The following is a 116,495-nucleotide window of genomic DNA, read 5'->3' on the forward strand; positions in this document are numbered from 1 at the left end:
TGGTGTCCAAAATAATGTCTGGCATATAATAGGTGCTAAATAAATAACCTAACAAGTGAATGCTGTTGAATACAAGAACCTGGGAAATCACATGTAACAAGCAACAAGCTGAAGAAAGCGTTGAGTAATATATTCAACTCGCTAGGCAGAGCTGGGCTGAACTGGAGAAGTGTCCCTGAGACACTTAATGCCTTCACTGCAAAGCCCTTTCGAAGTCACTAACCATTGGCTGTTCTTTCCCTTTAACTCATCTTGCTTTGCGTCATGTGTGATGGTCATGTTTTTCCCCCCTAGAATCCATTCTCCTGCTTCTCTGATTATTGTATTTTGATTTTCCTTGGAGGAATAATCCAACACCCCCTAGATTCATGCAGTTTATGTGGAACTGGACCAGGGCTCCAAGGATGAACATGTGGCCTAGGTCTGGCCAATCACAGCATTATATTCTGTTGCTAGCAGTGGTTGGTCCAGAGAGAAGGCACATGACCCAAGCCAGACCAAGGAATCTTCATTATGGGATTTTGCTGAAAGTGTTAGGAAGGAGAAATTATAACCAAGGTTTGTTTCTAAGCTGGTAGAATGCAAGCTTGGAGCTGCTGATGGCCATTTTTTTCTTTTCTTTTGTTGTTGTTGTTATTGTTGAGATGGAGTCTTGATCTGTTGCCCAGGCAGGAGTGCATTAGTGCGATCTTGGCTCACTGCAACCTCTGCCTCTCAGGTTCAAGCAGTTCTCCTGCCTCAGTCTCCCAAGTAGCTGGGATTACAGGCAGCTGCCACCACGCCTGGCTAATTTTTGTATTTTTAGTAAAGATGGGGTTTTACCATGTTGGCCAGGCTGGTCTTGAACTCCTGAACTCAAGTGATCTGCCCATCTCAACCTCCCGAAGTTCTGAGATTACAGGTGTGAGCCACCGTGCCCGGTCTGATGGCCATTTTTGCTGATACTTGGGAATAACCAGCCTGAGAATGAAGTCAATACAGAGAGAAGCAGAGCCTAGAGATGGTAAGAAACAGAGGCCTGGTAAATGTCAATCAAACCCTGAATCCAGCTTTGCCTGAGGGAGGATCAGTCTCTGAACTAATATGAGTTCCCTATGTTGCTTTAGCCACTTTGATTTTGCCTTGTAATGCAATGAATTCTAACAAACACATCACGTGATCCAAGTACCATGACTACAGTTACTAAATCAAAAACAAATCCCAAAACCAAAAGCAACTGTTTGAAGGGAACTTATCGTCTACTTACTTATATAAGCAGAGAGGGAACTTCCGCTTTTCAATAGAGAAGCTACTGAAGGAAAACTCATCCCTTTCTCTGGTACCTCCATGAGTGAGGAGTGATTTGCCTAATAGTGGGTTTGGGAGAAGATGCTGAGTTTGTTGCCTGGTCCCTTTCTCTTTTTTTCTTTTTGCTATGGCCTGACCTTTAGACACTGCTGTTTTCCTCCTTCACCATGAGAGCCTGTCACTGTGAAAGACATTTGCAGTAACCCAGCCTGTGGCTGGGTAAATTAGTTTAATCCGGAGGGAAATTGCATGCACCACTAAAGCCACATTCTCCAATCAGCCTTATCCAGAAAACAAACTCTAGAGCTCTAGTTTCCTGATTCATATATCTTTTTCTCAGTGGATTTGGAATTTGGAAAGGCTAAGGAGGGTGCAGTTAATTATCAGCCCCATGAAACCCCAACATGTTAATTTACATTTTTTCTTTAGAAAACTTTGAGAGGCAGTCCTGTGGAGATCAAATTTCTGGTGTTGTCAGGGCTCCAGGCTTAAAGGTAATTACGGGTCAAGTGTGTTCCTGACCCGGGTAGTTTGTGACAGTTACAGTGGTTCCACAGGATTTTAACTGGCTGGAGCCTGAGTACAAGGGCCTCTAGGGCAGGCCTTGACCTAACTCATGTGAGTACAGCCTTGACCTCAGCAGGCAGGTGGGACAGGGATTCGATTATTGGGGAAAAAGTCTTTCTGTCCCAGAGAAGGCTTACCTTAAAAAGGGCAGAACTTTAGTTTACCAACCTGTAGACTCCGGTGGGTAGATTTTTGCTTTTTGTAATACCTACCTCTTTAAGCAACACTTGCGGCTGGGCAAGTTGACTTTGATTTGTGAATTGCATGAACTTTGATCACGGTTTAGCATTTGGAGAGTTCAGACTCTGGCTTTACCCATAGATTGGGGGTATATTTTATTAGTGAAAACAAATGAAAAGAACAGGGCCCTTATTGTATAGGAGATATGCTTCTTTGTGGGTGGAGGTAGATAAATTGAATGAAGACCCATAAGATAAGAAAACAGTGAGGCTTATGCCTTGAAACTTTTGTCTCTGAGAAACAGGTTTGCTTGAGAAATCAAGGAGGACCTGGACCTGGGTTGTTTGGTTTTGGTTTTTTGTGGGGTTTTTTTTTTTGAGCCAGGGTCTTACTCTGTTGCCCAGGCTGGAGTGCATGGAGTGCACGGTGCGATCTTGGCTTACTGCAACTTCCACCTCCCAGGTTCAAGCAATCCTCCCACCTCAGCTTGGCAAGTAGCTGGGACTACAGGCGTGAGCCACCAACACCTGGATTTTTTTTTATTTTTTGTAGAGACAGGGTTTTACCATGTTGGCCAGGCTGGTCTTGAACTCCTGAGCTCAAGCAGTCCGCCTGCCTCAGCCTCCCAAAGTGCTGGGATTACAGGTGTGAGCCACCGTGGCCAGCCTGGGTTGTGTGTGGTTTTTTTTTTTTTTGAGATGGAGTCTCACTCTGTCACCCAGGCTGAAGTGCAGTGGTGCAATCTTGGCTCACTGCAGCCTCCACCTCCTGGGCTCAAGCGATTCTCATGCCTCAGCCTCCCGAGTAGCTGGGGTTACAGGCATGTGCCACCACACCCAGCCAATTTTTAAAAATTTTTAGTAGAGACAGGGTTTCACCATGCCTCCGCTGCTGAAAGTGCTGGGATTACAGGCATTAGCCACCGCACCTAGCCTGGGTTGTGTTTTAAAATATGCTTCTGGGCTGGGCATGGTGGCTAACGTCTGTAATCCCAGCACTATGGGAGGCCAAGGTTGGTGGATCATCTGAGATCGGGTGTTTGAGACCAGCCTGGCCAACATGGTGAAACCCCATCTCCACTAAAAATACAAACATTAGCTGGGCGTGGTGGTGGCGCATGCCTGTAATCCCAGCTACTTGCGAGGCTGAGGCAGGAGAATCCCTTGAACCCAGGAGGTGGAGGTTGCAGTGAGCTGAGATTCAGCCAGCCTGGCCTGGGCAACAAAGTGAGACTCTGTCTCAAAATAAATAAATAGATAAATAAATAAATAAATAAATAAATAAAAATAAAAATATGTTTCTGTTGTGCTACCAGAACAGAACCAGCAGAAGAGTGAAAGACAAATAAAGGAAGATCTGCTGACTAAACTGGAGTGGAGGAGGGTGGGATTTTTTTTTAAAAAAAACATGATCTTGCTCTATCACCCAGGCTGGAGTGCAGTGGCCCGATCATAGCTCACTGCAGCCTCAAACTCCTGGGCTCAAGCAATCCTCCCACCTCAGTCTCCCAAAGTGCTGGGATTACAGGGATCTTTTATAAAGAGCTAGAACTGTGATCTTAGTAGACAAGCCAAACAGATGTGGAAGAGAAGTGAATTTTTGAAGGCTTAACTAGGGGGATATATATATATATATATATATATATATATATATATTTTTTTTTTTTTTTGAGATGGAGTTTCGCTCTTGTTGCCCAGGCTGGAGTGCAATGACACGATCTCGGCTCACCACAACCTCCGCCTCCCGGGTTCAAGCAATTCTCCTGCCTCAGCCTCCCGAGTAGCTGGGATTACAGGTATGCACCACCACACCCAGCTAATTTAGGATTTTTAGTACAGACGGGGTTTCTCCATGTTGGTCAGGCTGGTCTCAGGTGATCCACCTGCTTCAGCCTCCTAAAGTGCTGGGATTACAGGCGTGAGCCACCGCGCCCAGCCCACTAGGTAGATATTAAGAGAAGAGACCCACAAATATACAACAACTTGAAAGGAAGTTGCAGTAATATTATAAATTACTGGAAAAAAATAATATACATATATTTTGAGACAGTGTTTTACTCTGTCACCCAGGCTGGAGTGCGGTGGTGCAGTCTCGGCTCACTGTAGCCTCTACCTCCCAAGCTCAAGTGATCCTGCCACCTCAGCCTCCTGAGTACAGGAACTACAGGTGTGTGCCACCACACCTAGCTAACTTTCTTTTTTTTTGAGATGGAGTCTCACTCTGTCACCCAGGCTGGAGCGCAGGGGTGCGATCTCGGCTCTCTGCAAGCTCTGCCTCCCGGATTCACGCCATTCTCCTGCTTCAGCCTCCTGAGTAGCTGGGACTACAGGCACCTGCCACCATGCCCAGCTAATTTTTTCTATTTTTAGTAGAGATGGGGTTTCACCGTGTTACACACCTGGCTAACTTTTGTATTTTTTTTTATTTTTTTTACAGACGAGGTTTCACCATGTTACCCCTGCTGACCTCGAAATCCTGAGCTCAGGCAATCCACCTGTCTTGGCCTCCCAAAGTTCTGGGATTACAGGTGTGAGCCACCGTGGCTGGCCAAAAAATAAATTATTTTTTAAATGGTGTGAGAACATTGGTTATCTCTCTGAAAAATTAAACTGTGGGCTAGGCATGGCGGCTCACGCCTATAATCTCAGCACTTTGGGAGGCCAAGGCGGATAAATCACTTGAGGCCAGGAGTTTGAGACTAGCCTGATCAACATAGCGAAATCCAATCTCTACTAAAATACAGAAATTAACTGGTGTGGTGGCTTATGCCTGTAGTCCCAGCTACTCAGGAGGCTGAGGCAGGAGAATCGCTTAAGCCCAGGAGGCAGAAGTTGCAGTGAGCCAAGATCATGCCACTGCACTCCAGCCTGGGCAACAAAGTGATGGCTTTAAAAAAAAAAAAGTTAAACTGGGTCCCAAACTCACATTATATACAAGAGTAAATTCCAAGAGTAAAAAGAAATATTGAAAAGTCTTAGAATAAAATATAGAATATTGGGATAAGAAATGGCAGCTTCAATAATATATAAAAGTGCACAAGCTGTTAAGGAAAATTTAGATCAACTTGACCACATTAAAAGATACAGTTTAGCTGGGTGCGGTGGTTCACACCTGTAATCCCTGCACTTTGGGAGGCCGAGGTGGGCGGATTGCTTGAGCCCAAGAATTTGAGACCAGCCAGGCCAACATGGTAAAATCCCATCTCTACTAAAATACAAAAATTAGCCGGGCATGGTGGCACATGCCTGTAATCCTAGCTACTCGAGAGGCTGAGGTGAGAGGATCGCTTGAGCCCGGGAGGTTGAGGCTCCAGCCTGGGTGACACAGTGAGACCCTGTTTCAAAAAAAAAAAAAAAAAGTAATAAAAGTTCCTCAAAATTGATCAAAGATCTGTGTGTCAGAGCCAAAACTATAAAATTCTTAGAAAAAAAACAGAGGCAGAAAGCTTCATGACATTGGATTTGGCCGTGATTTTTTTGGATATGACACCAAAAGCACAGGCAACAAAAGAAAAAATACATCAGTTGGATTGTATCAAAATTTAAAGCTTCTGTGCATCAGACACAATCAACAAAAAGGCAACCAACAGAATGAGGGAAAATTTTTGCAAGTCATATATTTGATAAAGGATTAATATCCAGATAATATGGCTCACACCTGTCACCCTAGCACTTTGGGAGGCTGAGCAGGGAGGATCACTTGAGCTCAGGAGTTCAAGACTAGCCTGGGCAACTTAGCAAGACCTCATCTCTACTAAAAATAAAAAAAACTATCCAGGAGTTGTGGCACACACCTGTAGTCCCAACTATTTGGGAGGCTGAGGTGAAAGGATTGCTTGAGCCCAGGAGGATGAGGCTGCATTGAGCCGTGATCATGCCACAGCATTCCAGCCTGGGAGACAGAGGAAGACTTTGTCTCTACAAAACAAAAACAAAAACAAACAAACAAACGGAAAAACAGAATACAGGCCAGGTGCGGTGGCTCACGCCTGTAATCCCAGCACTTTGGGAGGCCAAGGTGGGCAGATCATCTGAGGTCGGGAGTTCGAGTTGCCTGACCAACGTGGAGAAACCCCGTCTCTACTAAAAATACAAAATTAGCCAGGCCTGGTGGCACATGCCTGTAATCCCAGCTACTCAGGAGGCTGAGGCAGGAGAATCACTTGAAGCCGGGAGAGGAGTTTGTGGTGATGCGAGATCATGCCATTGCACTCCAGCCTGGGCAACAAGAGCGAAACTCGGTCTCAAAAACAAAAACAAAAACAAAAACAAAAACAAAACCCAGAAAATAAGAAGTGTTGGTGAGGATGTGGAGAAATTGGAAACCTTGTGCTCTGTTGGTGGAAATGTAAAATGGTAGTCATTATGGAAAACAGTATGGTGGCTCCTCAAAAATTAAAAATTGAATTACCATATAATTTAGCAATTCCACTTCTGAGTATATACCCAAAGGAATTGAAAGTGAGGACTTGGCTGGGCACAGTGGCTCATGCCTTTAATCTCAGCACTTTGGGAGGCCAAGGTGGGCAGATCACTTGAGGTCAGGAGTTTGAGACTAGCCTGGCCACCATGGCGAAATCCCGTCTCTACTAAAAATACAAAAATTGGTTGGATGTGGTGGCGCATGCCTGTAATCCCAGCACTTTGAGAGGCTGAGGCTGGAGGATGGCGTGAACCTTGGAGGCAGAGATTGCAGTAAGCTGGGATGCACCACTGCACTCTCAGCCTGGGCAACAGAGCGACACTGTCTCTCTCTCTCTCTCTCTCTCTCTCTCTCTCTCACACACACACACACACACACACACACACGTGGGGATTCAGACAGATATTTGTTCATCCATGTTTGTAGCAGCATTATTCACAATAGCCAAGGCATGGAAGCAATCTGATTGTCCTTTGACAGATTAATGGATGAGGAAAATATGGTCCATCCATACAGTGAATTTTTTTTTTTTTTGAGACAGAGTCTTGCTCTGTCGCCCAGGCTGGAGTGCAGTGGTGTGATCTTGGCTCACTGCAAGCTCTGCCTCCTGGTTTCATGCCATTCTCCTGCCTCAGCCTCCCAAGTAGCTGGGACTACAGGCACCCGCCCCCACACCCGGCTAATGTTTTGTGTTTTTAGTAGAGACAGGGTTTCACTGTGTTAGCCAGGATGGTCTCAATCTCCTGACCTCGTGATCCACCTGCCTTAGCCTCCCAAAGTGCTGGGATTACAGGCGTGAGCCACTGCGCCTAGCCCATACAGTGGAATATTATTTAGTCTTTTTTTGCTTTTTGAGGTGGAGTCTCGCTCTGTCGCCAGGCTGGAGTGCAGTGGCACGATCTTGGCTTACTGCAACCTCTGCCTCCCAAGTTCAAGTGATTCTCCTGCCTCAGCCTCCCGAGTAGCTGGGACTACAGGTGCGTGCCAACACACCCAGCTAATTTTTGTATTTTTAGTAGAGACGGGGTTTCACCATGTTGGCCAGGATGGTCTCGATCTCTTGACCTTGTGATCTGCCTGCCTCAGCCTCCCAAAGTGCTGGGATTACAGGCGTGAGCCCCTCGCTCGGCTATTTAGTCTTAAACAGGAAGGAAGTTCTGATTGGGTGCTATTGCTCGTACTTGTAATTCCAGCACTTTGGGAGGGTGAGGCAGGAGGATCATTGTAGCCTAGGAGTTTGAGATCAGCCTGGACAACATAGCAAGATCCCATCTCTCAAAAGAAAATTTTTTTTAACTTGGCATGGTGGTGTGTACCTATAGTTTTAGCTACTGGGGAAGCTGAGGTGGGAGGATCACTTGAGTCCAGGCGTTCAAGATTACAGTGAGCTGTAAGTGTGCCACTGTCCCCCAAAATGGGTGATAGAGTGACACCTTGTCTCTAAAAAAGAAAAGAGAAAAAAAGGAGGAGCCAGGCATGGGGGCTCATACCTATAATCCTAGCACTTTGGGAGGCCGAGGTGAGTGGGTCACTTGAGGTGAGGAGTTCGAGACCAACCTGGCCAACATGGTGAAACCCCATCTCTACTAAAAATACTAAGATTAGTTGGGCATGGTGGTACATGCCTATAATCCCAGCTATTCGGGAGGCTGAGGCAGGAGAATTGCTTGAACTCAGGAGGCAGAGGTTGCAGTGAGCTGAGATCATGCCAGTGCACACCAGCCAGGGCGACAGAGCAAAAAAAAAAAAAAAAGAAAAAAAAGAAAAAAAATTTAAATCTTAACACAGGCTACAACAGGGATGTACTTCTTAAAGGACATTATGCTAAGTGAAATAAGCCAGTCACAGGCAGACAAATACTTTATGGTTCCACTTAAATGGAATTTGATCCTAGGGTAGTCAAATTCATAAAGACAGAAAGCAGAATGGTGGTTGCTAGGGGTTGGGGGGGCGGAGGAATGGGGAATTATTGTTTGATGGGTACAGAGTTTCAGTTTGGCAAGATGAAAAAGAATTCTGGAGATGGGCTGTGTTGATGGCTGCACAACAGTGTGAATTGTACTTACTACCACTGAACTGTACACCTAAAGATGGTTTCTGAAATTTTCTGTTATATATACTTTACCACAATTAAATCTTTTTTTTTTTCTTTCATAGATGGAGTCTCGCTCTGTCACCAGGCTGGAGTGCAGTGGCACAATCTCGGATCACTGCAACCTCCACCTCCCTAGTTCAAGCGATTCTCCTACCTCAGCCTTCCAAGTAGCTGGAATTACAGGTGCACGCCGCCACGCCCAGCTAATTTTTTTTTGTATTTTAGTAGAGATGGGGTTTCACCATGTTGCCCAGGCTGGTCTTGAACTCCTGAGCTCAGGCAATCTACCCACCTCGGCTTCTCAAAGTGCTAAGATTACAGGTGTGAGCCACCGTGCCCAGCCAAAGTTTTTCTTTAAAGTGTGAGTTGTTAGAGGATTAGGCAAAGGGTCGGTGTGGCCAAAGTGTGTAGGGAATGATGGGGAGGTAGAAAATGAAATTAAGAAGGTGGGGAGAGGGCCAGATGCGGTGGCTTACGCCTGTAATCCCATCACTTTGGGAGGTGGAGGCGGGCGGATCACCTAAGATCAACAGTTTGAGACCAGCTTAGCCAACATGGTGAAGCCCTGTCTCTACCAAAAATATAAAAATTAGCTGGGCGTGGTGGCAGGCGCCTGTACTCCCAGCTACTTGGGGGACTGACGCACGAGAATCGCTTGAACCCAGGAGGTGGAGGTTGCAGTGAGTTGAGATCGCGCCATTACACTGCAGCCTGGGCGACAAGAGCGAAACTCCATCTCAAAAAATAAAAATAAAAATAAAGCATGACTCATTCAAATATAGAATGGAGGGCTGGGCATGGTGGCTCATGCCTGTAATCCCAGCACTTTGGAAGGCTGAGGCAGGCAGATGATTTGAGCCCCAGAGTTCGAGACCAGCCTGGGCAATAAGGTGAAACCCTGCCTCTACAAAAAATACAAAAATTAGCAGGGCATGGTGGTGTGCGCCTATAGTGTCAGCTACTTGAGAGGCTGAGGTGGGCAGATGGCATGAGCCCGGAGGTGGAGGTTGCAGTCAGCCAAGATCGCACCATTGTACTCCAGCCTGGGGACAGAATGAGACCCCATCTCACACAAAACAAAAAACAAAACAAACAAATACAGAATTGACACATGTCAGAAAAGTATTCTACTTGTCTAAGAGGAAACAGTCGGATGGTGAAGTTGGTTCAGAGAATGTTTTGAAGAAGTAGGTACTTGAGGAAGTGGGAATTTTAGATACAAAACTGGTTAATCTTCTGCAGGGTAATAAGAACTATAAGCTATGGGATTATCTTTTGTACTGGAGAGAAATAATTCAAAACTCTACTGGACAAGGCCAGGAACAGTGGCTCATGCCTGTAATCCCAGCATTTTGGGAGGCCGAGGCAGGCAGATCACTTGAAGTCAGGAGCTTGGGACAGTAAAACCCCATCTCTACTAAAAAAAAAAAAAAAAAAAAAATTAGCTGGTGGAGCATGCCTGTAGTCCCAGCTACTCGGGAGGCTGAGGCAGAATTGCTTGAACCCAGGAGGTGGAGGTTGCAGTGAGCTGAGATCATGCCACTGCACTCCAGCCTAGGCAACAGAGTGAGACTCCATCTCAAAAACAAAAACAAACAAAAAACAACCAAAAACTGTACTGGACAAAAATCTGGGCCTTTAATCAATCAATACCTATGCAAACAAAGGAACAGTCCCTGGCCTATATAAGTAGTTGGTGGGCTACATCTGGCCTGGCTGCTTGTGTTTGTAATAAGATTTTAATTTTATTATTTTTAAAAATAAGAGATGGGGTCACACTATGTTGGTCTTGAACTCCTGGCCTCAAGCAATCCTCCCGCCTCGGCCTCCCAAAGTGCTGGGATTACAGGTGTGAGCCACCATGCCCGGCCTAAAATACAGTTTTATTGGAACACAGCCATACCCAATTATTTCTGTATCTCCCCAGGCTGCTTTTGCTGTACAGAAACTGTGGACCATGATGACCGATAGAGTTGAGTAGTCGACAGATAGGAACTAGCCACAAAGTCTAAAATATTTACTACCTGGACCTTTACAGAAAGAGTTTGCTGATCCCTGCTAGAGAATTAAGTAATCTTTGGGTGAGCTTGTGAAACAAAGTCCTTGATGACATTGAAAGAACTACACTGCCCTCTCTTGGTCTTATTTCCAAAATTTGGATAATTTTTCTTAAAAAGGAGATGTTTGGCTTAAAAATTGGTGGGGCATTTTGAATTGTTATCCGTGGTCTGTATTTCCTAAATCTTCCCGTTCACTCACCCCATAACCCCGCCACCCTCTTTCTACATTGGCGACAATGCCTCTTAGTATCTGTCAAACTTGCATAACGAGATTTAGAAAATATGATTAAGTACAGAGTTTATTCAAGTGCAAGTTTTGAGGATGATCACCTGCGAAACACAGACTCCAAAGGAATGGGATCAGTGTTGGAAAGAGAGGAAGCTAAGGTTTCACTTATATAGATAGAAACAGTTTCAGCTGAGTTGCAACATTTTCCATCCAAGGCCCATATGTATGTTACAGTCATTTGATTAAAACAGCTTGCTACATTTCAAGGAAGATGCTTTAACATTCTATGAAGAGGAGTAATGTCCTGAGAGGGTCTTATCTCTGGTGCTAGTGGGTCATTTCTTTCTTTTTTTTTTCTTGAGATGGAGTTTCCCTCTGTCGTCCAGGCTGGAGTGCAGTGGCGTGATCTTGGCTCACTGCAACCTCCGCCTCCTGGGTGCAAGTGATTCTACTGCCTCAGCCTCCTGAGTAGCTGGGATTACAGGCCTGTGCCACCATGCCTGGCTATTTTTTTTTTTTTTTTGGTAGAGACAGGGTTTCCCCATGTTGGTCAGGCTGGTCTTGAACTCCTGACCTCGTGATCTGTCTGCCTTGGCCTCCCAAAATGCTGGGATTACAGGCGTGAGCCACTGTGTATTGCCCAGGCTCGAGTGCAGTGATGCAATCTCAGCTCACTGCAACCTCTGCCTCCTGAGTTCAAGCAATTCTTCTGCCTCAGCCTCCCAAGTAGCTGGGATTACAGGTGCCCACCACCACGCCCAATTTTTGTATTTTTAGTAGAAACGGGGTTTCGCCATATTGGCCAGGCTGGTCCCCAGCTCTTGATCTCAAGTGATTTGCCTGTCTTGGCCTCCCAAAGTGCTGGGATTACAGGTGTGAGCCACCGCACCCGGCCTACTGGGTCATTTCTAATCATTTACAGGACAAAGCAGAAGTTGCAACTGCATACTACATGGCCACATTCCTCTCAAGGCTCAGAAGAAAGTTCCAGCAGCTTTAAGTTTGAATTATTTAATTTAAAATATCCCAGCTCTTGGCTGGGCACGGTGGCTCACACCTGTAATCCCAGCACTTTGGGAGGCTGAGGCAGGTGGATCACCTGAGCTCAGGAGTTCGAGACCAGCCTGCCAACATGGCAAAACCCTGTCTCTACTAAAAATGCAAAAATTAGCCAGGCATGGTGGTGGGCGCCTGTAGTCCCAGCTACTCGGGAGGTTGAGACATGAGAATCATTTAAACTTGGGAGGCAGAGGTTGCAGTGAGCCTATATTGGGCCACTGCACTGCAGCCAGGGCAACAGAGTGAGACTCCATCTCAAAATAAATAAATAAATAATAAAATAAAATATCCCAGCTCTTTCCTCTGAGGGTGGAACTTACGAAAGGCTCTTTTTAAGTGCAGGTAGGCCTGGAAAGCAATTGGTGGTGAGTAATGTCCTTTGCAACATCGTTTTTGCTCGCGAAGGCATTCTGTTTCTGACTCCTGTTAAGGCTTCTGTAATTGAAGGCCCATTCTCATGGAAGCTTTCCTTGGGAGGGCCCCTCAGCTCCTTAGAATGAAGCTCTAGAACTGTTGGAAGTTCTGAGAGGGCAATGCTGGTGCCTGCTTGACCACTGCTGTTTCTGGGTCCGGGCACATAGTAGGTGCTCAGTAAATATTTGTTGAGTGAACTAGAGCCAATGAAAGAATAGCATTTTGTCCTCTGCTCCAGGTCAACCCTGTGAGAGGAACCAAGTTTTGGTGACAAAGGCTGCCATCTGCAGGGAATAGGTGAAATGGCATTATTCAGAATTGCTAAATCCTGAGGACCATACAATCGATTTTGAGGCAAGATTAACATATGTTTTCTCCTTTCGCTTTCTGGAGAATTAACATCATCTTGTCTTTTCCAATTAAGGAAACCTGAATCCTGCACCCTTTCTCAAATAACATTTTTAAGCTTTTATTTATTTATTTATTTTTTAAGACGGAGTCTTGCTCCGTCACCCAGGCTGGAGTGAAGTGGCGTGATCTCGGCTCACTGCAACCTCCGCCTCTCGGGTTCAAGCAATTCTCTTGCCTCAGCCTCCTGAGTAGCTGGGACTACAGGTGTGTACCACCACGCCCGGCTAATTTATTGTATTTTTAGTAGAGACAGGGTTTCACCGTGTTAGCCAGGATAGTCTCGATCTCCTGACTTCATGATCCGCCTGCCTCGGCCTCCCAAAGTGCTGGGATTACAGGCGTGAGCCACCAAGCCTGGACAGCTTTTGTTGTCTTTTAAATGGAGACAGGGTTTTGCTCTGTCACTCAGGCTGAAGTGCAGTAGCATGATCATAGCTCACTGCAGCTTCCAACTCCAGGGCTCAAGCGATCCTCCCATTTCAGCCTCCCGAGTAGCTAGGACTGGTGTGTGGCACCACATCTGGCTAATTTGTTTTTGTTTTTTTGTGGAGAAAGAGTCTTGCTATATTGTCCAGGCTGCATTTTAAAGCTTTTGAGGGCTTAGTTAGCCATGCTGCATACTGTATACACCATGCTGTACGCACAAAACTGGTACCTAAGTACCACTATTTCCCTGTTTTATAGATGAAGAATCTGAACACAGAAAGCATGCCCAAAGTTATAGTGCTAGCAAGTGGCAGAACTAGGGATTTGAACCCAAACACTGTGGCTTCAGAAAGTGTGCTCGTTTTCTCTTTTCTTTTCTTTCTTTCTTTCTTTCTTTTTTTTTTTTTTAAGACAGAGTCTCACTCTGTCACCCAGACTGGAGTGCAGAGGCAATCTCAGCTCACTGCAACCTCCGCCTCCTGGGTTCAAGGGATTCTCATGCCTCAGCCTCCCAAGTAGCTGTGACTACAGGCGCCCGCCACCAGGCCCCAGTAATTTTTGTATTTTTTAAACATTTTTCAGTAGAGAAGGGGTTTCACCATGTTGGCCAGGGTGGTCTGGAACTCCTGACCTCAAGTGATCTGCTCGCCTTAGCGTCCCAAAATGCTGGGATTACAGGCGTGAGTCACTATGCCCGGCCCAGTAGACCTTTTTTTTTTTTTTTTTTTTTTTTTTTTGAGACAGAATCACACTTTGTGGCCCAAGCTGGAGTGCAGTGGTGCAATTTCGGCTCACTGCAACCTCCACCTCCCAGGTTCAGGCAATTCTCCTGTCTTAGCCTCCCAAGTAGCTGGGATTACAGGTGCACACCACCACGCCCAGCTAATTTTTTTGCATTTTTAGTAGTGACGGGGTTTCACCATGTTTGCCAGGCTGGTTTTGAATTCCTGACCTCAAGCCATCCGCCCATCTTGGCCTCCCAAAGTTCCAGGATTACAGGTGTGAGCTACCGCGCCTGGCCTAGATCTTATTTTTAAAAGCAGTTTTAGGTTCACAGCAAAATTGAGCAGAAGGTACAGAGATATATCCCCTGGCTCACACAGGCCTAGCCTCCCCCATTATAGAATGTGTGCTTCTAATCATTTCACTATATTACCTCTCCATGCCTGATAGGAAAATATTTACATAAAACATATAGAAACATGGCAGATTGAGCCCATGCAGTTATCTCTGCTCTCTCCTGAAACACTCCTAAAATACTAGCAAAGGAATCAAAGAGGTATAAACCCACAAAGAATGGGAGAAGACTGCTCATGAGAGATCTCAAATCCTTTTTAGAAGATAGAATGTAGATGAGTGGTTTACTTGGGAGGAGAAACCCTAGTTCTTGCAGGAGTTGCCAATGAGTAGCAAGGCAGTTAGAGCTGTTAAACCCCAGAAAGGCTCAGGAATTGGTTGAAGGCCCCTGTGCTGAGAGGTGGGACTGAAAACCAATAATTCATTGAATATAAATACCATCTGGGGGAAGCGTTAGTCCCCTGATTCTCCTTGTCACTCCCTAACCCCAATCTCTGCAGAAGATGAGATGTTTATTCCCTGGATAACTTGAACCAGAGAAGTTCTGGGTCCAGGGATAGCAATCAGAGAAAACACTTGGAGGCAAGGCAACATCCTAAAAACAGACGGATTAAATGAAAGTGTGCAGGCTGGGCCCGGTGGTTCACGCCTGTAATCCCAGCACTTTGGGAGGCTGAGGTGGGCGGATCACCTGAGGTCGGCAGTTCAAGACCAGCCTGACCAATGTGGAGAAACCCCGCCTCTACTAAAAATACAAAAATTAGCTGGATGTGGTGGCAGGCGCCTGCAGTCCCAGTTACTTGGGAGGCTGAGGCAGGAGAATCTCTTGAGCCTGGGAGGTGGAGGTCACAGTGAGCTGAGATCATGCCACTACACTCCAGCCTGGGCAACAGAGTGAGACTCTGTCTCAAAAAGAAAGTGTGCAGCTAAAAACATTCTTAACATATTTTAAATAATCCTATGGTTGTGTGGTAGTATTGGTATCATTATTCTGTATTATTAGTATTGTTATTGGTATTGTTATTCTCTTTTTTTTTGGGTGGAGGGATGGAGTCTTAATTGGAAGCATCAGTATGATGGATTTTATCTTGAAGAATACATATTTCTGACCAGGGGCAGTGGCTCACGCCTGTAATCCCAGCACTTTGGGAGGCTGAGGTGGGTGGATCACTTGAGGTCAGGAGTTTGAGGCCAGCCTGGCCAACATCGTGAAACCCTGTCTCTACTGAAAATACAAAAATTAGCTGGGCGTTGTGGCATGTGCCTGTAATCCCAGCTACTTGGGAGGCGGAAGCAGGAGAATCGCTTGACCCCGGGAGGTGGAGGTTACAGTGAGCAGTGAGCCGAAATGGTGCCACTGCACTCCAGCCTGGGCAACAGAGAAAGACTCCATCTCAAAAAAACAAACAAACAAACAAACAAAAAACGGCTGGGCGTGGTGGCTTACGCCTGTAATCCCAGCACTTTGGGAGGCCAAGGCGGGTGGATCACCTGAGGTCAGGAGTTTGAGACCAGCCTGACCAACATGGTGAAACCCCGTCTCTACTAAAAATACAAAATTAGCCGGGAGAGGTGGTGTGTACCTGTAATCCCAGCTACTCAGGAGGCTGAGGCAGGGGAATTGCTTGAACCCGGGAGGCGGGGGTTGCAGTGAGCCAAGATCACGCCTTTGCACTCCAGACTGGGCAACAAGGGTGAAACTCTGTCTCAAGAAAAAAAAAAAAAAAAAAAAAAAGAGGAAGAAGAAGAAGAAGAAGAAGAAGAATTCACTAACAGGCTGCCAGTAGCCAGTAAAAAGTAAGTGAAAGAGGAACTATCTGCAGGTCCCGAGGAAAGAATGAAAACATATTTACAACACAGAAACAGAAATAGCGGTGGAGGAGGAGAGAGCAGGGTCGCTCAGTGGGACCAGGAAGCCAGCTTACTTTCATTTTTTGAAGCTCCTTATATACAGAAAAAACAAATTTATTTTTTCATTTCACATTTGACAAATACTCTCAGCACCCCAAGATTAAAATGTAATGTAGATGTGCTGTCACCAGGTGATTGGATTTGTTTCTTTTTTTTTTTTTTTTTGAGACGGAGTCTCACTCTGTCATTAGGCTGGAGTGCAGTGGTGCGATCTCAGCTCACTGCAACCTCCGTCTCCCAAGTTCAAGTGATTCTCCTTGCCTCAGCCTCCCAAGTATCTAGGATTACAGGCGCCCACCACCACACCTGGCTAATTTTTTTGTATTTTTAGTAGAGATGGGTTTTCACTATGTTGCCAGGCTGGTCTCGAACTCCTGACCTCCTGATCCACCTGCCTCGGCCTCCCAAAGTGCTGGGATTACAGGCGTGAGCTGCCGCGTTGGGCCGTGATTGGATTTCTTAAAAGCCAGTTAATGAAACTGCAAGCAGAAGCCACCATACACCTATCAGAATAACTAAAAACAAAAATGAAAACAAAGGTGGCCATCCTAAGTGCCTGTGAGCATGGGAAACTGGGACTCTCATACCTTGTTATTGGGAAAGCAAATGGGCCAGTCACTTTGGAAAAAACTGGGCAGTTTCTTATATATTTAAACACATACTGACCATAAAACCCAGAAATCTCACTCCTAGGTATGTATATAAGAGAAATGAAACATGTTTTATTTTTAACCACCAAAACCTAGAAAAACCCAAATTCCTTCAACTGATGAATGGATGGATAAATTGCAAAGGAGCCATTTTTGTAATACTTGCCACCAATAAAAAGCATGGACTGGGGCCGGACGTGGTGGCCCATGCCTGTAATCCCAGCACTTTGGGAGTCCAAGGCAGGTGGATCACCTGAGGTTGGGAGTTCAAGACCAGCATGACCAACATGGAGAAACCTCATCTCTACTAAAAATACAAAATTAGCTGGGCATGGTGGCACATGCCTGTAATCCCAGCTATTCGGGAGGCTGAGGCAGGAAAATCATTTGAACCCAGGAGGTGGAGGTTGCGCTGAGCCAAGCTCATGCCATTGCACTTCAGCCTGGGCAACAAGAGCGAAACTCCATCTCAAAAAAAAAAAAAAAAAAGAATGGACTGGGCCAAGCACGGTGGCTCATGCCTCTAATCCCAGCACTTTGGGAGGCTGAGGCAGGAGGATCATTTGAGGCAGGAGTTTGAGATCAACCTGGGCAACATAGTGAAACCCCGTCTCTACAAAAAATTGTAAAAAATAAAAAAATAATGAACTGAAAGAAATTTTTGCATATATGGCTAGAGGAGTTTCAACAAGCATGCCAAGACTACGCAATGGAGAAAGAAGAGTCCCTTCAACAAATGGTGCTGGGAAAACTGGAAATCACGTGCAGAAGAATGAAGCTGGATCCTTACTTTATACCAGATAACAGAAATAAACTCAAAATGGATTAAAGACCTCAAAATGTTAAGACCTCAAAACTCCTAGAAGAAAACATAAGGGAAAAGCTTCAGGATACTAGATTTGGCAATGATTTCTTGGATAAGACACCAAAAGCACACACAACAAAAGAAAAAATAGACAAATGGAACCACATCAGAGTAAAAACTTGTGGATATCAAAGGTAAAAATCAACAGAGTGAAAGGCAACCCAATGGAATAGGAGAAAATATCTGTAAATCACTTATCTGATAAGAGGATAATTTCCAGAATATATAGGGAACTCCTACAACTGAACAATGATAATAAACAACCCAATTAAAAAATGGACAACTGACTTGATAGACATTTCTGCAAAGAACATATACCAATGGTCAACAAGCACACAAAGAGATTCACAGCATCACTAATCATTAGGGAAATCAAAACCATGAAATATCAACTTATACCCATTAGGATGATAACTATCAAAAGAACAGAAAACCGTAAGTGTTGACAAAGATTTAGAGAAGTTGGGATGCTTATGCACTGTGTTTGGGAATATAAAATGGTACAGCCATTATGGAAAACAGCTAATTTTTTTACTTTCATAGAGATGGGGTCTTGCCAATGGCCCAAGCTGGCCTATGAACTCCTGGCCTCAAGTGATTCTCCCGGCTTGGTCTCTCAAAGTGCTGGGATTACAAACGTGAGCCACCTTGCCCACATGTTCTACATCTTTATTGTGGTTGTGGTTAATGTGACTGTATGTGTTTGTTAAAACTCATAAAACTAGGCTGGGCATGGTGGCTCATGCCTGTAATTCCAGCACTTTGGGAGGCCAAGGCGGGTAGATCACTTGAGGTCAGGAGTTCAAGACCAGCCTGACCAACATGGTAAAACCCCATCTCTACTAAAAATACAAAAAAAATTAGCTAGGCATGGTGGCACATGCCTGTAATCCCAGCTACTTGGGAGACTGAGGCAGGAGAATTGCTTGAACCCGGGAGCCAGAGGTTGCAGTGAGTTGAGATTCTGCTATTGCACTCCAGCCTGGGCACAAGAGCAAAATTCCGTCACAAAAAAACAAAAACAAAAACAAAAAAACTAATAAAATTGAGCCGGGTGTGTGGCATGCACCTGTAGTCCTAGCTACTCTAGAGGCTGAAGTGGGAGGATCCCTTCAGCCCAGGGGTTCAAGGCTACAGTGAGCTATGATTGCACCACCTTACTCCAGCCTGGGCAACAGAGTGAGACTTTGTGTCTACCCAAAAATAAAAATAGAAAAGGAAAGAAGAAATATTCATAGAATTGCCCACCAAAGAAACCTGTACCCTGATGTGTAAGAAAAACCTTACATCAAAACTATTACACAAAAAATATACACTGCATATAAATTATCCCTCTATAAACCTAAGAAGAAAGAAATGTGGAGCAAGCATGGCAAAATGTCAATTTCTGAATAATCTTGGAGGAGTACACAGTGGCCTTCTTTTCTGTGCCTTTTATCCTGTTTGGAAAATTTCTTTTCTTTTCTTTTTTTTTTTGAGAGAAGTCTCGCTCTTGTCCCCCAGGTTTAAGTGCAATGGCTTTATCTTGGCTAACTGCAACCTCAGCCTCCCGGATTCAAATGATTCTCCTGCCTCTGCCTCCCAAGTAGCTGGGATTAAGGCACCTGTCACCACGCCTGACTAATTTTTGTGTTTTTTAGTAGAGACAGGGTTTCACCATGTTGGCCAGGCTGGTCTCGAACTCCTGACCTCAGATGATCCGCCTGCTTCGGCCTTCCAAAGTGCTGGGATTACAGGCGTGAGCCACCGTGCCCGGTCCCTGTTTGGAAAATTTCAATCTGAAAAGAATAAAAACAAAAATGATTTTTTAGAAAGCCGAGTTTATTCAAACTGCAGTCTGGTTCAATAATAGGATGCAAGGTTAAAACTGTATGGTAAGCTGGGTATGGTGACTCATGCCTGTAATCCCAGCACTTTGGGAAGCTGAGGTGGGTGGATCACTAGAGGTCAGGAGTTTAGAGACTAGCCTGGTCAACATGGTGAAACCCTGTCTGTACTAAAAATACAAAAATTAGCCAGGTGAGGTGGCAGGCATGTGTAATCCCAGCTACTTGGGAGGCTGAGGCAGGAGAATCACTTGAACTGGGAAGGTGGAGGTTGCAGTGAGCTGAGATTGGGCCACTGCACACCAGCCTGGGCAAAAGAGTGAGACTCCATCTCAAAGAAAAAAAAAAAAAAAGAAACCCAAAAAGAAAAAAAAATAACAACTGTATGGTAAACAAGGAATTCTTATTTCATTCCTGTTGGTGAATGTCTGTGACTGTATGTATGACTTTGTTTTAGAAAAGGTCAAATGCAAATGTGAGACCTTTCAAGAATGTGAAGTCTGCTCAAATAGTCCTTCTGTCCCCGTAATGTTTCAGAAAACACTTAAAGAACAAGAATAGGCTGGGCGCGGTAGCTCACGCCCGTAATCCCAGCACTTTGGGAGGCCGAGGCGGGTGGGTTACTAGGTCAGGGGTTCAAGACCAGCCTGGCCAAGATAGTGAAACCCCGTCCTACTAAAAATACAAAAATTAGCCAGGCATGGTGGCGGGCGCCTGTGGTCCCAGATACTTGGGAGGCTGAGGCAGGAGAATTGCTTGAACCTGGGAGGTGGAGGTTGCAGTGAGCTGAGACCACTCCACTGCACACTAGCCTGAGCGACAGAGCAAGACTCCATTTCAAAAAAAAAAAAAAAAGAACAAGAATAGTACTCAGTGGTTGATGAGGTATGTGGGGACTGGGAGAATGAGAGCAGTTGAGGGTTATTTTCTTCTGGGCGTTGATCTGGAAATCAATTACCCGACTAGTTACTTCAGTCAAAATGGTACAGCCAATCCTCCATCTTCACACAGTCTTGATCCCTTTGTAGATCTAAAGCAACCCCTTTAGGAAGCTTGATGACTCTGCCACCTCATTTGTGAAATGTTTGGGTGAGATGAATAAAAATAGATATACTAATCACTAGAAAAAAATTTCTACTTTTTCTTTTGAGACAGGGTCTCACTCTGTTGCCTAGGCCACACTTCAGTGATGTGATCATGGCTCACTGCAGCCCTTGACCTCCTGGCCTCAAGCGATCCTCCCACCTCAGCCTCCAGAGTAACTGGGTTTACAGATACGTGCCACCATGCCCAGCTAATTTATTAATTTTAAACAGGTTGGAAGCCATGACTTCAGCAATAACAAGAACAACAACAATAATAACCAATTCACCTCAAACCACACCAAAGAGCAAGACAGAGTGGTTGACACTACCTTGTGAAGTTAGCCTTAGTTTTTTTTCCCTACTTACATACTCCTCCTATCTTTGATTTTTTTTTTTCTTTCAGGCTTCTCATATATGGCGGCTTCTCATATATGGCAGCTTCTCAGCACAGAATTCTAAAAAGCTGAATTGTCTTGATCCTCCCAATGTCGGCATACACTATAAGGAATTGTGAATGCCAATAATCCTGGAGAAACAGATGGATATTTGAAATCACAAACATTTATGCACAAACCAAATGTTGAGGTTTTGGACACAATATGGAACTCGATCTTAGCCACTTTTGTGTCCTTCCATCCTAATGAGGGAGCCTGCTAAGGCCAGGCACAAAAGGAAGGGAGAAAGGGTGTTCTGGGTTGAAAGATGAAAACAGGCTGGCAGAAATGGGTCACCTGTGAAATGAAAAGTTCCAGTGTTCCTAATGTTTGCAAAATGTATCTGGGTAGGTGAAATCCTCATTCAGAGTCAAATATCATAAAATTACTTTGGGCCATCTACCAAGTGTTTGTTTGAGATTGGACAAAAGAGGCGGTGAAATTGGCAAATCATATCATAGCAGGTCCTGGTTGGAATAATGGGATATCAGACTTGAAGAGGACCTCAGAGGTCCTATAACCATAATAAAAATTATAAAACTGGATGGGAGTGGTGGCTCACGCCTGTAATCCCAGCACTTTGGGAGGCCAAGGTGGGCGGATCACTTGAGGTCAGGAGTTCGAGAACAGCCTGGCCAATATGGTGAAACCCCGTCTCTACTAAAAATACAAAAATTAGCTGGGCTTGGTGGCGGGTGCCTATAATCCTAGCTACATGGGAGGCTGAGGCAGGAGAATCACTTGAACCTGGAAGGCAAAGGTTGCACTGAGCCAGGATCCTGCTACTGCACTCTAGCCTGGGTGACAGAGTGAGACTCCATCTCAAAAAAAAAAAAAAAATTATAAAGCTAAAGGATGAGTTATCAAAATTTAATCCAGCAGTCTAAAATTTCAAAACAGAAAATAGAACAAAATGGTTCACAGGTATTAAGGAATAGGAAAGAAAGTAGAGGGCTGGAAGTAAAGAGGTTTAAAAAGGAAAACAAACAGGCCCTGGTTTTAGAAGTTATGAGATGAAGGTTTGGAAAATATACTTTTTTTTTTTTTTTTGAGACGGAGTCTCGCTGTGTCACCAGGCTGGAGTGCAGTGGTGTGATCTCGACTCACTGCAACCTCCGCCTCCCAGGTTCAAGCAGTTATCCCGCCTCAGCCTCCCGAGTAGCTGGGACTACAGGTGCCCACCACCACGCTCAGCTAATTTTTGTATTTTTAGTAAAGACGGGGTTTCACCATGTTGGCCAGGGTGGTCTCGATCTCTTGACCTCATGATCCACCTGCCTCAGCTTCCCAAAGTGCTGGGATTACAGGCGTGAGCCACCATGCCCGGCCTACTTTTGGTTATTTTTTTAAACGGGGAAGCATTTAATCAGTTATTAAAAGCAGTCCAGAATTTCAGTCAGATGCTAAAGCAATCCTTCACAGAAAAAAAGAAGTATCTGTCTTACACATTTGAGTGATTCAATTATATTTTTATACACTGTCTCTGGAATGCCACAGGAAGGTGCTAAAGATATCACTTTGATGATTTAGTTTTGCTAAATACATTTAATAAACTAGATATATATACTGTTTGACATTCTTTTGAATTGGTATATACATTTCTTGAATAAATACTGTGTTATGTTTAAGGTTTTTTTGTTTTGGAGTGCAGTGGCACTATCATGGCTTACTGCAGCCTCAAGCTCTCCGGACTGAGGCGATCCTTCCATCTCAGCCTCCTGAGTAGCTGGGACTACAGGAATGTGCCACCATACCTGGCTAATTTTTGTATTTTTTGTAGAGATGTGGTTTCACCATGTTGCCCAGGCTGGTCTCAACTCCTGGACTCAAGCGATCCTCCCAAAGGGCTGGGAGTACAGGTGTGAGCCACTGTGCCTGGCCATGTGTAAGTACTTCGACATCTACTTCTGAACTGTATGGAGATTAAGTGTCAAAGGTGCAGCCAACATCCTTGGGCTTGGGTACCTCCTAAATAAGCCCATTCAGAATGGAGAGGCTTTCCTAAATCTTAGGGTCTCCAGGTCATTTTGTAGCATTACAGTGGATTTGCTTTGTTTTCCCCTTTAAGATGTCTAAATTATTTTACTTAATTTTTGTAAAAGATTTTTGTCTTTAAATAGGTTCTTAGGCCTGGCGTGGTGGCTCATGCCTGTAATCCCAGCTCTTTGGGAGGCTGAGGCGGGAGGATCACTTGAGGCCAGGAGTTTGTGACTAGCCTGATCAACATAGTGAGACCCCCTCTCTACAAAAAATAATAAAAGGTATTAAGTGTTCATTTGTCCCCTTTATCACAATACAGCAGACAGAAGTTATCTGGCAACCTTGTGAGATGCAGCTAAAATAAAAAGGTGAAGCCAGTGTTGACAGAGTCTGGGATAGAGAAAATTCAGGGACAGTGATCTCACAGATCCCTGTGCTCCTTCGAAACACCCACGTTAGTGGCGTTGGGACGGCGCTTCCTAAATTTCCGTCCAACTCATCTGCTTGCGTCGGGACATTTGTTAAAAATATTTATTCCTGGCTGGGAGTGGTGGCTCACGCCTGTAATCCCAACTACTCAGGACTCAGGAGGCTGGAGCAGGTGGATCACTTGAACCCAGGAGTTCGATACCAGTCTGGGCGACGGAGGGAGACCTCGTCTCTACAAAAAACAAAACAAACAAACAAAAAAAACCCAAAAATTAGCTGGGTATGGTGGCGCGCGCCTGAGTTCCCAGCTACTCAGGAGGCTGAAGTGGGAGGATTGCTTGAGCCCCAGAGGTCGAGGCTGCAGTGAGCCGAGATCGCGCTACTGCACTCCAGCCTGGGCGACAGAGTGAGACCCTGTCTCAAAAAAAATCCCCCAAAAACTGATTCCTGGGTCCTGCCCTAGACTAACTGACTCAGGATCTCCTGAGGTGGTACCTGGAAATCCGTCTTTTTTTTTTTTTTTTGGTTGAGACAGAGTGTCACACTGTCGCCCAGGCTGGAGTGCAGTGGCACGCTCACGGCTCTCTGTAGCCTTCACCTCCCGGGTTCAAGCGATTCTTCTGCCTCAGCCTCCCGAGTAGCTGGAACTACAGAAAATCTGCATTTTTTAAGCAAGCGCCGCAGACAGGTTGGGAACCACAGCCGGGATTTACACGCCCCTCGTTTACGCCAGCTTCACACCCGCTCACTAGTGCTCGCCCCCGTGCCTGCCATCGCTGCCTCACCCAGGCTCCGCCCTCCGGCCTCATCCGGGATCCGCCCCCTGCCTCATCCAGGCTTCGCCCCCGTCAGTTTCCGGCAGCTTCTCGCGGCTTCGCAAGCCCCTTCCCGTGATGCCCCGCGCCTGGCTGTCGCGGTTGCCGGGCAACGCGCGGTCCATGTCGCGGGCCTCGCTGGGACTCCCTGGGAGATGAGGCCGCGAGGTCTCCCGCCGCTCCTTGTGGTGCTCCTGGGCTGCTGGGCCTCCGTGAGCGCCCAGACCGAGGCCACCCCGGCGGTGACGACAGAGGGCCTCAACTCCACCGAGGCAGCCCTGGCCACCTTCGGAACTTCCCCGTCGACCAGGCCCCCCGGGACTCCCAGGGCTCCAGGGCCCTCCTCGGGCCCCAGGCCTACCCCGGTCACGGACGGTGGGTACCATGTGCCAGCTCCTGGGGTCCACAGTGATCCAACCTCAAGGGGACAGCCCCGGTGAGGACGTAATAATGATAGCTAACTCTTATTGAGCACTTACTGTGTGCAGACACTGCTGAGTGTTACATAAACGTCCATTCTCTAAACAATAACCCTGAGAAGTAGCTGTTACTATCACTGTCAGGTAAATGAGAAAACCGGGTCTCAGAGTTTAAGTGGAACGGTATCAAACCTTTGAAAATACTTGAAGTGGTCCCAGACAGCAGTGATGCAAAGAGCAATAATGAATTCTTGCAGCCCAAGACGAAATTAAGTCGAGACAATGGTGGAAATTAGTGCCTAGGCTGCACTGAACTTTCACTTAAAGAGAGGCCAAAGGTCTATTTTACTAAATGTGACTATGTTAAGACCCTTCTCTGTTGACCTGAATTCTGAAAACCCAGGATTCCTCCTGTGTTGAATTGGAGGTGGAAAGCTATTGAGGGAGGGGTTATGCTCACTTCTTAGGAGTCATATGTACGGATAATTAACATTTTTTTCAGAAAATGATTAATTCTAGAATTACACATTTAGTGGAAATATTTTATAATCTAATTTGACGTTTGGCTGGCGCCGTGGCTCACGCCTGTAATCCCAGCACTTTGGGAGGTCAACTCGGGTGGATTGCTTGAGGTAGGAGTTCAAGATCAGTCTGGTCAAAATGGCGAAACCCAGTCTCTACTAAAAATAGAAAAAATAGCCGGGCATGGTGGTGCATGCCTGTAATCCTAGCTACTCGGGAGGCTGAGGCAGGAGACTCGCTTGAACCCAGGAGGCAGAGGTTGCAGTAATTACCACTGCACTCCAGACTGGGCGACAGAGCAAGACTGTCTCAAAAAAAAAAAAAAAATGACGTGGATGACTTCACTGAATGACTGTGACCCGCTAAGATTGAGTGCAAAACTTTGTGAATATGCCTTTTCCTGAGATGAGAGTTCATAGCAGCCGATTCTTAAAGTGGTTCATGATCTCAAAAAAGTTTTTAAAATTTTCCGATTGTGTGAATTGAGAGTAACCCCAATAGATATGCAGTACTTTTAATCCTTTTTTCATTCTTTTTTTGTTTTTGAGACAAGGTCTTGCTCTGTTACCCAGGCTGGAGTGCAGTGGCGTGATTATATCTCACTTAAGTCTCAATCTGCTGGGCTCAAGGGATCCTTCTGCTTCAGCCTCCAGAGTAGCTGGAACCACAGGCGTGCTCCCCCAGCTTGCTTTTTTAATTTTTTTATTTTTAGTAGAGATGAGATCTCGCTATGTTGTTCAGGCTGATCTCAAACTCCTGGGCTCAAGTGATCCTCCCACCTTGGCCTTCCAAAGTGCTGGGATTACAGGTGTAAACAACTGTGCCCGGCCTATCCCTTCTTAAGAAGATCTTTTCTCAAATTGATTAAGGCTCAGTATTAGTAAGTAAAAAAGTCATCAGCTGAGATCTTGAACTCTAGGACTTAACTTCAGTTACTGAACCTTTATTTCTCCAAAAGCTCTCCTTTCTGAATTACGAGTAATCTGAAAGAAAAAGTACAGAGAAATATATTTGCTATTTTAATATATAAACAGAGCTCTGTTTTATATTTAAATTGTTGATTTGATGAATTAGTAGGGAAGTTAAATCAGTGATAAACTGGGACAGAATAAAGCCAAGTATTCAATGCCTGAAACTCTAAAGTTTTTGGACTGGATTGTCTTTTATTCATGTAAGTACTCCATCTGTTAATGCATTTTCTCTCCAAAATAAAGCTATGCTTGAAACATCATTATTATAGCATGTGTTCAAGGCTGTTTTTCCAGTATAGGGGATGAATTTGTGCTTGTCCTCACACTTTATTTTTTTTTTTTTGGATACAGGGTCTCACTCTGTCACTCAGGCTGGAGTATAGTGGCATGATCACAGCTCACTGCAGCCTGGACCTCCTAGGCTCAGGTGATCTTCCCACCTCAGACTCCCGGGTAGCTGGAACTACAGGTGCTGCATGCCACCATGCCCGGCTAATTTTTTGTAGAGACGGGGTTTCGCCATGTTGCCCAGGCTGGTCTTGAACTCCTGGCCTCAAGTGATTGCCCACCTAGGCCTCCCATAGTGTTAGGATTACAGGCTTGAGCCACTGCACTCTGCCAGTCACCTGTCTTCACCTTTTTAAAGGACCTCTCTTTAGACTTGTGACAGTAATAACTCATTTGTTAACTGTTCACTGTGTGGCAGGCACTGTGCTAAGCATTTCACCTATGATGTATCTCATTTAATCCTTACAACAACCCCATGATGAGGGTACTGTTATCCCCATTTTTCAGGTGGGTAAATTATTTGCCTAATTTTAGGACACACAACTTGTAGATATCGGAGCAGGAGGCTGACTCTGAGTGGAGAACTGGATGGAAAATTGCAGGTGGCTTCAGGCAGTGTTGGTGGAGAAGAGTGATAACCCTTCATCTTGAATCTGGGCTCTGTTCATTAGTACCCTGCTCTACAAGCCAGGTGTGCAGATGCGATAGGAGGCAAGAACAGCTGAGTGCTGCTTAGACCTGACAGGGGCTCAAAAGCTACTTGGTGGATGATTAAGTACACTTGCATCCTGGGTAGAAACCTTTTTCCTAAGTGGAGTTATTAAACACTATTGCTTCGTCCTTAGTAGTCTTATAGCTGCCTATAAGGGCTTTAAGTTTTGAAAACAAAGCAAGATAGTAATTTTAAACATACAGGGAACCTAAAGCACTTTTTATTTTTTACATTAGCGTGTGTAAGTTGTGTCATTTTACTAAGCACATAGAAGAGTTCTCAACTAGAGAGAAGCACTGTAAACTTTAGGGGGAAAACTTTTGTGTCTTAGACTAAGAAATCATGGCATATTAACAAAACCTTCCCCTTCACCTCACACATTTTTTTTGCAGAGTGCATTATACCTTTTACGGGGTACTATTTTTTTTTTCTTTTAATCGCCCAGGCTGGAATGCAGTGGCACAGTCTCAGCTCACTGCAACCTCCACCTCCCAGGTTCAAGCGATTCTCCTGCCTCAGCCTCCCAAGTAGCTGGGATTACAGCCGCGCACCACCATGCCTGGCTAATTTTTTTGGTATTTTTAGTAGAGATGGGGTTTTACCACATTGGCCAGGCTGGTCTCGAACTCCTAACCTCAGGGGATCCACTCTTCTCAGCCTTCCAGAGTGCTAGGATACAGGCGTGAGCTATGGGATACATTTTTCTTTCCTCTTTTTCTTTCTTTTTTTTTTTTTTTTTTTGAGATGGAATCTTGCCCTGTCACCCAGGCTGGAGTGCAGTGGCACGATCTCGGCTCACTGCAACCTCTGCCTCCTGGGTTCAGGCGATTCTTCTGCCTCAGCCTCCTGAGTAGCTGGGACTATGGGTGTGTGCCACCATGCCCGACTAATGTTTGTATTTTCAGTAGAGACGGGGTTTTACCATGTCGGCCAGGCTGGTCTGGACCTCCTGACCTCGTGATCCACCTGCCTCAGCCTCCCAAAGTGTTGGGATTACAGGCGTGAGCCACTGCATCCGGCCGCTGTGGGGTACATTTTTCTAAAGCTCCTTTTTGTCGTGAAATAATTCATACGTACAAATAAGAATGTTGGGTGGACACTAGCAGCATTTGCTTCAGATTCCTTTTTTGTTATTTTTGTTTTTTGGCTTGAGATCTTTTTTTTTTTTTTTTTTGAGATGGAGTCTCACTCTGTCATCCAGGCCGGAGTGCAGTGGTGTGATCTCAGTTTACTGCAACCTCTGCCTTCTGGGTTCAAACGATTCTCCTGCCTCAGCCTCCCTGAGTAGCTGGGATTACAGGCGCCCACCACCATACCTGGCTAATTTTTGAATTTTTTTTTTGAGATGGAGTCTTGCTCTGTCGCCCAGGCTGGAGTGCAGTGATGTGATCTCGGCTCACTGCAAACCCCGCCTCCTGGGTTCACGCCATTCTCCCGCCTCAGCCTCCCCAGTAGCTGGGACTACAGGTGCCCGCCACCACACCCAGCTAGTTTTTGTATTGTTAGTAGAGACGGGGTTTCACCATGTTAGCCAGGATGGTCTCAATCTCCTGACCTTGTGATCCGCCTGCCTTGGCCTCCCAAAGTGCTGGGATTACAGGTGTGAACCACTGCGCCCGGCCTAATTTTTGTATTTGTAATAGAGACAGGGTTTAACCATGTTGGCCAGGGCAGTCTCAAACTCCTGACCTCAAGTGATCTGCCCGCCTCCCAAAGTGCAGGAATTACAAATGTGAACCACTGTGCCTGGTTTGAAATCTTCTTTTGAAAAAGAAAACGTTACAGATAAGATTGAAGGTTGATCTTACTTCTTCCCTTCCAGCAATAATTGCAACTATAAATTCATTCTCTATTTTTTAAAAGGGTTTTCTTGTCCTTATTTGACAGAATAAAATAGAGAATTAAAAATCCAGATAATCATCTTTGTTACAAAGCGGCAAAGAAAAATCATCCTTATTAATGATTAAAAGTTGACCAGGAGTGGTGGCTTACACCTGTAATCCCAGCACTTTGGGTGGCTAAGGCTGGCAGATCACTTGAGGTCAGGAGTTCGAGACCAGCCTGGCCAACATGGTGAAACCCCGTCTCTACTAAAAATACAAAAAAAAAAAAAAAAAAAAAGTTGGGCATGGTAGTGCATGCCTGTAATCCCAGCTACTCAGGAGGCTGAGGCAGGATAATAGCTTGAACCCAGGAGGTGGAGGTTGCAGTGAGCCAAGATTGCACCATTGCACTCCAGCCTGGGCAACAAGAGCCGAAACGCCTTTAAAAAATAAATAAATAAATAAAATAATTAAAAGTTGTGAGGTGGGGGAGATTCCTACCCCGCCCTCATACCTTATTGTCTAAATAACCAAAGACATTCTGAGCACCTGAGCTGGTATGATTCTTGGCTAAGGGTCTGTGAATATGAGTTCAGCTTTAAAGCAGCAGGTTATACGTGAAGAGGGGGCAAGATTGAAAAGTCTCTTTCCTGAAGGTTTAAGTGGGCCCTTCCTCTGAATCATAATCTCCAGAGAAGGGGCTTAAGGACTTTGGAGTTTTAAACTGGTGGTTCTTATGATCAGGCAAATGGTTTAGGGGTGCTTGTTCTTAAACTTGTCTAATTATAAGCATCACCTGGAAAGTTTCTGAAAACTGCAAATGCCTGGGTTTCATATTCAGCTTACCAAATCAGCATCTCTGTAGGCAAAGCACTAACAGAACTTTCCAAGCGAGTCAGATCATTAGCCACTTTGGGGAAACCTCTGATTGTGGGATGCTCAAACTGAGTCATTTCCACTTCACAAATTTCCTCCAAAGTGCAATAGGAAAAATAAAATGGACCTTTTTTATGAAATTGACTTATGGTACACTGTGGTGGCAGGGGGCAGTCACCACCTGCTGATGGTGATGTTCTGGATCCTACCCCTCTTTTTTCTGCAGTTGCTGCTCTCTGTGTCTGTGACTTATCCCCAGCACAGTGTGACGTCAACTGCTGCTGTGATCCCGACTGCAGCTCCGTGGATTTCAGTGTCTTTTCTGCCTGCTCAGTTCCAGTTGTCACGTAAGTTTACGTATGACACATGCAATTTTGAAAAAATTTGACCAGGATAATACAATTTGGAGAAAGGGAAAACTTTCCCAGGCTTAAAAACCCAAACCTGATTTCCAGTGTTTTGCATCGTTCTGAAGCCATACCGTCCAAACAAATATGTAAAAAAGTAGCTATCCCTGGCAGGGCGCAGTGGCTCACGCCTGTAATCCCAGCACTTTGGGAGGCTGAGGTGGGTGGATCACGAGGTCAGGAGATTGGGACCATTCTGGCTAACACGGTGAAACCCCGTCTCTACTAAAAATCCAAAAAAATTAGCCGGGTGTGTTGGCGGGCACCTGTGGTCCCAGCTACTCGGGAGGCTGAGGCAGGAGAATGGCGTGAACCCAGGAGGCAGAGCTTGCAGTGAGCGGAGATCGCGCTACTGCACTCTAGCCTGGGCGACAGAGCGAGACTCGGTCTCAAAAAAAAAAAAAAAAGTAGCTATCCCTTATTTGCATTCAGCCAGGTGACTGTGCAGGCAAAAGAGAAGAGAGAATATACATTAAAATAATGTAATGAAACCTCTGTGTTTGAAGATTGAATTACATTTCAATTTGAGTTGTAGACAGTGGTCACATTTTTTGTATCAGTGAATTAGTATAGCCTAGGGTGAAAAGTGCATTTTAATTTCACAGCTTTTGTTGTGGACATAGTATTTGTAACAAAAAATTAGATAAGAAATCTGTACTTTTCTGATATGTAAATCTACCAGGAATTCTCACAGTTCGCATTGTATAGAACAATGAAAAATGACATTTCCAGCTGATTATAAGGTAAATAAATAATCTGTTCTGAATGATCTCTTATAATTGAGGTTTCAAGGCTTCTTTTTTTTTTTTTTTTTTAATGAGATGGAGTCTCGCTCTGTTGCCCAGGCTGGAGTGTAGTGGTGTGATAGTGGCTCACTGCAACCTCCGCCTCCTGGCTTCAAGCAATTCTCCAGTCTCAGCCTCCTGAGTAGCTGGGACTATAGGTGCACGCCACGATGCCTGGCGTATTTTTAGTAGAGGTGGGGTTTCACCATATTGGTCAGGCTGCTCTAGAACTCCTGACCTCAGGTGATCCGCCCTCCTTGGCCTCCCAAAGTGCTGGGATTTCAGGTGTAAGCCAACGCGCCCAGCTTCAAGGCTTTTTGAAAAACTAGCAGCACTTAGAAGAGGCTCATTAATTCAGGATGGGACCAACTTAGTATTCAGAGATAGCTAATTTAAATTTAGCCTTATAGCAAGTTTTAGCAATTGATACTTGATAGGTGAACCCTTTTAAGAAGTACAATGGGTTTTTCCTGTGAGAAACTATTTTATTGACCAATGGGATTTTGAGCCTATTTCTAGTATTGTAAAAATGCTCAGAGAACAGGGCAATGTAGTCAGATTAATTTTCTGGCTACCTGGCCTGTAGCATGTTTCAGTATTTGTTGAAAGTCATTCTGTTTTCCTCCCTTTAGTAAATACAGGAGCCTGAAAATGACATTTTTGCTCCAACTTGGGGCTATTTTTTTTTTTTTTTTTGAGACAGAGTCTTGCTCTGTTGCCCAGGCTGGAGTGCAGTGCCTCCATCTCGGCTCACGGCAACCTCTGCCTGCTGGGTTCAAGCAATTTTCCTGCCTCAGCCTCCCAACGAGCTGGGACTACAGGCGTGTGCCACCATGCCCAGCTAATTTTTTGTATTTTTAGTAGAGACAGGGTTTCACCGTGTTAGCCAGGCTGGTCTCAAACTTCTGACCTCGTGATCCGCCCACCTCGGCCTCCCAAAGTGTTGGGATTACAGGCGTGAGCCACTGCGCCTAGCCTGGAAGATCTCTTTTCTCCTTAACCATTAGTACCTAGTAGAGCTCCTGCCACATAGTGGGCCCTCATTAAGAATAAGTTGAATTGGCTGGGCATGGTGTCTCACGCCTGTAATCCCAGCACTTTGGGAGGCTGAGGCATGTGGATCACTTGAGGTCAGGAGTTCGAGACCAGCCTGGCCAAGATAGTGAAACCCCATCTCTACTAAAAATACAAAAATTAGCTGGGCGTGGTGGTGGGTGCCTGTAATCCCAGCTACTCAGGGGGCTGAGGTGGGAGAATCGCTTGAACCTGGGAGGCAGAGGTTGCAGGAGCCAAGATCGCACCATTGCACTCTAGCCTGGGCAACAAGAGCAAAACTCCATCAAAAAAAAATTAAATAATAATAATGAGTTGAATGGATGAATGAATTTCTCCCTTCCACCTCTAACTGATTTCCTAGTGTCCCTTGTTGACTTCCTCTACCATTAGTCTTTTAGGCCGACACCAGGCCAAAAACCTGGAGGCTCCCCTGACCCTTGCCTCTTCCTTTCCTTTTCTTGTCTCAGCAGTCTTTCCTTTCTCCCATCCTTTCTTGAGCACCTCCTGAATGCCAGCACCAGGGACGTAAAGATGAGTTAGGCACTCTCCTGCCTTCAAAGAGCTTACCGTCGAGTAAGGGAGACAGAGGAGTGGATGGCAGTTTCTACATCAAGCACGATGAGAAGGCAGAGGAATGGCATCTAACTCAGCCCCACTAAGGAATGCTCCCCAGAAAACAGGAGCTGAGCTGGGTCCTGAAGGACACGTGGAAGATGGTCAGCATGGACTGAGGGGAAGGGCATTCCAGGCAGAGGGAACTGCGTGGACAGAGATGGGGGGATGCGGGATGGCCTGCTTAACTGCAGGTAACTCAGTGTGGCCAGAAGAGGGGTGGGGTGAGAGGAGTGTAGGAAAGAGATCAGGGGTCAGGTCCCCAGGGGCCTTGTGTATATGCTAAGGGGTTTGGACTCTGTCCTGAAGTCCACAGGGCCTGGGTTGTAAGAGGATCAGATTCCCATCTTATGTAATTCTGCAGCATCATATGCAGTGGATCACAAGGCCAAGCCTGGTGGCAGAGAACCAAGTAAAAAGCTATTGCAGATGCGGATTAACGGTTTCCCTCGCCATCCTCCCCAAAAGCTGTGACAGTGGGGCTAGGGAGAAGTATCTAGATCTGATGATGATACTGAAATACTGCACAGGATTGGGGAGGTGGCTGACTGGAGGGGAGTAAGGAATCCCATTCTGTGGAGCCTTCCATCACTCTAGCCCTCGTGGTCGTCCATCCCTGCTCCTGCTTTATGAGCTCACACCTCATCCTGTCAAGCACTCACTAAAAGACCTTCAGAAGTTCTCATTATCTATAGGCTTCTTAGCCTGGATTCAGATTCATTCCCACCTTCTTTCAGAGCCTATCACCTGCTACCAGCCATCTCAAATCCACTGCAGCCCAACCTTGGTACTCAGAGTTTCCCAAAGACCATGAGTCGTTACCCAGCCTTGGCCATTGCCGTTCTTGCACTTGGATTTGCTTCCCATTCCTACTGTCTGTCTGATTTCTACTTATCCTTTAAGGCCCAGTAAAAACTGAATGATAATATCCAGTCTTGGCAAGGGTACAGGGAAATAGGCACTCTTACTACAGTGTTGGTGAGAATGTATATTGTGCCCTTCTAGAGGGCAATCTGGGAGTGTGTCTCAGAAGCTTTAAATAATGTTACCTGCCTTTTGGTTTAGCAGTTCCAGTTCAGGAAACATATCCTAAGGAAACAACTGGAGACAGTCATAAAGATGTATGTATAAGGATGTCATTATAGCATTACATATAATTGGGGAAAATTAGAAACCTAAACCTAAACCAACAATCATAGCTCGCTGTAACCTTGCTCCTGGGCTCAAGCAGTCCTCCTACCTCAGCCTCCCAAGTAGTTAGAACTATAGGCATCTGCCAGCATGCTGGGCTAATTTTTTCTTTGTTTTCTGTAGAGATAGGGGTCTGTGTTGCCCAGGCTGGTCTTGAACTCCTGGCCTCAAGTGATCCTCCCCAGCCTCCCAAAATGCTGGGATTACAGGCATGAGCCACGGTGCTTGGGCTGTACCATATCCATATCTATATTGGTTAAACAAATTGGGGTATTAATAGGCTGGTATACGATGATGAAGCCACTTATAATATTGTAAGTGCATATTAGGCATTATATATTAAGTGAGAAAAGCCTTAAAGCAGTATGTAGAATATGGTCCCATTTTTATTATGACTATCTCTATACTATTATCTGTCTGTCCAGCTGTCTATTTTTTTTTTTTTTAGAGACAAAATCTCACTTTGTGGCCCAGGCTGGTCTTGAACTCCTGGCTTCAAGTGATCCTCCTGCCATGGCCTCCCAAAGTACTGGCATTGTAGGCGTGAGCCACTGTGCCCAGCCTCTATGTTTTTTTGAGATAGGTCTTGCTCTGTCACCCAGGCTGGAGTGCAGTGACACGATCATAGCTCACTGTAACCTTGCTCCTGGGCTCAAGCAGTCCTCCTACCTCAGCCTCCCAAGTAGTTAGTACTACAGGCATCTGCCAGCATGCCGGACTAATTTTTTCTTTGTTTTTTGTAGAGATAGGGGTCTGTGTTGCCCAGGCTGGACTTGAACTCCTGGCCTCGAACTCCTGGCCTCAAGTGATCCTCCTCAGCCTCCCAAAATGCTGGGATTACAGGCATGAGCCGTGGTGCTTGGCCTGTATCTGTATCTATAGCAAATTGATTGGGATTTGTCAAATCTGGGATTGGTTGAAGACTTAACTCATAACTTCTTTTTTTTTTTTTTTTTTTTGGAGAGAGAGTCTCACTCTGTCGCCCAGGCTGGAGTGCAGTGGCACGATCTTGGCTCACTGCAACCTCCCAGGTTCAAGCAATACTCCTGCCTCAGTCTCCCCAGCAGCTGGAACTACAGGCACATGCCACCACGCCTGGCTAATTTATTTTTGTATTTTTAGTAGAGACAGGGTTTCGCCATGTTGGCCAGGCTGGTCTTGAATGCCTGACCTGAGGTGATCCGCTCACCTCGGCCTCCCAAAGTGCTGGGATTACAGGCATGATCCACTGTGCCTGGTCCTGTACCGTAGCTTGTAAGCACTAAACCTTCCAGATGACTGATCTTAGGTGATCCACCCGCCTCGGCCTCCCAAAGTGCTGGGATTAGAGGCATGAGCCACTGTGCCTGGCCCTGTACCATAACTTCTAAGCATTAAACCTTCCAGATGACTCCACATTTTCTTATTCTCACAGTCCTTTGAAGACAGCTTTATTCTAAAGACAAGGAATTTGGATCTATTCTGGGTACTTTTAAACAATCTGAAGGTCTGCAAAATTTTATCTAATTGATGCTATTGGAGTTTATAAAGTTCACTGACATAAAAATTATACCCTGATCTACGTTCTTGACAAGATTTCCTTAAAGGTTATTCTACTTGTCTCAATTTTGTTTTTTTTCTGTTAGAGGAAAAAGTTTTAAATGCCAAGCTTTTTCTTTTTTGAAAAGAGATGAGGATCTCACTATGTTGCCAGACTGGCCTCGAACTCCTAACCTCAAGTGAGCCTCGCATCTTAACCTCCTGAGTAGTTGGTAATACAGGTGCATGCTACTGTGACTGGCCCAAATACAAAATATTTCAACACAGAATAAACTAAATAAAAATGGATTCAGCCAGGTGTGGTGACTCATGCCTGTAATCCCAGCAATTTGGGAGGCTGAGGCAGGTGGATCATCTGAGGTAAGGAGTTTGAGACCAGCCTGGCCAACATGGTGAAACCCTGTCTCTAATAAAAATACAAAAATTAGCCAGGCATGGCAGTGCACACCTGTAGTCCCAACTACTCGGGAGGCTGAGGCAGGAGAATCACTTGAACCTGGGATGCAGAGTTTGCAGTGAGCTGAGATCGTGCCACTGCACTCCAGCCTGGGAGAGTGAGACTACATCTCAAAAAAAAGGATTCAATTTTTTTTTTTTTTTTGAGATGGAGTCTCACTCTGTCACCAGGCTTGAGTGCAGTGGCGCGATCTCGGGTCACTGCAACCTCTGCCTCTTGGGTTCAAGCGATGTTCGTGCCTCAGCCTCCCTAGTAGCTGGGATTACAGGCACCCACCACCACGCCCAGCTAATTTTTGTATTTTTAGTGGAGATGGGGTTTTACCATCTTGGCCAGGCTGGTCTCGATCTCCTGACCTTGTGATCCGCCTACCTCGGCCTCCCAAAGTGCTGGGATTACAGGTGTGAGCCACCGTGCCCAGCCGGATTCAATTCTAATGTCATGCTTTCTTTTTTCTTTCTTTTCTTTTTTTTTTTTTGTGAGACAGAGTCTTGCTCTGTTGCCCGGGCTAGAGTGCAGTGGCGTGATCTTGGCTCACTGCCAGCTCTGCCTCCTGGGTTCATGCCATTCTCCTGCCTCAGCCTCCCAAGTAGCTGGGACGTCATGCTTTCATAAATATCCTCCACGTAACTGTTAACATAGTACAGTACAAGCATCTGACAGTTTTAAAATAATTTTGCTAAGATTGTGTGCTTATGTCTTGTAACTTTGTATTATTATTTTTTTAATTTTCAGGGGCGACAGCCAGTTTTGTAGTCAAAAAGCAGTCATCTATTCATTGAATTTTACAGCAAACCCACCTCAAAGAGTATTTGAACTTGTTGACCAGATTAATCCATCTATTTTCTGCATTCATATTACAAACTGTAAGTATTTGACATTGATATATTTTGTGAAGCTCTGGAAAATTTTTCTCAAAGTTATGGAAAAATGTCTCAGATTTATTTTATGATTATGATTATGGTTTTTTTGAGACAGAGTCTTGCTCTGTCATGCAGGCTGGCGTGCAGTGGCGCAATCTCGGCTCACTGCAACCTCCACCTCCCAGATTCAAGTGATTCTCCTGCCTCAGCCTACTGAGTAGCTGGGATTACAGGTGCCTGCCACCATGCCTGGATAATTTTTGTGTGTGCGTGTTTTTTTTTTTTTTTTTTTTTTTTGAGACGGAGTTTCGCTCTTGTTGCCCAGGCTGGAGTGCAACGGCTCGATCTCGGCTCATCACAAATCCTCCGCCTCTTGGGTTCAAGTGAGTCTCCTGCCTCAGCCTCCCAAGTAGCTGGGATTACAGGCATGGGCCACCATGCCTGGCCAGTTTTGTATTTTTAGTAGAGGCGGGGCTTCTCCATGTTGGTCAGGCTGGTCTCGAACTCCCGACCTCAGGTGATCCACCTGCCTTGGCCTCCCAACGTGCTGGGATTACAGGTGTGAGCCACTGTGCCCAGCCCTATTATTACTATTTTTTCTTTCTTTCTTTTTTTTTTTTTGAGGCAGAGTCTCACTCTGTTGCCCAGGTTGGAAAGCAGTGGCACGTTCTCAGCTCACTGCAACCTCTGCCTCCCGGGTTCAAGTGATTCTCCTGCTTCAGCCTCCCGAGTAGCTGAGATTACAGGTACCTGCCACCTGCCACCACACACCCAGCTAATTTTTTATTTTTAGTAGAGACAGGGTTTCACCATGTTGGCGAGGCTGGTCTCAAACTCCTGACCTTAAATGATCCTCCTGCCTCGGCCTCTCAAAATGCCGAGATTACAGGTGTGAGCTGCCTTGTCCAGCCCTCAGTTAGATTTAAAGCAATTATTCTATGTTTTGCTATATGTATAGTGTATATCTTTAGAGACCATTTCACAGGTAATAGGAAGTAACTTTATAGACCTGTGGGCATGCACATTTTCTTTAAAAGTAATTATGATTGTGTAGTTGTCTTTCGAAACCGTATACTTATCTCAAAAGTGTTTATAATATGCAGACATACATAGGAATCTAGGTTTCTATATATACATGTGTTTTTTTAACTTTATTTCCTCCTGGTTTAATGGTTGAAAATCAGGCTCAGCTTTGAACATTACCTGTGGTTTCTATTTCCTTTTTTCTTTTATTTTTACTAAGAATATTTGCATGAAAACAGGATCTTTATTTTTATCTGAGCATTTAGCTCAAATATATGTCTAGATCCAAAGTACATGTACATGTAAAATGTTATCAGGATATCAAAGATCAGAGACACGTTTATGCTTTTATTTGTCAAATTCTGTCATATTTTCAGAATATCTTTATAGATTTTGGTTTTGTTGTGATTGAAAACAGGCAGATGCTCTGTGTGATTTGTAATCTGAAGTGATAACTGGCCAGTGACTGTCAGGTTCTCTGTCGTAACACCAGCCCAGTGAACATGCCAGCCTGCTTCCTTCTCTCTCTTCTGTACACAGCACATTTTAGTCCAGGACTTTCACGGTGGCTGTGTGAGAGTAGAAGTCGGATTCTTTCATTCCCATAGCCATCCGGACAGAGCTTCTCCTTACAGGTTGATACAGCAAACTCATCAGTCCAGGGGCTAGAGAAACAGACAGATTATTATTGGCTTCTGTTGTGCTGTTTACTTGCAGGTGCTGCAAACTATTACTTGCCCATTATTAGAAGAAGCAGGCTGAGTCTGGAGGTCCTGTTTGTTTAATAAGCTTTAAAAAATCCTGGGAGAAGTGAATATGGAAAAATACACTATTTTTTTTTTTTTTTTGAGATGGAGTCTCACTGTGTCACCCAGGCTGGAGTGCAGTGGCGCTATCTCAGCTCACTGCAACCTCTGCCTGCTGGGTTTCAGCGATTCTCCTGCCTCAGCCTCCTGAGTATCTGGGATTACAGGTGCACACCACCATGACTGGCTAATTTTTGTATTTTTAGTAGAGACAGGATTTCACCGTGTTGGCCAGGCTGGTCTCAAACTCCTGACCTCAGGCAGTCCGCCCGCCTTGGCCTCCCAAAGTGTTGAGATTACAGGCGTGAGCCCATGCGCCCAGCCAAGACACTATTTGTTTTTTACATCAGCCTTGATGCTATTAAAAACTTTCCAAAACCTTTATATAGGTCATACATATTATACGTATATTTTATACCGATTTAAAATACTGTTTTTTTTAAAAAACAGATAAACCTGCATTATCCTTTATTAATCCAGAAGTACCTGATGAAAACAATTTTGATACATTGATGAAAACATCTGATGGTTTTACATTGAATGCTGAATCATATATTTCCTTCACAACCAAACTGGATATTCCTACTGCTGCTAAATATGAGGTGAGCCTGAACTTGATTGATTCTTTTCATCCCATCACAAATATCTTTCCTTGTAAGTTAATTTTCAAGGTTACCAGGAAAACTGGGTTCCCTGAGACAGAGTTGATATTATAGACTAAAAAACTTAATGTTCATGCCTACAAATCAAAGATCATGAAAATTAAAACTGAATATTTGAAGATGGATTAAAGACTTAAATGTAAGACCTAAAACCATACAAACCCTAGAAGAAAACCCAGGCAATACCATTCAGGACATAGACATGGGCAAAGACGTCATGAGTAAAACAACCAAAAGCAATGGCAACAAAAGCCAAAATTGACAAATGGGATCTAATTAAACTAAAGAGCTTCTGCACAGCAAAAGAAACTATCATCAGAGTGAACATGTGACCTACAGAATGGGAAAAAATTTTTGCAATCTATCCATATGACAAAGGGCTAATATCCAGAATCTACAAGGAACTTAAATAAATTTACAAGAAAAAAACAACCCCATCAAAAAGTGGGTGAAGGATATGAATAGACACTTTTCAAAAGAAGACATTTAAGTGGCTAATGAACCTATGAAAAAAGGCTCATCATCACTGGTCATTAGAGAAATGCAAATCAAAACCGCAATCAGATACCATCTCACGCCAGTTAGAATGACGATTATTAAAAAGTCAGGAAACAACAGGTGCTGGAGAGGATGTGGAGAAATAGGAACGCTTTTACACTGTTGGGTGGGAGTGTAAATTATTTCAACCATTGTGGAAGACAGTGTGGCGATTCCTCAAGGATCTAGAACCTGAAATACCATTTGACCCAGCAATTCCATTACTGAGTATATATCCAAAAGATTATAAATCATTCTATAAAGACACACGCACACGTATGTTTATTGCAGCACTATTCACAATAGCAAAGACTTGGAACCAACCCAAATGTCCATCAGTGATAGACTGGATGAAGAAAATGTGGCACATACACAACATGGAATGCTAAGCAGCCATAAAAAAGGATGAGTTCATGTCCTTTGTAGGGACATGGATGAAGCTGGAAACCGTCATTCTCAGCAAACTAACACGGAACAGAAAACCAAACATCACATGTTCTCACTCATAAGTGGGAGTTGAACAATGAGAACACATGGACACAGGGAGGGGAACATCACACACAGGGGCCTGTCGGAGGGTGGTGGGCTAGGGGAGGGGATAGCATTAGGAGAAACACCTAATGTAGATGATGGGTTGATGAGTGCAGTAAACCACCATGGCACGTGTATATCTATGTAACAAACCTGCATGTTCTGCACCCATTATCCCAGAACTTAAAATATAATAATAAAAATAAAACTGAATATTTGAATTCTGAATAGAGGATTTAAGGTTGTTTATTCTGTGATAAACTTGTATTTTGTCTCTTCAGAGTTCTTTGTTCTCCTCAACCTTAAAAGATGCAGCAAAATGCTTGAGGCATGTTGCTGAGATCATGGAGTAGATTGGTTGGTTGTCTGGTCATCTTCTCAAAATTGTATTTAGTTTTACAGATTTTGGAAGATGTGTGCTGTTTTATGTCTATTCAGTAGTACACCTTTAAATGGGACACATATTAACTGAATGAACCTTAACTCTTTTGGAAGCATCTTTTTAAAAGCAAAGTATAAAAGCAACATGTACTAGTTCTAAAAGTTCAACGTATAGAGGCATATAAGTAAAAGTTGAAAGATCCCTGTATCCATTAATATTCATACTGCAAATCACTTTGAAGAGATTGGTGTGTATTCTTCCTGAATTTTAAATATGTCTATTATAATGTATATATGGTGTTGTATAGAAGTGGGATTTATAGGTATCCACATTGTTCTAGAAAATTCCTTTTTCAGTGATAAATCATGTGCATCTTCCCATGTCAATATAAAATTTACCATTGGGCATTTTCCATGTGCCAGGCACTGTGAAGAGCTTTTCAGGCATTACTTCATGCACCCCCCTGGGAGGGATGCACCATTGTCTCCATTTACCTGATGAGAAAAACTTAGGCACAGGAAAGCAACTTGTCAGAACTAGTGATAGAGCTGCATTGTTGTTGTTGTTGTTTTTTTTTTTTTGAGATGGAGTCTTGCTGTGTCGCCCAGGCTGGAGTGCAGTGGTGTGATCTTGGCTCACTGCAACCTCCGCCTCTCAGGTTCAAGCAATTCTCCCACCTCAGCCTCCCAAGTAGCTGGGATTGCAGGCACCTGCCATCATGATCAGCTAATTTTTGTATTTTTGTAGAGATGGGGTTTCACCATGTTGGCCAGGCTGGTCTTCAGCTAATTTTTGTATTTTTGTAGAGACGGGGTTTCACCATGTTGGCCAGGCTGGTCTTGAACTCCTGACCTCAGGTGATCCGCTCGCCTCGGCCTCCCAAAGTGCTGGGATTACAGATGTGAGCCACTGCACCCAGCCCTAGAGCTGTAGTTTACAAAATATTCTTGGCTGGGCGTGGTGGCTCACGCCTATAATCCCAGCACTTTGGGAGGCCGAGGTGGGCAAATCACTTGAGGTCAGGAGTTCCACACCAGCCTGGACAATATAGTGAAACCCGATGTCTACTAAAAATACAAAAATTAGCTGGGCCTGGTGGTGCATGCCTGTAGTTCCAGCTACTTGGAAGGCTGAGGCATGAGGATCGCTTGAACCCAGGAAGCGGAGGTTGCAGTGAGCTGAGATCATGCCACTGCACTCCAGCCTGGGCAACAGAGCAAGACTCCATCTCAAAAACAAACAAACAAACAAAGCCAAAATATTCTTTTCTGTGTATGTATCTGAGCTGTTCCACTCTTTACAGACATGTTTCCAGTTTTTGCTGTTATCCACAATGAACATTCTCATATACACATACATTGTTGTACACTTCACTGATTAAATCCTTAGGATACATTCCTATAAATGAGTTAGTTTGGTAAAAATGAATGGAAAATTTAAATATTGATACCAGATTGCCCTCCAGAAAAATTGCAGTGCTTTACACTCCCAGCTCCAGTGAGTGGAAGGAGTTGTTTCCCATACTCCTGCTGGCACTAAAGCATTTGGATAAACTTTCAAGTTCGAGAAAATTGGCTATAAGCCTAATAGCTATTAATCTGGGTTTTGAAGATTGGAAAATAATTTTGTGGGGTTTGGTTTTGGGAAAGAAGGCATTCTTTCATAAAACTGATTTATAAAAAATTGATTTTTATGATTTTAATGTATACTTATATGTTATTTAAATAATTAATGCTAGCGAAAAATAATTCTCTCAACCCTGTGTCCAGCCACCTAGTTCCTGTCTGCAGAGGCAGATCGTTATGTCATTGTCTCATCTACCCTTCCAGAGGAATTCCATGACTAAGAAGCCTGCAAATACAGTAACATGCACATACAGAAACACATCCTTTTAAAAATGGTGACACAACTAGATGTGAGCTTCTTGAGGGCAAGGACCACATCTGTTTTTTGCTCATCACTGTGTCCCTGATGCCTGCAGTGCTGCTTGGCACATTGTGGGTGCCCAGTAAGTGTTGAATGAATACTTTAATTACACCATAACGACTGTTGGTTGTTGTGTTTGCAGTATGGGGTTCCTCTGCAGACTTCAGATTCGTTTCTGAGATTTCCTTCGTCCCTGACATCATCTCTGTGCACTGATAATAACCCTGCAGGTAAGAAAGTGGTCATTCTTCTTTCCTTAGACATTTGCTGTTATTATTAGGTTGGTGGAAAAGTAGTTGCGGTTTTTGCCATTAAAAGTAATGACCAAAATCGCAATTATTTTTGCACCAACTTAATACTTTACATTTGTAGTAGTCATAATTAAACAGGCCTCGTAACTAAAAACAGAATCTTCGGGTTAAAAGAGGCCTCAAAGGTCATGTAGTTCAATTTCTCACCCAGGGCCAGTCTTTTCTACCACATGCAGTCACTGCTTGAGCACTTGTAGTGATGGGGAACTGACTACCTGAAAACAGCTCACTCAATTGTTTAACACTTCCAGTTGTTGGAAAGTTCTAAAGCATATCAACAGCTAACCATTATTAAGCACTTATTGTGTGCTGGGTATTGTGTTAAGTGCTTGTATGTGTTTTCCCTTAAATACTCTCTGTAATCCCTTGAGGCCAGGTTAGTGTCTCCATTTTTTAGAGCAGGAAACAGAGATGTACAGTTTCTTGTTCAGGCTCACTCAGGTGGTGGTGGAGCAGGAATGGACGCCATGCAGTTGGCCTGCAGCCTGTGCTCCCCTATGCTCCTCTCCATTCAGGAGCCTCCAAGAGTTTGCAGAATGGCCCCCTAGGCAGTGGAAGGCAGCAGGCTTGGCTCTCCCATCCCCAAGGGGCCTCACTATGAAGAAGCTAAGTAATGGACGATAGGAATGTATTCTGTATTCTGCTGAAAAGACAAATGTATTCTGCTGAAAAGACAATCTTGCACACACAAAGAACAGTGTAAATTAAAACCAAACCAAAGGCTGGGTGTGGCGGCTATGCCTGTAATCCCAGCACTTTGGGAGGCTGAGGTGGGCAGATTGTTTGAGATTAGGAGTTTGAGCCTGGGCAACATAGCGAAACCCTGTCTTTATAAAAAATACAAAAATTAGCCAGACATAGTGGTGCACATCTGTAGTTCCAGCTACTCAGGAGGCTGAGGTAGGAGGATTGCTTGAGCCAGGGAGGTGGAGGCTGCAGTGAGCTGAAATCGCACCACTGCACTCCATCCTGGGTGACAGAACAAGACCCTGTCTCAAAGAAAAAAAAAAAAAGAAAACAAAACCAAAAACAACTCCCCCTCCCCCGCAACAAAACCTAAAAACCAAACTGAGATACCATTTTCCCCTGTCAGATTGGCAAAACTCAAAAAAACTGAAGCTGTGGGGAAATAGGCAGTCCACCTACATAGCTGGTGAGACTGTAAATTGGTACAACCTTGGTGAAGGGCAATTTAGCAATTTGTATCCAGATTAGAAATGAATGTGCTCTTCAACCCAGCTGTTCTACTTCCAGGAGTTGATCCTACAGAAATGCTGGCCAATATGCAAAATAATAGATTGCAGCATTGTTGGTGGTAGCAAAGATGGAGACAACTTAAGTGTTCATTAATAGGGAACTGGTATAATAATTATGCCACATCTATAATACTAATTATCCCCAAGAAAGGAGGAGCTGCTTCATGTAAAGACAGGCCAATCTCCAAGATATATTGTTCAGTAAACAAAATGAGGGGCAGAATAGTGTATATATTGTACATTTGTTTCCAAAAGGGGAAAGAAATAATAATAAAAATATATGTATGTTTTTTACACACATATTTGTTTTTATTTCCATAGAATATTTCTAGAAAGATACACAAGAAGCCTCATGCCAGTTACCTCTGGAGAAGGGGACTGGTGGTAGCTGGGGGGCAGGACAAGAATTGGAGGGGGATTTACTCATTATCTTTTTGTGCTTTTTGAATTTTGAATCTCATGAATGTATTCTTTTTGAAAAATAATTTAAAACATTGTAGGCCAGGCGTACTGGTTCACACCTGTAATCCCAGCACTCTGGGAGGCTGAGGCGAGAGGATCACTTGAGGTGAGGAGTTTGAGACCAGTCTGGGCAACACGGTGAAACCTTGTCTCTACTAAAAAAACAAAACAAAACAAACAACAACAAAATTGTATATCTGTGTTGTAACTTATTTTACAGTTTTACCTAGATTAAAACTTTTTAGTTGCCGTTGGAAAATTGAAAAATTTCTTCTCTTTTGTATTTTTTTTTCCTCGGGAATGTTAATGATTTCTAGCGTTTCTGGTGAACCAGGCTGTTAAGTGCACCAGAAAAATAAATTTAGAACAGTGTGAAGAAATTGAAGCCCTCAGCATGGCTTTTTACAGCAGCCCGGAAATTCTGAGGGTAAGAATTATTTTGAAGTGGAACTTACTCATTAGGTATGTTTCTGTTCTTTCTGCGCTTTTAAAATATGACAAGTACAGAATAATTTCAGTACATGATTGACACTTGAGTTTAAATTTCTCCAGTACTTTTATATCAGTGATTATTGAAATAATCCTTTAAATAATTTTTATTTTTTTATAGATAGCTCATATTTTGCTTTTGTTGATTTTTTTCTTTCATTCATTTTGATGGTAACCAATATCTGTCTCCTGAATAAAAACAAATCTTTACTAATAACTAAAAACTTTAGAAATCATAAAAACATCTTCATGTCTGTGACAGAAATAATCTTATTAGCCCCAAAAAGGGCTCCCTCTCAGAAACAGGCCAGAAAAGAAGAGGAAATCCACTTTCTGGTTGGCAGATGACACAGGCAGTCAGGAAAGAACAGGAAATGGGAAAAGTGGGCACAATGGTGAAGGGGCCCCTTCTCTCTGGTTACAGTGACTGAACCCTAAACTGAAGAAATGAGTGAGGCCACTGGCCCACATGACAGATGAGATGGAGGGTGGCAAGGGAAGAAGACCTTTTTCAATGATTAAAAACCATATGATAGGCTGAGGCAGGAGGATCACTTGAGGCTGGGCAACCAGCCTGGGCAACATAATGAGACCCTGTCCCTACAAAAAAAAAAACAAAAACTTTTGTGTCATGGTTGTGCACACCTGTGGTCCCAGCTACTCAGGAGGCTAAGACAGGAGGATCACTTGAGCCTAAGAGGCTGAGGTTGCAGTGAGCTAAGGTTACAGTGAGCTATGATCGCACTCCAGCCTGGGTGACAGAGTGAGACCTGGTCTCTAACAGAACAGAACAACCCCCCCCGCCAGAAACATACGATTATTGTCAAAGGGGTCCCCTTCCCAATTTCCTTTTTTATGAGGGGTACAGGGGTAGGGTGGTTCATGGCACCATTATTTATCTGGACCTCAGTTTTTAGGATCAAATTTAACCTTTCCCTCTCCCCTCATTTTCTCTCTCCCTCTCTTGTGTAAGTCAGCCATCTAGGCTTGTGAATTCTTCTAGTTAGCTTGAGCTCACAGTTGTCTTGAAGCAATTCCTTGGGCATCCAGGTACAGTTCTCTTTCAGCACAGGTCTCTCCAAACAGGTCTATTTGTCTCCCTCCCCACGTTTCTCAGTGGGCCCTTCAGAAAGAAAGCTGCAGCTCTACTGGGGAGGCAAGAGCTTGTCACTGAGGAGGCTTGGGCCAGAGGCAGGAAGACCAGTTAGGAGGCTGTGGAAATCGCCTGGGCAAGCAATGGTGGCCTTCCAGCAAGGACAGGTGCAGTGAGAGTGACCAGGAGTGCAAGAACTGTGCTTCCCACAGTGCTTATGGCCGTGAGACCATGTGGAAATATACAATAATGACCCTGGAGCATGGAGCCTTCCTGAGACTAGCTTGGTGAGCTTCTACCTGGAGGAAATGAAGATAGAAGGAAAACGCAATGTGACCTCTTTGATTAGGACATAGATTCAAACACATGCAGATGGGGAGTCTTGATCAAGGAAGTTCTCTTTTCTTCTTTGTGAAGCCTTTAATAAGATGAATATACTCTTCAACTCGAGATCTGAAAAAGCAATGAAAATACTTCTTTTTGTTGTACTTAACACAATTTTTTGTGGTTTCTTTTTATCTAGGTACCTGATTCAAGAAAAAAGGTAAGAGTATTTATTTGTTTATTTTTGTAATAGAAAGTAGGATAGTTTATAATACTGTCTTATTTCTGAGCCCTTTTAAATGAATACAGTTACAATTAGAAGGGGACCTTGTTGCTAATAGCAAATACATTTGCCAAAAAGCAAGCAGAAGTGCAATAGGGAAACTCCTTAGTGGGAGTCACACTTCTGGGCTTCCCAGCTGCCTCTGTTGTTGTGGTTTTGTACTCTTCCATGGTTCAGTGACACCACTGTCGTGACCAGCGGTGGGTATGATTGACTTCTGGACATTCAGGCTGTCCCTTGCTCCCTTCTTAGTCTCTTGTTAAGAAAGCTGTCCAGCTCCCAGGATGCTGCCCGTCCAGGGCAGAAGCCATAAGCACTTTGGCCAGTGGGTGTCCATACCGCGTGGGAGGCGTGCCCCGTGGTATACCTTCAGGGCTTTATTTGAGGGTGGGTTCTCTTCAAAGCCTTATAGCCCCAGCCCAGGGTTCTACTTGGTTGTGGTCAGGATGCCAGGGTCTCTTCGTGGCTATGTCAGAAGGAATGTGGATCCCTCACCCCTTATTCTAGGGTTTGCACCCTAGGTCTGCCTGTGAATACAGTCCCCATGGAGGCCTGAGTTGGTGGCTTTGTCATAGTTTCCCACCCTGTGGAACTGGCCAGCCTAGGTTCAAACCTCAGCTTTGCCATTATTTTCTTGTCTGACTGACACCGTGGTCTCCCTTTGTTGAGTGGATGGTAAGCGTCCGTGCAGAGGCGTGGCACAAGGCCAAGTGGGAGAAGCACATGAGGTGCTGGCACGGCATCTGCGCATGGGATGCACTCGGGATGGGGATGCACTGGCTGTGATTGACTTCACTGATGCTCTGCACACAAACATGTTTGAGGGAGATGTTTGAAAGGAAATAGCCATGTGACTTTGGGTCTCACACAATGGTGTGTGAGGCTGGATCCTGTCTTCTGTGAAGGGTGGGAAGACCTATTATGAGGAATGATGGATGTTACTTGTGTTTTCAAACTTGTTTTAGTTATAGAGACCCTTTCTTAAATGCAGTCTGAAGTGGAACCCTCCCTAGAGTGTAACACAGACTGAATGTGGAGCTGTGCTGGTTGGAGCAGGGATGGGGCCTGAAGCCCTCCACCTGCACAGTCTCCTTCTCTCTCCTCTTTGGTCCCAGTGAAGAACCCTAGGGCTCCCAGGAATGCAGTGTGAAAGTCATACAATGGGCTAGCTCTCACCTCCCTCCAACCCCTAGAGAGTGCTTGGATTTTACCACTCAAAACTGGAACTGTCTGTGGGGGCAGCAGCCCTATCAGCCTTGTTCATGATATATCCTTATTTCTAACGCAGCGTCCAGTATGTACTGGGCCCTCAATGAGTTACGCATTTAGTGATGAATGACTAGGAAGGAGGTGGGTCCATTCAGGGTGGGAAGACCTATTATGAGGAATGTGATGGATGTTACTGGAAGGCTTGGAGCAGGTGCCAGGACTGTTCTAAGTGCTGTATGTGTCCGACGTCTTTGAATCCTCTTGGCTGTCCTAGGAGGTAGGTTCAGTTACTGTCACTCTCTGGCAGATGAGTCACAGGAGATGAATGAGCTTGCCCATGGCTGCACAGCTGGGAAGTGGCAGAGCTGGGACAGGGATCTAGGTGGTCTGGCCCCAGGGACCTTATACTTTACCACCATACTGGGCCAGCTCTACTCTGTGAGCCCATGTGACAGGCTTCACACACCTTCCTTCTTTGCATCCTGTGGCCACACAGGACGTGGCAGACTGGGACTTCCAACTTAGGTCTGTGTGACACCAAAGGTTGTGCTCTAAAGGACAAGCATGTAAACTAATAGTAGGAATTTGTTAAAAATTTTCTTAAAAAGCAGATTTTAAGGTTAGAGGATCAGGAATATAGAAATTGGGTCTAATCTCCCCACTAAGTGAAGACTGTTATGGTTGCCTGGAATCATTGTCAGTATCTGTGGAGCCATCAGTGAAAGATTCCAGGGTAGCCCTGTAGTTTCATTGAGTATGCTGGAGTTCTTTACCAGTGTGTGTGTGGTTTGGGAATGGTATGTGGTAGAAGAGGAATCAAGGAAATCAGCACAGCGCTACTGTTTCCTTCTCGTGACAGTTGAGTGAGCTGTCGAGACAAGGGCAGCTCCTGCCATTGACACCAGGACTCTCCAAAGCTCATTGACACTGAATCCTTCGGTTTTTGCCAATTCCATGCACACACCATGGAAGTGGCTCCAGCAGAGGCTGGTATGGCAGGCTATGCTCTTTCTTGGAACCCGGTGTCATTGCTGAATCGGGGGCCACTATGCTCAGAGTAAGGAACTCGGGGTTGCCCTTGTGTTAAACAAGAGCTAATTGAATCACAGCCTAGGACCCCCTCCATGCTGAAACCCCTTGGTGCGGCATGTTATGCAGAGGGCCTCACAGTGACTAGCATTGCCCTTCTGCCATTCTCGTCACATGACAGCTCACGTCTTTGTTACTGAGTCATGTCACTTTCTTCTATGAAAGGTTTTGACTCGCAGGTCTTCTTGGTCATGGGAGCAGACACATAAGGACTGCTTATTTATCTCTAAAATAACTGCTTAAATACTTGGTCATTTTGAATTATAAACAGCATGGTGCATGATTGAGTGCAAGTTCAAAGTGGTATAAACAACTGTTAATAGATACATGAGGCTCCTTCCTCAACAGTGGTTTCTAAGAATTGAAGTTTAGAGCAAATGACAGATTCATCGTATAGTACGAGGAGGCTCAGCTACCTTTAGAGGATGGCTTGATGCCTTGTTACTCTGCTTGTGGTGGCCATGAATGCAAAATGTCCTTTAATAGCACTGGGATAAGCAGGGCTTCCCTGGTGCTGCTGAAAACGTTTGTCTGTGTCTGTTTTTTGTTGCTCATAATCCCACCACCCAGAGAAACCACTGTGTATGTGTGTGTGTGTGTGTATGTGTATGTGAGCGTGCTTGCGCTTGTATAGAAGTTGTGTATAAATTGGGTCAAATGAATATTCGGGGGTGTGTGGGGGCTTAAGGATATATATCCTGGGACTGCATGTGAATGTGCATGTGTGGGTATGGAGTGTGTAGGAGTTGTGTTTTGGAGGTGAGGATATATATGTGTGCTTGACAGTGTGATGGAGTTTTGTGTGTATTTGAGATATATACCATAAAACTCACCATTTTAAAGTATACAATTCTGTGGTTTTTGTATAGTCACAGGTTGTGAAACCATCACCACTAATTCCGGAACATTTCCATCACCCCAAAAAGGAGCCTTGTGTTAGCAGTCACTCCTCATTCTTCCCCAGCTCTGTCCCCCATCCCCTGGCAACCACCGATCTACTTTTCGTCTCTATGGCTTTGCCTGTTTGGACATTCCGTATAAATGGAATTAGAACTGTGGCCTTTTGTGTCTGGCTTCCATGACTTAGCATGTTTTTAAGATTCATCTGTACTGTGGCATGTATTAGTACTATTTTTAGGGATGAGTCATATGCCTTTGTAAGGCTAGACTTTGTATTTATCCATTCATCAGTTGATGGACATTTAGGTGGTTTTTGGTTTTAGGTGGGTTTAGGTGGCTATTATGATAGTGCAGCCGTGAACATTTGTGTACAAGTTTTTGTGTAAACTTTATGTTTTCAGAGGTAACTACTTTTAAAGTTTTGGTTATATCCTCTCAAGTATTTTCTTTGTGAATGTATATATGTTTATTACTTTTGCAAATGTGGATCATAGTATATACACTGTTGTGTAGCATGCGTCCCCCTACTTGGCCATATATCAGGGGAGGTTTCTTTCCAGTTGGTTGGTTATTTTAGCCCATCCTCCCTGGGTAGAGTGTCTTCAACACTCCAGGTCTTCACTCTGCAGGTCCCTATCACTGTTCAGTCCATCGTCATTCAGTCTCTAAATAAAACGCTCACCCGACGGGAGGACACTGATGTGCTGCAGCCGACTCTCGTCAACGCTGGACACTTTAGCCTTTGCGTGAATGTTGTTCTTGAGGTAGGTGCCGAATTTGGCTTTGAGAGCTTGTCTGTGGCAGACTTAAGCCTCCTGTCGCGCCGGGGTAACTGGACGCCCTCCGAGGATGCTCTGTCCTGGCCCATGGTGTGGCTTTTCTTGGCTCAGCTGCCTGCTTGTCTTTCTGCTGTCTCATCAAAGGACACCTCTTGTCTCCACAAACTTAGTGACTTGCCGGAATACATCAAAATATTTTTGTTGTTGCTGTTTTTGTTTTAACATGTTTCCTCTGCAGAGATAGGCTTATTGCATTCTGCTTGGACCAGCTTATGTGGAACTTCTGTAATTGGGCAGAGTGGCTCAGATGACCCTGTCTGCTAGGGGTGGTGCTGAGGGAACACCTCTCATAATCCAACTGGACAGCAGAGCAAGGCTTCAACACATGGAGAAACAGGGAAAGATTTGCTATCTATGGGTGTTTTCAGTTATTCATACAGCTTCTGAAATGTAATGGAACAGGTATATTTGGAGTATCATTTTGTTTTTAGGTAAAGTACAGCCTCACATACACAGATGCAGGTGAAGTCACCAAAGCTGATCTCTCATTCCTTCTGGGGACAGTTAGCAGCATAGTGGTCCCATTGCAGCAAAAGTTTGAAATTCATTTTCTTCAGGTAAGGTTGATCAATTTTGCATAAGTATTTAATTGCCAAGTTAAAAAGAAATAATGACTTCTCAGTGGATAAAACTGAATTTCTAAGTATTACATCCAAGCCTTTGTAGTGAACAGAGGGCTTTGTGTAGCCTGTGCATTTATAATGAAACCAAGCATTCTCCTTGTATCTTTTTTCCTTTTGGGAAAAGATTCCCTTCCACATTAGCTTGTTCTTTTACAGTATGATGTACTCCTACACCTGGCAGATGTATTTATAGTTCTGAGTAGGGAGGGAGAAATTCTTTTATTGGTTGGTAATTCCAGATTTTATTATGAAAGAAGCATTTTTCTTCCTGCCATTTCCTTATTAAAATGAGAATTATTTGGGGGCATTTCTGCATTGTGTTTCAGGAAAATACCCAGCCAGTCCCTCTCAGTGGAAACCCTGGTTATGTCGTGGGGCTCCCATTAGCTGCTGGATTCCAGCCTCATAAGGGATATCCTTTTTGGTTCTGTAGAGGGTGGATTTATTCCTCTCTCCATGTGCGTGGGCTGCACTGCTCTTTATCGCTGAGGCTCCCCTGGGCTGCTTGTGGGAAGGAGAGAGCAGTCCAGGCCGAGCTTCCTGCAGGCGGCTCTGGTGGGTGGCCAGTCTGGCTACACAGCAGGTGGGCTGGGGGGAGACTGGCAGTTGGGGGTGAGACAGCACGTCCTGGGAAAATGTCAGTGTTTTTTTTTTTTTAATCTCCTTTTTTTTTTCAGCCTGCCATTAAGCCACAAAATATGTCAGTGTTTTACAACGAAAATCTTAAGAGAGAAAAGTTGACATTTAAATGTTTTTAATTTCACATTTAAACAGACACTCCTAAACAGATGTAGTGATTTTGAAAATTTAGAATTTCGAAGGGCCAGTTTCTGAGAATTTTTCTTCTGAGAATCCATTTATTAAGGAAAATAGAACTGTTTTTTTGCCTGCTCCTGGGAAATAGCTGTCAAAATCCCAGAGGCCCAGAAAAAGTGTATTTGGGTCTCCCTCATGTCACACAAGTGACACTGTCTTCTTACCTGAGAACCAGGCTGCTCTAGCACTAGGCAGTTGTCCCTTAACTGTCTGTGAATGTCTGGGATTATTCAGACCACAAATAGATATGGACAGCTTACTATTCTTCATAGCACAACTGAGCAAGACTGCTTAGCACTGGAGGGGATCCGGACCCCAGTATTATTTGGTTACACTATGCAATCTGGCTGTAAACTAAGGTAAAAGAGTCACTTGTTTCTGTTTGAACTTGTGCTGATCAGAAAACAAAGCATTCTCACTTTTCCCCATTTTAATCAAATCTCTGCATCAGCTGATGAGCTCACATGAAAGCCACATATAGTATATCATCATGCATGAATAGTAGCAAAACTGTTACAATCATTTTTGTTATTAAATATGGCAAAGCAAAAATTTCAAGGCTTTGTATGTTTCTTTTTCTTTTTTTAAGAGATGGCGTCTCGCTCTGTCTCCTAGGCTGGAGTACAGTGGTGCCATTATAGCTCACTGCAGCCCTGACCTCCTGGGCTCAAGGGATCCCGCCTCAGTCTCCCAAGTAGTTGGGACTACAGGCATGCACCACCACATCCGGCTTTTTTTTTTTTTTTTTTGAGACGAAGTCGTCTTGCTCTGTCACCCAGTCTGGAGTGCAGTGGTATAATCTCAACTCACTGCAACCTTTGCCTCTGGGTTCAAGCAATTCTCCTGCCTCAGCCTCCTGAGTAGCTGGGACTACAGGCATGTGCCAACATGCCCAGCTAAATTTTGTATTTTTAGTAGAGACGGGGTTTCACCATGTTGGCCAGGCTGGTCTCAAACTCCTAACCTCAGGTGATCTGCCTGCCTTGGCCTCCCAAGGTGCTGGGATTACAGGTGTGAGCCACCATACCCGGCCTAATATTTTTGAATTTTTTTCTTTTTTTTTTTTTTTGTAGAGACAGGATCTCACTATGTTGCCCAGGCTGATGTTGAACTCCTGGGCTCAAGCAATCCTCCCATCTCAGCCTCCTAAAGTGCTGGGATTACAGGTGTGAGCCACTGTGCCTGGCCTGTATGTTTCATTTTTAAGGTTGTTTAGCATTTGAGTTCACAGCAAAAATATTTCCCCTGACAATATTTCCTATGTTTCTCAATTTTAATATACACAGCACATCAAAACCAGTGAGAGGAAGCCTGAATATGATCTGTTTTTATCTTATCAAATATGTACATAATGTAAAATATCAAACAGCGCTGCACGGCTTGTTATAAAAATAGTTCTTACCCTCATTTGCCCCACCTTGGAGGCAACCACTTTCAACTCTTGTAGCTGTTTTTTTCAAATTCTACCCCCAAATCTTGAAATAACCTGCATATAATGCTACTTCTTGATTTTTTTGGTTTTATGAATTTTTTATTGAGTTTCCATTAAGGAAGACAAAGGTTTGGCTCTTTCCCCTTCATCCCCTACCTCATGACCCACACACTTCCCGCATCTTCCCAGGGTCATTGGATCATTATTTTGGTTAGACCAATATTTACCATTTACTTATATTATTTTTTGAGACAGGGTCTCCCCCTGTTGCCCAGGCTGGAGTGCAGTGGCATGATCAGGCTCACTGCAGCCTTGGCCTACAGGCTCAAGCAGTCCTCCTGCTTCAGCCTCCTAATAGCTGGGACCACATGCAGGTACCATCACACCTGGCTAATTTTTAAAATTTTGGTAGAGACAGGGTCTCCCTTTGTTTCCCAGGCTGGTCTCGAACTCCTGGGTTCAAGTGCTCCTCTTGCTTCAGCCTCCCAACATGTTGGGATTACAGGTGTGAGCCAGCACATCCAGCCACCATTTACATTATTAGTTCTGATCCATTTAGACCAGCATTTCTCAAAGGGAGAGGGTTCCATGGAATACATTTCCACAAGACATCAGTAGGGGTAGGTCTATGGTCCAATACGTTTGGGAAACACCAAATTAAAGTTAAAACAATGGTTCCTTCCTGTATTACTCATCAGAGCCTTTAATAGGCAAATGTGCCTCAGGAGGGACATGGGGATGTGGAGGTTCAATGCTTCCCCAACTTTGGCCATGAAACCCTTCTTGTACAGATCTTCAGTGGAACACAGTTTGGGAAACACTGTTTTAGACTCATCATCTCACAGGTAAAGATTTTGCAAAGTTAGAGACTCTTTAGCTTCTGTCAGATAATCCCTCATTTGGAGAATGAGAAGATAATGAAACTGGGAAGGAATGGAACTGCTGGTGGGGCTGGGAGCAGTGGCTCACGCCTGTAATCCCAGCACTTCGGGAGGCTGATGTGGGCAGATCAACTGAGGTTGGGAGTTCGAGACCAGCCTGGCCAACATGGTGAAACCCCGTCTCTACTAAAAATACAAAAAAATTAGCCAGGCATGGTGGTGGGCACCTGTAGTCCCAGCTACTCAGGAGGCTGAGGCAGGAGAATCACTTGAACCTGGGAGGCGGTGGTTGCAGTGAGCCAAGATTGCCTCACTGTACTCCAGCCTGGGCAACAGAGCAAACTCCATCTCAAAACAAAACAAAAAAAACAAAAATCAAAACTTAAAAAACAAAAAACTGCTGGTGGGCTGGGTATGGTGGCTCACTCCTGTAGTCCCAGCACTCTGGGAGGATTGCATGAGCCCAGGAGTTTGAGGCTGCAGGGAGCTATGATGGTGCCACTGCACTCCAGCTTGGGCATCAGAGTGAGACCTTATCTCAAAAATAAATAAATAAAGGGAAGGAAAGGAAGAAGAAAATAAAGAAAAACTTCTGGTGGATGAACAACAGCCTCATTCAGTTGACTTCTTTTTCCTTCACCAAGACTGACTGGAGCTCTCCCGTGTCAGCTCATAGCACAGAAGGTGAAGAGCCTGCTGTGGGGCCAGGGCTTCCCAGATTACGTGGCCCCTTTTGGAAATTCCCAGGCCCAGGACATGCTGGACTGGGTGCCCATCCACTTCATCACCCAGTCATTCAACAGGAAGGTAAAGGGGAGAAGGTACAGGTTCCATGCTAGCGGTCTCTGTCTTCCAGGTGGTGTGATGAAGGCAGCCGGGGAAGCCAGCTGTTAAGGAGGCAGGATGGCCCTGAGTGGGAGCGCGGGCTGAATCTTGGATACTGATTTTTGCCCATTGTTAGCAATGTTGCCTCCGGCCAGCAGTTTTATGGCTTTGAGCCTCTGTTTTCATCTGTGAAATGGGAACGCTAGTCCATAGTGAGTGAATGGCCTCATGGGGCATTGAGAGGGTTAAGTGAGGTAACATTTATGTGGCCTTGGGCATGGTGCCTAGTGGTCCATAAATGGGAACCACTGTGATCCTCATCCTGTTGCTACCATCATTGTGATTGCTGGTGTCCCCTGAGCCCTCTCCAGGCATCTCATGACACGACAGGCGAATGTTGAGTCCTGTATCAAAGACTGAGACTGACTTCCGTGCATGTGGCTCTCCCACCCATTGTCCCCTGTTCTACACAGGCAGCCCACACCTGAGAGTTTTCACTGCCACAGTTCCTCACAGAGTTGAATGGAAGTTGACAATCCTACAGATAGGTTTCCGGCCACACATGATGCTTCTGTCCACCTTTTTCTTTTGTCTTAGCAGTCAGCGTGTGGGCCGGCCCTGGCCCAGGGGCGTGCTCTCCATCTTAGCCTGTAATTGCCCAGCTTGTTCTTGTCACGCTTTCTTCAGACCTCTCATTATCCGCTCCGAATATTTCTAGCATGGGCATAATGGAGGTGAGGACTTCTCACTTCTGTGATCCGCCCTCCCACCGAGGCCAGCAGAGACCCACGATTACTCAGTCCCTGCCGTTCCACTGCAAAGTCTTGGCTCAACTCTCCCACCAGAACCAGGCACATCGCTTCTGGCTTCTTGGCCATGGGTGAAGATGTGCAGTTATTACTCCTCCTCAGAAGGGAAGACATGGGTTGGGAGGAGAGGCAGCAGTGCGCACATGGCACCGTCAGGGTCTGTGCTGATCCTGGGTGCTCAGAGGGCCTGCAGCAGCAGGTTTTGTACCAACTCTGCCGGCAACCCAGGTAGAGGCAGGCACGAGCACCTGCTAAACTCAGTTTCCACCAGCTGCATGCTGCATTGTCTCCTAAGAACAGGATATTCGAGAGGATTGTTCAGTCTGCACGGTTTTTAAAGGCGGTTCCAAGCTAAGGAATTCCATCAGTGCTTTTTTCGCAGCCACCAAATTTAGCAGGCCTGTGAGGTTTTCATATCCTGAAGAGATGTATTTTAAAGCTTTTTTTTTTTTTAATGAAAAAATGTCAGACACACACAAAAGTAGAATAGTACCATGGAGTCCCCACGTACCCAGCCTGCAGCTTCAACAGTTACTACATTTGCCAACTGGAGAGACTGCCAAGGCAGGAAAAAGCCCTGGAAAGCCCACGGCCCCTTTTTCCCTTGGGTCAGAGGCCTTAGAGCTGGCTGCCAAAGCAGCCAACCAAAGGGGCAGCTCAGCTCCTTCATGGCACCAGCAGTGTTCCTGATGCAGTTGAAGAGTTGATGTCTTTGACAACATACGGACACTGCCTGGATACCCAGATGTCACATCTTAATTGCCAATTAATGAAATTAGATAAATGAAAAGAAAGCACTTAAATTTCCCCTTAGAGCATTTTAACATGACATGCAATCAAGTTTTATTTGTCTGCTAATAATTATTTCTCCCCCTCCATCCCTCCCACCAGTTTCTTTCCTGAAGTCTGTGAGGCCGGTACAAACAGGTAGATGAAGTTAGAGCAGTTATGGCCCTAAATGTCCACAGTTGGGTATCGGCACTACCGCAGTTTCAGGTGATGTCGGCATTTTTAGAAATACGAGGAGATGGAAAAATTACGCTTCAGCTGTTAAAAATATTTTTGGGGCATTGAGTTACTTTAAAATACGTACATTCTCTAAGCTGTTTTTATCTGAACTTGTAGAGTCTATTCATTTTCTTGTTCAGAACATTTTGTAATATGTGAAACCTTTTATAATTAAAACTCTGAACTGCAGATTAAGTCTGACTTGCAGTTTTGTAAGATTCTAATGGATTAACAGCATTTTGTTTTGCAGGATTCCTGCCAGCTCCCAGGGGCTTTGGTTATAGAAGTGAAGTGGACTAAATACGGATCCCTGCTGAATCCACAGGCCAAAATAGTCAATGTAACTGCAAATCTAATTTCATCCTCCTTTCCTGAGGTAGGCCTAACCTAGTTTAAAGGCATAGGTTAAGACAGAAGTCTAGACACAACTCAAGTGTGGTAGGTGACAGGTATTACTTTGTGAAAAAGATTATAATTTAAACCATGGGGGTTCATAAAATATTTCAGCAGTCATTCTTTTACTTAGAAACACTGACGATGGTTCTATTTACATTAGCATTCTGGTTTAGATTGGATCTTTAAAATTCTCATAAAAATTATGATATTCATGTGTTAATCAGACACCCTGGTAAAATTGTTTCTCTCATCCAAGTTAATGGCCAATTAGTGCTCCAGGACCTATCAGATTCATGAACTGACAGTAGTTGGGTGAGGAAGAGAATGAAAAGTGTCTCATTGTTGTCATTCTGGGAGCACACTGGAGGGTGGGCCTTGCATCTCTCTGTTTATTACAGGCCAACTCAGGAAATGAAAGGACGATTCTTATTTCCACTGCGGTTACTTTTGTGGATGTGTCTGCACCTGCAGAGGCAGGCTTCAGAGCTCCGCCAGCCATCAATGCCAGGCTGCCCTTTAACTTCTTCTTCCCGTTTGTTTGACGTAAGTGAGGAAACTACGCCCCTCCTCTGAGGTCATCCCCTTTGGAAAGTGTGCACGTGGGGCTAGAAGTCCCTAGGGGATACTGCATTTTATACTTTTTGAGGGTCTCGCTTTGTCGCCCAGGCTGGAGTGCAGTGGTGTGATCATGGCTCACTGCAGCCTTGACCTCCTGGGCTCAAGCGATCCACCCACCTCAGCCTCCTAATAGCTGGGACTACAGGTGCACACCACAACACCTGGCTAATTTTAATATAGTTTGTAGAGATGGGGTCTTGCTGTGTTGACCAGGCTGGTCTCAAACTCCTGGGCTCAGGTGCTTCTCCTGCCTCGGCCTCTGAAAGTGCTGGGATTACAGGTGTGAGCCACCATGCCTAGCTTTATTATACTTCTAACCTTTGAGGTTGCCTCCAAACCAGCACACTGCCCTTCTCCACTCCCTTCCCGCCTTTTTTCCTTTTGGAAATGTTATTCTGTCTGACTTTTGAATGGGGAATATGCTTAACACATAGGTCATAGATAGAACCCAAAAAGTCTTTGGGGAGATGGTAAAGAAAATGAACAGGACTTGAAGCAGCAGAGGCAAGGGGGATTTGGCCAGTTCATTCATCCCCTGCTTTGAGTTATTTATTTTAAAAATACTCAGTTCAGGTTTTTTCCTTTTTGGGTCCGGTTGAAATGAGTACAAAAAATAGCAAAATATTAGATAAAATCATGCGCGAACAGTACACAGCCTTACAAGGGGATCTTCCCCCAAATACCATGTTAATTATAGTGGAGTCTTGGGTCTAATTGCCATTTCTGCACCAGGCACTGTAGCTAGCTTGCTCTCCGACTGGCAGGCTGGTATGGGTGCCACAGAGGAAAGAATACAGTAGGAGGGTCCAGGGAAAAGAGAGAGTTTATTTTATACAGTAATTTTACAGTAATTGAGGAAAAATGTTGTCAGGTGGCAGAACGCAATGGAGCCACCTAGAAGCTGGCTGATGCAGCTGGGGCACACAGAGGAGGGGCCTGGGTACCCCTTTTGGGGAAACTGAGACAAGGGAAGCTATTTAGAACAGAAGCTATTTAGAACAGCTTGAAAATAAGAGACTTTTCTAGAATGGGGTGGCAGCTAAAGTAGCTTCTTTTCCTTTCTTTCAGAATGCTCAGATGCATCAGTTCCTTAATATACACGTGAAATTTGAAAACTGTACATTCGGTGAGATTAAATTTTATATACAACTAGCAATTGTCCAGCTTTGTTGCTCATTTTCAATTAAGGCTAAGTGTTCAACATGAGAAAATGTGATACATTTGATACAGTGCAGGGTGGGAGTGGATGGGCAGCTCTTGGTGGTACTGGACCTTCCACAAGGCTGTGTCCACCCAGAATCCATGCTGGCAGGAGGGAGGCAGAGGTATCAAACCAAACCTCTCACCAAGCGGCCCAGGAGGGGCAGCTGTTCCTCTCGTGACAGCACAGGCCCATGAGGCAGTGTCTTCTTTTTGAGGGGAGCTGGTCCGGGTCTAGTTCACTTCACCAAGAAGTCCATGCTGTCGCAATAGTTTGTTAAGTCTTTCAATTTCTTGTTCCTATTGCAAAAGCAGACAAACACTGGAATTTACTTTGAGCCTCGCCAGGGATGTGACAATCATTCAGTGAGCCCCAGGCACAGGACCACAGAGATGAATGAAAGCTACGCTGTTTGTGGCATTCAGTCTGCTGAGGAGACTGCTATAATCAGATAGGCTCCACTGAGCAGCAGTGACAGCAGTGAGAAGACAAACGTGGGGGACCTGGCAGAGCCCTGGGATGTGGGGGTGGGCACAGCTTCAGGGAGGATGTGACGCCTGGGCTGGATCTGAAAGGACAAGGCAGGCTCAGCCCAGGGAAGGGCGCTCTAGGCGCATGAGCAGCGCTCTGCTGCAGGCGGGTGCTGCGGCAGAGGCCAGCTTCCCAGATGTCTTTTTTTTTTTTTTTTTTTTGAGACAGAGTTTTGCTCTTGTTGCTCAGGCTGGAGTGCAATGGCACGATCTTTGCTCACCACAACCTCCGCCTCCCGGGTTCAAGCAATTCTCCTGCCTCAGCCTCCTGAGTAGCTAGGATTGCAGGCATGTGCCACCATGCCCAGCTAATTTTGTATTTTTAGCAGAGACAGGGTTTCTCCATGTTGGTCAGGCTGGTCTCGAACTCCGGACCTCAGGTGCTCCACCTGCCTTGGCCTCCCAAAGTGCTAGGATTACAGGCATGAGCCACCACGCCCGGTCCCCAGATGTGTCGTCTTACCTTCTCAGAGCAGCTGAACTCAAGGTGTTGAATCTTGGCGGCCAATTGTACATTCATCTGTTTTAACCTTAAGAGTTGCCGTTCTGAACGTGTCTTAACTGAGATGATAATCCCTGAAATAAAATTGGGGGTCTCAGTGATACTGGTTTCTAACTTAATCACTCAGGAAAAAAATCTGTATTCTTACACCTGTATAGAGTTTGGAGGAGTGGTGATAGACACGCGAGACAGTCATCACTTTAGGGCATCAGAACTGGGAGGTCAGGGTTTCGTGTCTGAGCTACTTAGTACCCAGTTACACAGTATCTCTCTTTAGCTGGCATGGCTGAGAAATCCTTAAAAATAATCACTGACAAGATGAGCATTAGGATTCTTAACCTAGAACCTGTTCACAATTATGTGGGTGCATAGCAGCGGTGTCCATAGATGCCACGAAAGCACAGGCTGGGAAATGCCCCCTTTCCCCATAACAGGCATCTTCTGTAGGAACTGAAAGGCTTTTTTTTCTTTCCTTTGACAAGAGTCCAGTTTTTTTTTTTTTTTTTTTTGAGATGGGGTCTCTCTCTGTCACCCAGGCTGGAGTGCAGTGGCACAATCTTGGCTTATTGCAGCCTCCAAATCCTGGGCTCAAGCAATCCTCCCACCTCAGCCTCCCCAGTGGCTGGGACTACATGTGTGCACCACCACACCCAACTGATGTTTGTATTTTTTTTTTTGTAGAGATGGGGGTTTCACCATGTTGCCCAGGTTGGTCTCGAACTCCTGGGCTCAAGTGATCCTCCTGCCTCAGCCTCCCAAAGTGCTGGGATTACAGGCATGACCACTGCACCCAACCTGTTTCATTTTATTTGCTTGACGTAAACCTGCTTATAACCAGCTCCTAAAGGGCTGAAGAGGAAGAAGGGAGGAGAGGGAGGTGAGGGGGCAGAGGGGAGGCCTCCATAAACAGGAGCCACTGTGAGCTCAGGCACCCAGAGTGACTGTGCAGTCAGGCCTTGGATGTATGCCTGGGCCCATACTCTTCATCCACAGCCTGGGAGTGCAGGAGACGTACCATTGATGATCCGGGCCACCCGCCACAGCCGGAGCAGAATCAGCAGGCCCAGAGCCTCAAACTCGTGCTCCTGGAACAGGAGGACAATGTCGAGGATGAATGAGACCACCACCACGACGGCATCCAGGATCTCAAACTTGTGGTGGAAGAACTCCAGGCGGAAGACAAATAATTTAAAGATGATCTCCATCATAAAAAAGACCAAGATGGTGATGCTCATGTAGTGGAATACCTGAAGGGGACAAGGAACCACAGTCAGGGGAGATTGGGCCTCTGGGAGGTCAAGCTGCCCTCACATGCACCTGCGTGGTCACCAGCAAGAGAATTCATCTGTTGGACAAATCCAGATGCCCAGTGCTGGAAACACAGCTGTGAACACCACAGATGAGGCACCTGCTCTCTAAAGGGCAATTAGGCAATGTCAGAACTAAAGCATCCTCTAGACCCTTTGGACCAGCAATTCCATGGCTAAGAACTTACCCTACAGCTGAGCTCCTGTGTGCACAGGGACTAAGGATATTTACTGCAGCACTGTTTGCAGAACAAATACTTTCTGCATTGTAAGACAACAGAAATGTCCATTAGACAGAAATGTCCATTAGAAGTTACTCTTGAAACGAATGGTGGCACCTCCATATGGGGCCCTAAGGACACACTTGTTAAAAAGATTAAGCTGGGTGTGGTGGCTCGAGCCGATAGTCCCAGTTACTCAGGAGGCTAGGTGGGGCCTCCTGCCAAGAGCCCAGTTTGAGGCCAGTCTGGGCAACATAGCAAGACCCCATCTCTAAAATAACTGAATGAATGAATGAATGGAGGCAGATCCATATGTTCCAATTAGGAGTGATCACCAAGGTAGGTGTAAAGTGAAAAGGGTTCTGAGATCTTGATCTAGTCCTGGCTGGGCACAGTGGCTCATGCCTGTAATCCCAGCACTTTGGGAGGCCAAGGTGGGCAGATCACCTGAGGCCCGGAGTTTGAGACCACGTTGGCCAACATGGTGAAAACCTGTCTCTACTAAAAAAATACAAAAAGTTAGGCATGGTGTTGCATGCCTGTAGTCCCAGCTATTTGGGAGGCTGAGGCAGGAGAATTGCTTGAACCCAGAGGAGAGGTTGCAGTGAGCCAAGACTGCACCACTGCACTCCAGCCTGGGTGACAAGTGAGACTCTGTCTCAAAAAATAAAAATATAAAATAAAATATAAAATAAAATAACCAGTCCTCACACCAAGATAACCATTTCCAGATCTGAGGCAGGGGAGGTACAATGTGGGCAAGGACGTCTTGTGCCAGCAAGGAAGTCTTCAAAGACATCACAGAGTCATGTCAACAGGACCCAGCAGTCAGCTTGAAGAGGCTCACAGTGACAACATTTGGGACAATCTGAACATTGAAAAGAATGACTAAGATTGATTGTAGCACAGTGAATAAAAAAATTCACAGTGCGGCACATACACCCATGCACACATACATACACACGTGGGAAAACAGGGAAGTGCTTTTTTATAGAAGAGTACCTACTACTAAATGTAGAAGGAAAGACAGAAAATCACCATTTGGCATTCCCTAGTGTAGTCACTGACTCAGGCAAGGATCACCAACAGATGCCAACTGGGGAAGAGGATATTTGCATGCTACCAAAGCAGTACCAGGCAGATCATTTACCACTGCAACGGGAAAAATGCCCCTGGCCAGTGGAGCAGTCCAGCATTTACTACCTAAATCAAGTGACGCAACTGAGTGGGACCCCTGGCGTGGTGTGCCTCCTGAAAATGCCACATCCAGAACATCGCCAGCCAATGAGGATTCCCTGCTGATCAAGCCCTGGACCTAACCATGGTGTGCAGGAAATGAAGAAACAAGGCAGGAGACCTCAAAATCATCAGATAAATCCAGAACATGGGACATTCTACTGGCTGGGCTCTTCCAAGAGTCATTGTCATGAAGGAAAAAGAAAAGCAGGAGGATTTCTCTAGATTAAGAAAGCCCAGGGAGGCCGGGTGCGGTGGCTCACACCTGTAATCCCAGCACTTTGGGAGGCCAAGACAGGAGGATTGTTTGAGCCTGGGAGTTCAAGACCAGCCTGGGCAACACAAGGAAACCCTGTCTCTACAAAAAATTTAAAAATTAGCTGGGTGTGGTGGTGCATGTCTGTGGTTCTAGCTACTCAGGAGGCTGAGGCGGGAGGAAGGCTTGAGCCCATAAGATCAAGACTACAGTGAGTTGTTAGGTGCTCCTGCACTCCAGCCTGGGTGACAGGGCAAGACTCTGTCTCAAGTAAAAAAAAAAAAAATTAAAAATTCCAAGGAGACGTAACCAAACAGAATATTGGAATTCTCTATCCTAGTTTGAAAAAAACTGCCATTAAAGATATTCTTGGGCTGGACACGGTGGCTCTTGCCCGTAATCCCCGCACTTTGGGAGGCCGAAGTGGGCAGATCACTTGAGGTCAGGAGTTCGATACCAGCCTGGCCAACATGGTGAAATCTCATCTCTACTAAAAATAAAAAAATTAGCTGGGTGTGGTGGCGGGCACCTGTAATCCCAGTTACTCTGGAGCTGGAGGCAGGAGAATCGCTTGAACTCAGGAGGCAGACGTTGCAGTGAGATGAGATAGTGCCACTGCACTCCAGCCTGGGCGATAGAGACTGTCTCAAAAAAATAAAAAGAGACATTTGGGATGAGTGAATAAAAGTGGTTGTTAGGTGGGACTATTGATCTTATTTTAGGTCTGATGATGCTCTCATGGCTCCATGGGAGAAAAACCTTATTAGGCACGTTGAAGTATTTAGGAGTGAAGGGTTGTGAAGTCAAATGGCCAGACGGAAACGTGTGTGCGTCCGTGGGGATGTATAGTGACAAAGCAAACACAGCAAAATGTGTCTTTGCCATTTTTCATAAAAAGTTGAGAGAAAAAAAGACAATTATGGCAGGTATGTTAATGGATTCTATTAAAAATAGAGGAAGAGAGCCAAGTGCAGTGTCGCACGCCTGTAATCCCAGCACTTTGGGAGGCAGAGGTGGGTGGATCACTTGAGCCCTGGGGTTCAAGACCCAGTCTCTGAGAAACATGAAAACAATTATTTAGGAGAAAACAGATGGACAGGGAAGATTCTCCTCCTATGCTGGCATAGGAGATGTCACAGGGCTGCCTCTGGGAAAGGTATCAGGAAGAAGGAGGAAGTTTCATATTCTGCCTTTTTTACCACTTGCAAAGACATACATTTGCATATCAATTCCATTTTGTTTTTCCAAAAAAGGGCATGGCGGGGGATGGGGGGGGAAATGCTTTTTTTTTTTTTTTTTTTTTTTTTTTTTTCCTGGAGACGGAGTTTTGCTCTTGTTGCCCGGGCTGGAGTGCAGTGGTGCTATCTCGGCTCACTGCAGCCTCCGCCTCTGGGGTTCAAGCAATTCTCCTGCCTCAGCCTCCTGAGTAGCTGGGATTACAGGCACGTGCCACCACGCCCAGCTACTTTTTTGTATTTTTAGTAGAGATTTGGTTTCATTATGTTGGCCAGGCTGGTTTCGAACTCCTGACCTCAGGTGATCCACCCGCCTTGTCCTCCCAAAGTGCAGAGACTAAAGGTGTGAGCCACCATGCCCAGCCAGGGATGATTTTAACTCTCCTGATCTCCGCCCTTGGCACTGAGACAGGGTATGTCCACCACCCTTTGGGTGAACATCTGGGATGGGCTCAGTAACTGAATCAGTGAATAAACAGCAGATCCCCTGATGGCCCAGCAAGGGGACCATGCAGACCATCAACAGAAGACAGGAGGAATGCCCCTCCTGACCCAGAGATGGCAGAGTGGATCCACCCCACATGCTCCAGCTCACTAGCCTAGCATTGCCCAGGATTCCAGCCATCATGTGAAACAACGTTTCCTGCTTGTAGTAAATGCTAATCCATAATCTGGAAAGGAAGATGAAAACACCTATCAAACTACCACAGACCTTGCTACTCCAAGTGGGGTGTCAGCTGCTCCACTCTGCACCCCGTCTGTGCAGATAACACAAGCAAAACATATCAGTAAGACCCCAGAAGAGCTGTCAACCCCTACCATGGCAGCATAGTTATTCTTGTCGGGCTGGATGATCTTCAGGTCCAGGATGAGCTCAGCAAGCACCAGGAGGGCATCCAGAACCACCAAGCAGATGATGATGACCTGTGGGCCGAGGGAAGGTGCCAGAGATCATGAGACCCCCCCAGAGGCCCTCCCTCTCCCATCATTAAGAGCTGGCTTGGAAGCACGTGGGTGAAACCACTGGGCAAAGCCATTAAGGATGGGAGGCTACTGCCATAGCTCGCCAGAGGCCCCACCAGGATGGAGGCTGTGCAGGGCCAGCTCCTCTCTGATAGAAGCTGCCAGCCTCCTTCCCGCCACCCTCCTGGCCTGCTCTGCCTCTAGGCGCTGCCCACCTTCCCTGCCCTCCCAGAACATCTCTGGCTCATTTTCTGACCTTTGGTCACTGTTTCCCAAATACCACCTCTCAAACCAAACTGCCCATACCTAGATGGCAACAAATAATCAGTTTTTTTTTTTTTTTTTTTGAGACAGAGTCTTGTTTTGTCACCCAGGCTGGAGTACAGTGGCATGATCTCGCCTCACTGCAACCTCCGCCTCCTGAGTTCAAGCAATTCTCCCACTTCAGCCTCCCGAGTAGCTGGGATAACAGGAACGTACCACCATGCCTGGCTAATTTTTGTATTTTTAGTAGAGATGGTGTTTCACCATGTTAGCCAGGCTGGTCTGGAGCTCCTAACCCCAAGTGATCCACCCACCTTGGCCTCCCAAAGTGCTGGGATTACAGGCATAAGCCACCGTGCCCAGGCAAGTTTGTATTTTTCTGTTCCTGGGGACTGCTGTTGCTGGGGTGCTCACAGAACAGATGCTCAATAAATAATTCAACACAGCCCTGCCTCGGCAGTCTGAGTCCTGGAAGGGACCTTGGGGTCCCTGCAGGTTCCTCGGCTACAGGGACGGCTGCTGTGCTTACAAACCAGCTTCTGCCTGGAGATGCGAGGTGCCTGCCCCAGCTCACGTGTGCTCATAGTGGGTGAAGATGGTGAAGGGGAGAGGAGTCCTGGTGTCCTGGAGAATTCAGGAGAGCTGCTATGGGAAACACAGCCTCCTGGGCTTTATGATGGGCTGACAGAGGACAGGTGGGGAGCAGTGTGGAGTGAGTGGGTGGTCTCACTGATGGTGGCTGTGGGAAGCAGCTGGTGGTGATGGCAGTCACAGTGACAGCTGGTGATGATGTTGGCGAGGGCACTGATGGCAGGGTGGAGGTGACAGTGTTGAGGTTACCATAATGCCAGTGGAAATGCAGCAGTGGGAGGAGCCCCAAAGGACCTCGAGTGACCCTTCTCTTCCCTTGGAAATTCCAGGCCATCACCGTACCCCCCCACCGCCAGGGCCTTGCCGCTCACACTCTCAGATCAGTAGATTCTGGCCTCTGAAAATTAACCTGCCATTATCTTGGCAATTTCTGCAGTTTCAGGTTAAAATTAAACAAGTTCAGGCCTCTGCAAGAACAGACTATTAATCCTTTGATCCTTTCAACCTGTAGGTAATTATTTCAGTAATTAAAGTATTATGATGTGGTTTCTTGTGAAAATTGCATGGCAAATTGCTTTGTAATGAAGTTTTCACACATATTCAAATTCAGCAAGCTTAATAAAGGTGCAAGCCTCTAGTAGGGTTTTTGTTGTTGTTTTTCCTTGGTTTCATTTTGGAACTAAAGGGATCTGAGAGCTCATGTGAGGTAAAACCAAGTCACAGAGCTACAAGGAACAGACCCAATATTCAGCCATGAAAAGGATGAGGTTCTGACCCCCGCTCCTATGAAATCGTCATTCTAAGTCAAAGAAGGCAGACAGACAAGATCACACATCATATGATCCCATCTAATGAAATGTCCAGAAATGGCAAATCCAGAGACAGAATGCAGGTTCACAGTTGCCCAGGGCTAGGGGAGGGGGAATGGGGAGTGACTGCTAATGGGTACCAGGTTTCCATTTGAAAATGCTCTGGGGCCGGGCACGGTGGCTCATGCCTGTAATCCCAGCACTTTGGGAGGCAGAGGCGGGCAGATCACCTGAGGTCAGGAGTTCGAGACCAGCCTGGCTAACATAGTGAAACCCTGTTTCTACTAAAAATACAGAAAATTAGCTGGGCATGATGGTGTGTGCCTGTAATCCCAGCCACTTGGGAGGCTGAGGTAGGAGAATCGCTTCAACCTGGGAGGCGGAGGTTGCAGTGAGCCGAGATCACACCATTGCAGTCCAGCTTGGGCAACAAGAGTGAAACTCCATCTCAAAAAGAAAAAAGAAAAAAAAAAAAAAAAGAAAATGCTCTGGAACTAGATAGTGGTGACTTGTACAACACTGTGAATGTGTTAAATAAATGCCACAGAATCATTTACTTAAAAATGATTGTTATGTGAATCTCACCTCAATTTAAAAAAGAAACAATGCAAAAGAAAAATGAGAGACAGACCAACCCAAGGTCACAAAACTACGATGCCAGGATAATAACCCCAGCCTCTATGAAAACTCATCCCTGGGGCCCTGAATCTGCCAGTTCACAGGGAGTGTTGCTTCTTAGGGGAACCAGGTCACAAGGAAAATTGCTGAGAATTCAGAGAAGCTGCTTCATTCTAAATCCTCACCCTGGCAAAGACTTCAGAGTCCGTGCCGTGGGGCGGCCAGTCCTGGGCTCAGCTCCCAACTGCCCCATCTGCCTGGACCTTGGACACATCTCTCAATGCTGGAAGCTTCAGCGTCCTCTCGGGGAAAATGGGGTGGGCCACATTTTCTACCCCAGAGCAACAATGGGAGCATGACGTGAGTGAAGTATGAAGGGCGCTTAGCACACGGCTGGCCTGCGGTGCATGGGAATGAAAGTGAAGCTCCCTGACTCCTGGGACCACTTTCCCTTGGCTCCACTCTGTCCTGTCATTCATGGCTTCCTTGGGCCCTGAATCACCCTGTATTCTCTCCCTTGATTGTGCCATCCCATGTAAGAAGGGACCGCAGTTAACTATTAATATATCAAGCACCTTGGCCATCTCAAACCACCCAAGATAAGGGATCCCAGGAGCTTCCTGGATGCCGATCCTACCTGCAGAGACTACAACCCCTGAGCCTCACCACCTACTCCAGTGTGGCCTCACTGCTGCCACTAAGTCCCTCTACAAATCTGATCTCCCACCCACACGCTTAGAGCTTTCAAAGGCAGCCCATGACCTGTGGATGACCTTCCCTGGCCTCTTCTCTTGCCAATTGCCTGTTGGCGACACCCACACCCGATCCACGTGCACCCTTCTCAATTCCTCCAATGCTGCAGGTCCTTGGCAAACGAAGCCCCTCTACCTGGAAGCCTCCCACGCCATCCATCCACGGGGCTCACTCCTGCTCAGCATGCAGGTGTCACCTCCTTCGACTCCAGTCCCTGATCAGGTCCCCCCACCCCCAGGACCTCTCAGAGCCCCCCTCCTCCCTGCGGAGGGCTTCTCTCCATTTGTAACCAATGTGTGTCTCGGTGATGGCTCCCGTCATTCCTGCCTTTCTGCAGCCTGCCAAATCCTCAATGAGGGCAAAGATGTGTCTGCCACATTTGTCACTGTACACAGCAGGTGCTCAATAAGTGACTGTTGGGTGGGTGAATAAACACTTCCACTCACTTTATGACAGGCATTCGTCTTTTTCCCCAGCAGGAGTATCTGGGTGTCCCAGCTCAGGGGCCAGTCCCCAGCCCTAAGCCCAGGCAGGAGGGGGATATCCTGATGGGGTGGCCCAGGGCTCCCCTTGCAGCTGCAAGGAAGCTGTTTCCTTCCTTCTGCTCCTGAAATTGAGGGTTTGGGATTTCAAACCCAACAACTTAATAGCATGTTTCCTTTCCCATCACAGCCACAGAGAAGCTGGGTTGCCAGGCGCTCTGGCATGTCAGTTGGCTTGCTTTGCTGCTTTCAGCTTTGCTGCTTTCAGCCACACAAGAGAGTGGGGGAAAAAAAAGACCAAAATAAATTTTTTTTCTTTTTTACCCTGGAGTAAAGTCAGCAATGGAAGAGGCAAGGACTACATTTCTCTGCTTCCAGAAGAGGGACAGGCTCTATTTCAGCCACACAAGAGTGAGGAAAAAAAAGACCAAAATAATTTTTTTCTCTTTTACCCTGGAATAAAGTCAGCGATGGAAGAGGCAAGGGCTACATTTCTCTGCTTCCAGAAGAGGGACGGGTCTATTTTGTTTGGGGACACCTGCAGTAGCATCCCCCAAATGCCCACATTGAGAACTGTGTGCTTCCCTGTGGTCCCCAGACCTGTGCCCTCCCGGGACTTGAATGTGTTTCCAGGCACCCAGACATAGGCTCTGCCACCTTGGGGATGGGGATTGGGTCCAGAGAGGGCTGACCAGACTCCACTTGCATTTGTCCCTCAAAATCAGAAATGTCCTTCTAGACTGTGTATGGTGGCTCACGCCTGTAATCACAGCACTTTGGGAGGCCAAGATGGGAGGATCACTTGAGGCCAGGAATTCGAGACCAGCCTGGGCAACATAGCAAGATCCCATCTCTTAAAAAAAAAAGCCCTTCTAAATGGCGGGACATGGCCAGGCATAGTGGCTCACGCCTGTAATCCCAGCACTTTGGGAGGCTGACACGGGTGGATCACTTGAGGTCAGGAGTTTGAGACCAGCCTGGCCAATGGTGAAACCCCGTCTCTACCAAAAATACAAAAATTAGCCGGGTGTGGTGGCAGGCACCTGTAATCCCAACTACTTGGGAGGCTGAGGCAGGAGGATAGCTTGAACCCAGGAAGCAGAGGTTGCAGTGAGCTGAAATCATGCCACTGCACTCCAGCCTGGGTGACAGAGCAAGACTCTGTCTCCAATCAATCAATCAGTGGGAGGACAGTTGGCTGGGCACAGTGGCTAATACCTGTAATCCCAGCACTTTGGGAGGCTGAGGTGGGTGGATCACCTGAGGTCAGGAGTTCAAGACCAGCCTGACCAACGTAGTGAAACCCTGTCTCTACTAAAAATGCAAAATTAGCCAGGCGTGGTGGCAGGCGCCTATAATCCCAGCTACTCGGGAGGCTGAGGCAGGAGAATTGCTTGAACTCCACAGAAAGTTCAGTTCCCTTCGCTCGTCTGTGAGGACCACCCCAGCTCTGCTTCCTCCCTGCAACCACACCTGGAGACTATCAGCAGCGGGCTAAGGCCAGGACAGGCAGGTATTTTGGGCATCACTCCACAAGAGAGACTGAGGCCCCCAGCATGATGGGTCTCCATGAGGCAGGGGAGCCTCTGGCACTGAGTGTTCGCAGAGTGAACAGATGAGTGTTTTTTCTGTCTCCGTTATTTACCCTTTATTTACTTTTTTTGTGTGTGGTAAAATTTGCATAACGTAAAATTTACCATTTTAAAGTTGGCGTAAAATTTAGTGGCATTCAGTCCATTCACAAGGTTGTGTAACCATCACCACTATAATTCCAGAACATTTTCATCTCCTCAAATGGAAACACTCCCACCTGTGGCAGCCGCCAATCTGCTTCCTGTCTCTATGGATTTGCCTGTTCTAGACGTTTTGTATCAGTGGAATCCTACACTCTGGCCTTTTGTGTCTGGCTTCTTTCCCTCAGCACCATGTTTTCAAGGTTCATCCACATTGTGGCATGGATCAGCACTTCTTTGCTTTTGATGTTGGACTCATATTCCACTGTATGGATAGAACACATTTGGTTTAACACTCATCCATTGGTGGACCTTTTACTTTTGGATCATGGCTCTTTTCTCCCTGACAACTTGAGATCTGCCTACCGCATTCCCAGCACGGTACAGGGTCCCCGGCACGTGGTAGGTGCTGGGCAAACACTCGTAGAATGAATGAGGCAGTGGCCAAATGGGCTTAGCCTGGCCGCCTGCCTCACATTCCCTGATGGCTCTCCTGCCAGCTCTGGGTATCCCGGACTCCTGCCCCACCTACCTGAAACCTGTGGGAGCTGAACAGTTTCCTCAACGTGCCCCTGAAGTCAAGGGGGGCCCTGGGTGCGGGGCCAGGGGCAGGGGCAACGTCAGGGGCTGCAGCTCTGCCTTCCTCGCCTGAGACTGGTGTGGGTGGCGGCTGCTCCTCCTCCTCCTCGTCCTCTTCATTCTCCCATTTCTTGTAGTTGATGTTCCAGGCATGGTAGTCGTCTCCCACGACCGTGAAGTGCCTTAAGAACTTGCTCATCCTCTCAGCGGGAGCCACCTTGGCCCTGCGGGTGACTGCCTAGAAGGCGGGGACAGAGAGCAAGAGCTTCAGGCAGTTGGCCACTCAGAGCCCACATGGCCCAGGCCGGGCCAGGCCACTGCAGGTGAAGATGGTCCCGGGTGCTTAGAACCCCCTGCAAGCAGAGACCATGAGGTCACGGTGGTTTCTCGTGCTTTTATTTTTGGAATCCAGGGTCTCAGTGTCTATGAGGCAACAGGAAACTCCTGCCCCCAGCAGGCCTGTCACTGTGGTCTGGTTGGCAGTAACCAACGGAATCAGTACTGCAGCCCGGTCCCAAAACACCCGCCACGGGCCCATGTGTGAATACCGGAAGGGCCGCCCCAAGGTTCAGAGACATCACAACCTGGAAACTGGAGGGGCCAGTGGGCAGGGCGTGGGGAGGAGAAGCCAAAAGTAAAAGTACCCAGAGTTTCATAGAGAAGTCACGAGATCCCCACCCATCACGCCACACATCCTGACAGGCATGTGGCAGATGGACATTTTCCAAGTTCAGCCAGTGCTATTCACATGGACAGTTGTTTAAAGCAAAAGCAAATATCCCTGTGCCCTCTCTCCACTTTACCCAACTTGCCCTACCAGGTATCAAATTTACATAAAGTTAAATAATTGAAATGTATAGGTATGAGTGCAAGAGCAGGCTACATGACTACTGGAACAGGAAGAGAGAGCCCAATGGAAGAGAGAGCCCAATGTCCCTGAGGGAGCCTAGACGAGATGGGGTGGCCGTCCAGACTCACGGGAAAGAAAGGCTGGAGAGGCTGGGACACCTGGCTTTGTCAATAGGAAAAAAAAATCCATTCCCCACCTTGCTCCCCACACAGAATACATGTGAGATGCACTTACATGAATGTGTAAAGTGTATTTAAAAAGGAACAACTTAAAAAGTCTTAGAACAAAATACAGGCCAGTAACTTCATGAACTTAGGATAGGAAAAGATTGCTTAAATAACACAAAACACCACAAAATAGGGTGCGCATGGTAGCTCATGCCTATAATCCCAGCACTCATTCCATGGGCTAAGGCAAGTGGATTGCCTGAGGTCAGGAGTTTGAGACCAGCCTGGCCAACATGGTGAGACCCCATCTCTACAAAAAATACAAAAATTAGCTGGGTATAGTGGCGCATGCCTGTAATCCCAGCTACTCAGGAGGCTGAGGCCCCAGAATCGCTTGAAGCTGGGAGGCGTGGGTTGCAGTGAGCCAAGATCACGCCACTGCACTCCAGCCTGGGCAACAGGTTGAGACCCTGTCTCAAAACACAAACAAACAACACAAAAACAAACACAAAATACATAGATTTGACTGCATCAAAACTAAAAGCTTTACTATGACACACCGCCCCCCCCCCCCCACACCCTACAAAGTTAAAAGACATACTACAGACTGGGATAAATATTTGCAATGTATGTGATAGACAAAGAGTAACCAGAATATATAAAGAAATCTTATAAATCAAAAAGAGAAAAGCTCCATGGAAAACTGGGCAGTGGACGTTAACAGGCAGGTCATGTAAGAGAAAACTCAAATAGCCAAGATGCTTATCCCCAATAATACTCAGAAAAACGCAGAGTGAAGTAACAATAGCACATCTTTTCACTCCTCAGGTTGGCAAGAGTCTTAAAGTCTACATCAAATATCGGTGACGGCGTGAAGCAATGGGTTCTCTTGAACGCTGAAGACAGAAACAGGCACCAGCACCATCATTTTGGGGAGAAATTTGGCATGATCTTCTCAAGTTGAAGTGGTATGTATCTTTCTGAATGATCTAGTGATTCTATCCCTACATAGGGTCCAAAGAGAAACTTGGGCACATGTGCTCAAATTGGTGACATGTTCAAAAATGTTCACTGCAAATATTCACCTAGTTGGGCAGGTGTGGCAGCTCACACCTGTAATCCCCACACTTTGGGAGGCTGAGGTGGGAGGATTGCTTGAGCCCAGGAGCTGAGACCAGCCTGGGCAATATGGCAAGACCCTGTCTGCAGAAAAATAAAAAAAATTAGCCAGGCATGGTAGCACACCTGTAGTCCCAGCTACTTGGGAGGCTGGGGCAGGAGGAGTGCTTGAGCTTGGGAGGTCGAGGCTGCAGTAAGCCATGTTCTCCAGTCTGGGCAACAGAGTGAGACGCTGTCTCAAAAAAAAAAAAAAAAAAAAAGAAAAAAATTTATCTACATGTGGGAGATAGAGGAATGAATATTCTCTGTTCATGTAATGGGACACTATACAGCAGTTAAAATGAATTAACTGCATCTCAGTATGTCACTGGTGATGCCCATGTGTACCCACTCGGCAGCACTGAATACAGTAGAACAATCACTTCTTTCTTCAAATGCTTCCTTCATTGGCTTCTGGGATGCCACAGTCTCCTGGTTTTCCTCCTACCTCAGTGGTTGTTTCCTGTTAGTTTCTTTTGGCCAGTGGATATCTTAGAGGAAGACCTTACATTTAATTTTCTTTTCTTTTTTTTAAAAAGAGGATCTCACTTGTCACCCAGGCTAGATGCAGGGGTGCGATCATAGCTCACTACAGTCTTGAATTCCTGTGCTCAAGCAATTCTCCTGCCTCAACCTCCCGGGTAGTTTGGACTATGGCACACTATAACGTGTCTGGCTAATTAAAACAATTATTTTTTTTAGAGATGGGGTCTTGCTATGTTGCCCAGGCTGGTCTTAAACTCCTAGGCTAAAACAACCTTCCAGCCTCAGCTTCCTGAGTAGCTGGGATTACAGGTACATGCCACTGTGCCTGGCTTACATTTAAGTATTAAGTATAACTGTATACCCAGCACCTAGAAAAATGCCTTGCACTTAACAGACACTCAAAAATACTGAAATGTTTGTTAAGCAACAATGAATCTAGCAGTGTGGATAGCTCCTAAAAAATGTTGACTGTAAAAGAAAGATATGGAAGAATAAGAACAATGTCACACCACTTAAGTAAAAATGTTAAATATATGGAAAATATTATATATTGTTTTGGAATGTGTAAAAGCATGAGTGTAAACATACACAAGAATGAGATTTCTGCTTCTGGCCTTATTACACTATAGAGTAACTAGTAACAGATTATCCCTCCTGCCATAACCAATTATAAAACTGGATTAAAATATGTGAAATTTACTGTGATCCCTTAGAGAAGAAAAATGAATGAGGCAAACCCTACAATCACCCTGGCTTTGTGCCTGGAGGTACTTTCTGGACTGTGAAGGCAAAGACTATAGTTCAAAGCTATTGAGTCTCCCTCCTCTTGTGAATCTGCTTGGCAATGTACCAGAAATAGGAAAGGTATGCAGAGGAGGGGACCCCAAAATATGGACTTTGGCTGAGTCCTAAACATCGTGTGTGTGGAACAAGATTTCATGAGGCAGGGAAAAATATAACTTTCAGGAAAAAAACTCCTTGGGGTGCTGTGAGCTGAACAACTACCGGAGATTACATAGGACTGGGTTGGGAGATATGTGAGTTCCCAACAGCCAGAGTAGAGAGACCTCGTTGAACACCCTAAGCATTCAACAGAAATCCCAGAAAAATCATGCCTTATGAGTAGACCTAATCTAGCTTTATAGGAAGGGCCACATTACACTCATCCCAACAAAGCTTAAAAATAAGCCTTGAAATGAACAAGCTGATCCCCAAGTAAATTTACTGCCTGTTGGAACAAAACTCAATACTTTATTAGGAAGACAACAACATAAACTCAACATCATAGATGCATACTGTCTAGCATACAATTAAAATTACTAGACAGATAAAGCTGAAAAATGTGGCCCACAACTAATAAAAAAAATCAGCTAATAGAAGATTCAAAATGGTTGGGTGCAGTGGCTCATGCCTGTAATCCCAGCACTTTGGGAGGCCGAGGTGGGCAGATCACCTAAGGTCAGGAGTTTGAGACCAGCCTGACCAACATGGAGAAACCTCGTCTCTACTAAAAATACAAAATTAGCTGGGTGTGGTGGCACATTCTGTAATCCCAGCTACTTGGGAGGCTGAGGCAAGAGAATTGCTCGAACCTGGGAAGCAGAGGTTGTGGTGAGCTGAGATCATGCCATTGCACTCCAGCCTGGACAACAAGAGTGAAACTCCATCTCAAAAAAAAAAAAAAACTAAAAATGTACAGAGATAATAGAACTGGCCAAGAAAGACTTGAAAACAGATATTACAAATATATTCAAGGATTTCAAGGAAAACATAAACTTAATGAGGGAACAAATAAAAATCTTAATACAGAAATGGAATCTACAAAAAAGATCCAGCTGGCTAGGCATGGTGGCTCACTCATGTAATCCCATCACTTTGGGAGGTTGAGGTGGGCAGATCACCTGAGGTCAGGAGTTCAAGACCAGCCTGACCAACATGGAGAAACCCCATCTCTACTAAAAATACTAAATTAACTGGGCATCGTGGCACATGCCTGTAATCCCAGCTACTCAGGAGGCTGAGGCAGGAGAATCACTTGAACCCGGGAGGTGGAGGTTGCGGTAAGCCGAGATCGCACCATTGCACTCCAGCCTGGGCAACAAGAGTGAATCTCCATCTCACAAAAAAAGAAGGAAAAAAAAAAAAAAGATCCAGATGGATATTTTAGAACTGAAAAGTATATATACGAAATGAAAAATCACTGGATGGGCTTAACAGCTGATAACATATTACCAAAGAAAAGATCAATGAGGCTGGGCACAGTGGCTCATGCCTGTAATCTCAGCACTTTGGGAGGCTGAGGCGGGCGGATCACAAGGTCAGGAGATTGAGACCATCCTGGCTAACATGGTGAAACCCCGTCTCTACTAAAAAAAAATACAAAAAAATTAGCCAGGCATAGGGGCCAGCGCCTGTAGTCCCAGCTACTCAGGAGGCTGAGGCAGGAGAATGGCGTGAACCCAGGAGACGGAGGTTGCAGTGAGCCGAGATCATGCCACTGCACTCCAGCCTGGGCGACAGAGTGAGACTCCGCCTAAAAAGAAAAGAAAAGATCAATGAACTTAAAGACAGGGCAATAAAAAACATCAACTGGAAACACAGGGAGAAAAAAAGCTGAAAGGAAAAATAAACAGAGCCCCAGGGACCATATCTACTAGTTTAACATATGTGTACTTGTAGTGCATGGCCCTCCAGGAACTGGCATCTCTCCTTCCCCACAGCCTCCTCGCCACACTCCAGCCACCCTTCTGTCCCTCTGATGCTCCACACTGAGCCATCACACAGGCTGTTCCCTCAACCTGGAATACTCTTCTCCCCAATCCGAGCTTCGCTTACTCTTGCTTATGCTTGAAATGTCAGCTAAAATGTCAGTTCCTCAAAGAGGCCCTCCCTCACCCCTAAAATCTAAATCAGTTCCCCTCCCATTTATAACCTCTCCTCCCACTTTTCCTTCAAGAGCCCTCATCCTAGTTTCTAACTAGAAACTGTTATGTGCAGCCACATATTTTTATCCCTCCTCACTAGCATTTACCTCGCATGAAGGCAGGGTCTGTGTCCCCTGAGTCTTGTGTGACACCTGACCTTGAGCAGAAGCCCATCATGCAGCTGTTGGCTGAGGGCACTGGTACCTCCTCTCCCATGCTGGGCTCGTCTCGGCCGGACCAAACATCTCTGGACTCCCAGGGCTGGCCAGGGCCAGCGCCAGGGTATACTGAAGCTCTCCAGGCAGCCACTGGCCATATTCCTTTCTTTTTGAGACAGTCTTGTTCTTGCTCCCCATGCTGGAGTGCAGTGGAGTGATCTCGGCTCACTGCAACCTCCGCCTCCTGGGTTCAAGTGATTCTCCTGCCTCAGCCTCCCGAGTAGCTTGGATTACAGGCGCTGCCAACACACCTGGCTAATTTTTGTAATTTTAGTAGAGACAGGGTTTCACCACGTTGGCCAAGCTGGTCTCAAACTCCTGACCTCAGGTGATCCGCCCGCCTCTGCCTCCCAAAGTGCTGGGATTACACGCGTGAGCCACCGTGCCTGACCATAATTCCCTTTTTTGAGATAGGGTCTCGCTCTGTCACCCAGGCTGGACTGTAGTGTGCGATCACGGTTCACTGCAGCCTTGACCTCCCGGGATCAAGCGATCCTCCCACAAAAGCCTCCTGAGTAGCTGGAACTATAGGCACATACCATCACACTCGGCTAATTTTTTGTATTTTTTTGTAGAGGCAGGGTTTTGCTATGTTGCCCAGGCTGGTCTCAAACTCCTGGGCTCAAGTGATCCACCCGCCTCGGCCTCCCAAAGTTCTGGGATTACAGGCATGAGCCCATGCCCGACCCCACACTTTCCTTTGGAAACACCTTACCTGGCAGACAAGAGCAGCCTGTCCTATTTCTCAGTAGTGTAGGAACCTCAAGGTACTTTGCAAAAACTGTATTTATATTTTACAGAAGAGGAAATTTTTCTTTCTGAAACCTTGCAACTGGTGAAGAAGCAACTTTTAGTAATTTGGGATGAAAATATCTAGGGCACTCAGCAGAGCAGAAAACATTTCTGGTTTTCAGTCAAAAGTCTGTCATGCCAGAAGCAGAAAAGCTCCAGAAAAGGGCAAAGATAGGGTTGATCAAGAGAATGTGGTGGGCCTCAGCAGCTTCACCATGCACCCCAGACTCCTAGCATTCATGGACAGACTGATCCTGCCACCACGCCCGGCTAATTTTTGTAATTTTAGTAGTGTGGCATACAGAGCACCTGCCTCGGTGCCTGGCTCAGAGCAGCCCCCAGCTCTGGAAGTGCCAGCTATGATCATCCCTTAACAACAAAAACTCACCTGGGCATGGTGGCTCACACCTGCAATCCCAGCACTTTGGGAGGCCAAGATGGGCAGATCACTTCAGGTCAAGAGTTTGAGACCAGCCTGACCAATATGGCGAAACCCCATCTCTATTAAAAACAAAAAAAAAATAGCCAGGCGTGGTGGTGGGCACCTGTAATCCCAGCTACTTGGGAGGCTGAGGCACGAGAATTGCTTGAACCTAGGAGGCAGAGGTTGCAGTGAGCCAAGATCATGCCACTGCACTCCAGCCTGGGCGACAGAGTGAGACTGTCTCAAGAAAACAAAACAAAAAACCCCAAAACTCTTCTCCTCCAGCTTCATCACCATCCTTGGATATTTCATTTCTCTGCCCACTGCCTGCCTCTGCATCCCTCAGGCTGTTAAGTTACATGAGCTGATACAGCCGCTTTGTGGCTTAAGTGACACTGAGCTGTGTTTCTGTCACTTATAACCCCAAAAGTCTACAGGTGGAGTTGCTGATGCGGGACACCCCCACAGCTCCATCTCCCATGCAAGAATCCTTGCTGTCCCCACTGTACCCTGATGCTCCTCTGCGGTCACCTTTCCATATCAAAACCTGTGACCGTGGCTCCAACCTGCCTGACTGTCCCACACTCTTTGACGCTGTTGAATCTGCTCTGCTTGGCAGTCTCGCCCCCTGCTTCTCCTGCTATCTCTGGCCACCCTCCTCAGCTTCCTGTACCATGTCCCTGCCCCACACCAGGAGTCCTGGAGACCTCAGCCTTGACCCTGTCCTTGGGCCGGTGACTCTCTCTTTGGGGGCCTTAGCACAGCTGTGTTCTCGGTGCCGTTCACATTCAAATCAAAGACTCCAGTCTGATGTTCAAGATCCTGCTGGGTCATTGGTTTGCTGTGACCCAACTGACCTGATTTCTTACCTTTCTCTCCCAGTCCACTCCTCCTTCCACATCCCCTAGGGCACGCTGTCACTTACCTGGCTGCCCAGGCCAAGAACAGAAAATCGTCCTTGGCTCCTCCTTCTCCCTCACACCCCATCGGTTTCACTTCCTGAACCTGGCTGGCACTCCATCGTCCCCTCTCCCTCACCAGAACCTGCCCTGACCCTCCCTCCACCTGCCTGCAGCCAGGGTCCTCCTTCTCCAATGCCAACCTGACTGTGTCCCTGCTGTGCAGCGACCTCCATGCCCACAACTGCCTTCAGGATCAAGTCCCAGCTCTCTTGGCTTCTCCAGGCCCTGGTCTCCCTGCCAGCCTTATTCCGTCCTAGCACCCTGCCTCTGCCACCCTCCAGCCACATGGAACTTGCAGTTCTAGAGCGGACCACGCTCTCTTGCTTCCAGGACTCCGCATGGCCTGTCCCCATCCCATCTATCTTCCAGGTCTTACACCTAGATTTTACCTTCCCTGGGAGGCCTTCCTTAATTCTCCCTCACCCCAGTTGGGGTGTAGGTCACGCTGTCTTAACAACCACTGAGACACTGTCCCCACCACACTGGGCTGCGAACGCTGGGAGGGCAGAGACTCTTCCTCAGTCACAGGGAGAGGCTCAAGAAGTGGTTAAGAGGCCGGGCGCGGTGGCTCAAGCCTGTAATCCTAGCACTTTGGGAGGCCGAGACGGGCAGATCACCTGATGTCAGGAGCTCGAGACCAGCCTGACCAACAGGGTGAAACCCCATCTCTACTAAAAATACAAAAATTAGCCAGGCATGGTGGCACATGCCTGTAATCCCAGCTACCTGGGAGGCTGAAGCTGCAGCGAGCCAAGATTGCGCCCCTGCACTCCAGCCTGGGTGACAGAGCGAGACTCCATCTCAAAAAAAAGAAAAAAGAAATGGTTAATAAATGAATGGATTAACAAAATCTTAGGCACTACTCCTTCAAGGTAAACATATTGCTGACCTCTTTTACAGGTCTTAGACCAGAAAAACTACCATCTGGGAGAGAAGGGGAAAGTGAAAAAGACAGACCTAGAAGCGAAGGAGAGAAAAGCATTTTGTGGATGCCTATTTTTACAGGCTCGGAAGCCGCCATCTGTGGGAGGGGGAAAGTCCCTAGTTCATTGTTATCTGACAATCGGAGAAAAAGGTACTTTTTAAGAAAGTCAGCCAACTCCCAACTCCCATGGCCTGATGTCCCTTCAGTTTGCATTTCCCTGTTCCCTCCCAGAGCTATTTTGGGGGACTTGATTTGCATATTAACTACCACCCTCACCCCAAAACTCTAAGACACAATGGCAGCAACGTGTATTACTATGGTTGCTTATTTTATCACACCTCATATCATCTCAGCATGCTGCTAACTTCCTTCCATGCACTATTTCATTTCAATTCCTAACAGCCCTGAGGTTGAGGCCATCCTTTAGGGTCCTGGCGAGGGGGAGCCTTGTCCAAGGTCACACACTGTGGGGAACTGGAAAAGCAGGATCTGCCCCTGGGCTCCATGACTTGGAGAAACAAGTTCTAGAAAACACAGCTGACAGAAAGCCAGGCAGCCAGTGACCGGAGAGCCACCTGCTCAGAGGGTGGAGTAGGTGGAATTGTGCACACCCCCCTAACAATTCCTGTCCCCCTGGACCCTTAGAATGTGACCTTATTTGGAATGTAGGTCTTTGCAGATGTAACTAAAGATGATAAGATGAAATCATACTGGATTTAGGGTGGGCCCTAAATCTGGTGATTGGTGTCCTTATAAAAACAGAAAAGGGGCCAGGCACGGTAGCTCACGCCTGTAATCCCAGCACTTTGGGAGGCTGAGGTGGGTGGACCACTTGAGGTCAAGAGTTCAAGACCAGCATGGCCAACATGGCGAAACCCCATCTCTACTAAAAATATAAAAATTGGCCAGGCGCAGTGGCTCATGCCTGTAATCCCAGCACTTTGAGAGGCCAGGGTGGACAGATCGCCTGAGGTCAGGAGTTCAAGACCAGCCTGCCCAACACAGTGAAAACCTGTCTCTACTAAAAATACAAAAATTAGCCGGGCGTGGTGGTGGGTGCCTGTAATCCTAGCTACTCAGGAGGCTGAAGCAGGAGAATCGCTTGAACTCGAGAGGCTGCAGTGAGCCGAGATCATGCCATTGCACTCCAGCCTGGGAGACTGAATGAGACTCGGTCTCAAAAACAAAAAAGAGAGAAAAGGACACACAGAGGGTAAGGTCACGTGAAGATCACAGAGGTCAGAATGATATGTCCACAAGCCAAAGACTGCAGGCAACACCAGAGGCTGGGATGGAAGAGGCCTGGGACACATCTCCCCATCCCAAAGCCTCCAGGAGCCAGTCCTGCCAACACCTTGATTTTGGGCTTCTGGTTTCTGGAACTGGTGAGAATGAGTTCCTGTTGTTGAAGCCCCCCAGTTTGTAGTAGTTTGTCACAGCAGCCACAGGCAACCAGGACAGAGGGTGTGTGCCTGAGTTAGCCAGGATGGTCTGTAGGCCAGGTACTGTCTTTCCCTTTATCTTTCCGGGCCACACATTTGTCCTGGACTCCAAGGAGAAAGCCGACTTCTTCAGGGCCCAAAACCACTTGGAGAAAGCCTGATTCTGCAGCCAACAACAGTGACAGCGGCTCCTTTTGCTCAGAGCCCACAGGTCACACCACCTGCTGTCGCTTGATACTTTTAATACTCCTAAGAAGTAGGCAGGAAGGGTAGGTGAAGTCTCTCCATTTTGCAAAAGGGAAACTGAGGCCTGGGGAGGAGAGACCGCTTGCCTGAAGTCACACCGTGCCACACATTTTGGCAGGGTGACAGAGGCAGAGGGAAGTGGGCACTCCTGTATGCCAGCTGTTGGGCATGTAAATGGGTGTATTCTTCCTAGGAGGGTAACAGGGCAGTTCCTTTCATCTTTTGAAAAAATATTTGAGTCTCTCTGATGTGCCAGGCTTGGGGACAAAGGAGGGGATTGGCCCTAAACCAATTTATATCAAAATTTTATTTCCTTTTTATTGAGATGGGATCTCATTTTGTTGTTCAGGCTGGAGTGCAGCCGCAAACTCCTGGGCTCAAGCAATCCTCCCGCCTCAGCCTCCCAAGTAGCTAGGACTACAGGTGTGTGCCACCATGGCTACCTTGGTTTCTATCAACATTTAAAATGTCCTTATTGCTTGACTTTACAAGAGACTCCCACGTGCACACAGGTGCTTGCTCCAGTCCTGCTTCAAGAGCCCTAAACCGGAAACCAGCTCAAAGTCTGTTGCCCAGGACACCATGGAAGACCCATACCACAGAGCACCACACCACTGTGTGGCAGGCCTGTAGACCTCACACACCCACAGGGAAAGGGGTCCTCAAGCTACGATTATGGGAAAACTGACAAAATCAACCCCAACTCCCAGGAGGAGAGAGGGACTGGGTTGGTGGGTGAAACTTTGCATTTTTTTTCTAATAGGTTTGGCTGATACCAAACCTATTAGATATGATTTGGTTTGGCTGTGTCCCCACCCAAATCTCAACTTGAATTATCTCCCAGAATTCTCATGTGTTGCAGGAGGCACCCGGGGGAGGTAATTGAATCATGGGGGCCAATCTTTCCCATGTGATTCTCGTGATAGTGAACAAGTCTCACAAGATCTGATGGGTTTATCAGGGGTTTCTGCTTTTGCTTCTAATTTTCTCTTGCTGCTGCCACATAGGAAGTGCCTTTCACCTCCTGCCATAATTCTGAGGCCTCCCCAGCCATGTGGAACTGTAAGTCCAATTAAACCTCTTTTTCTTCCCAGTCTCAGGTGTGTCTTTATCAGCAGTGTGAAAACTAATACAGTAAATTGGTACCAGTAGAGTGGGATGTTGCTGAAAAGATACCTGAAAATGTGGAACCAACTTTGGAACTGGGTATCAGGCAGAGTCTGGAATAGTTTGGAAGGTTCAGAAGAAGACAGGAAAGTGTGGGAAAGTGTGGAACTTCCTAGAACTTGTTGAATGACTTTGCCCAAAATGCTGATAGTGATCTGGACAATAAGGTCCAGGCTGAGGTGGTCTCAGATGGAGATGAGGAACTTCTTGGCAACTGGAGTAAAGGTGACTTTTAGCATGTTTTAGCAAAGAGCTGGCAGCATTTTGCCCCTGCCATAGAGATTTGTGGAGCTTTGAACTTGAGAAAGATAATTTAGGGTATCTGGCAGAAGAAATTTCTAAGCAGTAAAGCATTCAATGCCTGCTGTTAAAGGCATTCAGTTGTGTAAGGGAAGCAAGGCATAAAAGTTTGGAAAATTTGCAGCCTGATGATGTGATAGAAAAGAAAAACCCATTTTCTGGGGAGAAATTCAAGCCAGCTACAGAAATTTCCATAAATAGCAAGGAGCCTAATGTTAATCCCGAAGACCTTGGGAAAATGTCTCCAGGCCATGTCAGAGACCTTCACAGCACCCCCTTCCATCACAGGCCCAGAGGCCCAGGAGGAAAAAGTGGTTTCATGGGCCTAGGGACTTGGTGCCCTGTGTCCAGCTGCTCCAGCTGTGGCTGAAAGGGGCCAACATACAGCTCAGGCTGTGGCTTCAGAGGGTGGAAGCCCCAAGCTTTGGCAGCTTCCACGTGGTGTTGAGCCTGCAGGTGCACAGAAGTCAAGAATTGAGGTTTGGGAACCTCTGCCTAGATTTCAGATGTTTGGAAATGCCTGAATGCCCAGCCAAAAGTTTGCTGCAGGGGTGGGGCCCTCATGGAGAACCTCTGCTAGGGCAGTGCAGAAGGGAAATGTGGGGTGGGAGCACCCACACTGAGTCCCTTCTGGGGTATCACCTAGTAGAGCTGTGAGAAGAGGGCCACAGTCCTCCAGACCCCAGAATGGTAGATCCACCAATAGCTTGCACCATATACCTGGAAAAGCCACAGACACTTAATGTCAGCTCATGAAAGCAGCCAGGAGGTGGGTTATACCCTGTAAAGCCACAGGGGCGGGGCTGCCCAAGACTATGGGAACCTACCTCTTGCATCAGCCTGACCTGGATGTGAGACATGGAGTCAAAGGAGATCATTTTGAAGCCTTAGAATTTGACTGCCCCACTGGATTTCAGACTTGCATGGACCCTGTAACTATTTTGTTTTGGTTAATTTCTCCCATTAGGAACAGCTGTATTTACCCAATACCTGTACCCCCATTGCATCTAGGGAAGTAACTAGCTTGTTTTGATTTTTACAGGCTCATAGGCAAAAGGGACTTGGTTTGTCTCAGATAAGACTTTGGACTGTGGACTTTTGGGCTAATGATGAAGTAAGACTTTGGGGGACTGTTGGGAAGGCATGATTGGTTTTAAAATGTGAGGATATGAGATTTGGAGGGGTCAGGGGCAGAATGATGTAATTTGGCTGTGTCCCCACCCAAATCTTAACTTGAATTATATCTTCCAGAATTCCCATGTGTTGTGGGAGGGACCCAGGGGGAGGTAATTGAATCATGGGGGCCAATCTTTCCCATGCTATTCTCGTGATAGCAAATAAGTCTCACAAGATCTGATGGGTTTATCGGGGTTTCTGCTTTTGCTTCTCTCTCATCATCTCTTGCTGCCACCATGTAAGTGCCTTTCGTCTCCTGCCATGATTCTGAGGCCTCGCCAGCCATGTGGAACTATAAGTCCAATTAAACCTCTTTTTCTTCCCTGTCTCAGGTATGTCTTTATCAGCAGCATGAAAACAAATACAAGGTTTATCCCTAAGAAATTGCCATTTTTGGAGTGAGATCCAGCCTGCAGGGAGTTAAGTGGTGAATGAAGTATTTAGTGGAGGTGGGAAGAGAAGGAACCAATATACTCATAACTGGAATCCCTGAATAAGGAAATGAGATTAATAGACTAGAACAAAGATATAATTCAAGAAAACTTTTCTGATATAAAAGAGGACTTAAAAATGCCATCTTTGTAGATAAAAACTAGAAGAAATTGATAATTTCATATGATTCAACCTAATATATACCTGTTTGCTGTTTTAATTTATTATGCTATACATATGTTCATGTAGCATTGTTAAAAAACAAACATAAAGCTGGGTGCGGTGGCTCATACCTGTAATCCCAGCGCTTTGGGAGGCCAAGGCTGGTGGATCACCTGAGGTCAGGAGTTCAAGACCAGCCTCACCAACATGGGGAAACCCCGTCTCTACTAAAAATACAAAAATTAGCCAGGCATGGTGGCGCGTGCCTGTAGTCCCAGCTACTTGGGAGGCTGAGGCAGGGGAATTGCTTGAACCTGGGAGGCAGAGGTTGCAGTGAGCCAAGATCGCGCCACTGCACTCCGGCCTGGGTGACAGGGCAAGACTCCATCTCAAAAGAAACAGAAAACCAAAAAAAAAAAAAAAAAAAAAAAAAAATCATAAGTAAGTGATAAAGCCAGCACAGGAACTCAAGTCCACCAGCTTTGTTCTTTTCTCTGCCAATACAGAGAAAAAAATGGCAGAAAAGTAGATTTTTTTTTCAGCAACAAAAATGACATTTTAGAGATGGGACTGGGAGTGGTGGCTCATGCCTGTAATCCCAGCACTTTGAGAGGCTGAGGTGGGTGGATTGCTTGAGCCCAGGAGTTCAAGACCAGCCTGGCCAACATGGTGAAACTCTATCTCTACTAAAAATACAAAAATTAGCTGGGGGTGGTGGTGGTGCATGCCTATAATCCCAGCTACTCGGGAGGCTGAGGCATGAGAATCACTTGAACCTAGGAGGCAGAGGTTGCAGTGAGCCGAGATAATGCCATTGCACTCCAGCCAGGACAACAGAACAAGATACTGTCTCAATCATAATAATAATAAAATAAATAAATAAGAGATGGGATCAAGGTTCTGAGATGCAGTCTTACCTCCCTTAGCAGAGGAGCAAACTGAAGCCTGCAACATGGTAACCACCACCTGTCAGTGGACAGTCCACAGACTTGCAGCCGGGTGTGCTGCTTCCTGGTCCAGGGTCTTAACACCACCCAGGCAAGGCCAGAGCGGCTGTCCCCAGTCCTAGCTTCACTCATCCTCCCCTATAGCCCTGTCCAGCATTAAGCCTGGTGCATTTCAGCAACTAAATGACCCCTGATCTGCCACCTACTTCCCCCACCCTCTGCCACTGCCCTGGCCAACCCCCTGCCTCACTTGGAGGCTGTCGCAGCTCCTCTCTGCTCTCTCCTTCCCTGCTGCATTCTCCATCAGCTGCAGGAGAGCATCCCTCCAAGCATGACTACATCACTCCCTGTGCAGAAAAGGGCCAGCCCAGTGGTCCCGAGGCTGCCTTCCTCAGACAGGCCTGCCTGGCCTCCACTGGCATCTGGGAACTCGGACTTCTGGAAAATTCCCACCATTCCCTGATAAGAGCAGCTCATTGTGCCTAGACTGCTTGTGGAAACAGCATGGTTTATGCTGAACTCCTACTTTCATTTGGAGAGTATGGAATTTTTCTAAGTGCCAGGCAGAGGGTACCTCTGTGCCCAGCTCCAGTGAAAACTCTGGGCATTGGGTCTCTAAGGAACTGCTCTGTTTGCAAACACTTCACACATCTTGTCACAACTCCCTGCTGGAGGAAATAAGTGTGACCCCAAGGACCTCTGCCCCCAACCCAGGAGAGGGCTCTGGAAACTTGTGCCAGGTTTCTTCTGAACTTCACCCCACGTGCCTTTTCCCTTTACTGATTTTAATTTCAATCCTTTTGTGGCAATTAATCTGAGCCAGGAGCACATCTGCATGCGAGTCCTACAGGTCCTCCTAGTGAGTCACTGACGCTGGGCATAGGGTCTCGGGAACCCTGACACACTCCCTTGTTTAAAACTTTTGGCTGTGTGCAGTCACTCACACCTGTAATCCCAGCACTTTGGGAGGCTGAGGAGGATCACTGAGTTCAGGAGTTCAAGACCAGCCTGGGCAACAGAGTGAGACTCCGTCTCTACAAAAAAATCTAAAAATTAACCAGGTGTGGTGGTGCTCGCCTCTAGTCCCAGTTACTTGGGAGACTGAGAGAGGGGGATCGCTTGAGCCCAGAATGTCGAGGCTGCAGTGAGCTGTGATCGTGTCACTGCACTCCAGCCTGGGTGATACAGCAAGACCTTGTCTCTTAAAAAAAAAAAAAAAAAAAGACACCAATGCCTCCCAGAAGCCCACTCCTGTTTTGCACGCTCTATCTAGCCTCTGTCTGCCCATCTTCTCACCTTCCCTCTCACCTCTCTCCCCACTCTGGCCACATTGAGCCTTTCATACTTGGCTGGTTTCTCCAACCACAGGACCTTTGCACACGTGACTTCTTTTGCGTAGAATGTGCAACCCCCTTTCACCCTGTCCTCTATCATCTTCTTCATCCCAGCTCTCAGGAGCTGGCCAGGCCTTCCCCATCACACTCTCATGTGGCCCAGCTGTTCACAGCATGACCTCTGTGCCTGGCAGACCACAGGCTCCTGCTAAACATACCTCCTGGATGATGGAAGGTGGAATGAAACCCCTGAGCAAATCTCTTCTCTGTGGGGAGGCAAGAGGACTCCAAGCAGCAGGCTCAGCTGCCCCCAGCACTTCTCCCCTCCTGCCCCAGGGGATCCGTGTTCTGAGGAAGGCCTATTTTTAAAATCAGGGAAGTCTTTAAATAAGTGTAGAAACTTTTCCTTCTCTAGGGTGGGGAGGAAGTCTGAGGTTCATGAAAACAACCACCGTGACAGCTGATCAGCTCTGGCAGGAGGAGCTGCTTACAGGCTGAGGGGCTTAACTGGCAGCCCAGGTTCCCCTAAAGCCATGCTCCCCAACTGTCTCCTTTTCTATAGGGTTAGGAACCCTCCTGCCTGATAGATGAGCCAGTCAGCCTGGTGAGATGATGGCAGGGCTGCATACAGACTATATGGGACATATTTACAGGAGTAGGAACTGTAATCATTCCAACTATCCCCAGAATACCTGCTATTTAATATTTTCTGAGCTCTGTGCAAAGACCTTCATTAACATACTGTAACAAGCCCATGAGGCGGGGACTGCAATGTCTCTGTTTATGGATGAGGAAACTGAGAACAGAGAGACCAGTGACTTGCCCCACGTCACACAGCCAGCGAGAAGCAAGGCTAGGATTCCAACCCAGGCTGCCAAGCCCAGCTCCCCCTCCTCCTGCGGGACCCCTCATGAACACTGCCCAGCCCTGCACCCTCCTCACAGCTGGGGAAGCCCCATGCTGGGAAGGGAGTTTGGAGCGGTGTTTCTCAATAAGAAATCACATTTCATACCCTGCCTCTCAGTACACACTGACTTGTGTACACACATTCTATAACTAGCACTGAAGTTACTATGTGAGGCGCTCTTATATTCCATTTCATTCTATTTCTTTTCTTTCTTTTTTTTTTTTTTTGAGACAGGGTCTCACTCTGCCACCTAGGCTGGAGGGCAGTGGCATGATTAGGACTCACTGCAGCCTCAACGTCCTGGGCTCAAGAGATCCTCCCACCTCAGCCCCAGAAGTAGCTGAGACTACAGGTGTGCACCACCACGCCTGGCTAATTTTTTGTATTTTTAATAGAGATGGGGTTTCTCCATGTTACTCAGGCTGGTCTCAAACTCCTGACCTCAAGTGATCCACCTGCCTTGGCCTCCCAAAGTGCTGGGATTACAGGTGTGAGCCACTGCACCTAGCCCTATTTCATTTCTTAAAAGGTCGACTGTAGCCCACTCAATGGATTTCAGGACTCACCAATGTGTTGAGTTTAAAGACACAGTTTTGGGGGGGACACGCTCTGCCTATTTCCCTGGGAATGACTGAGAGGGGAGTCTGGTCCAAGCCTGTGACTTCAGTCATGTCAACCAGGAGCAGGGGCTGTGCTATTTGTTTTACAAAAGTGTAGAAAGAAAAAAGAAAAAGTTACCCAGGTAGAAATGAAGAGCTGCCACCTGTGTGACTAGGTCACCTGAGCCAATATCTATTGATGCTTTGGCCATGGAAACCACAGGACACAGAGCTGGGCTATCCCTCTTTCCTCCTTCTGCAGAGGGAGGGGCTGCCTAGGCCAGGCTGCACGTTGGAATCACCTGGCAGCTTTAAGGCACCCCAAAACCTGAGTCCTGGGCTCAGAGCTTCCAATTCAACCCATCTGGGTGTGGTCTGGGTGCTGCGGTGGTCGATGTGCAGCCGAGGTGGGTAAGGAACCCCAGTTGCACCAAGGGCCTCTGCATGCCTCATGCGAAATAAGCCCAGGAGCTGCAGGGATTTCTACACACACCTGGCTCTTAAGTTCCCCAGAGGTGGCTGCTGAGTGCAGTCACCTGTGCTGAGGAACAAGGTCAGCTGAGGGCTGAAAAGCCAGTTCATCCTCATGACAGAGCCAGCAGCTCCCATGTCTTAAATGCAGGCTCGAGCCAGGCACCCGGCTAAGTGTTTTCCACACGCAATCTTGTTTAACCCTCACCTCAACTCTGTGAGGTACTGTGATCATTCCCATTTTACAAAAGAGGAAAACTGAAGCTTTGGGAGGTGGCAGGGGGCAGAGAGGGGCTCTGAGGAGGGCCGATGAGGCTATCTCAGCAGAACTGCAAGCCAGGTCTGCACCATGGCTACAAAACCCCACCAGTTTCTCTCCTAACACTGCTGTTTTCCTCTCAGAAACAAGGAGAGCTGACACTCAAAAAGCTCTAAAAGCAATCTCATTAAGACAACTTTTTTCCAAAACACAATTAATTCCATAAGGGCAGATCATGAAAAGGAACATGTTCTTCAAACCAGTAAGAGGCTTATTTGCCACAAGCGGTCCTGGCTCTTTCCCCAGCCCCCCAGCAATGTCCTCCTGACAACACCCTCTCAGGCTAGCCTCTGTGTGATGACAAACAGGCTCCAGGCTCCAGGTTCCAGGCCCCGGGAGTTCCCCAAGGTGTGTCCCTGGTTCTGCATTGCAATCCCTACTTCCCTTGCTGTCTCTATGCCCTGGTATGGGCTTCTGACAAGGTCCTCACCCACCAACTCATTCCTGCAACCCCCAGCCTGATTTGGAACCCCCAGACTCAAATGCATATCCCCAGCTTGACCTGCTGCCATTTACCCCATGAACAGACATATAGCCTTGATCTATTTATTACTATTGTGAAAAAAGGAACAAAAGAAAGGGAAATAAATTCATAACAATCCCTGCACACCAAACTTATGTATCATCTACCCATCTACCTCTTTCTCTCCCACCTGTCTATATCTTTTACAATTATAATCAAAGACAGTGGGCCAGGTGCGGTGGCTCATGCCTGTAATTCTAGCACTTTGGGAGGCTGAGGCAGGTGGATCACTTGAGGCCAGGAGTGCGAGAACAGCCTGGCCAATATGGAGAAACCCTGTCTCTACCAAAAATACAAAACAAAACAAAAAAAACTAGCTGGAGATGGTGGCGCACGCCTGTAATTCCAGTTACTAGGGTGGCTGAGGCCCAAGAACCATTTGAACCCAGGAGACGGAGGTTGAAGTGAGCCGAGATTGCACCACTGCACTCTAGCCTGGAAGACAGAACCAGGCCCTGTCTCAAAAAAACAAAAAAAGACAGCAGACAATTTTCTATCTTATTTTTTACCACTATATGCGTCAGATTTGCACCTGTTCAGAGGCCAGGAAACTTACCAAGGAGTCAAATGATCTCATTATTGCATTTTGCATGTTTTTAAACCATTTTGGATGGTTTTTAATCCAATTCTAAGACCACGTTTTCTCACATTTTAATGCCTCTGAAATCTGGCTGGGCCTGACAATTGATCGGTTTCAGCCTTGTGTTACTTTTTATCACAGTAAATGGCAGCACATGGTTTTGCTTTTTTTCTTCATAGTACATAAAATAAGGTGCATGCACAGTGTTGTCTCATGTGCTAAGAAACATGGTGCCATAAATTGTACTTTTTCCTTTTTATGGGTTCTTTTCCCATAAGTGAGATGACCAGGCTTGAATATGGATATTTTCAAGATTCTTGATACACATGGTCAAATTTTGTGTCTAGAACAGTGGCATGGGTTGACCCAGTCCCCCGTGATATGTATGAGTGAGCTGGTTTCATCACAGTCTAATCAGCATTAAGCATTTCCGAATGTTCTTTTTGGTTTGCCTAATTTAATAGGGAACTACAAATGAAGGAAAAGCATGAACAGTTCCCACTTAACCTTTCTTCCATGCTGACTCTCTTATGAAGGATACCTGGAGCTCCTGGGGCTCCTAACTCTTACAGTTACCAGGGTCATCAATTTGATGAAATACACAATCACCATCATCATCATCATCATCATCCCGTGGTCATTCTGACCCTCACATTTGCTTCTCAGACTCTGCCCCACTCACCCCTGCTGCTGCCCTGAGCTTCCTGCTCTGCCCTCGCCAGCTTGGCCTGGCTAGGCCCCCAGAACCTCAAGATGAACAGCTGATGTGAAAGTCAACACTTCCTTTCTACCTTGCCCCCAATCTTCACAACCAATGCCCCCCAAATCCAACAAACCTGCACCTCACATATCAAAGACACAGTCTATTTCCTACTTGAGATGGCCATAAGATACAGGAGGAAAGCATTTCCTCTGGAGTCAGGCCAGGTTGAAATCCCAATTTCTGTTTTTTTTGGAGACGGAGTTTTGCTCTTGTCACCCAGGATGGAGTGCAATGGTGCGATCTTGGCTCACTGCAACCTTTGCCTCCCAAGTTCAAGCGATTCTCCTGCCTTATCCTCCTAAGCAGCTGGGATTAGAGGTGTGCGTCAGGATGCCTGGCTAATTTTTGTACTATTAGTAGAGATGGGGTTTCACCGTGTTGGCCAGGCTGGTCTCAAACTCCTGACCTCAGGTGATCCAGCTGCCTCGGCCTCCCAAAATGCTGGAATTACAGGCGTGAGCCACCGTGCCTTTGCCTCCTAAGTTCAAGCAATTCTCCTGCCTCAGCCTCCCTAGTAGCTGGGATTACAGGCGCATGTCACCACACCTGGCTAATTTTTGTATTTTTGTAGAGATAGGGTTTTGCCATGTTGACCAGGCTCATCTTGAACTTCTGAACTCAAGTGACTTGCCCACCTTGGCCTCCCAAAGTGCTGGGATTACAGGCATGAGCCACCACACCTGGCCTAAAATCCCATTTCTGCCACTTTCTAGCTGTGTGATCTTGAGAAGTGACTTTACTTCTCTGTGCCCAAGCCCTGTATGGGCTCAGTACTTGCCTAACATTCTGAGACCACTGTACTATCAAATCTTCCCGACAATCCTGCAGGGGCAGGGGTGGTAAATAATCTTTTCACTATTTTCCAGATAAGGAAACCGAGGCTCAGGGAATTGAAGGGCGCACAGTTATTTTGTGCCTAAGGACACATAGTTATTAACATGCACTGTTCGAGACCAGCCTGACCCACATGCAGAAACCCCATCTCTACTAAAAATACAAAGTTAGCCAGGTGTGGTGGTGCATGCCTGTAATCCCAGCTACTTGGGAGGCTGAGGCAGGAGAATCGCTTGAACCTGGGGGGTAGAAGTTCTGGTGAGCTGAGATCGCACCATTGCACTCCAGCCTGGGCAACAAGAGTGAAACTCCATCTCAAAAAAAAAAAAAACAAAAAAAAAACCGCACATAGTTATTAACATACAGAGCTAGGATTCAAATGGTCTGATGTGGAATATCAGGCTACTTGGAGGTTTTGTGAAGTCCTTTTACAGCTTTTCATCATTTTGATTTTAAATATTTCAGTATAGTGGAAACACCTGAACAGGGAGTTCTCCCTCTCCTGTTTGAAACACCAAACAGAATTATCCTCTCAAGGCTGGGATATCCTCTAATGCTGCAAGACCACAGAATCCATTACCTTTTCGTCCCAGGTGGCCATGTCCCTGTTGCCTCTGGATCTGAAAAATAAGAAGACATTTGTCCAGATCTATCATCTTGCTGCCATCTACCTTTGTATGTGCTCTGTAATCCTTTCTTACAAATTAGTTTTAAGTTAGTTTAGTTTTAACTGTGCCCGAAATTAGTGTAAAGTACAAAGTGTATGTAGGAGGGCATACATCCTGGATATAGAGCCAAATGAACTGAAACAGGGACTCAAACAAATACTTATTTGTACACGAAAGTTCATAGCCTTTCACAGCATTCTTCTCAAAAGCCAAAAGGTGGAAACGACCCACTTGTCCATCAATGGATGAATGGATCAACAAAATGGGTCTGTCCACACAATGGAACGTTATTTGGCCATAAAAAGAAATGAAGGGGGCCAGGTGTGGTGGCTCACACTTGTAATCCCAGCACTTTGGGAGGCCAAGGTGGGTGGATCACCTGAGGTCAGGAGTTTGAGACCAGCCTGGCCAACATGGTGAAAACCCGTCTCTACTAAAAATACAAAAATTAGCTGGGCATGGTGGTGGGGACCTGTAATCCCAGCTACTTCAGAGGCTGAGGCAGGAGAATCGCTTGAACCCAGGAGGCAGAGGTTGCAGTGAGCCGAGATCGTGCCACTGCACTCCAGCCTGGGCAACAGAACAAGACTCTATCTGAAAAAAAAAAAAAGGAAAAAAAAAAAGAGAGAGAAATAAAGTATTGATACTTATTACAATGTAGATGAACCTCAAAGATACCATGCTAAGTGAAAAAAGCCAGACATAAAATGTCACATATTGTATGATTCCATTGATATGAAATGTCCGGAACAGGATATGAAATGTCCAGAACAGAACAAGCAGATTGGTGGTTGCCAGGGGCTGGGGGCAGGGAAGGATGGGGAGTGACTGCTTAATGGATTAGGGGGTTTCCTTTTGCGATGATGAAAATGTTCTGTGCAGCTAACAAGGTATTTTTTAAAAAGCAAAATGATATATTATTAATTTTAATACAAAGAAAAACAGTGAAAATGTTCTGATAGAGGTGAAAGCCGCACACTGTGAAATGTACTAAATGCCACTGAATTATTCGCTTTAAAACGGTTAGCTTTACATTATGTGAATTTCACTCCAATTGAAAAAAGACAGACATTACAGTGTTGGGGTTGCTCTGAAAAACAGTAAAACCTTCTGAACACCCACCACTAGCTACATCAGTGAATGCACCTCTGAGCAGCAGGAGCTGCTAGTGCTGTTGAGTATTCACATATGGACGTGGAAAGACGCCAGCTGCAGAGCAAACAGAGGAGTCACATTATGGCAGAGTCTACAGGATGACCCCATCTAAGTCAAAAGAAATACAGATGCTTTTTTTTTGGTCCGTAAGGATCACTCTTCGCAGTGGTTATCTTTGGAAGAAAAGGGAGTGATCTGGGTGTGGGGCTTTCCTTCTCTGCTTCTGGGAGGCGTGAACTTTTACAATGAGTAGGTGTTACTTTAAAACGTTATTTTTAACATAGGTGATCTATGCATGTAGTAAAAAATTTAAATTATACAAAAAGATATTCTATGACAAGTCAGTCTCCCCTCTACCCATTATCCTTCCCAGAAGCGGTCGCTCTGACCCTCTGACCAGTTTCCTACGTCGCCTTCTGGAGTATTCTATGCCCTCACAAGCACATGAGTAGATACTCTCCCCCAACCTTCTATTTTTTTTTTTTTTGTAAACAAATGTGAACCCACATACTGCTGTGAACCTTATTTCCCTTCAGGGTGTGGTAGGCAAAATAATGCTCCCCTTCAAAGATGCACATACCCTAATCCTTGAACTTGTATATTACTTTACATAGCAAAAAGGATTTTGCAGACATGATTAAGTTGCAGCTCTCAAGATGGAGGGAATGATTTTGGATTATCCTAGTGGACCCAATGTCATCAGAGGGGTCTTTGATAAGTGGAGGCAAGAGAAAGAAGAGATTGTGAGGACAGAAGCAGAGGCTGGAGTCAGAAAGATCTGAAGATTCAGTGCTTTAAAGATGGAGGATGGGGCCTCAATCCAAGGCATGTGGGCCCCTCTAGAAGTTGGGAAGGCAAGCAAACAGATTCTCCCCCAGAGCCTGCAGCAGCAACACAGCCCTGCCCATACCTTGACTCGAGCCCACTGAGACCGATTGTGGACTTTTGACTTCCAGAACTGTAGCATAATAAATGTGTGTTATCTTAAGCTGCCAAGCTTGTGGCCATTTGTTACAGCAGCCACAGAAGACTAACACAGTATCTCAGAGGTGGTTCTATGCCAGTGTGTCCTGTATGAAGTGCACGCCTTGTCACGGCTGCACATGAGTCCCCTGTAGGAATGTGTTTAATCCTACTAGTGATGGACACTTACGGTTGTTTCCAATCTCCTCCCACCCCAGTGCTTCAATAAATAACCCTGCACACCCTTTTTTTGTTGTTGTTTTGTTTTGTTTTTTTTTTGGAGCTGGGGTCTCACTCTGTCACCCTGGCTAGAATGCAGTGGTGCGATCAGAGCTCACTGCAGCCTCAAGATCCTGGACTCAAGCGATCCTCCCACCTCAACCTCCCGAGTAGCTGGGACTATAGGCACACACTACCAAGTCCAGCTAATTTTTGTAGAAAGGGGGGTCTCACTGTGTTATCCAGGCTGGTCTCAAACTCCTGAGTTCAAGTGATCCTCCTGCCTCAGCCTCCCATGGTGTTAGGATTATAGGCATGAGCCATTGCACCTGATCCCTCTATGTAACTTCTATAATATTTTTTTTCCCCTGAGACAGAGTCTCGTTCTGTTGCCTAGGCTGGAATGCAGTGGTATGATCTCGGCTCACTGCAACCTCTGTCTCCCAGGTTCAAGCGATTCTCCTGCTTCAGCCTCCTGAGTAGCTGGGATTATAAGTGCCCACCACCACGCCCAGCTAAAATTTTTTTTTGTATTTTTAGTAGAGACGGGGTTTTGCCATGTTAGCCAGGCTGGTCTCGGACTCCTGACCTCAAGTGATCTGTTGCCTCAGCCTCCTAAAGTGCTGGAATTACAGGCATGAGCCACCGTGCCTGGCCTAATTCTAAAAAATTATTTTGCAATAAACTTTCAAGAAAACTTTAAAAAGGTTCTTTCTCTCCCCACAGTTACATGCTGAGGGTGCAAGGGACTCTTAGACTTTCTCGCTGGTTGACTGGCAGAGCAACTTCTGGACCCAGCAGAGTTCAGCTTTGCATGTCCCTATACCAGCCCCCTGGGATTCTCAACCTGCTCTCACGAGAGGGGCTCAAGTGGAACCATCACCACAAGAGGAGGTGAAGGGAAAAATTAAGGTGCCCTGGAGATTTCCTACCTCTGCAAGACAGGAGCTAGAACTAGCACACACGCAGAGGAACACTCAGCTTCAGCAATTCAAGCAACAGAAACTTTAAAACTACCATGCCCTTCTCCATTAAACTGGCCAAAACAAATACAAAGGATAAAAAACAATGCTTGCAGAGCTGCAGAGAAATGTGCACACATTCCTGGGGATGATTTTTCTAAATAGCTACCTTGTCACAAGAGGTAAGTGCTTCCAAAATGATCCCACCGTTGACTTGCACACCTTGGTTAGGAAACTGTATCTCCAAGAAGCCATTTGATAGCCAAAAACATGCACAATATGGACAATGATATTTATAGCTAAGTTGAATAGTATGGCTAAAACCTGGAAGTGGCCCTCAACCCTCAAGCCCTACTTTAGGGAAAAGCTGAGGAAGGCAGTGGGCTCTTGGGAGGGATAATTCTGAAGTCTATGTAGAAACGGGAGAAAAAAATGCTGTCAAGCAATGAGAAGAAAAATAGGCTGATGGCTGACACATTGCCTGCAACTGTACAAAAGTATCTGAGCCATTCCTAGGTGCCAGGCACTGATTTCCCAGGTTCTGGGAAATCCAAGGTGAAGAGGCAAGGGCAAGATCATGATCCTGGTAGACTGACATGTTACCTGGGGAGACAAACAAGGAAGCAAGGAAATATACAAGACAGACCACACCCCCAGCTAAGCACTGGGAAGCCAGCCAGCCAGAGTAAGGGGCCAGGGAGCAGGCGGGGTCTCCTTAAGTGGGGTGGTCAGGGACAACTCGACATTTATGGTGTGCCCTGAATTACAAGGGATTATGTCACAGATTGCAGAGAAGAGCATTCCCGGGAAAAGGAAGAACACGTGTGCTGTGCACTGCCCCTGAGAGAGCGGTGTACTTAGGAGGTGGTGGCTGGGGACAGCAGTGGACAGGACAGTGGCCAGAGAGAAGAATTGAGAATAATCACACAGGGCCTGATCATGGAGAGGGCTTGGCAGGCGATGCTGGGGATTTGGATGGAAGTGAGGGGTCCAGCGTGATGAGGCGGCCAGAGATGCTGGCGGCCTGGTCTCAGGGTGGAAGTAGGGGGTAGAGGGGTGGCCGGATTCAGGATATGCTTTGGGTTAGAACTTGTCGCTAGCCTAGACTGTGGGGAAGGGACGAGGAGGGGGGTGGTGGATGACAGCTCCCAGGGCCCAAGCCCCAATGACTAGCAAAGGATCAAGTCTGGGGACAAGAACACTCTGGCTTTCTCCTTCTTGCTAAACCTGTGTCGGGGAGGGCAGGGGCCACAGAGCAGCTCTGGACCTTGTGCAAGCCTCAGCCCAGAGATTTTCAAAACCCTGCCCTTATCAGCCTTTCCCTCTGGGGAGTCAGCCAGAGAAGTTGCTGCCCCCTCACCTTGGTCTTACTCAAGCAGCTCCTAGTTGCTGGTGGGGCTGTCCGGAAATCCTGCAGCTCTCAGATAGCCCTGAACAACCTGAAGTTTAAGGTGCCCAGGACAGAGAAGTACTCTCAGAGGGGCAGGACGGAGGGTGGCGGAAGCACTGGAACCATGAACTTTTGGTAGTAACCTGGTGCCAGGGGCTAAGCCTGTACACCAAGCATCTTATATCATCTTCTCAGCAATCCTGCGAGGTAGGTACATGCTTAACCTCATGGGACAGTTGCGGAAACTGAGGCAGAGACAGGCCAAGTCACGCAGCTGAGCCTGCAAGATCCCCCACACCCAGCACTGGTAAAAGTGGTGGGGGCAATGTTCCTGGAGGGAGTTCCAGTGAGGAACTGCTCTCCCCTCTCTGTCTTGGCGTTTACCCTGGCCCCAATCACTCTTGTTCCTCAGCATCTCTGTCTCCAACAGGTGGGTGCTTTTAAAGTGTTTCTAGGGAAGGGTTTGCTGCCCCGGGGCTCCTCCTTCAGGGATGGCTGGGCCTGCTCATTGCAGCCTTCTCCCGGGACATCCAGCACTGTCTCTGCCCCTGCTTCTCTCCTACAATCTCCCGGGAGGGCAGCGGGGCAGGGACGATGCATCCAAGGACTTAGGGGACACAGACCTGGTTGTGAGTTCTGGCTCTGCCTCCTTTGGCTGTGTGACCCAAGGCAAGGGGCTTGGCCTCTCTGCGTCTTGGTTTCTTCACCTGTTAAGAGGGAGACGACGATGGTCACCTGCGGCTGCTGCGCGGAGTGTGAAGAACTGAAGGCACCTGGCCCAGGGCGGCGCGCACCACCAACTTTCCGGGATCGGGGGGTCACTAGGGCCCGCGTCTCCCGCGTTCCCCTCCCCTGGACTCCAGTCCCCGCCGAGGGGAAGCACTGCCCGCCCGCGCCGGGACACGCCAGAGCCGAGGGCAACCGAGGGCTGGGGTCCTGCTGGGGCTCCACGGCGAGGCCTGGACAGCGGAGATGCGGGGGGAGTCCCCTCTTCTCGGAAGGATCGGGCACTGGGGGCCTTGTAGAAAGGGCTGCACGCCAAACGGGGTACGCCACCCGCCCGGCCCGAGCATTTACCCGGCGCCCCACCCGCCGGCGGTCACCGCTGCGACTGGGAGTCTCAGAGCAGGTCCGGCCCGGCCGGTCCCGCCCCGTACCGTACCAGGCCCCGCCCCCGCCCGGGCCGCCCCCGCCCCCGCCCCCGCCCCCACAGCCCGCAGACCCCCAACGGTCGGCGGGCTTCTAGGCCTCGGCCCGGGTCTCAGTCCCCTTGTCCCTGCCTGTGGTCAGTCCACCCCTTCGTCCCTACCTCCCTCACCCCGGCTGCCTCCCGCCCCGCAGGGTGGGCCTGTCCTGGGCCTCCCGCAGTTACAAAGGTCCCGCCCGTGGGAGCGAATCGCGGATCACGAGAATCCTGCCCCGGGCCAGCCTAAGGGAAGGGTGGGCGGGGGAACCACTTCCTTCCTCCGCCGGCTGGAGCGGGGCGAATCCACCCCGCCAACCCCTTTCGGGGAGCTTCTGCTCCATCCCACCGTCTCCCGGCCACCCCTGCCTCTGGGTCTCCTGATTCCTTGGCCTCGTCCCCTGCACAGTTTCTGCCATGCAGGGGTGGAGGGTGGGCAGCACGCTCTGACGAATGAGCAACCTCTCAGCCCTCAGGACTTCCCTTGGTCGAGGGCGCTGAGGCTGCTCATGGGATGGTACTGGCAAGAGGGAGCCTTACCGCGTGCAGCCCCTGCCTGTCCTGGGCCGCCTTGCTCCCAGCCAACTCGTACGGCCCCGCAGGCGCAGGCCCAGCTCTGAAGTCCCTCCCCTGTGGGCCCTCCCCGCACCCTGTTCACACAGTCGAATCAGTTCTGTTAGCTTCTGTCTTCCCCCAGAGACCATTTGTCCCAAACATCCTGCAGAGCCGTCTTCTGCACACCTCTCCCTTCCGGTTGAGTCGGGGCTGTGGGGAGAGGCTCACCTCCTTGGGGTTGTGTTAGTTTCCTCATGCCGCTGTAACAGATCACCACAAACCTAGTGGCTTAACACAAATGTGTTATCTTACAGCCCTGGAGGCCAGAAGTCTCAGATGGGTCCTACAGGGCCAGAATCAAGGTGTGGGTGGGGCTGTGCCTTCTGGAGGCGCCAGGGTAGTGTGTTCCTTGCTTTTCCAGGCTGGAGAGGTGCCTGTGATCCTTGGCTGCCTCAATCCGACCTCTGCCTCCATGGTCACAGCGTCTTCTCCCTTCTAAGGAGCCCTGTGATTATATGGGATCCACCTGGATAATACAGGCTAATCTCTCCAGCTCAGGATCCTTCACACAGCCACATGTGCAAAGTCCCCTTTGCCACTTAAGGCAACATACAGGTTTGGAGGGGTTAGGATGTGGATATCTTGGTAGGGGGGTGCATTCTTCTGCCTCCCATGGGGTATTGTCTGCTTCAACTGACTCGGCTTTCCCCAATTCTGCTGGGCAGCTGGCTTTCTTTTCTTTTTTCCTTTTTTTTTTTTGGAACGGAGTCTCACTGTCGTCCAGCCTGGAGTGCAGTGATGCGATCTTGGCTTACTGCAACCTCCGCCTCCTGGGTTCAAGCAATTCTCCTGCCTCAAGCCTCCCGAGTAGCTGTGATTACAGGCCAGCATCACAATGCCTGACTAATTTTTGTATTTTTAGTAGAGACAGGGTTTTACCATGTGGGTCAGACTGGTCTCGAACTCCTGACCTCAAGTGATCTGCCTGCCTTGGCCTCCCAAGGTGCTGGGATTACAGGTGTGAGCCACTCCACCCGGCAACAGTCTCACTCTGTGGCCCAGGCTGGAGTGCAATGGCATGATCTCGGCTCACTGCAACCTCTGCCTCCTGAGTTCAAGCAATTCTCCTGCCTCAGCTTCCTGAGTAACCGGGATTACAGGTGCTTGCCACCACGCCTGGCTAATTTTTGTTTTTTTAGTAGAGACAGGGTTTCTCCATGTTGGTCAGGCTGGTCTCGAACTTCTGACCTCAAGTGATCCGCCCGCCTCGGCCTCCCGAAGTGCTGGGATTACAGGCGTGAGACACCATGCCTGGCCTGCAGCAGGCTTTCTTTTTTTTTTTTGAGGTGGAGTCGCGCTCTGTCACCCAGGCTGGAGTGCAGTGGCACGACTTCGGCTCACTGCAAGCTCCGCCTCCCAGGTTCATGCCATTCTCCTGCCCCAGCCTCCCGAGTAGCTGGGACTACAGGCGCCCGCCACCACGCTCGGTTAAATGTCTTGTATTTTTAGTAGAGACGGGGTTTCACCGTGTTAGCCAGGATGGTCTCGATCTCCTGACCTCGTGCTCCGTCCTCCTCGGCCTCCCAAAGTGCTGGGATTACAGGCGTGAGCCACCGCATCTGGCCAGAAGGCTTTCTTAAAAACATTTTGGTCAGATCTCCTGACTTCTCAGTCATGTATTATTACAACAGTCCCATGCCAGTTCCTAAGGCATAGTCTGGTCCATTTTCAACTTCAACTTCCTTGTATTTTATTAAAAATTCTCCTCCTCCCCCAGGGCCAGCTAGACAGAGTGGAGAGGATGTGGGGACTGCTCCCGACAGCCCCTCCTCTGTGTTCACTCCCCTCTGGTTGAGGAAGGGAAAAGGGAAAAAGTACCCCATCCCCTAGTTGCACACCTGGAAGTTGCAGCCCTCTGTCTTAACATCTGGTCTTGCCTGTAGTTAGACCCTTAGTGCAGACAGGTGGTGACCTCAACAGACCCTGCTAAGGCAAGGCAAGGCTCAAACCTTGGCCTGGCTCGATCCTCTGGCTGCCTTCCCCCATCCCTTCCCCTACAGAAGCATCGCTCAGTCTTCTCCCCGGGTACTTGCCTCTGCTCCATGTTGCAGTGGTCCTGGGAAAGTCTGCAGCCCCCAACCTTACTGATGGCCTGGAACCTGGGGCCAACAGCAGGGACCTATGTCCATACTTTTTGGGAACCAGGATCCCAAAGGAACACTTCAGCAAGTCTGGAGAATTTGGTGATATTCTCAGCATTGTCGTGTTTACTGAAATCCTGCTACCGCTCAGGCATTTCAGTGGACAGGAAAAGATCTCAAATGTGTTACACTGTTATCCCCAGGCACAGGATTTGACCTGCAGTAGGTACTTTACATTCCTATTGCATAAATTAATGAGTATTGAGCATAATAAGATTGGGGTGCCCTCCATCATTGCTACTATTCAACATTTCACTGATGATCTCAGTCAATGCAATAAAACAAGAAAAAAAGAAATACAAAGATTGAAAAGAGAAAGACTATTATTTGCAATCAATGTGATTTTCTACCTAGAAAATCCAAAAGACCTAACAGACTAACACATGACCACCTACTGTGTGGTAGGCCCTTTCAAGGTACTAAGTATAAGATGAGGGAACAACCTTTGTTCTTAGTGAGCTCCCATTTTAGTTGGGAAAGTGAGGCCAACAATACTTAAGGGAGAAGGCCGGGCATGGTGGCTCACACCTGTAGTCTGAGCACTTTGGGAGGCTGAGGCGGGAGGATTGCTTGAGCCCAGGAGTTCAAGATGAGCCTTGGTGACAGAACAGTACCCCATTTCTACAAAAAATGTTTTAAAAAATTAGCTGGGCATGGTGGTGTGCCCCTGTAGTCCCAGCTACTCAGGAGGCTGAGGTGGGAGAATCCCTTGAGCCTGGGAGTTTGAGGCTGCAGTGAGCTACGATTGCACCACAGCACTCCAGCCTGGGTGACAGAGCAAGACCCTGTCTCTTAAAAAACAAAAACAAAAACAAAAACAAAAACAAAACAACTTAGGGAAGAGTAACTTGAGGTCCACAGAAAGAATCCAGGAGGTCTATGAACTTGGGTGGGAAAAAAATTGTCTTTATTTTCATTAACCTCTAACTGAAACATATTATTACTTTGTTTGCTTGTTTAGAGACAGGGTCTCACTTTGTTGCTCAGGCTGGAATGCAGTGGCTCGAGCACAGCTCACTGCAGCCTCAAACTCCCAGGCTCAAGTGATACCCCTGTCTCAGCCTCCCAAGTAGCTGGAACTACAGGCACATGCTTCTGTACCCAGCTAATTTATTATTTATTTATTTTTATTTTTTGTAGAGATGGGGTCTTGCTTTGTTTCCCAGGCTGGTCTCAAACTCCTGGCTTCAAGCAATCCTCCTGCCTCAGCCTCCCCAAATTTTTTTTTTAAATTGGGATAATAGACATGAGCCACTGGCCTTTAACTGAAATTTAATATTTCCTTCAATTATGAATGTAGGTAACAAATTACAGTTGCATTAAAAACATCACTAACTGGCCAGGCGTGGTGGCTTATGCCTGTAATCCCAGCACTTTGGGAGGCTGAGGCCGGTGGATCACCTGAGGTCAGGAGTTTAAGACCAGCCTGGCCAACATAGTGAAACCCTGTCTCTACTAAAAAATACAAAATTAGCCGGGTGTGGTAGCGCATGCCTGTAATCCCAGCTACTTGGGAAGCTGAGGCAGAAGAATCGCTTGAACCCAGGAGCTGGAGGTTGCAGTGAACTGAGATCACGCCACTGCACTCCAGCCTGGGCAACAAGAGCGAAACTCCATCTCAAAAGAAAAAAAAACGGAAAAAAAAAACCCCACTAACTTTGTCATCAGTCAAAATCACAGATGTTTTTAAACCACAGTATAGTTATTGGAGATATCTCAAAATATAACTTATATGTATCATTACTTCAAAATTATAGTAGTTACTGAGCCAGCTGTTCTTATAGTTTAATGTGTACTATAAGAACTCCATCTATTTATTACAAGTAAAAAAAAAATCAAAACTTCAATGCAAGATAGCTGGCATCATTTGTAATATGATGCATTCGTTCTGTTTTATGCATTGAAAAACATTACTCTTGGAAGAGGTCCAGAAGCTTCCCCAGATGTCAAAGGCCCCAGATTACAAAAAGATTAGGAACTGCATTAGATGAAGGACTTGTTCCGGTTTGGGCAATACCAAAGCAGTTCTCTTACACAAGGCAGTCCTTGCCCCACCCCCGGTCCTCCGCATTTCTTACCAAGCAGTGAGCCCAGCTTGCTTGAGTTTTCTGGGTGTCCTGCCTTTTGATGTTCATGGAGCGTGTACTTACTTATTTAGGGATGGGGTCTTGCTCTGTCGCCCAGGCTGGAGTGCAGTGGTGCAATCCCTACCCACTTTGGCCTTGACCGCCTGGACTCAAACTATCCTCCCATCTTAGCCTCCTGGGTACCTGGGACCACAGGCATGCATCACCACACCTGGCTAATTTTTATTTTTTTTGTGGAGACAGGGTCTCACTATGTTGCCTAGGCTAGTCTCAAGCTCCTAGGCTCAAGGGATCCTCCCGCCTTGGTCTCTCAAAGTGCTGGGATTCTAGGCATGAGCCACTGCGCCTGGCCACATGGAGCATTTTGAGGAAGATCTGAGTACAGCCCTGGGGGACTGGGCCATCCCTGGGCTCCAGGACAGCTGGGGCCGGGCCAGGGCAGTGGCCAGCTCTGGCTTTCCCCAGTGGGAAGAGAGAGGGCTGCCTCTGCTGGTTTTGTTTCCTCCAAGGCAGTTATCAACGGCTGCAGTTGACCACTTCCCTTCCTAGGGCAAAAGCCCTGTCCTGGCTCTGGTAGAGTGTGAGAAAACGGACAGAGGGAGAGAAAAGTAGATGAGTTCTCAGTCAGGGACAGGCTGGCGGTTCTGCTGGGATTTCTTAGAGTGACATCTGTTGTTTAGGCCCAGAGGTGCCTTTCCCAGCAGATAAGATTTATCTACAGCAGCGACGGCCACACGACGGGATCTGCACAAGGCCTGGGCACCAATGCCTGATGACGCAGCTATGTGAAAAGGGCACAGTCACCTCCAACTCTCTTCTCTGGCACTCGGCTCAGCCTTCTGCCTCACAGTTCAGAGTCACACAGAAGAGTAGGAAGAACACAGGCATTGCATCAAGGAGGTCTGGGCGTAAATCCTGCCTCAATGGTTTCCCTTGCCTGCTGGGTGATCTGTCATCAATTCAGCAAAGAGTTTCTGAGTGCCAACTATGTGCTAGGCAGAGAACACAGAGTTGAGTACGACAGGCAAGTCCTGCCTGCCCTCATTAAACTTAGTCTATATAGGGAGGCACACAAATACTAAACGACAAATTACAAAGTGATAAGCATTGAAAAGGGGCTGGGTGCGGGGGCTCACGCCTGCAATCCCAGCACTTTGGGAGGTTGAAGCAGGCAGATCACTTGAGGCCAGGAGTTCAAAACCAGCCTGGGAAACATAGTGAGACTCTGTCTCTACATACATATATGTATATACACACACACACACACACACACACACACACACACACACACATATATACACACACACATATATAAACATTTCTATAATTATAATTGTATAATTATAATTGTATAATTACATATATTTTGTTTATTTTGTGTACAAACACACACACACACACACACACACACACACACACACACATGACCTAGCCAGGTGTGGTGGTGCATGCCTGTATTCCCAGCTACTCAGGAGGCTGAGGCCAGAGGATTGCTTGAGTCTGGGAGGTCAAGGCTGCAGTGAGATGTGATCACGCCACTGCACTCCAGCCCGGGTGACAGAGTGAGACCCTGTCTTGAAAACAATGAAGTATTGCAAAGGAATGAGCTGGGGGTTGTGGTGGAGATAACAAAAGGTGGAGACTGAGATGCGGATCCACTGAGGCAGGACAGCAGGGAAGGGGTCTCTGAGGAGGTGACATTTAAACGGACACTGAAGGCTGAAGTAGAAGCAGCTATGAAGAGAGAGGGAAAACCTTTTCAGAAGAGAGAACAGCATGTGCGAAGGGCCTGAGGTGGGAAGAGCTTGGCCTTATGAGGCCAAAAGGAGGCCAGGATTGTGGATGCACAGAGGAGGGTGAAGAGAGTCATGAGAAGTAAGGCTGGGGAGGAGGCCGGAGGCCCACAGAAGGGGCTGGAGTCCATGCGGAGCACAGGAAGCCATAGGAGTTCTAAGCAGGGGAGGGATCGTCTGATTTTTTTTTTTTTTTTTTTGAGATGGAGTTTCATTCTTGTCGCCCAGGCTGGAGTGCAATGGCGCGATCTCAGCTCACTGCAACCTCTGCCTCCCAGGTTCAAGCGATTCTCCTGCCTCAGCCTCCTGAGTAGCTGGGATTACAGGAGCCCGCCACCATGCTCAGCTAATTTTTTTTTTTTTCAGTTGAGATGGGGTTTTGTCATGTTGCCCAGGCAGGTCTCAAACTCCTGACCTCAGGTGATCGATCTGCCCACCTTGACCTCCCAAAGTGCTGGGATTACAGGTGTGAGCCACTGTGCCCGGCCAGGACCATTTGATTTTTTACAAAAAATGTAGTAAAATACACACAACATAAACGTTACCATTTTACCCATTATCAAGTATAAGGCTGCTGGCTTTTAGTACATTTACAATGTTGTGCAACCTGCACTACTATCTAGTTCCAGAACCTTTTCATTATCTCAAAAGGAAACACTGTCAAAGGCCCCATACATAGTGGCATGCACCTGGAATCCCAATCACTTTGGAGGCTGAAGCAGGAGGATTGCTTGAGCCCAGGAGGTGGAGACCAGCCTGGGCAACATAGCAAGACCCCATCTCTAAGAAAAAAAAAAAGGAAACCCTGTACCCATGAAGCAGTTCCTCCCATTCCCGTCTCCCTCCAGCCCTAAGAACCTGCTAGTCTACTTTCTGTCTCTATGGATTTGCCTGCTTTAAATGGAATATCATCATATATGGTCTTTTGCGTCTGGTGTCATTCATTGAGCACAATGTTTTCAAGCGTCATCCATGTTGTAGCATGGTCCTTCATTCCTTTTATGGCCAAAGAATATTCCACTATATGGGTCTACCACATGTTGCTTATCCTTCCATCCACTGATATGGTTTGATTAAAAAAGACAACTCCGGTTTATATAATAAACCAGATAAATCTGGGATTAAATTATAGGGAAGATAAAAATGGAAGTGTAGAGGAGAGATAAGGATGGCTTGGACAAGTCTGTTGGGAGTAGGGAAGGAAAAAGGGGCATGATTCCAGATCCATGTGGGAGACAGAAAAGACAGGGGGGAACTGTGGGTGGCCTGGACATGTAGGGGAGAGGAAGGGGCAGAGCACCGGGGTGCACTGTGGTGCCCTCCATCAAGCAGAGAAGCCTGGGAGGGGGCCAGGTGGAGGATGTCCCCATTTTTGATAATGTTTTGTTTGAATTGTCAAAGTGGAAGTGTCACCTGGGCAGTAGGATCTGAGTCAGGAATTTGGCAGAGAGGCTTGGGCGTCATCAGTGCACAACTGGTATTGACAACAAGGCCTGGGCTGCGATCCCCTTCCAGAGTGTTGACAAAGGGGTTCAGGACCAAGCTAGGGCCTGGGCAGGTGAGGAAGAGACTACAAAGGAGACAGAAAGAGTAGCTAAGAGGTAGAAGGAAAAACCAAGGGCGTGTGGGATCCTGGAAACCAAGAGAGGAGCGTTTTGAGGAAGAGGAAGGAATAAGTGGTGTCAGATGGAAACTGACAGGGTGAACAGCGCAGAGAGGGAGAGAGTTGAAAGGAGATACAAAAGCACTTGAAGGGAGCAGAGAAATGGGAGGACAGCTGGAGGGGCCCACACTGGAGTCCCCCCAAGACTAGCACAGCACCTGGAATACAAGAACACCCATTGATTCAGTTCTTACTATATGCCAGTCACCGTGCTAAGCATCTTTTTTTTTTTTTTTTTTTTTTTGAGATGGAGTCTTGCTATGTAGCCCAGGCTGCAGTGCGGTGGCACGATCTCAGCTCACTGCAACCTCTGTCTCCCAGGTTCAAGCGATTCTCCTGCCTCAGCCCTGCCTCGTACCTGGGATTACAGGTGCACACCACCATGCCTGGCTAATTTTTGTATTTTTAGTAGAGATGGGGTTTCACCATATTGGCTAGACTGGTCTCGAACTCCTGACCTCATGATCTGCCCACCTCGGCCTCCCAAAGTGCTGGGATTACAGGCATGAGCCACTGTGTCTGGCCGTTAAGCATCTTGTCTCCATTTCACAGCTAAGGCTGAGACTCAGAGAATTATTCACAAGGCCACACAGCTGGTAAGAGGCAGAGCTAGAACATGAACCTGGCTCCCAATACAGGATTCTCAGTGGGCTCCTTCTCTGCCCGCAGAGACAGAGTGGGTGCTGCTACTGTTCGTGGGTCAAGTTCTCCAGTCCTTTAGGATCTTTCTTGTCTGCTTTGTATTATTATTGTTTTGTTGAGTCAGGTTCTCACTATGTTGCCCAGGCTGGTCTTGAACTCCTAGCTTCAAGCGATCCTCCCGTCTTGGCCTCTAAAGTGTTGGGATTACAGGCGTGAGCCTCTATGCCCAGCCTTTCCTGTCTGTTGAAGTTGGTGAGACTTAACTTTGAGAAGATGGAGGCAGAAGACACTAGAAATATGTTCTAACTCACTTTAGTGAGCAGAGCCTTACACTCAAGGGTTTAGCAGCATCCCCTTGTTCCACCTGCTGGTTGCTAGTGGAAAGTGCTCTCCACACCTCGGTTCCGCCCTCCAGGCCAACTAGAGGCTTCCGCAGCCGCTGCAGCACTGGAGCAGAGCCGACGTGGGAGGACTCCTGGCGTCTCCACCACCGGAGTCTACATTGAACTCCCCCGCACCCCTTGCAGTTACCTGTTGCAGCAGAGGTCATGTGATCATCAAATGCTCTGGCCAGGGGGACCCGAGCGCTGTCTGCAGGGACTTCCAGGAGTTTCCTCCTCCTGCCTCTCCTTCCTCTGGACAAGGCCCAGTGCTGAGTCACTCCGTCCACTGGCCCTGGGCAGCCCCCGCTTCCCTCCTTCCGTTTTTGAGAGGAGTGGACCTGTTTACTCATTGTTGGGTCAGGGTGTCTGGTGCTTACTGTCAAGAACACACAGCCAGCCGGGCACGGTGGCTCACGCCTGTAATCCCAACACTTTGGGAGGCCAAGGCGGGCAGATCACTTGAGGCCAGGAGTTCGAGACCAACCTGGCCAACATGGCAAAACCCCATCTCTACTAAAAATACAAAAATTAGCCAGGCATGGTGGTGTGCATCTGTAATCCCAGCCAGTCGGGAGGCTGAGGCAGAAGAATCACGTGAACCCGGGAGGTGGAGGTTGCAGTGGGCTGAGATTGCTCCACTGCACTCCAGCCTGAGCAACAGAGTGAGACGCCATCTCAAAACAAACAAACAAACAAAACACTTACAGACTTGGCCAGACTTGACATTTGCTGGGCTTTGCTGGGCTTTGCTGGGTCTTGGCTGCAGCCCAGGGCACATTTCATGTTCTCAGCACACTCGCTGGGTCCCTGGTGGAACTGCTCATCCAGGCATCCCCCTCTTCCTGCCAAGGGGTGGGCCTGGAACGGGAGCCAATGGGAGAGAGACAGAGCCATGGCGAATGGCCACATGCACTCCTGTTGGGGTGGGCTCCTGCAGCAGAGAAGCTCCTAGGCACCCCACCCAAGCCAGGGTTTCTAGGCCTCTGTCATTCTATGGGGGCCCCACTGCCTTCCAGCTGTCTCCTGTTTGCTCCAGTCAGCCTGAACTGGTTTTGTTGTCTGCAGCCTAGGAGCCCAGTCCAGGAGCTGAGGGAGAGACAGAGAAGACGAGGTCCTTTCTGGTAAGGGACACACTCGAAGTGCGGGAGGCAGAGCCGAGAACAGCCAGATCGAATGTGAGGCTGAAGAGTGAAATGGCCAGTGATGATGATAACAGGGAGATAATAACAGCGCCACTGCCCCTCCTCTCCTGGCCATGTGCCAGGCGCTGTGCCAGGCACATGATACACATCTCTTCTTCTAGTCTTCACAATGGCCATGAGGTAGGCCCGCCGAAGAGTTAGGATTATGTTCTGCGCAGTAGAAAGTCCAAAATATCAGTGGCTTAAACAAGCCAGCACTATTTCTCATGCCACAGGCTGGAGGCATGAAGTCCAGGGCTGTAAGTTGCCTCCGTTCCACAAGGTGGCAGGGACCCCCCGCTCTGCCAGGCCTAAGGGCCTTCTTCCTCCTGGTCCAAGAGGGTGGCATCTGCATTTCAGGCAGGAGGACCTAGGAGGGGGCGAACAAGATTGGGACCATAGACACGTGCCGGCCACCTCTCCGAGGAATTGCCCAGAGTGGCCACACGACACTGCTGCTCCCAGCCCGTGGGCAGCACTTAGTCCCATGAACAAGGGAGACAGGAATTGTGGCCTTTATTTAGGGCACCACATGCTAAGCTAAAAAGTCTGCGATTGTTGAAGAAGTGGAGAAGAGATCTTTGGGAACCTGCCAGTTATGGTACAGATAAGAAAGACAAGGCTCGGAGAAGTGAAGCTGTTTGTCCTTGTCGCCCAGCCATGAAGCGGCAGGGTAGGACTCCAATGGGACTTAAACTCTGAATCACACAGAGGACAGCAAAATCGCAGGGAGCCAGAGGAGGCCTTTGGGGCAGTGGCGTTTAAGCTGGGTCTCCTGGGCTAGGAAAAGGGGAGAAAGGACATCGAAGCAGCCAAGTTGTAGAAGAGTGAGTATCTTTTGAAGAAAACCGCTTATCTCGGGGTGGCATTTCTGGGCCACTGCCTGACTATCTCCAGCAATGGGGAGTTCACTTTCTGTGAGGCAACTCATTGTACTTGGGAATATTTCGATCTCTCTCTCTCTTTTTTTGTTTGACAGGGTCTCACTCTGTTGTCCAGGCTGGAGTGCAGTGATGCGATTATGGCTCACTGCAGCCTTGACCTCCCGGGCTCAAGTGATCCTCCCGCCTCAGCCTCCCAAAGTGCTGGGATTACAGGCATGAGCCACCACACCCAGTCTACTTGGAGATATTTATAATTGGAGTTTTCCCTCAGAGAGTGTGACTGCTGTCTTCTGTTTTTCCCTGCTCGGCATCTCTTGCCCTTCTTCTGGTACCATCGACTGTCCGATAATTTCAGTCCAGGTGGTTTGAGAGGCTGACCTAACCAGGCCAGTGGGGCTCAAGAGTGGAACTCCAGCTGGAACTCTTAGTGGAGAAGTCTCAGCTGGGACTACTATTTGCAAGGATGGATGGGCCCAGCCCCGTGGGGCATCACATGGGGAAGGCCCGCCTGGAAGTTAGACCAACACAGAGCAGAGAGCAGGGCCACAGGATGGAGAAATAGAGGCCGCATCTGGTCTCACTGAGGCCTTGTATCCAGCTGCGCCCAGTGCTACCCTGGACATGTTAGTTGTACAAGCCAGCAGATTCCCTCTGCGCTACGGCCAGTTTGTTTCTGTCACTTTCACCTGAAGAGCGCTGACTAATGGAGGTAGAGCGCCCCGGCCTGTTTTTATCACCATCTAGAGGGAGCTGGGGAACACCTGTGTGTTTTATAAAACTACTAGGGCCTAGAGCAGTGTTTTTCCAAGTGCAGACCACAAAAAAACAATACCAGCATCACTCTGATACTAAACTTGATGAAAATGCACATTCTTGGGCCCCAACTTCCAAATCAGAATCTTGGGCAGTGAGGCCCAGGACTCTGCATTTTGTCTAGCCCTCCAGGAGATCTTCAGGGCACCCAATTTGAGAACCAGTGGCTGAATTAGGTGACCTGGGATCCAATCTAGCTCAGAGCCTGCCACCAACTTGGATATTAAAACAGGTCCCTGAGCTGGGCGAGGTGGCTCACGCCTGTAATCCCAGCACTTTGGGAGGCCAAGGTAGGCAGATCACTTGGGGTCAGGAGTTCAAGACCAGCCTGGTCAACATGGTGAAACCCCATCTCTACTAAAAATATAAAAAGTAGCTGGGCATGGTGGTGCACGCCTGTAGCTCCAGCTACTGGGGAGGCTGAGGCAGGAGAATCACTGGAACCCGGGAGGCGAAGGTTGCAGTGAGCTGAGATCATGCCATTGCACTCCAGCCTGGGCGACAGAATGAGACTCTGTCTCAAAAACAAAACAAAACAACAAGAACAAAAAAACAAACAACAACAACAACAACAACAACAACAAAACACACACAGGTCCCTGTAGCTTTTCTTTTTTCTTTTTTTTTTTGAGACGGAGTTTCACTCTTGTTGCCCAGGCTGGAGTGCAATGGCATGATCTTAGCTCACTGCAACCTCGCCTCCCGGGTTCAAGCGATTCTCTTGCCTCAGCCTCCCCAGTAGCTGGGGCTACAAGTGACTAAAACTTGGTCTAACACATCACAGGCACACATATATGCTTGTAAATACAAAGTAATGATCTAGAAGAAGACAGAAGAAACCAAGACTGAGGAAGTCTTGGCATCAAAATGGCCCTGGTTTCTGGTTCTAGATCAGCGCGGCCCCCCCACCCCTTCTGGTCTGGGCCTGGTCTATGTGGCCCTGAGTCAACCTTTGGTGAGCACGCAGGTACTTACCAGGGGCTTGGGGCCAAGTGGGGCCATCTGTGACACAGGGTCAGGAAGTTAGATGCTTGCAAATAAGCATTTCAGATGAGCCAGTCTACTTTCAAATGCCGTTGGTGTGAGGTAGGCAGCGTTCTCTTTGGAAAACAGGAGGGCAAGACAATACAATAAACTATTTAATTTATTATTATTATTATTTTTGAGACAGAGTCTTGCTCTGTCACTCAGGCTGGAGTGCAGTGGCATGATCTCGGCTCACTGCAACTGCTGCCTCCCGGGTTCAAGCAATTCTCCTGCCTCAGCTTCCCAAGTAGCTGGGATTACAGGTGCGCGCCACCATGCCTGGCTAATTTTTGTATTTATTTATTTATTTTTTTGAGATGGAGTTCTGCTCTTGTTGCCCAGGCTGGAGTGCAATGGCACAATCTTGGCTCACTGCAACTTCCGCCTCCCGGGTTCAAGTGATTCTCCTGCCTCAGCCTCCCGAGTAGCTGGGATTACAGGCATGCGCCACCATGCCCAGCTAATTTTGTATTTTTAGTAGAAATATGGTTTCTCCATGTTGGTCAGGCTGGTCTCGAACTCCTGACCTCAGGTGATCTGCACGTCTCGGCCTCCCAAAGTGCTGGGATTACAGGCGTGAGCCACCACGCCCAGCAATTTTTGTATTTTCAGTAGAGTCAGGGTTTCACCATGTTGGCTAGGCTGGTCTTGAACTCCTGACCTCAAGTGATCCTCCTGCCTTGGCCTCCCAAAGTTCTGGGATTACAGGCGTGAGCCACAACACCAGGCCCAGTAAACTATTTTTAAAAATGCAAGGCTTGGTGCAGTGGCTCCCAGCACTTTGGGAGGATCATTTGAGCCCGGGAGTTTGAGACCAGCCTGGGCAACATAGTAAGGTCATGTCTCTACCAAAAAAAAAAAAAAAAAAAAATTGAAAATTAGCTGGATGTGCTCTGGTGCATGCTTGTAGTCTCAGCTACTTGAGAGGCTGAGGTGGGAGGATTGCCTGAGCCCTGAGGGTTGAGGCTGCAATGAGCTGTGATCCCACCACTGCCCTCCAGCTTAGAAGACAGAGTGAGATCCTGACTCTAAAAAAAAAAGGAAAAAAAAATTAAAAATTAAAAAAAATTTAAAAAATCATCTTGTGGTGATCCAAGAAGAAATATTTATACATAAAATGGTATCTAAGACTTCAAAATAACCATATTGGGTGAGTGCCGTGGAGATGAAACAAATTTGGCTCCAACTTGATGCCTGCTAAGGCTGAATGATAGGTATGTGGGGCTTCAGAAGTACTCTTCTGCTTGTGTATATATTTGATTCTTTTTCAGAGTTAAAACAAATAAAAACAACCGCACCACTTTGTTTATTTATTTATTTCCCCCCGCCTCTCTCTTTTTTTTTGAGACAGAGTTTCACCTCATCGCCTAGGCTGGAGTGCAATGGCATGATCTCGGCTCACTGCAACCTCTGCCTCCCAGGTTCAAGCGATTCTCGTGTCTCAGCCTCCCAAGTAGGTGGGATTATAGGCGTGCGCCACCATGCCTGGCTAATTTTTGTATTTTTAGTAGAGATGGGGTTTCACTATGTTGGCCAGGCTTCTCTCGAACTCCTAGCCTCATGTGATCTGCCCACCTCGGCCTCCCAAAGTACTGGGGTTACAGGTGTGAGTCATCACGCCTGGCCTATTTTTCTCTTTTTTAAAATGTATTGCTTCTCTTATTAAAAATTTTTTGGGACCTCTCCAGTTTGATTGACAATTTGACTGCATGAAATTTATCCAACAGAGATCACCTAAGTTGAACATGTGTACGCCTAAGTATGGGCCAGGATATTCACTCTGGCATGATTTATAGTAGCAAACAAGGGCAAACAACCTAAAAGTCCGTCCATGGGGGGTGGTTAAATAAATGATGGTAAAGCCATACAAAGGAATATTGTGTGGCTCTTAAGAAGAAGGTAGCAATATGTACACATAATACAGAATAATCCCCAAGATTTATTATTTAGTATAGGTTAATATACTTACTTAAATAGAAATGTAGAAGTGTATACAAAAAATAGTGTGGGCCAGGCATGGTGGCTCACGCCTGTAATCACAACACTTTGGGAGGCTGATGCGGGCAGATTGCTTAAGCCCAGGAGTTTGAGACCAGCCTGGGGCAACATAGCAAGACCCTGTCTCTACCAATAATAAAAAAAAAAACAAATTAGCCAGGTGTGGTAGTGTGTGCCTGTGGTCCCAGCTACTTGAGAGGCTGAGACGGGAGGATCACTTGAGGCCAGGAGTTGGAAGCTGCCATGAACTATGATTGTGCCACTGCACTCTAGCCTGGGCATCAGAGTGAGACCCTGCCTCTAAAAAGAATAAAGTTAAAAAACAAAAATAGAACACACCTCCCCAGGTAAACAAATGCAGGGGTAGTAGCTAAAGCACTGTCACTATAAATGAACAGCCACACCTGGTGACTAGTAGGCCCCCAGGTATCCCCCTGGGCTGGGTTTCAGGGATGGGGCCCTGCCATTCCTTCTGGCACAATCCTAGAGCTGGCCTAGGGTCCACTGAGCTCACTTGCCTCTTTTGGCCCAGATGCAGTGGGCATTTCTCCACCTGCACATGTTCACCTGCAGGAGGCAGGCTGGGAAAGAAGCTTGTTACAAAGAACAAACGTTTCCAGGTAAACACTGTCAGCTGTGCTGGCATAAAACAGGTCCCCATGTCTGATCATATGGTTTTTTTTCCCCACACACGTTTTTTCTATTGTACTTTTGGCTTCACGCTTCTCTATTTTCAACGAAGTGAAGAAGAACCTTATTTCAATAAGCTTTTTGAAAAATTAGAATCGGGCTGAGTTGAAAGAATAGAATGAAGTAGAGCTCTACAATGTATTAATATGGGAAATCTACAAGATACAGTAAGTAATGAAAACAATGATTCGATGTCATTTGTTAGGAAGATAGGTACTTATACACGCTGGCACAAAAAGCAAACAGGGGCAGTTTCCTCTGGGGAGGGATCAGGGGCAAAGGGACAATTTAATTTCACATTTTAAAGTGTCTGCATTTTTGTTTTAAAAGACTGTTTTCCAGACTGGGCAACATGGAGAGACCCTCACCTCAGGCTCGGGAGGCTGAGGTGGGGGGATTGCTTGAGCCTGGGAGGTTGAGGCTGCAGTGAGTCGTGATTGCACCACTGCACTCCAAGCCTGCGCAACAGAGCAAGACACTGTCTGAAAAAAAAAAAAAAAATTGTTTAGAGTGCTTTTATGTTCATGGCAAAATTGAAAGGAAGGTACAGAGATTTCTCATATACCCTTTGCTCCCACTCCATGCATAGGAGTATTTGGATCTTTAAAACATGATTTACATGCTATAACATTTATTAAAAAATTAATTTAAAATGTTAAAATATGCTAAAAGAAAAGAAAAGAATCTGGGAGGCTGAGGTGGGAGGGTAGGAGGATCGCTTGACATCAAGGCTACCGTGAGCTGTGAGTGCACCAGGGCAATCCGGCCTGGGAGACACAGTGAGACCCTGTTTCAAAAAGAACCAGTAATTGATTTGTTGACTGCATGAAATTACTTTCCTGGCTGGGCGCGGTGGCTCACGCCTGTAATCCCAGCACTTTGGGAGGCCGAGGCAGGCGGATCATGAGGTCAGGAGATCAAGACCATCCTGGCTAACACGGTGAAACCATGTCTCTACTAAAAACACAAAAAATTAGCCAGGTGTGATGGAGGGCGCATGTAGTCCCAGCTACCCGGGAGGCTGAGGCAGGAGAATGGCGTGAACCCGGGAGGCGGAGCTTGCAGTGAGCCGAGATCGCGCCACTGCACTCCAGCCTGGGTGACAGCGAGACTCCGCCTCAAAAAAAAAAAAAAAAAAAAAAGGGAAAAAAGAAATTACTTTTCCTTCAGTTTCCTAGTTGGCTCTGTGCTACTTCTGGAAAGCTTGTGGATCTCTGTGGAACAGAATTTTCTGTGCTTTTAGCAAACTGTCAACTACATGATGGTAGGGGGATGGAGTTCTTGTTTTGTTGTTACTGTGTTTTACACCTTTCATCAATGCTACCCGGATTTGGTGGCAGGAAATAGTCAAACAATAAAAATAATACCTAATATTTGC

The 116,495-nt window shown here is 46.8% G+C and overlaps 2 protein-coding genes across 17 annotated transcripts; one reads left to right on the plus strand and one right to left on the minus strand.

Moving 5' to 3' along the window:
• The first annotated feature begins 24,242 nt into the window (after positions 1-24,242).
• Positions 24,243-83,240, plus strand: TCTN1 (tectonic family member 1). 11 transcript variants are annotated; one of them, XR_010129417.1, is made up of 18 exons: positions 24,260-24,597; positions 30,060-30,180; positions 36,616-36,746; positions 39,023-39,174; positions 42,753-42,840; positions 44,957-45,066; positions 46,745-46,765; positions 50,656-50,790; positions 51,297-51,422; positions 51,815-51,900; positions 52,523-52,663; positions 54,528-54,581; positions 55,262-55,424; positions 57,510-57,635; positions 58,054-58,198; positions 59,342-59,399; positions 73,399-73,538; positions 80,435-83,240. XR_010129417.1 is itself a non-coding variant. In XM_055359036.2 (16 exons), the coding sequence occupies exons 1-15, from the start codon at positions 24,378-24,380 to the stop codon at positions 58,195-58,197; spliced, it is 1,818 nt and encodes a 605-aa protein (XP_055215011.1). In that variant the 5' UTR covers positions 24,260-24,377; the 3' UTR covers position 58,198; positions 59,342-59,425. The 11 variants fall into 11 exon arrangements, 6 of the variants coding, with proteins under 6 accessions (XP_055215014.1, XP_018894188.1, XP_063550395.1 ...); XM_055359036.2 differs by lacking the exons at positions 73,399-73,538; positions 80,435-83,240 and having other exon boundaries at positions 59,342-59,425; XR_010129418.1 differs by lacking the exons at positions 59,342-59,399; positions 73,399-73,538; positions 80,435-83,240 and having other exon boundaries at positions 55,262-55,438; positions 57,495-57,635; positions 58,054-58,190.
• On the minus strand, positions 59,079-99,843 carry HVCN1 (hydrogen voltage gated channel 1). 6 transcript variants are annotated; one of them, XM_019038648.4, is made up of 8 exons: positions 99,337-99,468; positions 98,642-98,725; positions 93,242-93,281; positions 71,507-71,791; positions 65,581-65,685; positions 61,522-61,753; positions 60,468-60,580; positions 59,079-59,773 (listed from the first exon to the last, which is right to left on the minus strand). In XM_019038648.4, the coding sequence occupies exons 3-8, from the start codon at positions 93,260-93,262 to the stop codon at positions 59,708-59,710; spliced, it is 822 nt and encodes a 273-aa protein (XP_018894193.1). In that variant the 5' UTR covers positions 93,263-93,281; positions 98,642-98,725; positions 99,337-99,468; the 3' UTR covers positions 59,079-59,707. The 6 variants fall into 6 exon arrangements, with proteins under 6 accessions (XP_018894193.1, XP_063550396.1, XP_063550399.1 ...); XM_063694326.1 differs by having other exon boundaries at positions 99,328-99,346; XM_063694329.1 differs by lacking the exons at positions 93,242-93,281; positions 99,337-99,468 and adding an exon at positions 99,742-99,843.
• Between the last annotated feature and the right edge of the window lie 16,652 nt (positions 99,844-116,495).

Source organism: Gorilla gorilla, chromosome 10, assembly GCF_029281585.2.
Source record: "Gorilla gorilla gorilla isolate KB3781 chromosome 10, NHGRI_mGorGor1-v2.1_pri, whole genome shotgun sequence".
Classification (NCBI taxonomy): Eukaryota; Metazoa; Chordata; class Mammalia; order Primates; family Hominidae; genus Gorilla; species Gorilla gorilla.

Coding starts and splice junctions, on each gene's coding strand:
- TCTN1 (XM_055359036.2), top strand. CDS start 24,378: ATGAGGCCGCGAGGTCTCCCGCCGCTCCTTGTGGTGCTCCTGGGCTGC. Junction 36,747..39,022: donor CTGCATTCATATTACAAACT/GTAAGTATTTGA, acceptor TTTAAAAAACAG/ATAAACCTGCATTATCCTTT. Junction 42,841..44,956: donor CACTGATAATAACCCTGCAG/GTAAGAAAGTGG, acceptor AATGATTTCTAG/CGTTTCTGGTGAACCAGGCT.
- HVCN1 (XM_019038648.4), bottom strand. CDS start 93,262: ATGGCCACCTGGGACGAAAAG. Junction 71,792..93,241: donor TGGCCACCTGGGACGAAAAG/GTAATGGATTCT, acceptor CCCGCCTTCTAG/GCAGTCACCCGCAGGGCCAA. Junction 60,581..61,521: donor GGTGGCCCGGATCATCAATG/GTACGTCTCCTG, acceptor ATTTTATTTCAG/GGATTATCATCTCAGTTAAG.